The sequence below is a fragment of the Fistularia commersonii genome, chromosome 7, assembly GCF_037954325.1.
Source record: "Fistularia commersonii isolate RoL2024-O1a breed Wild chromosome 7, RoL_Fcom_v1.0, whole genome shotgun sequence".
Classification (NCBI taxonomy): Eukaryota; Metazoa; Chordata; class Actinopteri; order Syngnathiformes; family Fistulariidae; genus Fistularia; species Fistularia commersonii.
In genome coordinates, this window is record NC_141290.1 from 9,527,550 (window position 1) to 9,665,000 (window position 137,451).

Here is a 137,451-nt window from a genome sequence, read left to right on the forward strand (position 1 = left end):
GTAAAAATAAAGTTGCCGCGGATTTAAAAACATCCCTCGTAAGGAGCTGACCATCCACCTACACCCCCCCCCCCGTCCGTCCGACACACCCCACCCCTCCTCTACCACCCCTCCTCGGGCCTTTTATGTTGCGGACTCCACCGCGCTCCCACTTCAGACCGCCATAAACATGTCGTCCCTGATGACAGAGTCGGCCCCGGGACGTTTTATATAAATTGACCTCAACTACAGCTCATTAGGAGCCCTAAATTGGAACCATGCAGCCGGGGAAGTGTAAATGTTACAGCAGGACAGGACGGTAGCCTGGGCCGGGGGGGGGGGCCCTCTGCTCCCGTTACGAAAAAAAAACCCCTCGTATTCGCAATTTAACAATTTTGAAATATCACCGGTTAATCGTTATTAGCGAATCATCAAGATAGGTGTGTGTGTGTGTGTGTGTGTGAGTGTGGGGAGGGGGTGATCACACACACACACACACACACACACACACACACACACATGCCCGAGGCGATGTGCACTCAGTCGCGGAGCTGGAGGTCCACCCTGCTAAAGTATTTTTATTATTCAGAAATGACCTGAGCTACTTTAAAAAATGCTAAAAGCCCCGTGGGGGGGGGTTGAAGATGAATTCCTTTTTCTTCAAGGAGCGTCCAGCTTCACGTCATGGAGGGGTGGGGGTAGTCGGTGGGGGTGGCGGGGCTTTTGTTTGACCCGGCGTGACGCCGCCGAGGCTAACGGGAGCGCTTAGCCCTGCAAGGTAGCAACAAGGGAAGGTCGGGAGGGGGAAAAAACAACAACAACATCACCACGACCAAAAGAAAGTTGCCTTTAAAAACGTCTTTACTTCAACAAGCACCAAGAAGATCATCCCGCGCACGCCCTTTCACAATAAGACACTTCCTGTCCAGCCGGCCGGCGAGAAAACAAACAAACGAACAAAAAAAAAAAAAAACAAACCCTGCCGTCTCTTTTCAACCGAAGCAACGAAAGAAGTTACAAAAAAAGTAAAAGAAAATATTAATTCAAAATAGAAAAATAGCACGCCTGACAGCATCTATATACTGTTGTAAATATATAGTATATACAAACGAGGGGGGACCCCCTCATTATTTACGACTGTGCCAGGCGCGGTAGGCTTCACACTTCAAATGATTATATAGCAATAAGTTTACACACATCTAACTTCAGGTTCTATAAATAAATCTTTAAAAATCATAACCCCTAAAACTCCATGTTATAAATAAGAGAGAGAAAAAAAAAATCTTAATTTAAATTTTTTTTCTTTGGCCAGCTTGAGCTATCTTGCTTTTTTTTTTTTTTTTTTTTCCTCAGGCACTGTGTTTCCTGCGAGGTGCAAGATAATCTCCAATTTTTTTTTTTTTTTTTTTTTATAATTTAAAAGGCATAAATTAGATTATTTATGTAAATAAGGAATTAAATTACACACAACAGGAGGAAGAACAGCAAAACGGCGAGGAGAGACCGAAACTCCCACGGGAGTGAGTATCCGGATACATCGGATTTCTCTGAAGGCATGCAACGCTCCATCAGCTCCATCATCCTGACCCCCCCACCCCTTCCAACCCCCCCACCCTGGAACTCCCCCCCCCCGTTGTGGCTTCGGAGCTCTCCCTCTCTCTCCCTTCTGCTTTCGCAGATTAAATTTCCCCAGTGGTTTTTTTTTTGTCTCATTTTAAAGGCAGAAAATGTGTATGTGTGTGTGTGTGTGTGTGTGTGTTGACGCGTGAGCGCCGGCATACTTTCCTGTGCGCGCCGTCTGCTGCGTTTGTATCGGTGTGTGTGTATTCGCAGGCTTCGCCGCTGTTTATACATATATAAATACGTGTGTATATGTGTGTGTGTGTGTGTGTGTGTGTGTGTGTGTGCGGCCCACTAAGTGGAAAATGAAGTTATTCGTCATTTATTACATCAAGTCCTTGCAAACCGGGTCCGATGCTCCGTCTGGATCCCGGCGTGTTTCAGACGAGCAGCTTTGGAGGAAGGGGGGCGGAGTCAGATCTCCAGCAACCCGCCGCTGCCGCCGCCGCCGCCGCCGCCGCCACCGCTCTCCACTCCATTGGGCGCTCCGCCGGCCTTCTCGTCCCCGTTGGCGATGGGGTCGGCGACCGGGTTGGCGGCCACGCCGCCGCTGTTCATCTCCGCCGCCTCCTCGCCCCGCGGGTCGCCCTCGCCGCCCTCGCCCGCGCCGGCCTTCCCGTGCATGGCGGCGTCCGCGTGCGTCTTCTGGTGCTTGGACAGGTGGTCGCTGCGCGTGAAGCGCTTGTTGCACAGCAGGCAGGTGAACTTCTTCTCGCGCGTGTGTGTCCGCACGTGCCTCTCCAGCTCGTCGGAGCGGGTGAAGCGCTTGCCGCAGAAGAGCCAGTTGCACACGAAGGGCCGCTCGCCGGTGTGCCAGCGCAGGTGGGCCTTCAGGTGCGACGCCTTGCCGTAGACCTTCCCGCAGCCCGGGATGTGGCAGCTGTGCACCGGCTTCTTCCGCAGGGATGCCGCCGAGGCGCCCAGCCTCTCCAGCTCCTGGCAGTTGGGGCAGTCACAGGAGGACCTGGTGGGCGTGCCGCCGCCCCCGCCGCCGCCGCCGCCCCCGCCGCCGTAGCCGCCCGACCCCCGGGCCGGCTTCAACCCCATGGGGCTCTCGATGAGCCCCGCGCTCTGCACCGGCTTGGGCTTGTACATGTCCTGGGGCAGCATGTGCTGCGACGGCTGCAGGAGGTGCGAGGAGGAGCCCAGTCCCACGGAGGAGTACGGCGCCGGGTTGAGCGGCGTGAAGTCGGCGCTGTAGCTGGGCAGCTGCGGGCTGAGCGAGGCCTGCGGCGCCACCGGCTGCAGGGACGCCTGCAGCCCGCCGTCCGGCTGCGGCTGCGCGGCGGACAGCCAGTTGGAGTTGGGGTGGGCGTCCCACCAGGAGGAGGTGGCATTCACCGGCGCGGCGGTGATGCCCGGGTGGATGCCCGCTTTGTACCAGGAGCCGTACGGGTGCGTCATATCCAGAGAGGTGTAGACGCTGGTGAGGCAGTCGGCCGTGGCGTGGGCTTTGGACACTAAAAGCGACGGATCCTGGGAGACGGACGTCTGGAAAGAGTGGGAGAAAGGGTTATACTCTGCCGAGTAGCCTCCGGCTGACGGCGGGGGGCTCCCGGTCGGGGTCAGCAGTCCGCCGCCGCCGCCGCCGCCGCCGCCTCCTCCTCCCGCCGCGGCGAAGGAGCCAGTGTAGGAGTCCGCCAGGCCGCTGCCGTCAGCGGCGCGGCCGTTCTTCACCGCCTGGAGGTCGGAGGTCATGCCGTAGGGCTTCTTCCCCGGGGCGGTGCCGCCGGTCTTGCCGGGTGTCGCTGAATCCCTCGCTGGACTTGTGCTGCCGAACTTGTTGCAGGTAGCGGTTAACATAGCCAGAGGACTGGAGCCATAGCGTGAGTCTTCCTGAGGAAGAGGAGGAGACCGGAGAAGGGGGGGTGAGACCGTTTGTCTGGCCGCCGCCGCCGCCACCGCCGCCGCTTCTGTCAGTGTCAACTCTAATAAAAAACTTATGTCTGACTGCCACCGCTGGCTTTTCCTGCTCAAAGCGTTGGAGAAGAGGAGGAGTAGGAAGAGGAGGAGGAGGAGGAGGAGGAGGAGGAGGAAGAGGGGGAGGAAGAGGGGGAGGTGAATGTTTGTGCTGGTGAAGGTCCCGCAGCGCTCGCCTCTCCTGCTTTGTTTCGCTTGAAATCCGATTGCGGGCTTCCTGGCCCTCCTCAGGTGCCGCGGTCAAAAACCCGACATCTCGTTAAAGGCGGCGTCCCGGAGAAACGACGGAAAATAAAATAAAAAATAAATAAATCGATATTTGGCTTTCTCTAGGTGTGCGGGGAGGAGCGGGGGGGTGTCAACCATTGACCGGGTCAATCCCGCGTTACCCCCTCTCCCGGAAAAACAACCGACGCCGTACAAACTTCCACGAGGAGGTGATGCTCGGGCTCAGCCCTTCGCGGCGGTGACCCCTGCCCTGCTATCAAAGTCTACATTACAACTCCTCTCCTACCCCTCAAAATTGAAATGATCATTTTCTGCAGGACCGGCCGGCTCTCTGAGTTCCCTTGGACTGAAACAAAACTTCAGCACTTCACAGTAATACAACCGCCACCCTCTTCCGCGCTATTACACAGTAATAACGATGTAATAACAGTGTATTAATGGTGTAATAGCACAAAATCAAAAAAAAAAACGGCTTTTACAGACGGAGAGGAAAAAAATTTTTTTTTTTACTTACAATCACATTCCCTACCTCCAGAATGGATGCGGCCATCCCTGAGAAACTGAATCCTAAGGACGCAGAGGAGGAGGAGGAGGAGGAGGAGAAGGAGGAGGAGGAGGAGGAGGGGGAGGCGGGGAGCGGGAGACGCGCGGCTCGGGGGTCCCGGGACACTTTTGGAGAAGTCGCGCACCGACGCGGGGAAGTGTTTTGAGGCTCCGGGATCCCCGCCCTCCTCCTCCTCCCCCCGGATTACAGAGCCGCTGGGAAGAGATCGGGAGGCAGGGATGGACGGAGATTGGTGGATGGAAAGGGGGAGGAAGGAGGGAGGACGGAGGAAGGAGGAGGGAAGGGGAAGCGCCCCCCCCCTCGGGTGCGGAGCCGATCGGCGAGATTAAATCGCATGAATGGGCGACTCATCAATCAACCGATCGATTGATCACCGGATTATTACCCCTCCCACCCGAGTTTACCCCCCCCGGGATTATTTGATGTCTGTTTCATTTCAATTCAATCTCAAATGATCGAGGCTCAGGATAGAAGAGTGTAATATTCCCGCGGGATTACAGGATATCGAGTTGGGTAGAAACAAACAAATAAACAGACAAACAAACAAAAAAAGGGAAAAAAAGGAGTGAAAATGCGGAAACCGTGGCAGTCAGATTATAATCCGACCCCGGTCCTTCAGCAATAATCCGAGATCCCAGCTTCCGGTTCGTTCGAGTTTCACATCACGTGACTCTTTTTGTTTCCGGATTGTAATCCTCATCCAGATGGCGTTCTATCTATCTATCTATCTATCTATCTATCTATCTATCTATCTATCTATCTATCTATCTATCTATCTATCTATCTATCTATCTATCTATCTATCTATCTATCATAATGTCTTAATGTCTATCTACATAATGTCTTAAATATAATAAACACACATTATACATATATGTAATGTAATAATAATATATAAACACACATATATCAAAAACTACCAGAGGAAAAGGTAAAAAAATTGCACTGAATTTTATTGAAATAAAATAAACTAAACTAAAATAAAATGAAATAAAATAGAATAAAATAAAATGAAAATTAGAATGAACACAATAGGCCTCATCCTGTCAGAGCATCGGATTATCATTCTTTATCCATACGCTCACTGTGTGAAACTGACAAAATAAAATAAAATAAAATAAAATAAAATAAAATTAGAATGGACACAATAGCCTTCATCCTGCCATAGGATCGGATTATTGTTCTTTTCATCCATGTGCTCACTGTGTGAAACTGACAAAAACAAAACAAACAAAATAAAATAAGATAAAATAAAATGAAATAAAATAAAATAAAATAAAATATAATGAAATAAAATAAAATTGAATTCAATCAAAATTATAATGAACACAAACCCTGACCTGCCCGTCCGGGCCTCGAACCTGCCGGCTGGACTTCACCTGTCAGACGGAGAAGGTTTTAAAAACGAGGACAAATAAATCAAAGCGGCGGCGCTGAAGATGACCTCCTCCTCCTCCTCCTCCTCCTCCTGGTCCTCCTCCCCTCGCCTCTGTGGGCGTCTGCATTTGTGCAGGAGAGCGCAGGGCATTCAAATTGTTGTCAAAAATAAACATGTAATTTCTGTCCCTCTTTTCTCCTCAATTACAGGGCAGCGCAGCGCCGGGCTGGTCCGGGGCCGACGCTCACATCCCAGAGGATAAATATGGAAGTCTGCTCCCCGGCTAACCTCCCAGGAGGAGGAGCAGCAGGAGGAGGTGGAGGAGGAAGAGGAGGAGGAGGTGGAGGAGAAGCAGGTGGAGGTAGAGGAGCTGGCAGGAAGAAGAGGAGGAAGAGGTGAAGGAGGTGGAGGAGCAGCAGTGTGGATCTATCTATCTATCTATCTATCTATCTATCTATCTATCTATCTATCTATCTGTCTATCTGTCTATCTGTCTATCTGTCCATCTATCTATCTATCTATCTATCTATCTATCTATCTATCTATCTATCATCCATCTGTCCGTCTGTCCGTCTATCTATCTATCTATCTATCTATCTATCTATCTATCTATCTATCTATCTATCTATCTATCTATCTATCTATCTATCTGTCCATCTGTCCGTCTATCCATCTATCTATCTATCTATCTATCTATCTATCTATCTATCTATCTATCTATCTATCTATCTATCTATCTATCTATCTATCTATCTATCTATCTATCTATCTATCTATGTTTCTGTCAAATTATCTTTCTTTTTGTTTATCTGTCCATCTGTCAGTCCAACTTTCTGTCTGCCTGCATGTCCGTCTGTCTATCCTTCAGTCTGTCTGTCAATTTTTCTATGCATGCATCCCTTCCTGCTCCCTTCCCCTCATTAATGCTTTGGTTAAGTGAGTGAAATGAGAGGGCAGGTGGGAATCCTTCCCTCCCTCCCTCCCTCCGCTGACGCCTCCACTTTTACAAGACTGGTCGTAACCCAGAACTCTCGGTTCCCCTTTACTGTTCCCTTCAAACGACGGCGAGCGGCGTCTATAATTAGAGGACGCTTCAAAAAGGCCACTGGCGGTGTCGACCCCACGCTGGTTTTGGGTGGGCTTCCTTCCTTTTTTTTTTAATTTCGCTTCCACGATAACCCCCGCCCCCTTCCTGTGATATTGGGCGGGCCGGTCCGGTTCTGCGGTAGCGGCGCTCGAGTCGTCACGCGATTTAGACGGGTTTTCGACCGGGTCAGAAACCAAGTGATGGCGGAGTGTCGTCGGTCAACGCTGAGACCGTGTCGCGACTTCTCAACGCGAGAAGTCGTGGAAACGTCACGTCGGTCCGGTCGCGGGTGTCGTAAGGTTTCCTTGCGCAAGCGGAGTCGGGACGACCCAACAAGACGCGCAGGAAGCTAGAGGGGACACTAGTTATCCCGTGAGGGAGATCTATTTGCGCAAATTAGTGACATCGGTTTAGGGAACGGCTTTGCGCGGAAGGCAAACATCGACTTCGAGAGGCATCAGAGTCGGTACGATTGTCCTCAGGGATGCTACCAGGTGGAGGTGACAATGGAACTGCTTCCAGCGGAGTTTTTAGCGTGTATGCTAACGACGGAAGAGCGGCAGGAGAAGGTTTCACACGATGGTCAACCTCATCCCCTCCGTCGCCGTGTATCAGAGAAGGGAGAACGACACAAGCCTCCTTCTTGTTTGCTAACGCCACCCTAGTGTTTGACAGGGTGTCAGCGTGCGGGGGCGGTGAGTCATGCGACGGCGGATGCCAAATTACATATTCTCGTCTTTTTTCGGTGCCGATTATCTCACCACAGCATCTTCTGGGAACAGACTGAAATTTGTTCTGGGGGAGCCAGAGTCGAGGAACCGTGAGGAACTGCGCGGTGGAAACTCGGGCTCGCGCGGGCTCGTCGGTCGTGTCCTTCTTTGATCACACATTTCCTGCCCAGGAGTGGACTCGCAAGAAAATGAGGATCCCGGGTTCTGTCTGGAGAAGGTTTCCGTGCGTCTTTGTACGAGGTTAAAAGCGTCCGCGCTGCATCTCCACGCTCTCGGGATTGTGGCTCCTCGTTTTGAAGTTTCAAAAGAAATGTTTTGTGCGCTTGCAGATTCCAAAATGACCAACGCCTTGGACCCCACGCTGCGGTGGTTTGGTCCAGACCTGCGTTTGGCCCGGAACCACGGACCTTGCGTGAATATACAGTTATAGCTTTAAGGGACTCGAGGGCCTCCTGACTCCGACACGTCAATCCGATTGCCGCGCCGTTGAGAATATTGTGTTTTACTGCTGCTAAATGTACCGAGGAGCTCCGGTCAGCGGTCGGCCTTGACTTCCCCTCCTCTTCCTGGGTGTTCCCTGGATGCTGCTCCCCTCGCCGCTCGCTGAATCCGCCTCACGGAGCCGGCGGAGAGTCCCGATGTTAGCATCTTCGGGAGGTAAAACGACCCCTTGGCCGACCAGGTGGCCAGAAAATCACTTCCGGAGCCGCTCCCTGAACCCCTCCTCGGTGAACCCGATTGACACAATCGTTAGCGATCGAGCTACAAGGGTAGCGCCAGATCACCATTGGCTCCGGCAATCACTCCGAATTGGAGAAGGCAGAAGGTGTCGGTTGATGATTTTACAGCCATTTGCAAAGCAAATATGCCAGGCAGAAACATCTAACGCGGTTCCTTGGGGTCAGTTACGTCTTCACCTGGGGGATTGGGACACTTTTAAACTTCATGCTTTGTCACAAACCACCTGAAGGGTCAGTTCACCGTCAAAGACCCGAAGTGACGCATTAAATGGACACGGCACATCCTATGTTGCTGCACAACCGTTTGAGTTCGCTTGTTAATCCACATTTCCCCGTTGAGCCGTGTTTCCCGTGTCCCCCGACTCGCCAAAACCTGAAGAGTCCGCTCAGGTGAACTTGAGGAGATCCTGCGGCGGGAGCGATCGTCACGATGGCGCGGGGGAAGACATTCCAGAACTCTCGTTCCGCCTCTGCAGGCATGCAGCGACTCCCTCCTTGTGTTCTTTTTCATAGGAGGCGAGTTCATCCAGCAGGCAGTCGTCTTGAAATAGTAGCAAAATGTTTGCCACATAATTCGTCTCGGCGGTAACGTGAAGGCGCAGCGGCGGCGACGGCGGCAAAGAAGCACGAAACAAAGCGACGGAGGCTCCTGCTGTGCTTCCGAGCTGGATTGTGAGAAGGAAAAAACATGGCGCTTTCATGGACGAAAAGGGCCGCCACGGGTGTTCTAACGACGCGTTTATTCATTCGTTCATTATCTGAAACCGATGATCCTGCACTCTGGGTTTTTGGGGGGCTGGAGCCCATCGAAGGTGTCATAGGGCAAGAGGTGGGGTTCACCCTGGATCCATCACATGCACGGGTCACTCCGGAGGAAGGCCATGGGGAGGATATGGAGACCCCACACAGAAGAGGCCCTCGGTCAGAGTCGAACCGGCCGATACTACCGGGAGTCGGAGGCGGCTTAGGGGGAAGAGCCCAGGCCCCTCCGATGGGAAATGTCCTCGGACCATGCGCTGCATCTCCAGTTGCTCCCGATGGTCTGCTCTAGGAGAAGGCATCACGCCGCCCTTCAACACGTCGCTCAAAGATGCCGCTGAAACGGGGGGAGGAGCCGGAGAGAGGTTGGGGGTTCGAACCGACGACCTTCTAATTAGCGGACGCTCGTGTCGCGCGCTAGTTTCTTCGGCGCGCCTTCCTTTCGGTGGGTGAATGGACCCTCTGTTTTATGCATAGGTTTTAAATTGGTCTTCTAGTATCATTAGGCCATTAAAGCATCCATGCAAGTGTGTATAATGGAGGATCAATGGAATATCTCGCCATAATTCATTTCCCCTGACATTCCCCTCCAGGCTGCAGCCCTCAGAAAATTAACAATGTTAATAATACTGCGACGGAGGGGGAAAATTGAAATGATTAGATGTGTTTTACGTTGCTGCTGATGGAAATGTGGTGAGAGGGAATCAGGGTCAGGGATAGACTTGCCTTGCAGCATGACTCTGTGCTATTTTTCCAGGCTGTGTGGTCAGAAGATTCGGAGAGCTTGTCAACGGAAAATGAGAGAGCGAGAGAAGTGGCGGGGAAGGGGAAGGAGGGAAGGGAAGGCGAGGGGGGAGATGTATAGACCCAGAGACCGGGAGACAGGAAAAGGGACAGAGAGAGACGGGGCGGTGGGTATCTACGGCCACTCTGTCCACGCCGACAATGCTCTTTTTCGGGACGTGAAACGCGACAACGTGCTTTTAATAAAGTGACCTGCCCCGGGGCCCCGGCGTGGTCTGCCTCTGCTTCGGGGCAAGTCGGTGGTTTTGGGTAATTCAACCACCGACGTGTTGCATTTCAACAGGCGGACAGAATGTAGCCCTGCGCCAGACATGTAGTCTTGAGGAGCAGCTCCCTCCCAGGCCTGACGCCGAGCGGTACGAGTCCCGGCTCTTCGCAATCGAAGCGCGGCGTTCAAGAGAACCCCGGCGACGACTAGAACGTCTCGCGTTCGCACCTCCAGCAAAGTCTGGAGAGCTCCCGTCCGGCTGTGACCACACGAGTCAGAAATAAACACAGCTTGTTTTTTTCCCTCCGTGGAGAAAAACATTCACCGGCTGACATCGCCATTATGCCACTGCCGTATTGCAAGCGTTGCGAAAAGCAGGTGGACACACTCCTCGGGGCATGGATGGGGTGGGGGGTATTACAAGTATGTATCAACAAGAATCGGTGCCGGGAGCACAGAAGTCCATCTACTCCCAAACAAACCCTGGTCTACCGCCTCCTTGCTGTACACAAACTGGCGTCTGGCTTGTAATCTCGGCGTCTGTCGCGCAGACCTGCGGCCACCTAATGACCCTGGCAGGCGTCACACGTGCAATTGCCCGGGATGGCGCAACGACGGCTCCTTTCAATATCTCGTACATATACTTTGGGGAAATGAGAGGGACCGGCCGGGAGCGCTCGTGCTCTCTGCGGGTCTCCTCTGCAGGGACAACTGAAATCCTCAATGGAAGCTTGTTTTTAACATTTTTTCACCTGGAGAATATAGAGACGTGCTATGCTGGTACGCCTCCGCAAAGCAACATTAGCAATGCCAAAAACATGATGCCTGTGTGTGTCTCTTTGTCGTCAGCATAGCATGTTCACACTTTCTGTAAAGCAATGTCACAGCTAGCACGCTCACATCCAGCAACAACGAGTGGTTGGCTTTGTTTGTGAGCAAGAGCAGGTAAGAAATCACACATGCACACATGCCCGTTCATGCTTGTTAGCATGTGTTAGCACGCCTGGAAACGTGTCCACACCAACAGACACGTAGTCATTTTAGCTGGTTAGCAACAAGAACTCCCATTTTATGTGTTCTAGAAGTCCGTGCTGAATCTAGCTGGCATATTACCATCCCTGCAAATGCGCCTCCAATACAACACACACACACACACGCACACACACACACACTTACACACACACACACACACACACACACACACACACACACACACACACACACACACAGTTGTTCAAGCTAGCTGTCGCCAACAAATCTTGGACCAGCTTCCACACAGATGCATGTTCTAATAGACCACATTCAAGCGAGTTAGCATGTCAGCAACCCTGCAATGTCATTTCCGATAGCTATTAATAGTGCATGTTTACATTTGTTTGCAGGTTAGTATGCCTGCAAATTTGTGTCCACACACACACACACACACACACACACACACACACACACACACACACACACACACACACACACACACATACACAAATCATATTAGCTGAGTTATCACTGAAAACTTGTATTTCGACGTTCTGTACATACACGTTCACGCTAGTTAGTGACTTAGAACATCTGCAAATGTGCGGCCCATGATCACAAACTTGCACGCACTCACTTTAGCTTCGTGATAACCAATAATTTGCATTTTGGGTGTTCTAAAAGTGCATGTTTACACATGGACGCTGGTAAGTATGCCTGCAAACATGCACACACACACACACACACACACACACACACACACACACACACACATATTTTGGCTTAGCTATCACCTACAGTTGTTCGATTTTGTGTGTTCTAGATGGACTCATAGATAGCATGTTAGCACACCTGCAAATGTGCGGCCCACAATCCCAAACTTACCCAAATTAATTTTAGCTTAGCTATTGCCAACAATTCCCATTTTGAGTGTTCTTGAAGCGCATGTTATTTAGCAGGTTAATACGCCTGAATCCACACATCCACACATCACAAATGCCAGCACACACACACACACACACACACACACACACACACACACATACAAGCACACAGTCACTTACGCTATTGCCCTCAACTCACATTTGACGAGTTCTAGAGACACACGTTCACGCTAGTTAGCATGTTAGCACACGTGTGTCCCAATCCGGGCCTCCCCCTGCTCCCTGGTCTCAGAAGGTGTGCCGGCTCCCACATAGCACCCCCCACCCCGCTTGGTTTCCATATATTTAGCCCGCACCCCCAGACCCTGACAGCAGCTGGTGCTGAGGTTTGGGTGGGAGCTCATTACTCCTTGGCGGAGCCCGGCCAAAAAGGAGGGGAGGGGTTTTTCTTTTTTTTTAAAGGAAGAAAATTGAGGTTTTCTTTTTTTGGGTTACTTTATTTCGTAGGGCGAATCCAACTCCATGCGTCGTGTGATCTGTTCCATGTGTGGTGCGTGTGTGTGTGTGTGTGTGTGTGTGTGCCACCAGCAGTCATCTTTGGTCCCCTCACCCGAGCTGCAAATAACTTCCGTTCTCCTTGATTTAATGAACCACCCCCAACACACACACACACACACACACACACACACACACACACCACCCGGTAATTCTCATTTGCGCCAGAAATCCCACTTGGGCGAAACCACTTCACTTGCAAAAACTAAGTATCCTCGAGTACTGCTTGCTATCTGCAGTGCTCAATCCGCTTTCAGTTGAAGTAACACTGCGTCTTTATTTCCTTAAACCTCCTGAGATCCACTCGAGCTCTGTGGTCTGCCGCGCTCGAGACAGAAACCTCCATCTCCGCGGCGTCCTCACCATTAGTCCGAGGATCCTTCGGAGCTTTACATTTGATGTCCCGGCGCCATAACGATGTGGTTTGGAGGACTGGCGCTATCGTTTATTTACGGGAGACGCATTGCGCCGGAGGAGAGGGGTATTATCTTCAAATAGGGTCAGGGGAGTACGCGTGTCTCGTCTGGCTGGCCGAGGACGCTGACCGAGGGTATCGGGTTGCCCCCCCCCCCCCCCCCGATTTTGAGTGATTGTGTGGAGCAGACGCGAAGTGTTCCTGATTTGTATTTCCTCTTGTGAAGAGGAGACAGATCCGCGGGGAGCGTCACCCCCCCCCAAAACCAGTGTGTGTCTTCTAGAAGCGCATGTTCACGCTAGTTAGCACGCCCAAAAACTCACGTCCGCATACACACAAGCATTTTAGCTTCGTTATCACCGACAACTTCAATTCTGTGTTTTTAAGAAGTGGACGTATCAGCTAGTTAGCAAGTTATCACACTCGAAAACCTGTGATAGCTTGGCTATCGCCGACAAGTCACATTTTGTGTGTCCTAGAAGTGCATGCTTACGCAATTTGGTACGCCTGCAAACTCGGGTCTACCCGCATACAGTTGCATATCAGCTTAGCTATCGCCGACAACTTGCATTTTGTGTTTTCAAGAAGTGCACGAGCACACTAGTTAGCACGTTAGCACACTTGCAAACCCGTGATAGCTTAGCTATCACCGACAAGTCACATTTTGTTTGTCCTAGAGAGGTATTTTCAAACTAGTTAGCTTGAAAGCATGCCTGTAAATCCCCACACACCCAGAACCATTTTACCTCAGCTATTGCCAACAACTGGAAATTTGTGTGTTCTGAAAGTGCATGTTTAAGCTGGTTAGCATGTTTGCATGCCCGCAAACACATATCCACAAACACATGTATACACACGGTCATTGTAGCCTATTGTGTATGTTATGTAGCTATTTCACACAACTTGCATTTTGTGATTTCTAGAAGTGCATATTCAAAGTAATTAGCGTGTTAGCATACATGAAACCAATGCGTCCACATACCCACATATGCAAACCTCAATCCCACATTTGTTCTAGAAGTGCATGTTCATGCTAGTTAGCACTTTAGCACACATGCAAATATCCACACGATAGCACATATGGTCAATCCAGCTTAGCTTCTGCCAACAGCTCACATTTAATGTTTTCTAGAAGTGCACTATAACACTAGTTAACACTGTAGCTCACCTGTAAACTTCCACACATGCAGACATTTTCGCTCAGCCATCACTAACTACCCATATTTGTGTGATCTTGAAGTGCACGTTCATACTAGTTATCCCTTTAGCACACCTGCAAACATCCACACACAGTCAATTTAGCAGAGCCGTTGCCAACAAAGTACATGTTTTCTATTCTGAAGGTGCACGCTCACGCTAGTTAACATGTTATACTGCTGCCCCCCTCAACTGAGGTGCTCCTGATCTGTATTTCCGCTCGAAAAGACGACTCAAATCTGCGGGTTTGATGGAAAGAAGCTGGCTGGAGGGGCTCACTGGGCCCGGTCTGGGGGAAAACCGTACCCGCGGGGCCTCGTGCACGGGCATCAGGAATAGAAAGGATATTACAGGCAGGTAAAATAAGCACGTTGCAACTCGAGGGGGACTTTTATTACTTAAAGCCCAAAAAAACCCTGAAATCAAAACAGAGAGGCCGATGCTTTGCCACATGTGTGGAAGAGGAAGCCCGTCTTCTCCTCCATGGACCACCCAGCGTTTCACCCACACACACACACACACACACAGACACACACATAGACACTGGATGGTGAACGCTGGGTTGTTGGCGTACAAGCGTCGACCCGTCTCAATGGGAAAACGACAGGTCTGAAGGCGTAGTTTACTGCTCCCCTGCGAGCGCAGGGATTCGGGGTTCTGAGCTTCAAGCAGAAGGTCGCGGAGGAGAGCCGGATAGCCTTTGTGTTTTTTTTTTCCGATTTCAGGGCCGAGAGATAAACAGTTTCCCCCGGCGCACCGGCTGAGTCAACCAGAGTGCAAATGTAGAAATTCTCCCAAAGCCTGACCGAAAATAAAGAAGAGCCCGTCCTTCCCCCCACTTGCCTGAAAGCCGCAGCATGTGGTCTACTCTGCTGCTGCTCTAAAAATGGCAGGCGGGCGGGCGGCCGGGCGGGCGGGCGGCCTCGGGTGAAGCCCAGAACAGCCTCCGCCGTAATGGCCGCGTGGGTGTGGCCCCTCGTAGATGGCTTTTGAGGGGGCCCCTCCCGGACGCCCGCGCCCCTTGCCAGTGCCCAAGGGCTCCAGGCTGCCTGACCAGAGACACCGCGATGCGGCCCACGCTGAATCCAGGCCGAGCCGGGCTAGGGCGGGCCGGGCTGGGCCGGTGGGCCGGCGGCTGCTCGGCGGCGGCGGCTTCCCCACGCTCCTGCCCTCTGCTGGGGTCGGGAGGAAGTGAATGACAGCTCACGCGTCCTGGGCAAAACGCGGGGACGTCTTTGTCCACGCACCTGTTGGGTAAAGCGGATCTTTGAACACTTGGCAGAATTTAAATAAACTAATTATTATCATCAGAAGGACGTAAACTACTCTTAGACGCCTTCTGTCACATTTCAGGTGCATCTGCAGATTGGTCGTACCACCAACTCCCATAAGGTAAGTTGTGGTGACTTGTAGTTCACAAGTGGTGGTACTTGAACAACATTTCAGATGAGGTGCGACACTTTGCACTAAATCATTCATTCATACATTCATCCATTCCTCACACTGCTTATATTTCCCTCAGGGTGGCGGGGGGTGGTGGTGGTGGTGCAGAGTTTATCCCAGAAATCATTGGGGAATAGGCGGGGTTTCCCCTGGATCGATCACGGAGACGTACGTGGAGACGTATAACCATCCACCTTCTCATACGGAAATACCAGAAACACCAATCATCCTGCGACTTGCCGTGGGTGACTTTGCTAGCGAGTCGGCAAGCTCGGTAGATAGCGGTGGGGAATATAATTCTACCATGCCTTTAGCTTGTCTGCAAGAATGTTGATGACACACCGGCACAGCGGGACTAGCCTAGCCCGAGACCAGAGTAAAAGGGGGTTAGCTGAGGAGAAGATGGAGAGTGAGACTTCCCCTCCCTGAAGATGCTAGCTTCTCCTTTGACTCTGGTTGTGTCAAGTAGCAGACAGGCTAGCGGTGGCTCTTTTACTCAAAGCAACACTTAGCTTGTATGCTAACATCTTTCATGGCTGCTCCGAAGGATCAACAGCAGCTAGCTGCCCGCACAGCTAATTAAAATGTCAGCTGTCATAGACACAACCAACCAGCGCAACATGCACACCACCCGTTGGCACCCAGCTACGCTACGCTAGAATCCCACAGGTGCGTCGGTCGAAAACCAACAAAAAAAACAGTGGTTTAGCTATGGGCTAAACATCCCAGAGCGCCGGATGTCCGCCGATCTCGACCATAATGGAGCTCCGTTTCCTGTTTGTTCTTCTCGGACATGTCGTGTCGCTCACTCCTTGACTAGCGCGCCATCCCTCCGCGCTCCGGGCCTCGTAATTCTCCGGCAACCGAAGCGCCGGGCTCTGACGTGGCGCCGCCTTCCGCTCAGAGTCGATTTGCGGAGCCCCTGATCATGTCGGCTGTTGACCCCCGTGCTCCCGCACCCGATATGCGCTAAGCATGTGTAATACATCACCGCGTGGGCGCAGTTTTGCATGTAAAACTGCACATCTGATTGTAATGCAGCCTGAGCGGCGATAGAGAGTGATAGGAGCCGAGGCCGCCAGTCACCTTCTGGTTCGAATCAGCGGCGGGGGGATCGGAGGGGGGGCCGCGCTCGGTAGGTTGGTCTTTTATTGTTTCTCCCCTTTGGTTTTAAACAGATCTGCCTGTTTGTGGAAGTGTGGCTGGCGGTCGGCTCCTCAGCTGGCAAGGCAGCGGCGTTTAATTGCCCTTTGTTGTGGTGGGCTGAGGGGGGTTAAGGGGGTGGAGGGAGGCCCCTGCGGTCACCGCTGCACAATGGTGCTTTGCCCTCCCGGCAAACGTGCGCACACACGCACCCGCACATGGCGGGCTCGCGCACCCTCGTCATATTCGAGCAACGCCGACACCAGGCCCCTCTGACATAAAAGCATCTGTAGCGTCTTTAGCCGACAATTTCATCAGCGGCTATCTCCTCGTGCGAGCGACAAAAAACATTAATGTGAAATTTAAGAAGGCCAGAAAGAGTGAGGAGGAGCCGGGGGATTGTTGTCGTACCTGTCGTCGCGCGCTAAAACGCGAGATAGCTGCTAATATTAGCCAGGTAGAGACGTTTCTAACTTCTCCTTTTGCACCAGCTGCTATTAATGAACATGTGTCGCCCATATTTTTGTGCTTGTCAGCCATGTTTCCGCACAAGCTGGCCATGTTTCTGCGCCCGTCGATGTATTTCTGTGCATGTCAGCCATGTTTGGGTGCTTGTTGGTCCCGTCCTGCGCATGTTAGCCGTGTCTCCGCATGAGTCGACCGCGTTTCCATTCACTCGGCCATTATTTTACACATGTCGGACATGTTTCCGCACGTCGGCCGTGTTTCCCCGCGAGTTGGCCACGGTTCCATGCATGCCAGCCATGTTTGTGCACACGCCAGCCATGTTTTTGAGCATGTCTGCCATGGTTCCATGCGTGTCGGCCTATTTCTGCTGTGTTCCTGTGCTCCTTTGCCATGTTTCTGCACATTCCATGCATGTTTCCATGTATGTCGACCATGTCTCTGTGCACGTTGTCCATGTCGCCGCACTTGTCGGCCATCTTTAGCGGATAAAACGGTAGAACCGGCTTCTGACCGGTCGGCAGGTCGGCGGTTCGGTCTCGAGCTACTCCTGTCTGCATGCCAAGGTGTCCTGGAGGAAGAGACTCCAGCGGCGCGTGTCGGCCATGTTTCTGCCCATTGTGCTGATCATCTGGGGCGGGTCGCCTTTGAGTTTCAGCCCTTTTTTTTTCGCAGAATTTCTCTTTTAGCTGCAAATTTCAGACCGATGAAGGGTAAATACATCCCTGTCCTGCTTCCCCCGCATCTCCAAACGCGTCTGACGCCGTTTGGGTGCGAGCGCAGGTGTGGCTCTGGGTGAAACACGCCGGGGATTACGGATCTTTCCGGGTCGGCTGAGCGGTTTGGGAGATGGGGTTCTGCGGCTGAGCCTGGGTGTTTATCGGCTTTGTGTCGTCGTCGGCGGCAGGCGGAGCCTCATCCTTCTTTTTGTTTTCTTAAAGGAGAAGAAAAACCAAAGAAGCAGTAGGAGGGAAAATCTCAGAGGAGACAGGAAGTACTCCAAGGACAGCATCCGGGTTTGCCGCTGCATCCGCTCTACTTTTAATTGAATTGAACACCAAACCCGCGACGTTCGTGTTCAGGATTGACGGGCGCGGGGATTAAATCCACAAGACGACAAATGAATACACTTTCGGTTAAAAGGTACAATTTTCTCCGGTGCAGCTACTTACCAGGCGGTTCAGGGGTTGGTTTGATGGACGGGGTTCTCCAGCCTGGGTTCCCTCCATGTTCTCAGACCCACCGAATTCCACAAAAACCAGGTTAGTAGAACACTCCAGGCGCGAATGAGTGTCTCTTGATTGACAGGTGACAAGCCCCGCCTCTCACCTTGACTCCGCCCTTATTCAAGCTGTAAACACAACATGTACAAAGAAGTAGTTCTTCATCATTGGTGTTAATATATGAATGACACACACACGCACACACACAAACACACACAGGAATTAGCTAGCCCGCGTGTGTCTTCGTAATTACCCGTTTAGCGACGGCCGCTCTCCTCTTACCGTCCAGCTGTTTGCCTCGCCACAGGATGTGACATCATCGCTCGCCAGCCGCCGTACGACGGCGTGCGCAGGAAGCGGCTTAGCAGTGCAACGAGCGCGGGTTTATAAGGGATTAACTAAGTGTCGGGGGGGAAATAAAGGGAATTATGGCAGAATAAACAGAGGCGGGCCGCTTTGTGTATTTGTGCTGTTCAGTAAACGGCCAAGCGTATAATTATCACATTTACGAGGAGGAGCCGCCGAATAATGGGTCGCAGTGGGTGTAGCGGGGCAGCGGCATCCTGCCTTCACCCCCCCCGGACACACACACACACCCCAGTGTGTGTGTGTGTATGTGTGTGTGTGTGTGTATCTGAATGATGGCGCAGGTCTTCGATTGCGTCAAAGCAGGTTGTGTCTGCAGGAGGTGGGTCGGCGGGGTGCTCATGACTTCACACACACACACACACACATACACAAACACACTCCGTCGTGCACGTGTGTTTTCCCAGAACACTTTGCATCCCCATCCTCCGTCACGGTGGCTTCCGCGCTCCGTCAGCGGCGAGCCCTTTTTGTTTTTTTTTGTTTTTTTGTTTTTTTTTGCCCCCCCCCACACACACACTCTTTTCCATTGATGCACTTACTGTAAAGTGCCCCCCCCCACCCCCATATAGGCTGACCACATCAACTCGGCCAATCACTGATGACTCATTACGCGCTCATAAACAGAACAAAGCACAAACAGTCGTCACGGCGGCGGTGGCGGCGGCGGCGGCGGCGGCGGCGGGATGCGTTTACACATGCAGTGCAGCAGTCTTTCTCTCTCTCTCTCTCTCTCTCTCTTTTCCTCTCTTTCTCTGTCTGACACACACGGCGCGGATGTGTGCGGAGGGAGCAAAATGCTGCGCCACTGTAATTTTTGGATATGAAAATGGAAACTGGCACCAATTAGGGAAACCAATAAAGTAACCTCAGTCCGGCGCCGTTGCCAAGCGGTGGAGGGGATTTGACTGGAAAGTGTCGAGTTTCACCCGGGGCCTTTAGTTATCGCTCAGATAACATCATCCAGTTTGGTCCCCCGGATTCAGACGTCATAGATTTGACTGTTCTCCAGCGGTGGAAGGGGGAGGGGGGGCCCTTGGTAAGTCCTCGCCCCGGGTCCCCAAAAAGCAGCATCTGCGGCCCTGCTTATTTCCCGTTGTTTACGTCCGCCGACGGTGTTATGATATGGTTAAACGCTTACCGATTGTGTCCCCTCCCGGGATTAATAGTCTGTTTACGCAAGGAGGTGAAGGACGGAGGCCGACACGGTGGCGGGATGAATCCCGCTCCTGGATGGAGACGCGGTAATGGGGTAATGGTGGCGCAGCCCTGTGGTGATGATGTGGTGTTGAGAGAGGAGGATGGAGGAGGGGGTGGAGGAGACCTGAGCTCAGGGGGAACCGCTAAATGTTGCCACATTCATCTGCGGATCACGTGATCGGCCGCACACATAAGAAAAAAAAATGGATTTGCAACGCACAGACGGGCCGACCGCTCACTTTTGCGGAGTCACAAATGTACACGACAAGACACCATTAACCTGGACGCTACAGCGGCCATGTTCCGCTTGTTTCTGCCCATTGAACTTATTTCTGCACGTGCCAACCCTGTATCTGCGCTGTTTTTCCGCGCGCATCTACTGCTTCTCTGCGCACGTCGGCCGAGTGAGTGTGCGAGACTGCACATCGTCTTATGTTTCTGCCCGACTTAACCATGTTTCTATGCTTGTTGGCCATCTTTCTAAACACGCCAGCCACGTTTCTGCGCACGTTGTCTGTTTGTCGGCACACCCACCATGTTTATGCGCTTGTTTGCCATGTTTCCGTACCTGTTGACAATCTTTCTACGCGTGTCGGCCATTTTTCTGCACGTCGGCCAGGTTTCTGCGTCACCCGCAGATGCTTCCGCGCACGGCAGCGATGTTTCTGCTCTTGTCTCGTCTTTTTTACGGATGGCAGTTATGTTTCCTCATCCATCGGCCGCGGCGGACATATGCCCGTGCATGTCAGCCATTTTTCTATCCTCAGCCATGTTCCTCTTGAGTTTGATCCACTTATATTATTACCGTTTTCTTTGCTCATGTTTCACACTTTGCAGGACGCCAGGCTGCCGCCGATGCCTTAAGAAATGCACTGTAGTCCAGAGCGTGAGCGTACAGTACATGTCCATGAATTAAACATGGAACGGGGGGAAATTATGAATCCAGGGTATGGACGTGCGTGAAATCAGATGCAGGACCACAACAGAACGCGTCCAGGGTTCCCCAGGAAGGGGAGAGGCGGGGAGGGGGGGACAATTTGCAGCACAGACGTGCAAAACATCCGTCTCGCAGGAGCGCCGTTCTGGGTGATGCAAATATATGCACGCACACACACACACACACACGCACACACATGAGGGGAGAGGGAAAAAAAATGTGTGTTTTCCTTCTTTTTTGCATGAATCTTCCCCGCAATGACTCATGGATCCACCGAAATAGTTTTTGCGCGATGAGAACAGCTCCGCTCTGTGCCGCCGTTTGTTTTCCCAGAAGGCAGAGCGTCTCTTCGAGCCTCTGTGGCTCTTTTGTGAGCTCCAATTTAGCCGTGTCCGGACTTTAGCTTCTTTTATTGCCCCTCATCCAATCCCCCCCCCCCCCCCCCCCCCCTCCACACACACACCTCCACCCCAACTCCCGGGCTCTCACTCCTCCTCCGCTCCACACCATCTACCATTTCCTGTCTCCTCGCTCCATCCCAGACCCTCCGCCCCCACCTCGGCTTCTCCGTCTCCCTCTCAGTCGGACTCATGTGGGACTGATTGAGCTGGAGGATCCAGGCCTCATCAAAGGCCCAGTGTGGTTGAACGCTAGCAAGCCACCGAGGCTCCAATCTCGCACTGGTTAATGAGCCCCCCCGCGCCCCCTTTTCCTTCCCCGCCCCGGCATCCCTCCAGTGGCCAACCTCATGCATCACAGTTTGCCTCTCCACATTCCACCGGTCCCACATCGACTAAACCCCCCCTCAACCCAACCCCCGTTTCAGCTCATTCATCACTACGCTACGATTCATTTTTAGCATCTAAACCGCCGCTACTCTCCTCTTTTGTCCCCGGCGGCTAACCCCCCCACCCCCACCCCCACCCCCCACCCCTGGCCAGACACGCAGTTGCGCGAGTGCACGTGCTGCTACTGTGTGTGGGCGGTTTGAACTGAAGCGCTGGTGTAGCACTGATAACGCCCGCCGCTGGTTTCCCCGAGGAAAAATACAAATGGTGAGATTAGCGATTAGCTGTTAGCGCAGACGGAAATTGAACCGGTCCTTTCGGGATGTTAAAATTCACCGGGGAAACCGAAATGCGAAGGGTTTCTGGGATTATGAACGAGTGAACGGGCAAAGATGAAAAATAATAACGCACGTCCAACTATGTGAGTATTGTGAAAGTACAGGGCGGCGCAGCTGTTTGCACAACATGAATGTCCCTGGTTGGAGTCCCACAGGGGGGACTTTCCATGCGGACATGTGGAGTCTATATGTGGGTTCCCCCGGGTTCTCCAGGTTCCTCCCATCGGTCCAAAAACATGCAGACGGTTCATCGGAGACCCTGCGTTGGCCAGAAATGTGGATAAAGGGGTGAATAGTTGTATGTCCCTATATGCGGCCTTGTGATGGAACCCTGCTTTTCGACCAGTAATAGCTGGGATAGGCTCCAGCATCTCGAGACCCCGAGTGCAGAATAAGTTATACAGACAATGATTGAATTAATGATTGTGAATATAGAGTTTGTAGTTCATTGGATAGAAATAGGGGGGATCCCAGGACTGAACCTGGTTTGTCACAGAGGGACTCGGGGCTCTGCCTTAAGCTTGTCAATCAAATGCCATGACGGTAGTCCGCCCTCAGAGGTCCAGCGATGAGGAAGAGGAGCTCCCGCCTCCAACCAGTCAGGGTTCTCATCGCTTCCTCTTCTTCTTCAAGTCCAGTCATTCAGAACCCTGGTAACTGCTGAGGGAAGTTTTTGTAGGATTTGCCCTCCGTGGTATTCGCGGTCGTCTCAGCTGGGGAGGCCTTTGACCTCCCGCAGCTGGGATGTCCTTGGAGTCGTTTCGCCCGTCGTCTGGTTGTCTTCCCCCGCCTGCCAAGTGTTTTCCTTCCGCCGGCTTCCCCTGTGCTCGCCGCCACCTCGTCCACGCCGGCGGAAGACCGGCAGTCAGAGCTAGCATATGTTTCCAATCACCTCTCCTCTCATCCCCTGTCAGTGTTCCCTCTCTCGCTCTCTCTCCGTCCACCAAATTGCCCATTAGCCCGCCGGTCTGTGGCACGGCAGCTGGCTGAACCCCCTCCACCCTCCGCCCCGGCTTCTGTCCCATTACTTCTGACATCCCAAAGACCACGTGGAGGCTCCTGAACACGGATACTACACGCAGAAGTACCGCGGCGCCGCTCTCGAAGGTACCTTGTACCGTTCCTGCTTCTGGAAATGAAGACGAAGGAAAGGAAAAGCAGCAGGCCGTCCCCCCCCCCCCCCCCCCCTTCCCCTTTCCAAGGAAAACCGAGCGAGCAACCTCACGCGTTTCCTGTCCAGGACCGTGACCCAATGAGGGCGAGCCGCGCGGCGGTCGGAGTCTTAGCTAAACATTGTTGTAGCATTCTGTCATAAAGTGAGGAAATCTACGAGACCGACGGCCCTCTGGGAGAGTTATTAATATCCTGTCAGTTGCGCATTTATCGTACATGAACATGTCCACCCCCTACCCCCCACCTAGTCCCGCTCTGTTTTGTCTAGCGGTGGCGCAGGAACCCCCCCCCCCCCCACATCAGTAGCGCAGAAGCGTGGCAGTAAAACTGCTGACAGAAATGGAGCCCGTCGATTCATGCGCCCGACTTGTTGGAGGGGATGATCTACGGCCCATCCGCCCATCCACCCACCAACCCTTGCCGAGACGCGTCTGCATGTACCATGTGGGAGTAGCGGTGGCGGGGAGGGGGGGGGGGGGGGGTAAGGGGATGGAAAAACAAAAACAAGAACTGAAAAAAACAAAACAGAAGGAAACAATCAGACCGTGTCGTGGTCGGAAACCGAGGCTGGAAGGAACAGCAGAAGGTGACCGTCCTTCGCTGCCAATCATAATATTACTATACTATCTATCTATCTATATATATATATGTATACATATATATGTTCCGACGCAGGATGGCCACACACGGTGCGAGGCCTTGAGGATTTCGATGGGGGGGAGGGGGGGGGTTCGCGCCATCAAAGTGACGGTGCAACCAATGTAATTAGAGGCGTCCTGCAGTAGCTTACAGTTTAGTCTATGGCGGCGCTGGGAGAGACAGTGTGGGAGTGAGCGCGCCCGGAGGGGGGGGGGGTGCGCCGAATCCGCGCCCGAGTATGGAAACTGGAAAGACGGCGTCACAAAGGTGAATTCCAGAAATCCGGCCTCGGAATCGTGATGTTTGGGAGCGTCTCGCGGGAAGGGCGTGATGTACTCGCGCTGCCTGTCGATAGGACAACTCGTCTGAAGGGGCTGATTTATGCTAACGACCGTAAACAGCTGCGTCTGTTTTGAAAGCGGTCAAGCGTCTATACCCCGCAAACTTTGCATCGCCTCGGTTCTTAAGCAACACATCCACCAGAGGGCGGGCCAGAGTGCACTTCCAAGTTCTCTTTCAGACAAAAAACAAAAATGGTGCCGGCAGAGAAGCTGGTGATGATGTACGTTCTAAGAAGGACATGTGGACACCATGTTGTCCCCTTCTTCTCTTTTCCTTTCGCCGGTCCCACATGAGCATACCGGTGGTACTGCTCTGTTTGCTAAGCTCGGCCACGTACATCCGCGATCTCCTTGAAAACGTTAAGAATTAAGCAACGAGTGAATGCAGAGAACAGACAGAAGGCTCTATGTATGAATTTGCCTTAAAGCCCCGTTTCCAGGACAATGTTTTGGGGTGAAAACACAATTTAGATTGTATTTTGGTCATCATGAACGTGACATTGTCAAATTTTCAGACCATAAAAACAATTGGGAACTCTCGAGCTTTGTTAACATGAGGCTACTTTTCATTTATCTTAGTGGTGAAATCAGGCCACCGCCTCCACACACAGCCAGTGTGTATGTGTGTATGTGTGTGTGTGTGTGTGTTATTTGAGTTTACATTTCAGGTCTTGCAGTTCCCCATCATTCAGCACTCTTCTCAGCTGCAGCAAGCAGATTAGCCCGATATGCTACATCTAAACCGAAACCGAGCTTCAGGAATGGGTAGTGGACTTGGACATATCAGCCGGCCGCAGACAGGGATCCAAAAAAAATAAAGATGTTTCCAAATAAAAGCCCGCCAGTGATCTGCGATCCAAAGTCTGGAGGAAAAAGATTTGGCACAGGGTATAAACTTGGATTTAAAAAACAATGTAGTGCAAAGTTGAAGAAGCCACCCGGGATCTATAGTCAAATCAAGCAAATCCGGTTGCCGTGGTGACAATTATCCCTGGATACCGCAATGTGGACCATCCAGGATCGATCACAACGACCGATAAAACGTACAAGCGCTGCTGTGATGCGCGGCTCCATCTGAAAATAGCCGCCGCCATCTCGTCCCTCAAAAATCGCAAGAACGTCTGAGTGCCTGGAGCAGATTGAGCGTGCCTGGTCCGGCCTCCCGGGAAGATACGCCAACAGTGACGTAACGCAAGTGTATCAGCATGGGATCGGGGGTCAAAACACAGTGTTGAGGAAGTTACCTCCCAAAAGCTAAGAAGGATCACTTCATTTTTTAGGACTTTTTCTAGTGCTACATGCTAATTGTTTAGGTTTTGATGCTGTATCTAGCTGGAAGAGGTAGATACGCAACCCGGGGCCACAACCCCCTCAGCCATTGACCCTCGAGTCCATCCTTCCCGCTTCCTTTGCCCTCGCCCTACTTTCTCCGGCATCCCTGAGGACTACCATCACTTTGTAAGTGCTCAGTTTGGGGCGCTCTGCTTGAAGACCCTTCCGAAAGATGAGGTCCGACACCTCCTAACACGGGACATACCGTGACGGAGCAAACAGAAGTACAGTCACCAATCGACACCTTCCCTATAACACGTGAGTTGCGTACTTCTTATCCCTTCCTACCTTTAGATCGGATCCTCAGCAAGCACAAGACAAACGTGAAGTTGATTATGAGTATCTCAGCAACGTCTGCCGGGACTCGTGGGCAGTGAGCAGCCGGAGGTTCACCCCCCCTCAACGGGCTCTGAACGCTGGGATACGTTGGACGGCGCGGAACTGGAGGCGGGGCTTAGCACTGGCATGGGATCCGTCCCTCAGTGCGGGAGCAGGCTCCTGCTGAAGTCTGCATATCCCGCTCGCCGCCTTGTTAACCCAGAATACCCTAATGACTTGCCCCCCCCCCCCCCCTCCATCCCTCCCAGAGCCACACTGTGAAGTCATCCATGTTTCCATGCGGCCCAAAGCGGAGGAGCGAGGAGGGGGTAAAGGCCGGCGGATGAAACGGGACGGAGGAAGGGGGGGGGGGCTAATGGGCCGGGCGCCAATCGATGCCTCAGAGCCCAGTCCCGTCGTGGTGCTGCTTGTCCGATCAACGGACCGGCGCCTTAAACAAAACAAAACCCACGGTAGACCTGAGCCCCCCCTCTTTTTATACAGACGTCTGTGAAATATTAACCTCCCAGCCAAAAGACCTGATGGGACTCGCCTGCTTTTGACAGAAGACGAGACGGGGGTCGGGTATGCGGCGGCGTCGCTCCGCAGGCCACAGAAACGCGAGCTGGATTTGATCACTGTCAGCTCGTAATAGCCGCCGTTGCGATGGCCTCGCGGCGATGATTCATGTTTCTTGGAACGGCGAGCGAATGGTACTCCAATCGTTGTTTCCTGGAGTTCAACGCCGGGGTGATCTGAACGGGAGGCCTACGGTTTTTTTTTTGGGGGGGCGGGGGGTACCGTTAGCTCCGCCCCCGCCCACGGCTTGCACACCCGTTAGCGCGATCCAGGTGCGATCCCCGGGACGTGCCTCGGCGCCGCGCCGTAAAAGGCTGCCGCCATCTTGTGGCTGAATCCTGAGATATCCGCATCTGGACTTTCCGGGACGCGAGACGTTCCTGTTTCTGATTGGTCGGTCCGAGTTGCTCCTTCGAGGATTGGCTGCTGCGCAAAGAGGCCGTCTGCCTCGACCCGCCAGGATGAGCCGTCAGGTTTTCTGCAAAGTTTCCAGCCGGGCGGGTCCTCCTGGGATGGGGTCTCAATGTTCTGTCCTCTCCACGTTCTCCTACCCGGGTTCTCCCCATGCTGTCTCACCCGGGTTCCCTCCAGGTTCTCCGTCCTCCTCAAGACCAGCTGACGGGTTCACCGAAACCTCCAGATTGTCTGGAAGGAGAGACTTGATGTCATAATTTGATTGACAGGTGAAACCCTCAGGTTAAACCCCAGAGGATCCGGGGGAAGAACTACAAAAGTACAGGACTACAAAGACCACAAACCCCGGCGAGGTCTCCGCCTATTGGGTATTGATTGACAGTATTGGATGCCGTCGCCATGGTAACTGCCTACCAGACTCGCCCTCTTTTAACACTGACTCCACGGGTGTTTTTTTTTTCCTCTCCCGCTGCTCTGGCGCCTCCTTCCGGTTTCCGTGAGAATCACGTGTTTTCTATTACATTTAAACGCCGCGCTCTGATTGGCGCAAAATGTCACCGTCGCCTCTTCGACCAATGGCGTGGCTCCGATTCAACTCGGTTACCCCTCCCCCCCCCCGCATGGAAAAGCTCCTCCCTTTCCACACACGCAAACGCACACGCAGCCCCCCACCCACCCCCACCCCCGCACCCACCCACTCCACGGTGATGCGATCCACGCAGCGGCAGGACGTCGGCGGCGAAACCATCTCCCAGCCGAACCGGGCCGGTTCTCGGGGGGCGCTCGATTCCTTGACCGGGACGCGGCGGCTGTGCGGAGCTTACGCACCCGGAGACTAGAACCCGAGACCCGGCGAGCGCGGGACCCGCACCTTCGTGGGGGGGATTGTTTCCCTGATCGTTGCCCCCTCTCCCCTCCCCCATCCGGAATCGCCCCCCGACCCGGAATGATCGACTGAGATCGGAGCCGCCGCCATCTGTCCGGAGGAAGATGAGCAGCGCGATGGTCGTGACGAGGACGGCGCTGTTCGTGTGCCTGCAGACGGGTGAGCGGGTGCACGGTCGGCCGTCTATCGTGCACTTTTATCGCGATGGCACCCCTTCCGCCCCGGGACACCTAGTTCATTGATGTGTGTTTACACCCCCAACTTGCGTTAGTACAATGTAATTACTATCACATGTGTAATAACAGTGTAATAACCGTTGTGTAATAACCATTCCTAACTGATCGTCAGCCTGAATGTGGTTCCTAAACAAGCGGATGCTGTTGCAGGTGGATTCCCGCCGAGGACATACATGGGAATACATATTACTATTTATAATATATATATACAATAGTATAGGAGCCTTTGGCAACAGGTGGAAGGTGTATATGTGTATGTGTGTATATGTGTAGGTGTGTATTTTGGTTAGGGTTAGGGTGTGGGAGGTTATTTAATCAAAACATAAGAAAACTGTGAAAAAAGACAGTTCTGGTTGGTTAAGCACTTCCCCGATGCTGGTTTGATATTTCCTTTAAAAAGAAAGTAAAGCGAGTCGCCGATTCAAAAGGAAACCAAGCTACTTTCTGGTTTCGATTCAGGCGAAGAAGCTTTTCTGCTCACTGACAGTCACGTTGACGTTCCTAGACGGAGCGCAGAGGGCTGGCCGGATATACGCTTTATTACAATGTCATAACATATAAAAACGTATAATAACATGTAAGAACTGAACCAGTCGCAGGGGTTCATCTTTGTGTTGCGTTTCTTGCGCCAGGCTGTCTAATCCCGGAGCGTTGTGGCGTCGTACACCCCTCCCACACCGACTCCGCCCTCAGCCGTATTAATTAGGGCGCCATCCGCTTAATCTCCAGTGTCATCATCTGCAGGGGGCGAGAGGCCACCGGGCCAGTCCGACCAGCTCGGGTCGGAGCGTGACGGCGGCGGTGGTGACGCCGCCGCCGTCACGCCCCGACCCTCCGGCATTTCTGGTTGTTCAGGTCTAAGCCGAAAGCAGATGTATCAGAGGAGGAACTGTTTTTTAAATCCCACGCGATCCGTCGCTCCAGGGCATTTCGTTGGACGTACAAAGAAGGGGCGGGAATTGAACCCGCAACCTCCAGGGGACGACCGAGCCACGGTGACGTCAAGTGTAAAGCGCGAATCGTGAGCTTCTTAATCCGCGCAACAACCACGATATAATCATTACGTCGATAGCGGCTCGCCACCACATGCCGTTTTATCGCCCCCTCCCCTCCCCCACCACATCACTTCAAATGAAAAAGGAAGTGAAAGTAGTGCGCTGTCACGCCATTCAAGCTCATTTCCCGTCTGCGGTTATTAGATATTGATGGTTCATCTCCAACCTTCCTCCCCAGTCCTCCGCCTGGCGTCCTGCCGTAACGTCACCCTCCCCGCCGGGCCGCTGCACCGCGTGGCCGGCTTCCCGCTGTCCCTGCCCTGCGTCGTGTCCGACTATGACGGCCCTCGGACGCAGGACTTCGAGTGGTTCCTGTACCGTGACGACTCCGGCGGCAGGCAGATGGGCGTGATCTCCACCCGGGACAAGGGCTTCCCCTACACGCCCTTCCAGGCCCGGGTGAGGGGCGGCGAGGTGCGGGTGGACCGGGACGCCGGCGACCGAGCCCGCCTGGTGATCCAGAGGCTCCGCGCCGACGACCAGGGGAAGTACGAGTGCCACACGCCCAGCACGGACGCCACCTACCGGGGGCTCTACAGCGCCACGGTAGACGTCAGAGGTGAGTCGAGAGGATGTGGACGTAAAAAACAGAAAGACCCGAGGCAGTAGAACATATAGAAACCACATAAAGAACCCTAGACGGAGAATCTAGATCAGACAGTAAACATAGAGAACCTGGAGAACTCACACAGGCAGACCAGATGGTCTGCTGTGTAAAGACTCTATTACAGTGTTATTACACTGTAATATTACAGTGTTATTACACTGTAATACTGCAACTATAAACTGAAAACAGGAAACAGCGGCTTTAGAACACCTGACCTGGTCCCATCGGCTCCCAGATCCAGACTCTGACCCTCGCTGGAGTTCCTCTCTGCGTTCCCGCGCTATGTAAACAAACCCGAAACTATTTGCCGGCCCGTCCTCAGATGGCCGCGGGGCTGCGGCCGGATTAGCGCCGTTCAACAACGGCCGTCGAGGTTCTACATTCAACAGATCCGATGAGTCGTGGTCCGCCGCTCCAGCCGCCAATCATCTTTCCCCTCCTCCTCTTCCTCCAGTGTGCACTTAATCCCCCCTTGCTATGCTAATGCTAGCGCTAAGCGCTAAATCTCTCTTTTTTTTTTCTTCCCGGCGATCCGACCCTTCGCAGTCATCCCCGACACGCTGCAGATCAGCTTCGCCCGCTCGCTCACCGGCCAGCCCCTCCCGGAGGGCGCCGAGCTGGCGCTGACGTGCTCGGCCAGCATCCAATCGGAGCAGATCACCCACGTGTCCGTCACGTTCGGGAGGCGGGACGGCGCGGCGGAGGCCAGCGGCGTCAGGGAGATCATCACCGTGGACAAGCAGCTGGCCGTCGTCCCGGGGCAGCTCTACAAGAAGCGCTACGACGACGGCGAGGTCACGCTGGAGAAGAGGAACGGCGACGGCGGGCAGGGCATCTACGTGATGAAGATGCGCGGCGTGCAGCCCGACGACAGCGGCCTGTACTTCTGCGAGGCCTCGCAGTGGATCCAGGACCCGGACCGGTCGTGGCAGAAGATCGCCCAGAGGAAGCTGGACCTCGGCAACCTGACGGTGCGCCAACTAGGTCAGTGGAACCCGGAAACCGCCGCCGTCGCCGCCAACTCTGTGTTATTACTGTTTCAGGGGTGTTTATTACATGTAATAACTAGTTTATTACACAATCGTAAGCATGCTCGTGTTAGAATTTTAAGTGATGGAAACATCTGGAAGCTGTAAAACATTTAATTTTTTTTTTTTTTTTTTTTTTTGGGTTCTGCTCTTCGGTTACGTTCCAGCTGTCGGGGGAAAAAAATCCCCTTCTTCTAGGAAGAAGACAGGATCAATAATCAAAAAAAAATCGTCGTGCCGAGAACCTTGGCCAGCAGGGTTTTCTAGGTTTTGTGCATCACTAAGCTAATCCCAAAAAAAAGGCTAAGTCTGATATCTTAGTAGCCGAGGAAGAGGCAGCGCTGATCCGTGAAAGGGGCTGAAGATACGATAAATAAAACAGAACCAATCGGTCGTCGTGGCAATTTTGAAGCTGAGGCAGAATTCGGGTCAGGTTTTTTTTAGGTCGTTTTTTTTTTTCTGCTGAACGTGGAAAAGCAAAGTATAAACAATGCGTGGATTGTTTGCAGACACTCAGACTGTGTGTGTGTGTGTGTGTGTGTGTGTGTGTGTGTGTGTGTGTGTGTGGGTGTGTGTGTGTGGTCTCTCTGCCCTCAACACACACTGGGCCAGCGCTCGCTCTATTGTTTGCGCTGTCGGACGCTTCAACAACAACAACAAAAAGGAGGAAAGCGCCCGAGGGAATGGGGAGGCAGGATTCGCGGAGGGGGGAAACCGTCCAATCAAACGTCCCCGTTTTGAAATCGCGCATTCTTCCTTTCTGGCATTTCTATGAATCAAGTATTTCACTGATCGGTCACATGCAGAAGACTCCAGGCTTGGGAACAGGCATAGCTACTGGCAGAATGCTAACCGCTAGCAAATACATGTCAGTCACGCCGCAGGAGAGCTAAGCTAGAGGTGAAAGATGTTAGCGAGGCTGTGCGGCGAGCTAGTCGGCTCGGAGAACGAGTGAACGAGTGAAAGGGGGCTGACGTTCCGGAATATGAGGCAATCGTCGGCATAGAGAAGGACTTTCCCAGGCTACCCTGAGCAGAGGAGGGCTTTAAGAGGGCAAAGGAAGCTTTTATTTTGGCGGGTCGGTGACGGATCGAACCATTCTCCATTTTCATGTTTACGTCTGCACCTCCCCTTCCTCCCCAGCGGAGTCCCTGGTGGTGGCCTCCTCTCCCAGGGGGGAGGTGACCCAGCAGATCGGCTCCCCCTTGCTCCTGACCTGCGAGGTCCAAGGCCTTCCCTCCGGGGTGACCTCAGGCCTTCTGGTCCAATGGATGAAGAGGGCTGGCGGCGGCGGCGGCGTGGAGGTACACGCTAGTTTCTAAGGAAGTTCTTCTCCCATGTCCCGGCAGGAACATATTGACGTTCCGTCTTGGCCGCTCACGAAAGCGGAACGTCAATATTCTCCCTCGTTGTTTCCCTTTTAATCGGACAAGCGTGACGGTCAATGGGGTTCCCTCGGTACTTCATCGCTCCCGCCTCTCATATTATGGTCTGTCATGCTGATTAATGCGAGACATCATCAATGCGGTAAAAGTACCTCCTGTTTGACTCAGGGTACTTCCTCTTGCCGCGTATGTATTTGTAATTATGAGTACTACGTGCAGTGCGTTGCGTTGGTTTAGGCTCTTGGACTTCCTCATTCCTGAGGCGGCATAAGTGGGAGGAACGGTCGGCTGATACCGACGGGTATTTGACACCCAAAACTACCTGTATCTGTTAGGAGTGCACGCTGCGAGGGTACATCTGCTATCTACTGTACCCTGGAGTTTGGAAATATCGCTGCGTTACATTGATCCGTCATAGGAAATCCTTCAAAATATGTGCAACAATATTGTATGATATCATATTATACTACTAGAAGTTTATCAACGGTATAAGATGCCACAATATAACATAATTAAAATTATATTTCATTGTATTATATACATTGTATTATTTTATGTTGTATTATTTTATGTTATATTGTATTTTATTGTATCATAGTATAACTAATTATAATTACTAGATTACATTGTAATTATATTGATGTATTATATTAAATAATATAAACAAAATGATATACATATACCCATTATATATATATTATTTTTACGTCATATTATAATATGAAGAATAATATATAAAAAAGAGTATATAAAGGAATAATATATAAAAGTATATGATGTTATAAGGTAGCATATAAGGTTGCATTTTATAACATGATTATTATATGATATGATTTATGTTTTCTTATGATTTATGCATATATGTATATATAGAGTCATGTATAACACCTTCGATCTTACCTCCCACACTTGTCGCCCGGTGCTCTGAAGGTGGAGGTCGCTCGGATGACCCCGGGCGGCGTCGTGAGCTGGGGCGACGACCTCAGCCGCTCCAGCGGCGGCTCCATGGAAAAGACGGAGGAGGCCAAGTTCAGCCTGAAGCTCTTTTCTTCCCGTCCGTCCGACTCGGGCGTGTACCGCTGCGTGGTGAGCGTGTACGCCGGGAGGAGGCTCCCCGGGCCCGCCGCCGCCGCCACGCTCACCCAGGCCTCCGAAGGCATCACCGTCAACCTGAAGACCAAAGGTGAGGAGGAGCCCATCTGGGTTCTCGCCGTCTCCGGGGAAACCGAAGCTCGCGTCGGTCGAGGTTTTTTCCGGTCTGGTTGTGCGGGGGAGAGGGAGGCGGGGCTTAACCTGGACAGGTCAGCTGTCAATCACGGGAGTCTTAAATGAACCAATGGGAGGGAGGAGCATGTAGAAATCTTGGGTGGCGAGAGAAGAGAGAACTAGCAGGAGAACCTGAAGGGAACATACAGAGAGCCCAGGAAGAGGAACATGGAGACTCCATAGAGAGAACTTGGGTAGGAGAACATGGACAACCAAGAGCTAAAGGAACCCAGGCAGGAGTAGAAGGTGTAGAGGTGCAGGAGAGCATGAGGAGAACCCGGTGAGAACCCTCTAAACACACCTTCGTGGTTCCGCTGTGGCGTTCTCGATGTTCTGTAGAACATCGGACGCCTCGTCGGCACAGCGGTCGATCATCCGGAGGTTCTCCTGAAGCTCCGTTGTGGTTCCTCCTGCAGATGTCCGTGTGAGCGCGGCAGCTCGCCTGCCCCGCGGCCCGCTGCTGAAGACGGGAAGCACCGTCAGCCTCCTCTGCGACGCCGCCGTGACCACCACAGGCCCCGCCCGCACGCAGGTGCAATGGCTGCGGCGGCCGCTCCCGGAACCCGTCGTCCGCGCACCGCAGGACCGAACCGCCTCCACGGAAGGCCCGCCCACTCTCCTGGCCGCCATCCTGCACGACGGCGTGGTGAGGATCTACGCCAACGGTAGCGAGATCAGCGTGGAGCGCCTGTCCGCCGCCACCTACCGGCTGCGGATCCACGCGGCGGTCGAGGAGGACCAGGGCTTGTACGCCTGCCGTGCAGAGGTGTGGGGCCAGGACCCGCACGGCGGCTGGTACGGCACCGGCACCGCCAACGAGTCCAACCCGGTGACGGTCTACCTGTACGCCCGAGGTAAGCCTCACTGAGCACGCTCAGATCTGGATTAATGCGGATTATCCTGGGGAGGATTGATGCGGCGGAAACCATCCGCGGGAAACGGCGTCCCTCTAGGGAACGGGAGCTGGGTTATCATGGAGGGTGGAAACCGTCCGATGAAATATCTCCGTTTTGAAAATGCGCATTCATCCGCATCGTCGTTTCGACCAATCAGGTCTTGCGCTGATTTGTTGAGAGAATCCCCGTGAGAAACGGTCGCAGAGACGTAAACGTACAACAGGACCTCGGTTTGGTAAGCGACTAGTTCCCTTTCTTGTTTCGCAACAACATCCTAGCAGAATGCTAACCGCTAGCTGATATGTGTAAGTCGCCGAAGAGCTAAGCTAGATGAGAAAGAGATGTTAGCGAGGCTGCGGTGCTGAAACTAGTTGGATCGGATCCTGGAGAATAAATATTGGGGGAGCTTCTCGAATATGAAGAAGTCGTCGGCATAGAGAAGGAGTTTTTCTCAGGCTACCGTGAGCAGGGGAGAACTTTAAGAGGGCGAATACAGCTTTTATTTTGACGGGTCGGGGACGGATCAAACCATTCTACATACACCGACTAACCTGTCACAATCAATTGAATCGTAAATCAAGCTACTGCTTTGTTAGCATATGGAAAGAAAAGTGCAGATGGTCGATATCCAAGGTTGATTATATGGATCCAGATACTGAAGTTCGGTCATTTTTTTTCTGCACTCCCTCACCGAGCTAGTTGGACCGTCCCATCTTGGAGAAGGAATCAAAGGGGAGCTGACATACTTGAATATGAAGCAGTCGTCGGCATAGAGGAGTTTCCCAGGGTACCGTGAGATGGGGAGGGCGAATAAAGCTTTTATTTTGGCGGGTCGGGGACGGATCAAACCACTCTCCATTTCCATATTTATGTGCACCGCCCCCTCCTCTCCCAGGAGGCCATCATGATGGTGTACCTGTACGCCCGAGGTAAGCCTCATCGAGCGTGCTCAGATCCGCTACACCCGGATTAACGCGGATTATCGGGGGGGATTGAAGGGGGAATCGGAGCGACGGAGACGATCCGGGGGAAAACGGCGGCGTCGGGTCGGCGGGGGTTAAGTCTTAAAGAAAGATGGAGAAAGTAGGTCCTTCCCGTGTGGGTCCACGCCGTTTCCACGACGACCTCAGATTTCGGCTCACGTCCAATCAGACCTCGGTATTATCTCCGCGGGTTCCCGCCGACCCTTTCTCCGGTCCGATGGGCTTTCACATCCACTGGAAGTGTGGAGATCACCTACCGTCTCCTTCCTCCTCCTCCCCAGCGGCCGACCTGCTCCTCATCCCCCTGGTGGTCGGCGTGGCGTCCGCCCTGCTGGTGGGCGGCGTCATCATCTCCACGGTAACCTGCTGCTTCATGAGGCGCCTGGCCAGGCAGCGGGCGCGCAAGTGAAGCGGGCGGGGAAACGCTCCCGCGTGGGGAAGCCGACGAGAAAGAGGCCGGGATGGGACTCCCGAGGGGGCGGAGCCATGACCGCCGGATCCAGATGGCGTGGCCGATCCAGCCAATCAGAACACGAGCGTTCGTCTTTCCTTCTTTTTTTCTTGATATGTGTGTTTCGGACAAGTCTGCGCACTGGAACGTCCCCCTCCCTAATGTGATTTTGCTGGCGCCGCCATGTTATTTCTCCTTGAAGCATTTAATGTGCTAAGTTAGCGACAAACTGATGAATTGCTTCACCCTCCCCTTCATGTGCGGGGTCACATGACCGCATACTTCATGGAGGCCTCGCCGCCGCCGCCGCGCATTTCTGCTGACAAGAGGCCGGCGTTCGCCCGCAAAAATCCGTTGGACGGATCCGCCGGTGTGTCTGCGCCACTGAGCCCGGAGTGAAATCCATCCTCCTCCTCCTCCTCCTCCTCCTCCTCCGCCCTGCTGGAAAAGTGACATGTTGGTGGAAAGAGGTTGGAAAAGAAGAAGATGAAGAAAAGAGAGAGAGGGAGAGGAGGAAAAGGAAAAGGTCTCGTCTTCTCAGACTGTTTTTTAATGTTTCCAGCTGTTTTTCTTTTCTCCTGGAAATTAGTCTCTCGTCTCCACCGCCAACCCCGGCTTTTCCTCCCGCTCTCCGAGAGTTGGCGGTAGTCGCCCTTAATCTGCCCCCCCCTTCTCCTCCTCCATCCCTCCGTCCCTCCGTCCCCCTCCTCCACCAGATTACGAGCGACATCCGGCAACATTGGCAGCGTCGGTGGTGGGTTGAAATCACATCTCCTGGAGCCATTTTTTTTTTTATTTTTCCCAGATCAACCGCTCAAAAGCTGATTTATCCCTTCATACTCACACACACACACACACACACACAGATGCATGCACGTGCACAACGATGGTCGGCCTTTCCCGCAGAGGTGAGAGGGTATCTGCTCTCCCACCTCTAATCCCGGTTTATATCCGCATTGTGTGTAACCCCCTACACACACATGTGCACACACACATGCGCACTATAAACCAGCTGCACGTTTGTTAATGTTAAATCTGACAGTGTGATTGAAACCCTTTCAAACTTTTGGTTGTTGTTGTTGTTGTTGTTGTTGTTATGTTGACATGCGTTATAATTAGCACTTTCCCTGAACGCATCTCGCTGCCACTCAAAGTCTCTTATGGTGCTTCGGCGGAAAAAACCTGCCTCTGGATGCAAACTAATAAACCACTCTGGATTTTACAGCGCCGCTGTCGCTTCTTGCTGTTGTTTCCTCATTCCGGAGACCGCTGGCGATGGCGGCGGCTCGGCGGCGGCGTGTTCTGCCGGGAGGAAAAACAAGCCCTCACTTTTTCCACCTATAGCATGAAAACCGAAGTATTCGTCGTGGTCAAGCCGGGGGTTTGTGTTTCAGCCCGGGGCTCCGGCTCCTCCAAGCCAAACACCGTTACTGCTAATGAGGCCCTAATATATTTCGGTTTTCGTACGCCGCCGCCACGTTTTCTCGGGAAAACGACATCCATCACGTCGGAGGGGTGGGTTCGGGGGGCGGGGGGGGGGGGGGGGGGGGGGTTTGGGAGAACCGCAGCGGCGAACGGCGGCGTGGATTCAGATGGAAACTGTTAGGCTCGGGTTCTCGATTTTATTCGCTATGTATTTCTCTAAAACAGGCTGACAGACCTGAAACTTGGATCCAAGTTCATTCATTCATTCGTTTATTCGTTCGGCCGCGGTTTAGTCTCCCTGGGAGAGAAAGGAGGGCTGGAATTTTCAAAGTAAAAAAAAAAAAGTTATGTTATAATAAAACACTTTTTCTACCAAAATCAATTGTTGTTCACATTGTGGCCACTGGGGGCAGCAGAGAGCTCTGTGCAGCTATACTGTGTGCGCGCGTATGTGTGTGTGTTTGACAGTCGGTTGATGGAAAGCCAGGGGTGAAATAAGGACGGATCGAATGAAAAAGATTTAAAGAAAAAATAGGAAAAGTTAGGTATGTACAGTTTGGGTCTGCGATGTGTTCAGGCGCACCCTGGGAAAACTTGGCAGCTCTTGAGTTGCGACTGAGTCGATTACCCGCCTCCCGTCCCCATTAATGGCCACCCATAAATTCTGAAAGGTTTTAAGTGGCTCATCTTCACGCCGCAGGTCTATTTACCGCCTCACCGAACCTGTCGTCGACGCCGTCTTGCGAGCGGCCCCAATTTGGCTCGCGTCTCCAAGCGTCATCGTCAGATTTTGTCGTGGGCAAAACAGGAAAGAGTTGAAAATGTTAGCCTAGCATCCCGGCAAAGCTAAAGGCAGAGACGCCGTTGCAGCTAGAGGAACGCCGCGAACCGTCTGGCACGCCGGAACCAAAGCCAAAAATGCAAAATATTGATCAAGGTCGCAGCACATGATAGCTCCGCTCCTGCGTCAAGTCATCGCTCGCACCTTTGAAATGGCCATTTTGATTCAGTTTGGGCGTTTTATCACGTCTGCCAGCGGTGCATGCGTGTCGCCGCCGCCACCGACTCTGACATAATCCCACCATGTATCAGTTTACGGGGTATTACATCACTAATGCTAACGCTGCACCGGCGCTAATCCCCCCCCTTCCTGTGTGACTTCAGAGCGACATGGCGGCCCGACAAACACGGGCTTTGTGGGCGGCTGATAAGACGGCCCTCCGTGGAAAAAAAAAAAAACTCCGCCCGTTGTCGACGTTGGGCGGGCGGGAATCGGCAGCAGCAGGATTATATGCCTGTCAACGGTCCGATATGCTCTGCCAGGAATGCTTTGAACGCCTTTTGAAACAAACAAGCAAACAAACAAACAAACAAACAAACACCGCCAGGCTGCAGGCGTTGGGGGTTGTCATGTGCACACACACACACAGACACACACACACACACACACACGTCAGAATAGAAACACTGCAAACAAAGCAGTCAGGGTCTTTTTGATGGTTTCTGGGGGGTTTCGGGAGAACTTTGTCCCTCCCAGATGATTCAGTAATATCCAAGAGTGTGTGTGTGTGTGTGTGTGTGCAAGCAAGACAACGATATCACTGTGAAGCACTTTTGCAAACTTTTACAACTCTGAGAGATTCAAGAGACGCTTTGGAAAAACAACACGCCTCTGCAGCCGCTTGTTTGTCTAAGCCTCCCCAGCTGTCACAAAGCTGTGTGTGTATGTGTGGAGCAGGGGGGGGATTGAGGGTGTGTGTGTGTGTGAGTGTGTGTGTGTGTGAATCAATTAAAAATCACTTGGAGGACGGCGAACTCCAGGGAAATCTTCTACAAGGGGCGGGGGGTGAAAGACGACCTGTTAGCCTGCCACTATTTTATTGCTGTATTATTACACTGATGAGATCCATCCAAGATGAGGATGTATAGACACGCTGTGTGTGTGTGTGTGTGTGTGTGTGTGTGTGTGTGTGTGTGTGTGTGTGTGTGTGTGTGTTTGTTTGGCAAGGTTGGAAAATAATATTAGCATGTTTCTTTAGAAATGTGTTTGTGCAGATGCAACCATTCACCCTCATTTACATGCTATATAGAGACATTCAACCAACAACTCACAGGTGATATAGAGACATGCAAACATTATTTGATACATGCAAACATTCACTCTCTCATTTGCACGTCGGAGAGAAATACAACCATTCATCCTCTCATTTGAATGTCACATAAACATACAACTATTCATCCTCTCATTCATACGTCAAAGAAGTGCAACCATTCGCCAAAATTCCAGAGAATATGCTGCTCCGCCGGGAAAAATTCATGTGTTCATTGATCCAGTGGGTGATAGATTTATTCGTGTACAACATCCTGACAAAAAACAAACAGCTTTAAATACCAGAAGGACCGTCTGAGTAGATTTCCGAGAAGACGGGGCACTACTTCTCACGGGAAATGGTTTGCGGATTTCAAAATAAAACAGATGAAACCGTAATATAAACTTAACGTCACACTGTGACAAGGAATCTCCAGAACAATCCAGACCTCGGAGCTCCATCACTGGTAGCTGCAGGACCAGGACCTCGGCGTCACCAACTCCCAGAAACCATCCTGTCCGGAAACAACGCACTTCAACAACACTTTTGTCGCTCTACATTTTATCTGCATGCATTTATAATCATGTAATAACCCCTTTTTTTTTAACACAGATGACACTTCTATATTTAGATTGAGAGAGAGATTCCTCGTAGAGTAAGCATGCCGAGCACATCTGCCCCCATCTGCCGGTGAAAATCCCTCCGGCCACATCTGCACATGCGCCTGCACGTGCACGGTGAGCGTCAATGAGGCAGCGAGAGCAACGGGCTGTGACGTCCTTTTGTAGTCCGGAAGATGCAAACTTCCCCTGCTATAGCTTGGGACTTGTAGCCCTCGAAGGACCCAGGGGGCGGGGCCTGCAGGGCTGGGCGATTCTGATTGGTCGAGCGTAGCCTCTGTGTTTTTCTTATTTCAACTCAGGGGGAAATGTGTTATAAATGTTCTTCGAACCGGGTTCTACCCAGACACCTGTACAGAAGCCAACTTCTTCTGGTCCTTCTACTTACGGAACTACTTGTATTGCTACCCTTTGACTCACCGAGTGAGTATTTTCAGTCTTTGGAGAATTGAACGTTTGTAGTACTGCAAGGTCACTCACCTGCAGGATCCAGGTTAAGCTAGCAGTCAACATGGTGTTTGTATTTGGTCGCGTAGCTGTTACTAGCGCATGCGGCTTTAGCGGCAACAACAACGGGGAGGGCAAATGATTGACAGGCGGGAGGGCACCTACCCCTCGGCGAGGACAGTGGATCTGGGCGTACCACTCCTGGCAGTACAGGCACACCTGCACGCCCTGGCCGATGAAGAGGCACGTCCACATGACTACGTTGCAAAAATGACTCTGCCGCTTGTCGTTCATGGTGAAGTTGAAGGCCACTGTGGGTTGGGGAAGGTAGGCGTGGGTGGGGATTCCTTAGCACGTATTTTTAGGGACATCACCGGTAAACCAAACTCTGCGCCTCACCTCCGAAAATCCCGAAGAGGAAGAACATGACGGGGTAGAAGAAGCCGAAGCCCATGGCCAGGGCGTACTCGTGGACGACGGCGGAGACGATGAAGACGGAAAGCATGGCGGCTGTCTTGAACCTCCGGTTGGACAGCTGGGGGTCCGAGGAAGAGGAAGGAGGTGACACAGGTGTACCCAATGATCAGACATCCAACATGAACACAACCCCGAACCAACGCCGGTGTCCGAGGGTGGTGCAAAACTAACAACAGAGTAACCAGCTCACCCAGAGGAAGTCCCTGTAGCCGTAGTAATAGAGCCAGTCATGGACCACCACGTTCCAGGTGCGGTAGTAGTTGGCGAAGGACGTCGAGTTCCACCAGTCCTTTAAACGGACGACAGGGGGGTCAAGTGTGTTCACGGTTCTCGAAAACAAGTCGGGCGCCCTCGAAGACCCGGATGTTTCCAGAGGGCAAGGTGACGAAGGTCCTGCAGCTCATAATCGGCAGAAAGGCCGCTCACCACACAGAGGAGATCCAAACATTCACCCTCACATTCGCACCAATGGAATGGACCTCCTGACTGCTGGTTTATTAGCAAGCTAACTTCCAAGACTGACAAAATGTCCCAGGGGAAACTCATTAGCTGCATCACCATGCTAGGGCCAATCCTAGGTGTCACTGGATGAAGGGCAGGGTTTAACCTTGATGGGTCAGCTGTCAGTCATACAGAGATGTCCAACCATTGTCTCTTGCTGAAGAGAACCCAGGCAGGAGAACATGAAGGAACCTTCTTGCTGCTTCTAACATCGGTGTCAGCCACTTTGGTCTTCCCAACCAATATTGCTAATTATTGCTAATTTCCCATAAAGTAACAGTGCGTGATGAATGGATGAATTCCCATTTTTCTCAAGTTATGGATTCATTCATGATCGACAGACATAATAAGAGAGTCCATGTTGTTGTTCCCTTCCCTGACGCATCACCAGCTCTGGTTTACGGGACAAGTTCTGGATCTCCACGCCTGTCCTCACGTCATCGATCACTTATAGTGAGCCTGAAACACCCGCCAGTCCCTCCAGACCCACCTTGTAGAACATCCTGTCAGCGAATCGAAGCAGCTCCCCGAAGAGGTTGAGCCAGCAGTGGAGGAAGGCGAAGAAGCAGAGCAGGAGGAGCATGATACCTGCAGGGGGAGGTACTTCTTAGCATGTACTGCGAGGGTGACGGGCGGCTGCGTACCCATCCAAAAAGGAAAGTACCCGGTAGTATGGAGTTGAAGACGGCAAGGACCAGCTTGCGTTTGCTGAACGTCTGGAAGGTCTCGGACCTGAAGACGGGCACGCACAGTCGCACCAGGATGAAGTAGCCGTAGAACAGGCAGCCGAAGATCTGGCAATCGGAGGAGAAGCAAAAGTGAGCGGCGGTTCGGAGGAGGGAGGCGGGGCTTAAATAAAGATGGCAGAAGGCTCCTCCTACCATGGCCAGGGTCACAGCGACGTACTTCCATCTGATGTGGGAGTTCCTGCAGAGATACCGCAAGGCTCTTCACTGACGCAGGCTCTCCTTTTGTACTTTAAGCACCTCAACATATTTATGGTACTCCTTGAGATTTACCGCTGCATGTACTCCATTGCAGTGCTTAGCCTTGGCTCTTTCCCCTCCTCTCATTTTTACTTTTATTAGTTTAACGACTCGTCTTTTTTTATTTTGTTTATTGACGGTGACTCTTTGCTCCACAAACCTGCTTCCGAGGACATCCCCCCGCCATACAATCGGCCCTAAATATCATTAGCTCGCGCCGGGTTGGTCGTTAGGTTAAAACAAAAACCTGACCATAACACTTTTTATAAATACAACGTATTTGTTGGATTTGAGGAAGGCTAGGAAATTTCAGCACCCATCTCCTGCGCCTGGCGGACCGGTCTTACCGGGGGTACGACTCCCGGTAGATGAGAGTTGGACAGAACAGGAAGTAGAGGTAAGTGGAGAGGGTCGGGATCCTGGGAGCCTCACCTGGAAAGCCGAACCATATTTCAGATGCCGAATTGTTTCTGTGGGAATCTTCAACGGGGGAGGGGTTGTTGAGGAGTGACGCGAGCGGCGCGTACCTTTCCTCGGCGTGAAGTTCACGACGGCAGGTGCGGTTTCCCTGATGAAGGAGTAGCTCTTCATCAGGAATCGGATCTGATGACGAAAAGGAGGGTGGGGTAAGTGACGGTCACCGGGTTAGCTCAGATAAAGGTATCAGTCACAGAAGGCCGCCGAGAGTTTGACCTTTGAGTTCTACATTTCTCCTGCTAATCTAATGGGAAGTTTATGACATGAGAGCTCGGAGAACGATACGTTAGCTGATATGAATGCTTTCCGGTCAATTCTATCTTGACAAGCGGTTACTAATGCTAATGCTAATATAGAACCTCATTGCAGATCCCCGCCGTAAAGGCCGTTTTCCCCCACCTGCTCCAGGATGACGATGAATCGCGAGGCCGGCGGCATCTGGTGCTGCATCACCATGTAGATGGGAAACACTCCTAACACACAGGTCTGCAGGGCAGCCAGGCCCAGGCCGGCCCCCAGGGACAGGGCCATCTTGGAGGGGGCACTGTGGTACAGAGACCCCCAAAGTCCAAGAGCGTAGTAGGGAACTAGCAGGGTGTAGGAGAACATCAGCATCCAAACCCAGGTGACTGTGGACAGCTTCCCGAAGGCGTAGAAGAGCAGGTCAAACTCCAGCACCAACCTGGGATTCAGAGGGAAAACGTAAAGTGAAGCTAAATCATACGCTAACGAGAGCTAACCAAACAGCACACTTTAGCTTTCAGCTAGCAGTAGCTACGTATCGCCAAACTGGGATTCAGAGGGAAATGCAAGAATGGCGCAAAAATCATGATCTAACAAATGCTAACCAAATGACACGCTTTAGCCTCTAGCTAGCGGTAGCTGTACGTCAAAATGACTCGTACCATTATGTTTTAATCTCTTTGATATTTCACCTTAAAGATGGCGTTTGTTTGTTAGCTTTCAGCTAGTGTTAGCTGAGCATCACCAATCTGCGATTAGGATGGAAACGTAGAATGACACCAAATAGTAACATAACGCATGCTATGCAAACGACACGCTTTAGCCTTTAGCTAGCAGTAGCTATGTGTCAAAATGACTCGTACCATTCTATTTTAGTCATTGTTTTTCACCTCAAAAATGGCATTTGTTTGTAATTTTCAATCAGGCTGCTATTATTAGCATTCACTAGCAATTTCTTGCCAGTGTAAAGTGAAGGTCCCTGGTTTGGGTGCAATGTGTAGTTCTACGCAGTGCAGTACCCATTAGCTTCCAGTGCATGAAAAAATTATTATGAAATATCAATACTTATTGATCCGGACAAGATGAAATTCAATTCAAAACAAACAAACGAACGAATAAAATTGACATTAGACTTTGCAGCGGGAATTGATTGAGTATTCTGAGTACACAATGTGAGCAAAATCGTTATTCTCCTCAGAGGGAGGGGTTCTTACTGCTTGGGTTCCTCGAGGCGCAGAAGAAGCGTGAGGAGTAAAAATGAGATAAAATCATCAGCCAGAGGAAAATGAATTGATGGGAGGCGTCTGTGAATGTCAATTCGGCCGGGGCCTAAACCTGCGTTCCTACCTGCCCTGGTCGATGTAGTCCACCACCAGCGTGCTCAGGCAGAAGACGAGCAGCACGGCGATGAACATGTGGTAGATGGTTCGGATGTGGCTGATCTCGAACAGCTCGCTGCCGCAGAGGAAGAAACAGAAGGGCCCGTATAAGATCAGCTTATCCAGAGAGGGTGGGAAGAAGCTGCAGCGGGCCTTCAGGAGATCTAGATATTGTACATGAAGGGGTACCGAGACAGGAGCTGTGGTTGTATGAGGGCGTCTGGAATGGCGGGAAGTATGCTAGAGTGGTGCAAGACATGTATGACTGCTGTGTGACAGCGGTGAGGTGTGAGGCAGCTGTGGCAGAGATGTTCAAGATGGTGGTGGGAGGGCATCCGGGATCAGCTCTGCGCCCCTTCTTGTTCACTTTGGTGATGAACAGGCTGAACAGATTAGGTTAGACAGGAATCCTCATGTTTGCGTATGACATTGCGACCTGTATTGAGAGTACGGAGCAGGTGGAGGAACATCTAGAGGTGAGGGTATGTCTTGGAAAGGGGCAAAAAGATAGTTAGCCAATCGAGACAGAAAACTTGTGTGAATGAAAAGGATACTGGTGGAATGATAAGGCTACAGGGAGATGAAGAAGGCAGGGGGCATTTAAGTATCGAGGTTCAATAGTACAGAGTTTAGAGAAGAAGCGGAAAAACAAGCAGCTTGGAATGGGTGGAGAAGAGTCAGGGGTGATAAAGCTGGAGGCAGCCGAGATGAAGATATTGAAGTTCTATTTGGACTGACGATGAAGAGGATCACATGTGAGATGCTCAAATATTTGTCAGCCACTGGTTGGTTGGTTTTAAAGTTGCAATTCTGTTTCGTGGTGTCCCTTACTTGGTATTCTGAGGAACTCCGTGTGTCCAACTTTCCGTAAACGGTATCTTTCATCACATATAAGCTGACGACATGATGTTTTCTGGGTTATGATTTTAACAAACCAACACTCGTTTGGTTGAATCTAGACAACTTCTAGCTCCTCCTGCTCAGTTTCAATAACACCAAAGTTTATATAATCATTTGGCAGACTTTACACACATCAAGTTTACAGGGTCATTAAATTAGCATTTAGCATACTCTCTGCTATTAAACAGTCAACTTAGACAAGTCACCTTCCACAGAACAATGACATCAGTCCACAGTTGCTGCCATGATACCTTATTTTGTTTTATGCGTCCACTATAAGCGCTCTGGGCCTTTATTTTGAAACGCAGCCCGGCTCCACATCCCGCGGCAGGCCCAATCGGTCGCCGAGGTCGTCCGATCAATTTTTATTGGCTGTCCCTCAAGCTCATTTGAAAGCCCTGACGTGACTGCCCTTTTAAATCCGGCAAATCTCTTTTGGCTTCACTCAAAGGCTACTTACATAAATACTACTTAGTTGTAGTACTTCCTGCCTGTGCAGTTATTGCCGTGCTGCTGCCAGAGGTTCAACATTACCATAATTGCACTACGTACTTTAATAATCATGACTTTTCCTGTGATTTCTTTCTTACTATTGAGTTCCAGGTTTCTTGATGAAATCTATTGGCCTGTCGATGAACAATGAAGTACAAATACACTTTTTCCTACTTTGTCGTTTCCATCAGACAAGCTGTCAGGAGCCTCTGAGTGAGCGAGATAGTGAATGAGTGAGCAAGTGAGCTTGAATTCCTGGTACCATTGAAGGTCAGGAGATGAGCAACGTGTTGTCAAACACCGCATTTGCATCTCTATATGTCGTTTGAATGTGAGGGTGAATAGTTGTAAGTCTTTATATGACGTGAATAAGGGAGTGAATGGTATTTGTCTTCATGTCGTATGACTAAAGGGATGAATGAGGGAGTGACTGTATGCTTACAATGTATGACATCATGAGAGGATGAATAGTTGTATGTCTCAGTACAACGTGGGATTGAAGGATGGACAGGGATAGATTCCAGCCTCCCCGCAACTCCGAGTGCAGGATAAGCGGTATAAATAATGGATGAATGTATGAATGATAGCATGAAAATGGTTCAAAGATTGATGTCCAGCCTTACAGATAAGAGGTGCCATGGGGAGGACACTTACTCCAGGAGTGACACCCTCGCCGTGAACACCTTGCTGTTGTCCATCCTGTGACGACTAAAAAATGAAAAAAAAAAATCAAACAGAGACCCAAACATGTTGTTGGTAGCATCTTGCGTGATCCTTGTGTGTTCCTTTGATTAATGACAGTAATAAAAGAGGTCGCATCTTCATGCTGCTCACCTGGGTTGAACTGGTTTGGCCGCCTTGCCATTGATGGCAGTCGGACCCTGGAACGGTTCGGTCAGAGTTTTGTCCAGGATTTGGTGGAGCTGATCCTGGACCTGCTCCATGATCTTCACCTTCAGTCTCTGGTGAGAGAAGGAGAACCAAAACAAAGGTGGCGACAGGTTTGTGGTTTAGCCTTGAGGGGCGTCATGTTCACGGCTTGTCGACAAGGATGGATCTCCGTGGCGGCGTCGCACCTGCGTGTGTTTCTGCCACCGCTGGAGATCTTCCTCCAGAGCAGGATGAAGACCCCTGTCTGCAGGAAAATCAAGAAACACCTGCTATAGTTGGCACAAGGTACTACATGTACTTCTGCAACTTATGTCCATGTACAATTCCAAAATAATTTGTTTTAGCTTGACTAGTACAGCTGTAGTACCACGTAGTTCAAGTACTTTCTGCAACCAACTGACAAAATGGCTACTTGGCTTCATCCTCTGCATAAGGTATCCAAAAAATACCTTGTATAGTTACATATACTGCAACAGAATATGGAGTATATCCTCTTGCTGAGTACTGTTGGTAACTGTACCGTAAGCGGAGAACCCATCGGGTTCGCGCGGCTCCACGTTCCTGCGCTTCAGCCCATTGGGCGGCGATTCTTCTGTCTCCATTTCAGTCTAACTTGGTGACGCCAAACGTAGAAGTTCGGCCTTCCAAGTGATGGCTCACACGAACCGGAAGCTCTTGATTTTACCTCTGTGGTGAAGGAGAAGGACACGGAGCTCCTGAAGGAGGAAACCGTCTGGAGACGACGAATGGATCTACGTGTCGCCGCCTGGAAACAAAATATAAGCGAAACAGAAATTACCAGTCGATCACATTGAGAGACTGCATGATTCCCTGAACTTTGAGGAACCCCGCTCAGATACATGGAGACTCCACACAGAAAGGCCTCCAGTGGGAATCCAACCTGGAAGGCGGGGGTGCTAACTGCCGAAAGCTCAGGTGAAGGTAACCACGGTTCAGCGACCGGCGGTTACCTGCCGGCTCCTCCGCTGGACGGGGAGTCACCTCGGTTTAAGCTGGATAATGTAAACAGGCGATAAGCTCCGCCGGTCTGTGGAAGTCCAGTGAGATAAGATGCACAGCAGAAGGAGAGGCAAACCCCCGCCCCCATGAAGTTCCGGAGAAATGTCAACATCAGACCAAGCGCCGTACAGATGTAGCGATTTGACGTGACGCAGTGCTGACTGTGCCGGAGGCAAACACTGGGCTGATAACACTGGGTCACGGGTGCTTCCAGGTTTGTTGGTTTGTCCCACTTTTCTCCTTTTCCTCACCCTGCTCCCAAAACCCGGCTCCTGCCCCACGACCGCCTTTCCGCCCTAGGAGTGTTGTTCTCTGCGGAGACGACCTCGAGCTCCTGATGGATGTTGCCTGCGTCTCCGGGGAAATCCGATTTCTAGATGGGATCCTGCGAGGAAATCAGGCGGCGGAGACTTATTGGTTCGCCCTCGTCTGTCACTTTAATAGGTTCTGAAGGGTTAAGCGAAACCCCCGTCCTGGAAATTGAACCCGCGGTCTCAGCGGAGGCGTCAGGTCACTCATTGCCATCCCTCCTGGTATGACTCGCTCATTCCGTGCATTTCAGGACATCTGGTCGATGGCCGCCCCGCCGGGGTCCGACAGACTAACCCTTTGGCACTGCAGGGACCTTCTGGACTTCAGAGAACATTTTCCGGAATGACGCTGGTTTTCCATGTATTCAGACAGCAGAGGAACCAGGAACAGTGGACCTTCAGCTCCTAGAAATATTTTAGCTCCTGCTCCAAGGCGGGGTCTTTTTCCAAAGGAACTCACGTGATCGAGGTGATTGGTGGTACTCATAAACCACGCCTATAACCAGATCTTTCTTGTGGACCACAGAGCGCCATTTTTAAAAGTGACGAGGAGTTCCAAGCTCTTCTGGACTGCTACGCCTCAGAGAGATTCGCAGTCGGATATCTACATTTTGGCCAAAATAAGTGAGGAGTTAGCTAACGGGGTTCTTCACAAGGAGAAGGGAGAAGATAAAAAAACACCCCAAACCATCTGATGGTTCATGGTCACTTTGTGGCAGCTTCCACCTCCCATGTTTTCCATGTTGTCTTCTTCGGTATGTCTTTGCAGGCGGTGCTTAAGGTGCGCTCGCAGATGCTAGCATCACACCCGTCCCTACCGAGGTCCTTTATTGCCTTTGAGAAAGCGACGCTAAAAAGTTCCCCTTGGAGAAGGAGGGTAGTTCCTGGAACATTAACAGAACTGGATAGTTCTTGGAACTGTTCTGTCCGAAAGTGGTACCGGATAATTGCTGGAAAGTTTACTAGACTAATAGTTATCGGGTACAAACGTTAAAATTGGGGTGATTCAATCAAGTCCCAGCCCCACGTACAAGTTAGTGGCAGATACTCACAGTTCACTGCCCTCTGGCTCCGTCTGGGTTGGAGGTGGGCGGAGCGGCAACGTTCTCCACTGACGCTTCCCGCCGAGACTCCCCGGGGAGTCTTCGAGTGTATGCTCGTGAAATTTTGCGATCCTCTCTCCTTTTCTAGGCTGCCCGGCTGCACTTTGCACCCCTCCTCCCCCCCCGGGTTGTCCACCTCCACCTCCTCCTCCCAACCACCACTCCAACCTTTGGCGACTGAGGTCAGAAGGCTCAAAGTGAATCAGCGAAATCTTGCGCAACGTAATTCATTGCCTCGGCTAAAGGGAACGATGGGTTGCCATGGAAACTAAGAGGAATTCCAGAATCGGTGGGCGGCTGCGGTGACTCTCGGCCGAACCAGTCGAGGTTGCCAGGTCAAATAAAAAAAAAAAAAAAGAAAACCTCGGAGGTCCGACTTGTACTCCCATCCGTTGTTTGGTCGCGGCTGAAAATGCAACAGCAACAACAACTTGCATAAATGGCTCACAAAGGTCAACGCGTTGATCTCCCCTCCGGCGAGTCTCTGTGGGAACAAAACGTCACGGAGGAGTTTGGCGGCTGCCTCGGCCCGAACGAAGGTCAGAGTGTAACACCTGGTCAGGAGTTTCAAATAAATAAAAGGTTACGTAAGCGAGTCGCATTTATGACTAGTTTATAACCGCGGAAGAGTCGAGAGGTCGGACATTTAGAATCCAAACCTGATTTAGACATCGTGGGGAGAGGGGCGCCATTTATTACGATTTGTTTACAGAAGGTGAAGCTGCAGGAGTCGGCCCCCCGCCGCCCCGACGCGGCCCTCCTTATTGATCTGTTTTGGACGAATGTTCTCTTGGTCAAAGTTGAGAACGATCTCTCCTCACCACAACACTGACCTGGTTTGACTCGGTTCTCCTTGTGGAGGTCGACTGACGACTCGAAATGATCCTCAGGTGTGAAAACATGGAGCTCTATTACTGAGGGCCTTTTGATTGACAGGTCCAGTTTAAGCCCCGCCCCTTCACGACAGTAGACCAGCAACGGGCACAGCACGTGCACGCTGTCCGTTCATTCATTCATTCATTCATCGTCCACATTGTTTATCATGGACGCTGGGAGGGGGAGGAGCCAATCACAGGTGTCCCTGGGGCAAGAGGCGGGGCTTAACACAAGCTGGACAACTGTCAATCAAGAAGAGACATCCAAACATCCACCCTCTTATTCACGCCTGCGGACGATTAAGTCTTCGATAAAACTGCTCACTGATTTTGGAGATTCTGGAGAGAACCCAGGAGGGAGAACATTGGAAACAATCCAAGCACAAGTACATTGGAGAACCTGGCGGGAGAACATGGAGGATCCAGACAGAATTAATCAGCCGACTTTTTTTTTTTAGGTGTCGGAGGAAGATGGAGAACCCTGGTCAGGAGACCGTGGAGAGACGACACAGAGAGAGAACGCAGGCAGGAGAACCCGGCGTCCGTCCACCATCTTTATTGAGGAAGTTGCAGGAGAACCACCACGTTCCTCAGCAAGAGGGGAAGAACCGCATGCACGACAGGAGAAGCACAAGAACCTACACTTTTCCTTCTTCTCATTCTTTCCATTACTCCTGCATGGTCCTCTGTTTCTGCACTAATCATCTCTCTCACACACACACACACACACACACACACACTCACACACACACACACACGTGGGTTTCAGTCCAGTCACATGATCAGTATTAATATTATTTTCTTCGAGCTTTTAATAAAGTGCTTATGCATGTGTAATAAGCTAGATGGATGAGAGTTTGGTTTTACCCGGAATATTTTGCGCACAAACACACACACACATACATACACACAAACACACACACACACACACGTATATACACACAAACACACACACACACACACAGTAGCGCCATTATCACATATGGCACTCCCCTCCTGACTGGCTGATCAGGAGGTCAATAGGGAGTCTTTGTGTGTGTGTGTGTGTGTGTGTGTGGGGGGGGGTGTGTGTGTGTGAGCAAACAGACAGATAGTTGACAAAGTGCTCTGTGTGTGTGTATGTGCGTGTGTGTGTGTGTGTGTGTGTGTGTGATAAGACAGCTCCTGATAACCCATAGTAACCCCCCCTGGGGGGTGGAGTTCAGATCCTTCCCTGCTAAAAATAGCGTAGCAGATGAGCGACAGGTGAAAATAAATAACAATCTGGATCATCAATAATCAATATTTCTCTCGAGCTTCATCCGGACGTAGAAAAATAATCCTCCTGTTGGGGAGAAGAAGGAGGAGGAGGATCCTAGCGGAGGAGGAGCTTCACGTGGAGATGCTACAACATTCAGTTTGAGGACAATCCAGGGGGAATGGGACCACTGTGTGTGTGTGTGTGTGTGTTATCCTGTGTGTGTATCATTGTATGTGCATATTATTTGTGTGTATCATTGTGTGACTGCATATTATTGTGCATCAGCATGTGTATGTGTGTGCGTTAGTGTGTGTATATTATCATGTATGTACTCTGGTGTGTGTACTGCATCAGAACATTGCATGTGTGTATCATTGTACATGTGCACTATTGTGTGTGTGTTTTATTGTATGTACAAATATTTTGTACATATTGTGTGTGCATTGTTGTGCGTGCATATTATTGTGTGTATAAGGATCGTTGCATGTGTATTGTTGTGTGTATGTGTATTATTGTGCACATGTATTATTGTGTTTGCGTGTGATTGTGTGTGTATGTGTGTTAGTATGTGTAAATTCTCATGCATTTATATTATCGTACATGTGCATTGCGTGTGTTTGTGTATTATCATGAGTGTATAATCGTGTGTGCATATCATTGTGTGTATGCATATTATTGCATGTGTGTATTATTCGGTGTGTGTATTATTGTGTGCACAGAATTGTGTGTGTATCATTGTGTGTGCATTGCTGTGCTTGTATGTATTGCAAGTGTGCATAATTGTGCATGAGTATTGAGGTGTTTGTATATCATTGCATGTATGTCACGACGTGTGTATTGTTGTGTTTGTGTGTATTGGTTGTGTGCATTATTCTGTGTGCATGCAGTATTGTGCGCATCATCTTGTGTGCATATTATGGTGCATGTGTGTATTATCATGGTCCCTGTGTGTGTGTGTATCATTGGATGTGTGACTCATTGTGCACATATTAGCATGTATGTGTCACAGTTAGTCGTGTCAGGTCATCAACACACACACACACACACACACACACACACACACACAGTGGGGGGGTGCTCTGTCCTGCCCTCATCCTTGGGGGGCAAACAGCGCTACCTAGCGGTAGCATCCGGAATTGCACATCAACCCGTTTTCTCCCTGGGGGGGGCGAGCTCGAGACCAGACCCCCCCCCCAGCAAAACAGTTCAGGGAGGGGGGGTGGGGCGAAGGGTGGCTCCAGGGGGTGAGGAAGAGGAGGATGGAAACACAGAAGAAGAAGAAGAAGAAGAAGAGGAGAAAGGAGAAGGTGGTCGGCAGCATGCAGGTTCACAGAGGAGGCCTCAAAAAGAAAACTGTCCGCCTGGAGGAGGGGAGGAGGAAGAGAGAAAGGGAGGGAGGAAGAGAGAGAGAGAGAGAGAGTCAGTGTCAGTCCAACAGATCTCAGAGAACAGATGGCAGCTGAAAGCCCGGCGCTGCCAGAGGGAACTCCTCCACCCCTCTTTGCCTCTTCCATCCCTCCACTAACTTCCCCTCTCCTCCATCCCCTCCATCCCCTCCATCCCCTCTTCCACTCCTCTAACTAATCCTTTCCTCCGTTCCTCTACTTCTATCCTTCACTCCTCCCCTCTTTTCCTCCTCCACCCCTCCGTTCATCTCCCTCTCCAGCAGAGCGGCAGTCTGAAGGATCCTGCTGCTCTTTTTCGTGGGCGGCCATTTTTTAGTATTTATTAACGGCGGATTCAAATTCAGGAAGCCCTTCCAGAAAAAAAACGGGCCGCTCCAAAAACAGACGCCATTTCTCTCCCGGCGGCCATTTTTAGCACGGAAGGTAAATAAATAGAGACGTGGCGTTCCCTCTGGCTGCGTTCCCGCCGCTATCGTCCACGACCCTCCGATCTACACTCCGATAGCGTCGTTCGCGGCCCGGAAGCTCCGCCCCCGCCTCACCTGCTCAGGTGCATTAGCTCGCCGTGGCCTCCGGTCGCAGGCGCCGCAGTTTGTTCGGGTCCTGATTGTCACAGACGTCGCTCCTGGGCGCCGAGTTCACGTTCACACACATGCTGCGTGGGCGGAGTCACGGAGGGTGGCGAGCGTAGCGGCGGCAGCGTTGGCGGCCATGCAAAGGAGGAGAGCAAAAAGCTGTTGAGGGGGAGGGCGGAGCGGGAGCATGCACGTGCATGCGCACGTGCAGCGCGTACAGCGTTTCAAAGAGTTTTTTAACATGGTATGTAGGATTAGTGGCTCATGTCTTGGCATTTTAGCATAGCGTAGCATTTCAGGAACTTTAGAAGAAGTGCACGGAAGTCACTGAAGAACACGCACGCACGCACACACAGACACACTCACACACACACACACACACACCGTGGGCCTTACCTGTTGTCATTGATATCTGTGGTGTTTCCTGCAAACAGAGAAAGGTGTGTGTGAGCAAGCAGGCCATGCACAGTGGGGGGGAAGGGGTGGAAAGAGTGAGGGTGTGAAGACACACACACACACACACACACACACACACACACACACACACAAACACTTCAAACAAATCAGATGGTATGGCTAGAACACCATTGGTTGACTCAACATAAAAAAAAAATAAAAAAACCTGGATCAGAAAGGGGGCCTGGGCTCTGGGGAAGGGGTGTGGCTTCAACTGTTTAAAAAATTGAAACAATTAAAAATAATATTAAACTAGAAGTCAAACTTGATTGTGAGCCAAAACTTTTTTTAACCTTTTAAATTTCCTATCACGCTAATTAACACCATCTCAAGCCCCGCCCCCTTCTGGAATCTCATTGTGCGTGTTGACGAATGAGAAGCCGGCAGGACTTTTCAGGGGCGGAGCCTAGGCGTGAGGTGAATCTGGCCTTTGTGCGTGTTGTACCGCGTGATCATGATGACCAGCCTGTCAGGCAGGAAACACACGGTGGGTGAAGTAGTGAGTGTATCCATGCTAAGTGTTAGCGCCGTTAGCTTCCGTGCACCGGGTGAAGTGGTCTGGATCAAACCAGGAGGGGATACCGGCGCTCATTCCTGTTTGGGTATTTCTAGAAGTCTAACAACCCGAGGTGGTAGTGGTGGTGGTCAGGTCTTCTGACCCCCTGCAGGACGACCAAACCCTCAGAGGTCCCTCCATTCTTTCCATTCTGAAGTGACGGTTCTTCCGCCATCTGTTTACAGAAGGCTGTCGGAGGCAGCTGGCGCCCGGCCACCGCCGCCCGACCACGGGAGCGTCTTGCCGAGCTGTACGGGCGCCAAAGATGTCGGACAGGCGTAACGAAGAGGCAGGACTCGGCTTCCGGTGCGGCCGGGCCGTCTGAGCGAGTCACCTCGCTAGTCAACAGATGCCAAGGTGCTCCTTTAACTCCGTGCTACATCTACTTTCAGATCTCGACAAAAATCAGGCACGGAAGAGGCAGTGCTGTCTGATATTACCGGCTTTCAGTTTCTGCAGCTCCTATAACCTTTCCAGGAGGTAGTCCTTTCCTTGGCGCATGCGGACAGAAGAGGAACCAAGGAGTGTGGACCTCAGGTCCTACTCCGAGGCAGGGTCTTTTTACAGTTCCATAGGAACTCGTGTGACAGAGGCGCTTGCAGGGACTCAGGGGCCGCGCCCATTACTAGATACTTCTTGTGGACTGCAGAAAGCCACATTAAAAACTATCCTGGTTAGATGTTTCCTTGGACAAAACGGTCAGAAACTGACAGATGGAGGCCAAAGCTCTTCTGGCCCGCTAAGCCACAGGGGGTTTCTAGGGACTCAACATTCTGGCCCAAATAAGTGTGGAGCTAGCGTACAGCTTACAGGCTCTTCATGTGGTGAAGCAGTGCAGGGAGAAGATAAATACTTCAACCCTCTGATAGTCCCTGGTTGTCAATTCCATGATCATATAGAAGCTTCCACCTCCATGGTGTCGGTGACGTCCTCTTCTTCTTCCTCTGTGGTTTGGTTTTGAGAGTGGAGTGTAAGGTGGTTGTTGAGCTGCTGGCATCGCACCGGTCCCTACCGTAGCCCCTTACCTCATCTGGACATGCAAAGCTAAAAGGGTCTCCAGGAGGAGGCTAGTTCCTGTAACCAAATTTGAGCTGGACAGTTCTTAGAATTGTCCTGTCTGAAAGAGGCTAATGTCTGTGTCTCCTCCTGTTCTTCTTCTTCTTCTGTGGCTTGTTCTCAAGAGTGGCGCTGGAGACGCACCTCACAGCAGTCCCTACCGTGGAAGCTAGTTCCTGGAACGGACCTGCAGCCGGACAGTTCTTAGAAGCGACTATCAAGAAAATCCTGCTGGGGAGCCGCGTTTGGTCACTGGACGGCAACATCTGATCGCAACTCCTTCCATCGTCCTCTCCTGGTTTGGAGCTCAGAGTCTGTTAACCCCTTGTAGCCCAGAGGGGAGACGTAAACTAAACGATCGGGGTGAACTGGTTTAACAGCCGGGACTCTGTAAGGGCCGATAAAATAACGGTCGAGCGTAATGGCGCGCCTGACAGGATAATGGTGACCTCCCCCCCTCCGAAAGATACCAGTGTAAGGACAAGGTAATTTCGCCTCCGCCGCTTTTAATCATCGGGAGCTCACCGTTTTCAGAGTCCAGCATCTCGGCGGTGGCTGCCGCTGCTCGGCTGGCTGGCTCGGGTGGAGGCCTGAGGATGGAGGCGAGCAATCAGACTTGTGTTTCAGCGAAATCTAATAAACTGGAAAGGAGGCCGATCGATAGTACTGCGGTACTCTTGGAGTACTCTGGAAGTATGCGCACAAGCCTACAAGAATGGGCCTGAAGTTAGGACGAGAGTACAAGTCCTTTTGGTTCAGACTGGTTGGTATGTTGCTACGAGTACATGGAGTACCACTCACGTGTTCTGAGTGCCGCTGCCCTGCGAATCGTCGCTCCGGGTGACGGCGGTCGCGTCGGCGCCGTTCCTGTTGCGGTTGTCTCCGGGTAACCTGAGCTGTGCCTCCGTGGCGGGAGGGGTGGCGGGGACGGGCGGCGGCCAGTCGTCGCTGCCGGGCAGAGCGGCGCCGGGGAAACGGGCGGGCGGGTCGTCGCAGCCTCGGTTGAGGAAGGGGTTGGTTGGGGAGCTCAGCGGGGAGTGGCCCGGACGCACCGGCTTGGCTGAAGGGGGACAGTCGAAGGGAATGAATGCATGAATCTGGGGCAGCGGGAGCCAATCACAGGACACACTTGGACGGAGGGGGGGGGGGAGGGGCTTAACCTGGATGGGTCAGATGTCAATCACGGGGTCTAATTCTAGACACATCCAGCCATTCACTCTCATCATTTTTCTGTAGAGAGGCGGGGCTTAACCTGCACGGGTCACCTGTCAATCACAGGGTCAGCTGTCAATCACAGGGTCGTATATAGAGACGTCTCGCCATTCACCCTCTCATTTGCACCTATGGACAATTTAGAGTCTTCAGGTTTTTGGACGGTGGAGAACCAGGAGAGAACCCAAGCAGGAGAACATGGAAAGAACCCAGGCAGGAGAACCCAGTTAGCTGCTAGAACAGGGACGTTCTTGCAGATGGCTGAATAGAGCAGTATGAATGAAATACAGTAAAACATTTATAAATAAATACACAGAAACTGCTCAGAATTTTTTTAAGCACACACACATTCCTAAGCACTTTTAGTGGTGAAAGGGAATCTGATATATATACAGGACTGTCTCAGAAAATTAGAATGTTGTGATAAAGTTCTTTATTTTCTGTAATGCAATTAAAAAAACAACAATTACTTTTGCATGATATTCTAATATTTTGAGGTAGGATTTGTCAGTTTTCTTAAGATGTAAGCCATAATCAGCAACATTAAAATAATAAAAGGCTTGCAATATTTCAGATGATTTGTAATGAATCCAGAATGTGACATTTTTGTTTTTGGAATTGCATTACAGAATATAAAGAACTTTATAACAATATTCTAATTACAGTCCTGTACGTAGATACACACACACATACATATATATATACATATATATATATATATATATATATATATATATATGTATGTACATGCACACACACGCGCACACACACACACACATATATATATACATACACACACATTTATATATATGTATACACACACACACACACACACACACATATACATACATATATACACACATATATATATATATACACACACATGCCATTAAATATGTACATATATATAAGCTTCAGAAACCCCAGGGCTCATCTTTTGCTGTCAGGTCTCAAGTCTTGTAATAGGTTGAGAAATAGAGCTTACTGATTGTGTGTGTGTGTGTGTGTGTGTGTGTGTGTGTGTGTGTGTGTGTGTGTGTGTGTGTGTCGGAGACAGGTAACAGAGACGAGGGCATAGGAGCATAAAATGGACGTTGCCTGACAGCCAATCGCGGCGGGGAAACACAACAGGGGGGGGCATTGCGTTATCCCCGCGGCGTGCTGCTGCAGAGGCGGCGGCCATGACAGCAAGGGGTGGGGGCGTCCATGTTTGAGATTGAGACACGCCATTGGGAGAAATCAATCCCACCCATAAGGGGATGGGTTCTACGTTGTCATCTTGGGCGACATGGAGGTGTCTTCATCTACATAATTTAATCACACTCGTCAATGACAAATGGCTGTGTGTGTGTGTGTGTGTGTGTGTGTGTGTGTGTGTTGTCATGCAGAAACGGCGACACTGCTCGTCTTTGTTACCTATCAGTGCGGCGTGTGGCCGACGGAAGGGATGGCGGACCCTCATAACGTCCTTGATCCGCTCCACCTCCTGCTGGTAGCGGCGGCGGTCCATCATGGCGCCCTCCTTGGCCTCCTTCAGCGCCCCCTCCAGGGCCTTCACGCGCTCGGCTGTGGTGCGGAGACGCTTCTCCAGCTTGGGGAGCTCGCAGCGGAGGTCGGCATTGTCGCGCACCAGCTGCGGCATGAAGGACAGGAAGCAAAACATCGACAAAATGTTTTGCTGTTCCAAAGTGGTACCATGAGAAGAAGGCCTATCTACAATTGGGATACTGAGAACCCAGCCCGGGGAACACGGTGAGAATCCAGGTAGGAGACCATGGAGGGAACCAGGACAGGAGGACATGGGAAGAACCCAGGGTCCCAGAATATGGAAGCCCACATGCTCCTTCTGACCGGGAGTCGGAGGCACGTGGGAAGAGCAGGTCACGTGGAGTGCCGACAACCGCAGCTACACCTAAGACATGCCCGAGACGGCGCTCCGTGAGAACGGACTGACTCGGCAGCCTGAGGCTACGTGATGGCGCAAGTTAATGGAAACCCCACGGGAGATACTGACGGCGAGGTGAGGCGGAGGAGATAGAGTCTCACACAAAAGCGATTCTGAGTTTGAGTCGTGCGTCAGTTCCCATCCATCCATCCATCCATCCATCAAAGCAGCTGCAGACTCAGTCGGTAGAAATGTGCCTCCCCCTCCTGAGGGGATCCTGCTACCGTTCTCGGTCCAGATGAGACATCTATCACTCCTCGGGCGCGTTCTGGTGGACGTGACGGGAATGAAACCCAGAATTTGTCGACCCAGCTGGCCCCTCCCAGGCGAAGGAGCCCAGACGGAGACAGGGAATCTGGTACGAAGCCCACCTTCAGTTTTTGACTGGTTTCTGACTGGTCTTACATTCCAGTAGAAGGAGGGTGATGGGTTTAATCACCCTGGAGACCACCTGCCTATCCATCTTCTGGCCCTTATTTGGGGGCAGCAGCTTGAAAAGAGAAGCCGGGACCACCCGATGGGACTCCAGTCATTCCCTGCCAGTCCAGAGACCGAGTCCCTCCAGCATGTCCTGGATCATCCCTGGGACCTGGTGTCTAGTAGGCATCCTTACCAGATGCCCTGATCCTGAGCTGCAGAAGGAGGCTCTAGGAACACGTATTATCACCTCTGTTCTCCGGAGCCATTTTAAGAATTTTGTTCTTTTCCTTCACGGATAAGCTTCTGCAGTGCAGCTCCTGCCGAGCCTGTGAGCCGACCTACAGAGCACGGAGTCCACCGGTGTCATCCATTCAGGAGCCAGAAGCTAGAGTGATCTGGATGAGCTCTTTGAGGGATTTGTTTATCAAATCTCAGTAACCGCGAAGTGCAGAGGCTTTCCGTTCCCCAGAGGCTCAGCACTTGTACACCCTCAATGGCTTCATTCAAGGAAGAGTCACAGCAGCGGTATGACTGATATGGCTGTCGCCGCGTTCTCCGAGAATTTGGTCCGACCGTCACCTGTTTGTGAACTTTGGTCAGCTGGTCCAGGTTGTTCTCAAGGAAGCAGATCTTCTGCTTCTGGGTGACGTAGCCTCCGCAGTCGTCCGGCTCCGCGCTCTGCGGGCAAACAAACCAGAGCTGAAATGCATGTAAAAACTGCAAATTTGGTGTGCTATGCTAAGCTAAAGACATGCAAGGTCTTACTTTTCTGACTCGGGTGGTGAGGTCCTGCACGAAGAGCTTGCGGAGGTTGTGGAGGGTGTGAAGCTCTCGAGCCTGCGAAGGGAAGGGGGAAAGTGCGACGGGGCGGCGCGGTTACTCATTTATTCAGTGGATCAGTGGTCTCCGGAGGAAGTGAGCGAGTGAATCGTGACGGCAAATAATGACTTACAACAGTCTCCTCAAGTCCTTTGAGATCCTGCTTTGACTGCTCGTGACGCTCATTGAGGAATCTGAGGACGAGAAGAGACGGATGGATGACCGCTCACGACCAAACACCAGCTTTCCCTGCGCTCGCGCCGAGGGAAGGGATGATGCGCGGCGCGAAGCCATCTGACGCAACGGGGACGCAAGAGGTCGGCGCAGACGGAAGGCCCGGCGGTGACCAGATGCTTCGTGACGAGGCCGAGGAGCAGAAGGTTAATTTAGCCGTCGGCAGCGCCGCCGCCGCACTGACTGATGGTCGACGCGACGGATAAAAACAAACGCGAGGATGACAAATGACTGGGAGGAGCCCAGGTGGTGGATCAAACAAGGCGGCCTCCACCCTCCGTACGGTGGAAGACGGCGCCGCGCCAACTCACGTCAGCTCCTCCAGCTGCCGGCTCTTGTGGCGCTCTCGGCTCCGGAGGCGCTCGAACTCCGCGTGCAACTGCTCCAACTCCAGCTCCTGCTTCTGATTACAGCTGAAACACGGAAAATAAAAATGAATATCCACGTTGGACACTAAAACCTGCTCAGGTTTGCTTTCATTCATTCATTGTCAAGAACGTTCATCCTGCACTTGGGTTCGTGGGGGTGAGGGCTGGGGGTGGAGCCTATCCCAGCGGTCGTTAGGTGAGGGGCGGGGCTCACCCTGGACCAATCACAGGGCCACATATAGAGACACCACCATTCACTCTTTCATTCACACAGATCTGCATAAAACCATTCACCCGTTCATTCACACCTCTTGACAAAGCAGGGTCTCTTTCGCCAGCATACAAGTCATCATTCATTCATTCACAAGTTATACAGAGACATGCAACCATTCAGTCTCTCATTCACAAGTCCGGACAATTCATACAACTGTTCCTTCATTCGCAAGTCATCAAGCGACATATAACCATTCACCCTCTCATTCACACCTCTTGACCATGCAGGGTCTCATTCGCGAGCATACAAGTCAGTATTCATTCATTCACAAGTTATACAGAGACGTACCATCATTCACTCATTCACTCCTCAAACAGAGACATGCAACCATTCAGTCTCTCATTCACAAGTCTGGACAATTCATACAACTATTCCTTCATTCGCAAGTCATACAGCGACATACAACTATTAGCCTTCTCATTCAGGTGGCTAGCTTATGAATTAAATTTATTATTTTAAGTTGAGTTCCTTGCAGCAGCTACTAGGGTGTCTGGAGCATGCAGGGAGCGGGTTTTTGGAGGTGCTGCCCCCCTCGGGCTCCACCCCGCGGTGCAACCCGAGGACCGGCATCCGCAATGCCTCAGAGGTTTCGGCTGAGAGCGGCGTTTTTCACCGGCGCGATGGATTATTCAGTGCTCCTTATCCTCCCACGCGAGTCAGGAGTCTCTAACAGAAAGACCCCCGAGGAAGAGGAGCGGCGAGGAATCTCAATGAAGCACTGACTCGACCAGGTCCTCGATGATCCTCCGCTGCTCGCCGATCTCGTCTCGCAGGCGGCCGAGCTGTTTGCTGTGCACCTCACGATGAGACTCCATCTGCTCCTCCAGAGCCCTCTGAGGGACGCATGTATGATGAGGAAGCGACGGAGAGAAAAGAGATGCGTCACTCAGAGTGGAAAAAGGGAGGACTAAATAATGAGAGTGGATCATATTACACACACGAATACACATTTTCATTTGGAAAACGTGTCTGGGGTGCCGATCGATCGATCGAGTCCCGCCGGCGAAGACGATCGGACCCCGCCGTGAAATCCGACCCCGCTAAGAGTCTTAACATTAGCCGCTTTCAGAAAGAAAAGGGTCTGAGAACTGTTCAGATCAGATGTGGTTCCAGGAAATAGCCTCCTCCCCCCGGGAACCTTTTAGGGGGTGACACAGATGCTCTGTTAGCGTGCTATTATGCAACTAAAACGCCAGACTCAAAAGCAAACCATCGAAGAAGACGACACGTTCATGGAATAATAACCATGGACATTCAGTTCGCCGTTATCTAATTCAGGACCTATTTTGTAGCTGTAGATGATCCTCTGCGAGCTCTGGAAACCCCTCTGAGTGTAGCAGGCCAGAAGAGCTTGGACCGCTTTGTCGCTCCATTTCTTGGCACTTCTGTTCATTTTGTCGCAAGAAAATATCCCACTAGTGACTGCGATAGATTTAAAAATGGCGCTCCGCAGTCCAAAAGAAGTATCTGGTGATGGGTGTGGCTTAAGAGTTCCACCAATCACCTATGAGTTCCTTGGAACTGCTCAGAGCAGGAGCTGAGATGGTTCTTGGAACTGAGCTCCAGGGTCCCTGGCTCCTCTCCTGTCTGAAGGCATCAAGGCAAAGACTACTTCCTGGAAAAGGTTCTTGGAACTGCAAAAAGGTCCTCCGGGGTGAAAGGGGCTATATCATGCCGAGTTGGAAATAAAAAGAAAACGGGTAATAAAAAAAAAAAAAAAGCATTGGCACAGGAGTGATCCCTTCACGCTAACTGGGTTCGGAGCATCACTGCTAACTGGTTTGCTAACGCGCTAACAAGCAAACCAGAACTTGGTATATCGCCACCAAAGACCCCAAGGACAGATCATCACCCCAGGGTCATCATGGTGCCCGAGTGTGACACTGGTTAGAGACAGTTAGCTCAGTCGCTAAGTGCTAGCCCGAGGCGGAGAGGGTGGGCTCCACCCTTCTAGACCATCTTCAGGCTAAAACCTGGGAGGAAGACACCGCGGGGGCTAGCCTTCCAATGGCATCGGTAGTTTTAATTGATGTTTGATAGAATACGACACACACACACACAAGAGTAATGGATCAGCTAGGTCAAAGGTCATCACATTGAGTGGCTTCTATGCAAGCCGTCACGGTTACCTTGATATCACAAGATTCCTCAGAGAATGCGCGATTGTCCCCATTGGTCACCTGCGAGACGATCTCTGCAACACACACACACACACACACACACAGAATTTAAATGGGGAGATTCAGAAGATGGCAGTGAGAACATCCATCCATCCGTCCGTCAAAAGCACAAGAACCCAGCTGGAATCAAACCCCTTTGCATCGGGAGATGTTAGCATCAACGCTAACCCCAGTCCCGTGTCTGACCTGAGAGGGGTGACGTCGGCCCACGGCAGAGAGCCAATGCCTGCTCAAGGCTCCGCCCCCTTCAGGTCCGAGAGGGCGGGACCTGGCGGCGCCTTACCTCGCGCCCGGACTCTGGCCAGCTCATCCGTCAGGGAGTCGTAGCTCTCCTCCAGCTGCCTCCTCTTCTGCTCCACGCCGCGAGCCTGCTCCGTCAGCGAGCGGATCTTCAACTCGTGCTGCGGAGCAGGAAGAGCAGGAGGAGAACCCGGGAGAACACTTAGCACGTCGACATGACCCGCCATGAACGGAGGGGGGCGTTTGATTTAAACACCAACAGCAGTAAAAATCAAGGCTGGTGACTTTTACGGGACCGCCTGCACCCGGGAAGCATATTTCAGCGTGCGCGCGCACACACACACACACACACACACACACACACACACACACACACACACACACACACACACACAGATATCCATCACACTAATTAACTTCCAGGGCCGAGTGCGTGTGTGACGTTAATTAAGCCGATGTGCAGGAAACATCCTTCACACATTCATGCCGTTACTTTTGTGTGTGTGTGTGTGTGTGTGTGCATGGAAGGGCTACCGTTAAGCCCGGCCCCCCGTTTCGCCGATTCGCACCTGGGCCACGAGGAGGTGCCTGGAGGACAGCTCCCGGCCCGTCTCCTCCACCTTGCGCTGGCACTCGGCCTGCAGGCTTTCCAGGTGGCGGCAGCGTTTCACCATGGACTTCACCTCCGACTTGATCTTGCTGACATAGAGACGGGCGGCGGTGAACTCCTCCTCCAGGACGTCGGTGATGTCCGAGGGCTGCGGCGGGCGGGAGAGAAACAGAGCGACGGCTTAGCTTAGCTGCATCGGTTAACATTACCGAGCATGTAATAACTGCGTTATTAAGTCATAGAAACAATACCATTATTGGGCTAAAGGGTCTTCCATGTTAACTAACGGGTGCGTTGAAAAATATAAATGTCAAACATCTACAAACAGCCACTTGTTGATTATTACACTCTTAACTGCATTAATCTCAGTGTAATAAACAGTTATTAAGTAGTAATAACCTATGTTACATTTACATAGGTCTTCCATGCGTTTAAAATATAAATGTTATAACACCTGCAAACAGCCAATCACTGCTTATTACGCGCTTTACTGTACTATTTACGCTGTAATAAGTGTTAAGTAGTAATAACCTGCAATACAATGATATATTTAATTAGCGCACGCTATTGATTATGGATGGATCATCTGACCAGCTTGATGTCCCGGCTCCCCAGGACGGAGCTGAACTCGCTGAGGTCGGTCATGAGCCCGTTGAGGATCTCGGCGACGCGGCGCCTCTGGTGGCGGCTCACCTCTCGCAGGCGGGAAAGCTCCGCCTCCAGCGCCATGAGGTGGGCCTGCGGGCGGGCAGGAAAAGATCATTTAACCCCCGACCTCATCTTGGTGCGGAGGATCTATTAACATTGGCCCAAAATTAGGAATCAATGAACTCTGGCGAGATAATCACCTTAATTAAGATTAACGTTATCACCTCCGACACACCCTCGTGCCTCTCAGGGTCATGGTTACCATGGCAACAGAGGGTAACAGAGTTTTCCAAAAGGAAAATGCGAAGGAGGCGAAATAAAATAAACAAACAAACAGACAAAAACGGGCGGTCGGGACGCGGTGAGATTTATGAAGAGGAGCGAGCGGAGATGAAGGCCGGCCGGGGGGGATGATGGGGTTCGTTACCATGACGGCCGGGGGAACGGGCGATCGACGGCGGCGGTGAGTGATGGCGGCGAAGAGGGAGAGGAGTTTCCACTGTCAGCTCAGGTGGCGGCGGACAGAGGACGGTGATGAATGCACCGCGGATGTGTTTTTTTTTTTTTTTTTTCTTCTAGTACAGGGTCGTGCACGTGGGAGTGGGCACGCACGTGTAGCTATGATGCTAACAACGCTAATTCAAAAGGAAATAAAGTTCCTGCTGGATTTTTTTTTTTTTTTTGCATTAAGCCCTCATCTGAGAGATGACACACACACACCACGCCGCTAATCGGTATAATTCCGCCATGTTTCTTCAATATGTTTACTTATGATCAATAAACATATTGATTTATGATTGCTGCCTGGTTCGCAAATGTTTATTGACACTGCCTAATGGGTCGTGTGGAGGGCGCTCCCGCCTCACAGCAAGCACCTCATTAGTTCTACTGGGTTCTCTCTGGGTTCCCCCCAACACACACACACACACACACACACACACGCACACACACACACACACACACACACTCCAAATAGAGCCAATGGTCCCTATTCTGAATGTTGGATGTGATTGACAGCTGACCAGATTAAGCCCCGCCTCCAGCCCTAATGACGGCTGGGATTCGCAGGTCCATTTTCTCCATTTTGAGATTCTGACGCTAAAACGCACAGAGACCCAGGTGGTCTGCCATCTTGGAAAGAATAATAAAAAAAAAAAAAAAGGCCGGACGTTATTATAACGGCTCAATTTCCTGAGCTCGGTGGAAAAGCCAGGCCAAATCTAATTAGCCGAAGGTTTAGCTCTGACGGCGGCGAGGCTGCAGACGAGCAGCCCGGGGAGGCGGCGGCGGCGGCAGAAAGCGGTTTCCTTTGAGTCTTTTGCTTTCTGGCTCGGAGCCGCAGCATCAAACACGTCTCAGCTGAGCCAATTAATTCAAGGATTTTCTTCTTCTTCTTCTTCTTCTCCTCCTCCGACTGCGGCGGAGGCTGAACGCCACGGCCCCTCCCGCAAGGGCTTCTCGTGACCCTGGAGAGGCCAGGAGGGCCTTGAGAGAACCCAAGCAGAAGAACCCGGAGCGATCCCAGGAAGCAAAAGCGTTAGAGAACATGCAAAGATGATCGAGTATAGAGATCTGAAGTCTTCAGTGATAGAAAACCCTGCATGCTATCTTGCACCTGATTGGTACCTTCTGTCCTCTCACACCATTGGCTTCCAGCAATGGGCGCCACTCACCATTTTCTTTGCGAGCTCGTCGGCCAGCAGCTTGTTCTGCGCGCTCTTCTCCTCCGCCTCCAGGCTCTTCTGATCGTAGTTGAGGGCCAGCTCCTCCAGGGCCTGAAGGACCTCCTTCACCTCGGCTTTGGCGCACTCGTTGTCCGACTGCAGCCGCCCAAGCTCCGACTGCACCCGGTCGCTGTCGCCCCGCGACGAGGCGAGGAGCTGGGGGTTGCAGACGAAACCGCTATTTAGCATGCGTCGCTAATGGCGGGGCTAGCATGTTGCTGCAGGGGTTTAATTCAGATGGATGTCATGAAGCCCGTATGTTTGTGGAGGCCTCGACGGCTGCTACGGATTCAAGTCCCCGACAAAAGAACTTGCAACGGAAAGAAAACGGTGGCAGCGCTAGTCGAGCGCGGCCGCGAGGGGATCCAAACGAGATGTGATGGATGCCGGTGGGTCGTTCGCTCCACGGTGGGCCTTCAATCCCCACATGTGACTCACCAGTAATGAGCTCCATCGTCCTCCAGAAGGTAAGAGAAACCACGGAGGAGCCTTCGCCAGCTGCTTTCTCCGCATTAGCACTAGCATTGCGTTTTCAGTGTGTACACTCAAGAATACTGTGTCCTTCTACAGCTGTATGAATTGTACAAGGCACTGCTGCCTCCAGTGCCTTCCCCATCCAAGGGCGCCTTGTCACGGAAACGAGCACAGCCCCGGGAAAAAGCGAGGCCTTGCGGAAATCCGATGAGATTGAGAAGCGGTTTGGCTGCTAGCGTAAATAACAAGAAGCAAACAAGCAAAAGAGTCGGTTTGATATGTGTGTGTGTATGTGTGTGTGTGTGTCCACGAACCTACACTTCCTGTTACATAAAGAGGTTCCCAAAGGGGGGGTTGTTCCCCTCCTGCGTGTGAAACGGTGCATTACATAATTAAATGCAGTGCGTTTGTTGCTAAATTATCCTGTTAGCCTCAGATCGACACCTAGCGTACCAGGATGTGAACGGCCACCGCAGGTGTGGCTCCTCAAACCTTCACTCATTCTTCGCCGCCAGAACCCGGATCTCGTACCTCCTCCTGGTCCAGCATCTGCTCCTTCAGCTTCTCCACCATCTGGCTCTGGTGGTTGATCTCATCGTCCTTTCAGGTAACAAAGAAACAAAGGTCTGTCAGAAACGTTGCGCGCGAAACGGCGCCCGCGGCAACACATCCGTTACGGACATTTGAAGGATACATGTGTGTACAAATGGGTGTACTCGAAGTACAGGAGTACTTGCACACTCCTGATGTATTCCTAGGAGTTTTTTTATTCAATTAACGACTCTGTATGATCCTGAATTCATTAGCATGCATAATTAATGCGATCTTTACATTCTTCTGTGCATTGCATTAAGAGGACTACAAGACAAAGTGATACAAGAACCCTCCCTTCAAGCACACACACACACACACACACACACACACACACCCATCCATCACCTTATCATCCAGCTGCTTGTACAGCTTGCGGATCTCCTCCTCGTACTTCTGGCGCTCCTCCTCGGAGATGTGCACCACAATGGAGGAGGCAACGGAGCACGGGCTGGGGACCTCCACAGCTGGCTCCTCGGTCTCTGGGGCCGCTGGCGGGACCGTCTCTTTCCCCTCGGTCACCATGGCAACAGCCTCACCTGAAACATATGACTTTTTTTTTTGGCATACCATTGCCGCTATCTTTGGGAAAAGCTTTGTAATATCGTCCAAACCCCGGATTAGCGTCTTAATCTTTAGCAGACGTCTTCTCGCTAGATGTTGGGATAAAAGAACCGGCATGACGCTAACGTTGCGACCGGAACCTGTTCTGCGACACTGGACAAAGTCATGTGGAAAGAGCTTGAATGCTATATTTAGCCACTTAATGGCTCAAAGAGCACGGAGAGGGGCTGGAACTGTCAGCCCGGCGAAGTCCACCCCCCATCCCCGGGCAGCAGCAGGAGGATCACACATCTCCTGTCTGTGCAAGCACAGGAAGTGAAGCGGTAAATACACTGAAGGACCAAACCATGAATAAACAATACGTGGGGAGGGGGTTCGAACATGACACATTTTCTGACAGAACTGAGATCGCACCATACAACTGAATATTTTAAATCCTGCTTCTTTTTACGTTTTAACAACCAGCACTCTTGCTTGCCGACTGTCCTCAACTAACCCCACCCACTGTCCTCAACTAACCCCACCCACTACCCCAAAAACTCCGCTCACTGTCCACAACTAGACACTTCTACTTTCCCAAACTAGCCGAGCCCACTGTCCTCAACTCTCCATATGCACTGTTCCCAACCAACCCTGAGCAGAGTCCACAACTTGCCATGCCCACTATCCATAACTAGCCATGCCCACTGTCCCCAACTAGCCACATGCACTGTTCCCAACTAGTGATGCCAACTGTCCACAACTCGCCATGCCCACTATTTCCAACCAACCCCGCCCACTGCCCCAACTAGTCAAGTCCACTGTCCACAATTTGCCATACCCATTTCACCAAAGTAACCCTACCCACTGTCCACAATTACATTTCTACTATCCCCAACTAGGCTTGCCTACTGTCCCAGACTAGCCGTACCCACACTTCCAACAAGCTGCCCACTTTCCCCAACGAGCCACAACCACTATTCCCAAGTAGCCGTGTCCACTGTTCCCAAACTACCCTGGCCACTGTCCCCAACTACCCAAGCCCATTGCCCACAACTGACCACGATTGTTTTTCGCATCTACCCTTGCCGACTGCCTCAGTCTAGCCACGCCCACTGTTCCCAACTAGCTCCACCCATTGATTTGATGGCCAACCGCTGCTACGACTCTGCACGTCGGCACTAATCGGCACATACGCAGCCGTAAGCTGCGCCCACCGTGCACATTGAAGAAGGTTTGCATCGGGTGTGACAATCCATCAACATGCTCGCGGAGTCAACCGTGTCCAAAATCGCGCTCCCCAACTTGGCCAGGCGCCGAGACAGGCGGCTGCTCTGATTGGATCCACTGCTCAGGGCGCCTCCTACTGCCTTTGGGCCACCCTTGACTAAAGACTCTGGTAATGTTGTACACGATGGAAGTTAACAGCCCTAACTGCATGCATGTGTGTGTGTGTGTGTGTGTGTGTGTAAGGGGGGAGGAAATGTGCATGTGGGGGGTACAAATATGTCAAAATGATGCATTATGAAATTAAAAGCACTAAATTCTGAAAGAGACAGACAGTGTCAAGGGAGACAGTGTGGGTGCAACAGAGTGTGTGTGTGTGGGGGGGTTGTGAAGCATTACAAAAGAAAGATTTTCTGTTTTGCTAAAAGCCCTTCAACAGAAATACATTGTTGTGTTTTTGCTGAAAATTAAGATTTAGGGAATTGAGCGCACGCACACACACATACGGCAGGCAGGAGTCATTGTACATCTTCAATGTCGACCGATCATTACCACTGAGAGCTTCGCCATTTATATCGACCTGAGATCCGGTCAGAACGGTTTTAAGTATGTGTGTGTGTGCGCATCCGTGCGCAGTACTTTATCTGGAGTGTGTGTGTGTGTGTGTGTGCGTAGCGACGTGGTGATCAGCGTGAGTGATGACTTTCCGGTACATGTGATTAGCCTAGGTGGGCTCGGACAGTCGCTAACAGCCAGAGTGATGCAGAGAAGCTACTTCCACCAGTCACGAGCGGGGTGAGTTACCATTCCTCCAGCGGTTGAGTTCAGCCTCCAGTCGCTGGATGGTCTCCTTCATCGACCGGTTCCTCGCCTTCTCCTTCTCGTATTTCTTCTTCCACTGCTCCGCCGTGAGCTCCAGGTTCACCGACACGGTGTTTCTGATGGTCTTGGCTCTAATTGAGCGATGGCAGAGGGATGAGGGATGTGAGGGAAGTTGGGGCGAGGGTGCCATTTTGGCTACCCAAGGACTCGGGAGGCGAAAGTGCCGCCGGTCATATTTTGAGCCGCAACGAAAAATGAGCTGGCCTCGGCAGCTTGCGAGTCGTTTAGCAGAGGCCGACGCGGGGTAACGCGACTTACTGCGTGTCAGATGAATCGCAGCCCGGCCACTGGATAAAAGACCAGATTTTCTGCTCGGTAGAATTCAAATATCTGCCTGGGCTGTTTGGCCACGGAGAAGCGCTTTCATCCCACGCCTCCGTTGTCTGCCTCCATTCACGGAGCCCTTTGGCGGGAACCAAGGAGATTCGTGAAGCCCTTTAATGTTTCTCTTTTCTTTTGTGCGTGCCAAGTTTTTCATAAAGTTGACAGTGAGATGTTGCAGTGAGCTGGCCAGCCTTGGCCTTTTCCTTTTCCTCCACCTTTTTGAAAATGAAAAAAAAAAGAATCCCTTGTCCTCTGAAGACTAATTTATGCTCAACGTTAAACACCCTAAAATGAAATCACCAATGTTGGTATTGTACATGCTGAAGCTACGTAGCATACTCGATTGTTTCATTTCACATAAGCTGCTACTTTTGCCGGTCGCGCGCGGTGTCGCTAAATTCCAAACACCCTAAAGGCTCATTTCATCCTCCGCACTCACTTCCTGTGTAATTCTGTACACGTCCAGGGATGCTCGCGGATGCGTCGTCAAACTCTTTGTTTGCTCTTGTCTGCAATCTCGTGCCATCACTTTGCAGATAACATCATCGGCATGAATCGCCTTGAGTTTGACACACGAGGGGTAAGGGTATGCTCAAGTACGACCAGCGAAAGGAACATTGAAGAAGCAGAAAACGTGGAGTCAGTATAACCAGGGCGAAGGATTCTCCGTTCACATGCCGCCATGCTTGTTGTCGTCTGAAACTAAACGCTTGATTTGGAAGCGAACTCTGCACTGCCCTTGTCGTGAAGCATGCGTGGGAAGTATATAGTGGAGGCGGCGACGTATGAAACGGAGGTACCCGTTTACATACATAATGTCGGCATAAATGAGCCCTCGCGCCGCATGTGGGAGGCGAATGGAACAAACTCCAAAGCGAATATGACTCGCGCAGCCGGGTCACCTCTGGCCGAACATCAGGGTGGATTTGGTCTCGGCGTCGTTGAAGCTGGACGGCGAGCAGCAGATGAACATGGTGGTGCGGCAGTTCCCGCCCAGCGAGTCCTGCAGGATGCGGGTCATTTTGCTGTCACGGTACGGCACGTGAGGTTTCTATAGGGAGACACGAGAGAGGGAGGGGTCAGACCGCAGAGCCGAACACTCGTGAGTCGTCATGGTAATCGAGATCCACACCGCGAGCATCCGCGCAAAACAGAAGCACGGGAGGTTGCCGTTTCTGTTGAGCATTCTCTGAATATCTCTGTGATGGAACGGATGAGCAGGTCGCACTAGGAGTTGGCGGATCAGACCGAAAAGCCATACAAGATGCTTTGCAGTCAGCTCGGACGCAAACTCAAGCAACAAAATGTCCACCATACATACAAATATTGTTTTCTTATGTTTGTTGTATGCCAAAAGAAATAGTTTTTAGTAAAACAAAAAGAAAGAAAACGTGCAAATCCCATGAATGAAACTGTGCACGTTCCAGGAACACTTGCTAAGTCTCTGGCGGACAACAGAGAACAACAGACAGCAAGGACGCATTCTCGACAAGATGAAAAAAAATGTCCTTCACATACGACCAGACGATATACCTTTAGGAGGCGGCCAGCACTGTTACCACATGAGAGGGGGAACACAACAAGGGACAAACCCAGACGATAAAACAGGTTGTGAGGTATTAAAAGGACATTTCAGAATGCTTAAACAGGTTGCCGAGGATATTAAAATGTAGCACATTTCGATGATCCATAAAGGGATTGAGCAGAGGCGGCTTGATCAGGGGCCGTCTGCATCATCCCCATCATGCACAACAAATTAGACCGGCCCAATTAAGGCTGGAATAAAATGAACGCTCTGTTTTTTTCTTGACGGCACCCTTTTGCCACCAGAGGGACCCGTCAACGGCAAGGAAACCCACAAAAAAGGTAATCACCTTCGCCCCGTCTGGCCAGTTCCGCAATCGGCACATGAAACAAACGGTGTGAGCGCCCACGCGAAGGCCGCCTTGCAGCTGCAAAAGTACACGTGCGGTTGTCCACGACCGTCACAGTCACCAAAGGCAAAAAGCAGCGAGTTGCCGAGGGGCAGATGACAGCGCTGGAGGTTGGGGGTGTTTGTTTACAATGCACTGTGGGTTCAAACGCAAGGCTCTAGCTAGCTACTCTGGCATTTGTGGACCAAACATCCATTGGTACAAGTGGACCTCAACCGTTTAGCGCGACTTTTAGGACTTGAAGGCGCATGCATTGATGACCTGCTAACATGCAGAGCCTAAACAAGTGGTCCTACAATCTGAAGTCAGTGCCAGGGACCCCATTTTTGGGTATCTTGTACACTCCCTCCATAGACTTTCTCACAATGCGGTTTGCCTTGCTGTTTCACTCCACTCTTTTCCATCCGCACCCTTGAATCCCTTTTCTCGTCACTTGATCTCATTCCGCTCGATGCCCGTTTAGCAGTTACGCCGCCTTATTTCAGCCTCCGAGATCCCCTATCATACATCGCAAGTCTTTTAAGAGGAAATGGGAGTCAGGACGGGTGCCGGCGGTGATAATCAAGACGGCGCGATGCGCGAAAGAGCCGTGTTGTCAGGACATACGCCGTCCCGCCGCGACACAGTTGATTAGAGTGCAAACAAGATGAAAGCTGCCTGACTGTTTCCCCACAGCCGGGAGGAGGGAGGAGCTGCAGAATCCCGACCACTGGGGGGGAAAACAAACCGCCCAACGGGGGGGTCCGTCAAGCTCCTTACAGAATCCATAGCACCTAGACGTGTTTAATCTTATCGTTATCCATAAAGGTTATTTAAACATGGCTCCCTCGATGTGGACCTGACACATGTAGTTCCTTGGTTCCCCCATTCTATAGACCAAAGATGTATGCTTGAGATGGCGGCAGATCACCCTCTCGCTGCTAATTGCTATGCGCTAAATAACAGACAGGCCGCGCCGACTCGCCGACTGCAAAGGTTCTTGGCCGATCAATCCTCGATCTAGGTCATATGTAGAGTTCCTGCTAATCATTGGGAGTTTCAGCTCTCCAGCTCCAAACCTTCCTCTCAGGGAGTCAAAGGTTTCCTGAGGATGACAGAAGGAGCATCTTCAAGTGATTCAGGGGAACCAAGGTGTAACAGCGCCCGGTGTCAGGCGTCTCCTGACACCGGACACCGGGAGGACAATGGCGGTGGAGTTTTGGATCGATACAAACAGCTTCTTCACCGGTTAGCGTGATCTCAATGTCGGCGCCACATGGCTCTGAACTACCCTCCACCCAGGTCCAATGCAACTCAATACACCCTCTCGCAAACTTCATCCATGACCCTGGTCTTTGAGAGTTTCTCAACTTCAGGAAATCGGAGTATTTGCTGACTTACTAGGATCGGCATGGTTATTTAAAACCCCTCGCCGGTGAAAAACTGATAAAACTTAGAAAAAAGTGGAGTAAACGGCAACTTTGCATCCGACAAAGGCCAGGTTTCCACAAAAACATGGGTCTACACGGGACCAGTGTTTGTGGTGCCTGACAAACTGTATGCTCCGGAAATGGACTTGAGAGTGCAAAGATTTAGAAGACCTCTGCTCATGCTCCTCACTCCATTTTACAGGAGGTGCCGGTCCAGAGTACAAGGACTGGCATGACTCCAGCCAACATTCTCTTGCACTCATACTTTAGGGTCACTCAATTTGTCCATGCAAATACTCCCTTGTTGATACCACATTGATGTTTACGCTCGTTGCGTCCGTATTTGTCATTGCATGGAAACAGGAAGCGTCTCTACACACCCATGTGTTGTATTTAGTCACGGGTTAGTACTGCAACATCTCTGGCGTTTCCTATGGCAGTGTTTCCCAACCTTTTTTGAGCCACGGCACATATTTTACATTCGAAAAATCACACGGCACACCACCAAATAAATATGTCAAAAACGTTTTTTAACAAATTAGAATGAAACCGTAGTCTCAATTTACTTAGTGTGAAATCTAATATATCTAATATCTGTAGATTCGTCAAGTTGCGATGCAAATTTCCCACTGATGTGCAACTTTTCCAGAACACTTTTTTCAATGTCTGAAGACATGTCATCAATATGTCTGAAAATGGTATTATTTGAGAGAACTCTGGCTAATTTCTTTATCAACGCCAGAGCCGAGCATTTCTTCTACAATGATTTTACCGGCAGGTAGTATTAATGTTTTGCTACGGTGTGTGGCTGTTTGGATTTAGAGATGACTTCAGCAACTTTATAGCAGCTTTCACCGCTTTCTCACTCGTCTTGGTAGTTTTCGACAACGCTGCCTGTTTTTTTACGCAGATACAAGTACTTTTTATTTGAAAAATGTATCATGCAAAGCGTCACTAATCACTCTGATACACAGACGCACAGGTTCATTCACTGCCCGTTGCCATGGAATGGGCGCGCTGCTCACATAGACATAGAAAGACACATTATTTGCATTGGATAAATAATTTTTGGACCAATCAGGTGAAAGTGGACATTTTTCCACGGCACACCTGATGATCTCCCATGGCACACTAATGTGCCGCGGCAAAGTGGTTGGGAAACGCTGTCCTATGGTTCCGACCACAACACGTCGTTGTGTAAACAAGGTCTTAGGAGTGAAAGTAAATATATATATGTATACATACATAGAGCAGCACATGATATATCAAAAATAATGAAAGGGACAGGTTGGCGGCTGGTTTGCCTCCCAAGAGTCTGTTCGGGTGTTTCAAGCGTACCGTTCCCTCAGCCAGTGCTGAAATGACGTTTCCCAGAGCCGACAGGGACTTGTTGATGTTCTTGGCCTCGTCCAGCACCGCTCCCTCTGCACCCGTCTTACTGACCTGACACACACACAAACACACACACACACAAGATGTTGAATATACTCCCGGAGTGGCCTTGTTTCCTTTGCAAGTCCTCATTCTTGGGTCTGAAAATGAGACGTAAAGGACGAGTGAAATGGATGAAGGAATCGGGTTGCGGTCCATCAGGACCAAAACTACTCGCCACAAAAACAGTTACTTCCCATCGGCAGCCTTCCTCATAAATAATGCCCCGGACCCCACTGACAATGTCCCAAATCCTCTAATGCACTACCTTGCACTGCTTTGCCATTTGCACATCCAACCACGATCCCCGACCTGATCTCACTTTTATTTTTCACTTATTTAACGCCTGTTACATGTTGTCCGTTCAGCACCGTCAACCAAAGCAAATTCCTTGTAGTAGCAAAATTACATTAGCGAATGAAGCAGTTCTGATTCTGCACAAATTCTTGCACCCGAGTGACGATGGAAAGCCAACAGGCGAAAGAGAGGCTCTTCAGGGGAACATCTGAATGGCAAAAGACTGAGTCCACATGACTGCGATAAGCTCCCAGGTTTAATTCCCTTTCTGTATGGAGTCTCCATGTTCTCCACGTGTCTGCGATGGGATCCTCAGGGTTCTCCGGGTTCCTCACACAGCCCAAAAACATGCAGAAAGATCCCTGGCGACCATAAAAGGGTGAAGGGGAATGGAAAGGGGGCTCGGGCGTCGATCTCACCCGCCATCATCCAACCTCTTGGAGAAATTAAACCATCTATTTCGAAACAAACGCCTTTATCCCTCCCCCTGCGCTGAACGGTACCGTTTTCCCACGTCGACGGCGATTTGCATCCATCCGTCCGAGAAGCACGTCCCCACCGCAGTTCGGAGGCTAATGCAATTTCTGCCGGCAATGTTGTGGAGCGTGACCTCAGTCCCGGGGAAATATTGCTCGAGAGGAAGAGCGATGGTGCACGCTGACACAGATAAACTACAGCGGGGGGAAAAAAAAAAAAAAGGTGTATATATGCGTCGACGGTGCTGCTGACTGTTTAACTCGGGGGAAATAGTTGAGCTTTCATTTTTTTTTTTTTTTTCCCCCATTCCGCTCTTTCTCGGTCTGCCTTCCAGAGTGGATCGCCGTAAAAAAAATAAAATAAATGAGGAAAAGAAAAAGCCGGTTAGCGACGTTACATCAGGCGTCATCGGCAGAATACTACCGATGGCGAGTGTGGTGCGCGCCTGTGGGGCGACGGCGGGGAGAAAACAAGCCCATATGTCCGCCTCACCTTCTCGCTGCCAGCCAGGTCCACCAGGTAGAGCTTCCCGCTCAGCTTTTGCTCCGTTTCCACGTTCTCCTGCTTGATGCTTATCAGGAAGACGCTGTGGCTGCGGGAGCTGTGCTCGTTCATGTCTGAGGTGGACGGCCAGAGGAAGGTGAAGGAGAGGAGGATAAGATGGGACGGGAAGGAAAGGAGAAGGGAGAGAAAAGAGGAAGAGAAATGATAGGTGGATGTAGGTGAGGGGGAGAAGGAAATGAGACGAGGAGCTCATTTGTATTGTGTTTATTAAAAGTGCATGTGTGTGTGTGTGTGTGTGTGTGGAGGCTCACTGGTGACGGCGACATGGCGGTTGGCCTTCCCTTCGTCCACCACGTCCATCACCTCCTCGGGGCTGGTGACGAAGCGTTCAGTGCAACCCTGCGTGAAAACACACCCGCAGTTTCATCAACACGCACACACACAAATACATGTTATAAAACAACAAACCTGAATTGCACTTTTTGAAAGTCACTGTAATGTAACAAACAAAGATGGCGGCGCTGCAGCTCCACCCACCTTCACGTAAGGGACCCGGTTCCTGTCCTCGTGCACTGACAGGTTGGTCTTGGTCACTGCGGCGAGCGGAGGGAGGAGGAAGAAGAGAGGTCATTTGCGGCGGCGCGCACATGGGCGTGCACGTGGGCCCTGCCTCCATGTGCGTGGGTGCTTCCTGCCACGGACCCTACCGTGACCGAGAGCCTTGTTTATGAAGTTGTGAGAGGGTGAGTTCATGTCCGCGGACATGCCGCACGGCTATCACCATGGTAACAGATGTATGCTACTATATAATGCATGAATGAGAGGGTGAATAATTGTACGTCTATACATGAAGTGTGAATGAGAGGGTGAATGGTTGTATGTCTCCACAGGTGGCCCTGTGATGGATCCAGGGTCAGCCCCTCCTCCCGTCCAATCACAATTAGGATAGTTGCCACCTCCCGTTACCTTAACTGCAGGATAAGCAATATTGATAATGAATAAATGAATGAAAGAATGAATGAATTAATTTTGCAGCGCGCCCTCGGCTGTAGCTGTTTTCGTCGTCGGTCTCCCACTAATCGTGGCGTTATAAGGGTGTGTGCGTGTTTGTGTGTGTGTGTCTCCGAGCTCTGCCGGGCTCAGCAGAAACACGAGCAGCGGCGAATTAAAAAGCGGCGTCGGAGCTTTGTTTTCAAATGAGCTCGATTAATCTGATTTATTTTCAATATGCGGCTCCCCGAGGCCACACGACGCGAACTCTGCACCGCACCCCCCGGAAAAGCAAACCCTGTGTGTGTTTTCTCTTGTCGTTTCGTGTTGCAGCGCACACAGCGAACACACCGTCCAGAAGGTCCCGAATTTTATCCATGTAGATCTCAAAGTAGGATACCTGCAGCGAGGACAGAGGAGGGAAGAGAAACAGGAGATGTGTGGATGCTCGAGGAGATGGAGAGAAGACAAATAGAAAAACAAACTGCAGTACTCTAATAAAGCAAGTGCAAAGCGTGATATTGAACGTGGGACCCCGCGCCCACCTTTATGTGGAATTCTAGGTTCTCGTCCATTGCGAATATGTGCTCGAAAATGTCCTCGGCGATCCGAGGGATGATGCCCATCCCCTGGGGGTCGTGGAGGTTCCCCTGGTGGGGAAGGAAAACGGGTGAGATGGGAGGAAGGAAGAGCGGGGGAACGAGGGGGAAGAGGTTTGGACTTGCAAACGGGTCACGTTTTGCTCACAGAGACAATTACAGGTAGCCCTCCTGTTACCATGGAGATGGGCTCCGTGGTAAGTCGAGAGACGGCCCAGCTCACCCAGATTATTTGGCGAAACGGACTGATTTGCAGTTCTGTCCAGGACGTCTATAAATGTATTTATAGATTACGAAGGCGGCTACCCTAAAATGAAAATGGCTCAAGATGATACATGCTAAGGCTCCATGTACATTTAGCAGTAAGATACATCCGCATGTAGCAACGCCGGGTATAGTGCTTGTGTTTCGGGACGTCCTCGACCTACAGCGCGCCGTGGCTTGTTCGCCATCTCCCATAGACTTAGAAAGACGGGGCAGAGGGGGCCCATACAGTGCTGGGAGACAGCTTTGTTTACATTAGCCGCTTATGCGCTTCACTGCAGCTCTCGGGTGTAATTCGGACTCTTCCGATGGCCGTCCCCACTTACCTTGTTACGTCACGCCGTAGGAACGGAACTCCCATGTAAGTCAAGGACTTCCTGTATACATTCCACAGTAGGATAAGTCTACTTCTAGCAGCATCGCGTTTCGCACATGCCAAAGCTACATATCACACATGGCATTGGCGACTTGCTAACATCCAAAAATCCACCGCTCGACGTTTAATACGCAATCGAGTACGTTTTCAGGGTGTGCACGAGCGCCTCGCCAAATGAAGCGTGACCATCTGGAGCCGAAGACTCTGCCCTCTAGTGTATGTTCTGCATAAATACCATGGCAACGTAAGGCACTCGGGCAGACAGCGACGTGGACAGCGCCGTTTGGAACAGGTGTACCTGTTTAGGTATGTAGCATTAGCATAAACTAGCCTGAGGCCAGACACTGGTAAGTGGGGGAGAACGCTGACTAAAGTTGAGCGACGGGCTGTGAGTCGACAGATAAAAAGAACGAAAATAAAAAATCTGCGCGCATCCGTGCAAGTGTTCCCTGCAGCGAGAGGTCTGCCTTTTGAATAATTTAGGTGAAACGCCGTACCTCCATGGTGTGTGTCTTTCCGGAGGAGGTCTGCCCGTAGGCGAAGATGGTGCCGTTGTATCCACAGAGCACATCTGAAATAAGACGTGTGAATCTTAAAGACGGTCGAAGGAGGAGGAGGAAACGCGGCAAATAACAGGAACCGCTGGAATGACATTGCAGGAGGTCAGGCTGGAGGCAAGAGGTGAAGTACGAGCTGGAGTCGGCGACAAACACATCTCAAGTAGACAGATACATAAACAACCCGATAGAAGGCGGGCACCAAGACAAATGTCTTTGACCTCTGCAACAAAGTCCGATTAGGATGTCACTCATAAAGATTGTTGGTGGAGAGCCGAGGGGTGTGTGTGTGTTAGGTGAGGGTTCATAGTTGTGTAAGCATGGTTAGGTGCCGAGCGACCTCTGCGACCTCGCACATTAAATAGCATCCACCTGGGGCGCTTGAGTCAATGGGGCGTCGCACAACAAGTCCGCGTATGCATTAAGCGCACATTCCCATGACGGAAACCTTGCGAAAGTCAGCTCCCAGGTGAACGGCCACAGTTTTCCTTCCTCATCCCTCAGACGTCCTCCGCATCTTCGCCGCCGCTCTCGCGGGAGGGCCTGGAGGAGGAGGAGGAGCGGCTCACCTCGCGACCGAGACGGTTTCGATCTCGTCGGATTGATCGGATTAGCCGTGCCATTACTGGGTGTGAAACCACACGGATGCGAGTCGCAGTTTGGTTCCTCCATTTATTCCTCGGCGCCCGCGGGCTCTCACACACACACACACACACACGTCTTCCCCTCTGAGCTAATCTCCACGTTAAAAAAAACAGGAAATTAAATATTTTCTCCTTCCCCTCGATGTGCAGACCAAGTCAGGCAAAACCGTGAAACCGTCGTTTCCCCCCCTTTGTGTTCTTTATCGCAAAACGCTTTTTTCGTTTCCAAGACACACACATTGGCGAATTGGTTGATTGTGTAACTATCTGATGCAGTCCTGAGGGGATTTCAATCCAGCCCAGATATAAAAAAAAAAAAAAAATTGAACAACAGTGTAAACTAGACAAACCACGAGTGAACATCACGACTGCGGGTGAAGACAACATGGGGTGCAAGAAAAACCATCACGATATAGTCGTTTTAAAATTTGCTGGTAGCAAAGCTGAAAACATCTTGGGGAACACAATAACCAGACTGAATCTTGTTCACTGAGGGATGGAGCACAATGAACGTGGTCTCCACGCTAGAGTTCACGGACCCTCATCAGACCCTCCAGAGCCCAGATTCACAACAGGCCGGTATCTTGATGGAGTAGATGCTTTGGGGGAATGATGGGAGTTGATGAGTTCAGTTGATGACTTCTATTTTTGGAAGTGTCCGGTGTAGAACACTATTTGGAGTGTCGCTACTCAGAGGCAGGAAGTGCCGTTGATTCTTTGGACATTTACGACCATTTAGTGTCCACAAGCCACACAAGAGGATGGAACATGGTCAATACTGGAGTCGTCCAAAGAGGTTAGATGACCAGCAGATGTTGGGTTCATTTTTGAGACCAGTGCTTCGGTATGCTTGTTCTACTCCAGCTACGAGATCTGGTGCAGCACCTATAGAGTCCTCCAAGAGATCAATATCGTCTGCCAAGAGAAGGTGGAATGATTTGATGACTTCAGAACTTTCCAGAAGCATACCGGGGAGGACCATCAGGCAACTCCAAGAGACGTAAGCTACTCAAAGCATTCTGGAGCCACACAAGAGGATGGGCTCCACAGTAGCCATACATACCTCAGTCTTCATTTTAATAGGGGTTTTCAAGACCTTTTCCAGTGCATCCAGATCACTCCAAGATGGGGCTGATGTTGTGGTGTTGGTCCGAAGAAGATCTGTGAGGTTCATGTGCATGTATTTACGTTTCGATGCATTGAGGAAGTGACCGATGGTTTGGTATGCTTTTCTACTCAAGCTAGGAGATCTTGCACAGCATCAATACATTCCTCAAAGAGAGCGAGATCATCTACAAGGTCGTGGTTGGGTAGGACCGCGGCTGGGTAGCATTTACTTCTGCGAGATTTAAGCGTTAGACCGTCTGGATGGGAGTTGGTGCTTCAAAGAGCGCGGTGGAGACAAATGTGGCGGAAAGAAGGAAGAGGATCACCTTGGAGCACATCACTGTCAACCTTGGGTGTCAGAACCACCGATGACGTGTCCAGAAATGTTAACCTGACTGCGGCAACGACATCAGGAGAAAAGCCGGAGGCGTCAAGAAATTAAAAGACCCTATCAGAACTCGTCGGTCTGGTGTGATGGACTGGTGTCAACATGAAAACGTACAATGTATCCAAATAACTACCCTGGCGACGGACAGGGGCTAATTTTGATTATCAGGAGCCACATAATCAAGCACCTGTTATTTCGGTGGCTTCGTCTCCCGGGAGACATCCACTGCCTGCGTCAGCGCCACCGTTTAGTCACTTCCTAGCAACTGAAGTGTGCCCGTTCAAAATAAACATTGGCTGGAAAGCTAATTTGACAGCTGCGTCGCCCGCCATGCAGGTCATCTCACGTCCTACTGGGATGAAAACCGAAGGCGAGCCGTGGCGCGTTTAGGGCCGGGGAAGAGGCGCTGCGTTAAAAAAAAAAAAGATCGGCGAGGGCAGTCCAGTCAGTCGATATCGGATCTGTCGGATCGGGAGAACTCGTATCTCATGTGAGGGAATCTCCAAAAGGTGAGGCCATCAGCTGAGATTTGGCGTCCTTAAAAATAGCATGTGGCGGCGAAAGCCTGCAGTTGCTAATCAGGCTAAAGGTTCAGCGGCGGGTAATGGACGAAGCCAAAACCCCTCGATTAGGAGACATCCAAGGCCCCGGGACCTGCAGCTATCGATTACCAAAGAGTATTGAACCGGCCTCAAGAAACGCGTAAAATAAAATTGGAGTTTCTCTTTTTTCCTCCCCAAATAAATGCTTCGTTTAGCTAAATCCCCAAAGGGGTCTTTTCACCGTTTTTGTTTCAGCATAGCTCCGCTGCTCTGGTGGCGGCGGCGGAGGAAAAAATAAATAAATAAAAGGAGAGAAAAGCAAATGTGGGAGGGATGAAGAAGCGAAGGTTCGACTCTCAAGGGTAACGGCGCTGTCTGGGCGCGTCCCGTGAATTCTGATGCTCCACGACGAGCGCTTGATTGATTTTTCTTCTTCTTCTCTTCAACGCTCCACCAGTGACAAAGCGCCGCAGAGAGCCGGATGATGTTTAAAATATAAAAAAAAAGGGGCTCGCGCGTTTGACGGGACGGTAACGTGCGCTCACCTTTCACGATCTGCCTGGCGCAGGCGTTGTAGACCTGCTCCTGTGTGGTGTTGGTGGCGAACACCTGGTCGAATACGTACGACCTCCCCTGCAAAAAAAAAAAAAAAAAAAGACAACAAACGCACCGATTATGATGGCTGTAAAAACCCCTCCAAGGTTTGAGTGTGCGCGCGTGAGGATATTCACATATCATATTGACTTGTGAAACATTATGCAAAGCCACGTTGTCCCATATCCCCGCCGCGCACGCTGCGAAAATGCTTTATGGACGCCGCGTCCGTCGGTGAGCGCTACACCCGAATAGCAATGCATATTTCAAATGAAGAGGCCATCTGTCTCCTGGCGGTGGTTTGCATCCTGTTTTTTTTTTCCCATCCCCACCCCGACGCTAGAGAGGGGCGGCGTTGACCCCGGGAGAGACGGCGAGAAGGGCTGAGGTAGAGCCATTAGCGACGGCGTTCAAGGACTCGGAGGAGTGGAGTGATGGAGCGTGGAGAGGGGGAAATGGAAGCGGAGGTCGGTGGGGGGGGCGGGGCAAGAAAGTGGCTGATCTGAAAGCAGCATCCGCAGGACAACACACAAGGAGAAACCGTTTTTCCGTTTTACGCGATTGTCACGGGACCGGCTGGCCGGCAACGTCTCGAAGAGGACGCGCGGGCCCGCGGCGAAAACCACCACCGAGCCAAATCGAGCGGCGAGTGAGACTCGTCCGCCTTAATGAGCCGCTTATTAGCCGCCCACGTGGCGGCGCAGCTGGTAGGACGGAGGACGATTTGCCCAAAAACCAGGACGGGTTGCTGAGTGCACAGCATTCATGATTTCAGTGTTGTGTAACGGAGCTCCCCCATCCTCCCCCTCCAGCAGGAGAGTACTAGAAAACACCTAAAAAGACAAATTAAGCTCCGGGTGTTCTCAGCATCTGCGAGCAGATCGGCGCAGGCGCCCCGTGTTGTTCCGAGCCGTAATGAGCCTTCGTCGGCGAGGAAATGCAAACAGGAGTTTTGCGAGGGGGGGGGGGGGGGCACACGTGCAGAGCGTGCACGCGGGGCCCGGATCGTAACGATGCCAGAGATCACTTCTCCGCTCCCGAAAGGCATCGATAATTCATATTGATTTGAATAAATAATATGAGCCGCGGCAGTTAGCGCTTCTGCACCTCAGCGAGGAGGTCGCTGGTTGGATTCCCACAGAGAGGCGGCTCTGTGGGGAGTTTTCTTCCAACGGTCACACAAAAACTGGGGAGGAGAACGATTGCAGATAATTAATGAATGAATGAATGAATGCAGAAATTGATATCAATGAAACACAAGGATATCTACGTATGCCAGAATTCAATGCCGCTCATTAGCTCATAAACTGGCATCATAATGGCCGACTCTCACGCCAGGGTGTTAAAACGTCCGGCGGCGCCACCGACCTGCTTTTTTACGGTTACATAATCTGCCATAAAGACATCTGCATTTCGTTTAGTGCCCGTTTCATAAAAGCCATACAGTCCAAGAGGATGCTCTAAAACCGTGATTACACTTGCATCGGCGACCCCGGATGAAATACGGCAGTAATCCGCTGCACTTCGCGAGTATTACCCGACAGCTTCGACGCTTTTCAGCCTTTAAAAAAAAAAAAAAAAAATTACACAATCAACAACAAGCAAACAGGAAATCCCACAGCGCTGGATTGAATAAGTTCTGCTCTGGGGCTCATGAGGAAGGGTGCTTTTGTAGCTTAAACTCATGATTCCCAGTGTTGCTTTTGTGTTATGGATTTGTTTGCCCCCCCCGCGCCCCCCCTGCTCCAAAACACTTTACTAACGATGCCTGAGGATTTACTGGTGCGGCACCGCGCTGAATGCTACATCTTCACGTATTGGCTCTTTTTTCAGCTGGACTCGGCTCGGGTGGTGTTCCGTTGTTTCGTAGCTCCTCCTTAATGTGGGCGGTGTCGTTTTACAGGAGACGCTAACGCACAAACAATGGAGGCTATGGTGGATTCGCCGTTTCTTGTCAATCAAACTCAAAGGTGATGCTAGCATGGAATGCTCTTGCAGGTTTTTTAAAAACATGGAAGGTGTTATTTTTGTTGATCCTCACCTCGCCAGAGCAGGTACCTGATGGACCCCCGAAAAGAACCCAGTCAAATCCTGCTAGATATTTGTTGTTGAAAAGCACCATATGTTTGCTCTCTTTCACATCCCGGAGAAGATGGAAGCCGGGGTCTCGTTAGCGATTTCTTGCAGAGACCACGCCTGACTGCTCACCGGCGGATGATGGATCTTTGCACATGAGGTTCCCTCGAGGTAGAACTCTATCTCTGGACTGGTCTCTTCTAGATACATACCTTCTGTCGGGGGGGGGGGGGGGGGGAGCAGCTGCAGGCTACCATTGGAGCTACTCTTGCAGTAACAAGCTGGTATGTCATGATAGGCACAATGCAAGCAGAGCAGATAAGGAGCAGGAGGTCAGACATGGCTGATACGAAGCCGTGCCCCAGTTTAATCCCAGTCTAGTTCACTCTAAGCGGGGCTGCGATGTCCCACATGATCGCTATCGGTAGCCGGTTCGGTACTACATTCACTGGATGTCCTCTGAACTCCACACAAGATAGTGCTCACCCATTCATACACAGTTGCACAACAATGGTTGCAGAGCTACCATGCTAGGCGCTAACCAGACCATCTGGAGCACCTTGGGGTTCAGTGTTTTGCCTGAGGACACTTCGACATGCAGAAAGGCAACATCCTTTACCAACTGAGCCACGTCCCTCAATTACAAAGTGATTGACAGGCGGCCGGTCCGGGTTAGGCCCCGCCTCTCGCCCAGGGATGGCTAGCATTGGCTCGACCACCCATCACTTCTTCAAAAGTCACAGATAATGTAAGCCTTCGTTTGTTTAGCATCATAAATCGGCAGAAATTAAGGGTTCAGCGTCCTGCCCGAGGACACTTTGGCATGCAGACTGGAGGAGCGGGGAATCGAAGCGCCACCCCTCCAGACTGGAGGGGGCGCCCGAAACAAGGGGTTTTAACAAAGAAAAATTAGCATGGCAAATCAGCCAAATGCAAGGAAAGAGGCAAGATGGCCGCCTGAATCCCATTGAGCAAGAAGTGATCCAAGTTTTGCGGAGGACGAAATCGCACCGATTTCTTCTCCTTCCGAGGGAGCTGAGGCGGAAGCCCGTCCGGTTGAGCGCGTGCCTCGAAAGACGAAAGTCCGCTTGATTAGCACGGCTGGGGTGGAGGGGGGAGCTAGCTTGACGGAAACCAAAGCTATTGTTCCCCTTGCTTCAAACTCATGAAATTATCCCGAGACGGATCCATTGTCTTGATGCGATGAGGTTTGCTTTCCGGGTCTGTCGGCAGAGAGCGAGAGGGAGGGGCTTCTCCTGCTTCGAGTTCCTGTAGCTGTCTTGAGAAGAGACATCAACACTAAGGAAGAAATAATGCAATTTGTTCCACTCCCCGGAGCTAAAATCGGGGCGCAGCCACACAACGAGCTCCCGTTTTTCAAATCTGCCTCTGACATAAAGTGATTTGACGTTCGTGACGGAGGCTGGAGATAATTTGGCAGAAGCCAGGATTCTTTATATTTTGTGCGAGTGTTTCCGCTCCACTTCTAAATGGGATCAAATGTTGTTGTGTTCACTCTCGTGCAGGCGGCCGCGGCAGCAGGTTACAAAACATTTGCGGCACGTCTCGCGCATGTAAATCGCGGCTGTGCCGCAAGCGTGACGGGAGTAAACGGTGGCCGAGGCGCTCGCTTGGTTGTGCCCTGAAACCGTCGTCGAATAATGAAGCGCCTCGCTCGCCGATGCCGACTGCGGTGAAATAAAGAGCGATGAAAGTGAAAGCAAAGGCAATCACATACTGCAGTGATCAAGAAGAAGTTGGAGGATAAATGAGGGAATTGGTGGAGAAGGAGCAGTGGAGGGAGCGGGATGAGACCAAAGTGTCCCTCGGCGAGTGCAGGCCTCCCGCTGGAAGCCATTTAATGTATCCTGAGAAATTAATAGAAACGCTCAGAGCCGCCGCCGCCGCGGAATAAATGGGATTCTTCCTTGCTCGGCGCCTTCATTGGAATCTGCGAAGGAAACGTCAAAACCCTGAGAGGAGGTGAGGATTTCAGAGACGAGCAAGGCCGCCGAAGGCTAAGTGATGATCTTGGTAGTCTTGGGGAACGGTATGCTCGACCGGGGAAAGGTGCGGAGAAGACCACGAGGATGTGGTGTAGGTATAATCTGGGAGGAGAATTCTCCGTCCACATGCCGCCATGTACTTAATGGCCGTCGCCATCTGCTGCCTTGCCGCTTTCTTGGAATGTACATTCTCTGCGTGTTTTTTATTGTCCGCAACGGAACATGGAGGTGAACTCCGCAGCGCTGTTGAGTCGATGTGTTGCTTGGGAAATATGTCGCGTTTGAAATGGAGTTACCAGTTTACGGACGGAACCTGAGCTTGAATAACTCTTCATCGCGCCCGCATTTGTAACAAGGAGCATTGAACGCTGTCCATTGGGGGAGGAAAATACATCCCGTGAGAATTTCCGTCGCCGGCTTGAACTGCAGGAGCCAGGCAGGGACTCGGGCTGACTTTTCTCCGATGATGAATTGGTCAAATCCTGCCGGCTGGCATCAGGAAATAGCAGGTCTGTGAGAAGGGATGCCATGCGGAACGGGACGAGCGTTAGCCGGCGCAGCAGCCGTCCCGAGAGGACCGGTTCGCGCATCCGAGAACACGAGGGGACCAGATGTTCGTTGTTAAAAATGACAGGTTACATGCACTTCACAGTGCCGCTCTCAGGTACAGCTCCAGCTTTCTGTCTCTTAGGTGTGGCGCCGCCGCAACCCCCTCCTCCCCCCTCTTCCCTCCCCTTCCCCATCTCCATTTTGCTCCGGTGGGCAAGGCGGAGCAGATTGGACTGCCGAGCTGCGTGATGCTATCTGCGGAGATAAGTGGGCTTTCAAAGGAACGGAGGGATTTATGAGCAGAGCGGTGGCACGGCGAGGAGGGACTGCTGCCAGGGCGCGACGCTGGGAAGGAAAGCGGATCTCGGACAAAGTTCATTTCCCCTGATTGCTCTGTCGGGAAGGGCCATCTAAGTAGCGGAGTGTGTGCGTGTGTGTGTGGGTTATTTATTTCGGGGACTGCAACGGGGGGTGAGCCATTATCTGTGCAGGCTTTTCTTCTCTAAATAGTATTGATGCAAGTACATCGTTCTCCTAAACAGAAGGTGGAGTGATGCAAATTTACAGGAAATGACCGGGTCGATGGTCTCTCACTTATCGCGCTCAGTATCTTGCGGTTTCAAGCCCTTTACGCTGGATTTCATTCACCCCTCGTGCTCGTACGGCAGAGCTAGCATGCAAGACGCTAACAGTACCATGGAGAGCACTTGGGCGACACTTCGGTATGCTCCAAAACTGGAGGTGCGCCAGCTTTACCAACCAAGTCACGACCCTCGACCCCAAAGCAGCCTTGCGTACCCCGGTCCTCGCCCGGGGACGGCTGTGATTGGCCAAACCGCTTGCGCCTAACACATAATGTATGCATCTTTTTTTTTTTTTTTATCCAAACATCACAATCGGTTTTAAATGGACGAGAGCACAAGGAGGCCCCGCCACGCCGCGCCACATCAATCAAGCTAATCTGGCCGCGAGCCCCAGATAACAGCATTATTAGCGTCTCTCTCCACAACAGGCGGGCGATGCGGTCAAACCGCTCAGAACATCACGGTACTTCCTGTTTCACTCTAGTGAGAAACTGTATAAGATCAGATTTTGGAAATATCTCCTCTCCAATGAGTTTACCTCGCCCGGCCGACGCTCGCCGCCGATTCTGAGGTGTTTTCTGGAAATGCAGATAGAATGTGGAGCAATTAGTCCGTCATCAAAAAGAGAGAATGCTCTGCATAATTCATCGAGAGGGGACTGGAGATGGAGGAGCGCTGGGAGGGAGGGAGGGAGATGCACTGGGATCCAGACCAGGGAAACAAAGGAGCAACTTTAACAAGCCCGTGAACAAAAAGGAGATTGACGGAGAGAGAGAGCGAGCGGTCCGGGCGCATAATGAGGCGCTTCATGGAAATGGAAGTGGACAGATGAACTGAGCGGAGGGCCGGACACGACGGGCACCGCAGAAGACGAGGGAGATTACGTGTCACCGGGTAACCGCCCTCCACTGCCCTGCCCTCTCAGGCCGGGAGTCCTTTGCGATTTTCAAGTCAGGACTGAATGTCACTCATCGGGGCCTCTGCCTACGACTTGTCCTTAGCTAATATGGCCAACCGGATATGGAAACGAGCCTCGACATGGGCTCGCCGACCTTCCCTTGAGGTGGCAAACAGCTTGAAACTAAGGCGACTAATTTGGCAGTCGATGGGTCGTAAGCGACATTGTCGGGGACAGAAGGGAAAGCAGCAACTTGGAGGCGGCCGAAGCAAGGGCTAACGCCAAACAAACGGTCCAAAGTTTGGGAACGTGATCACATACGATATGTTTATATTATTGCTGATTGCGTCTCTTGAGTACTTGACCTTTGGTTGGCACTGTTGGGTCTTCTTGTCACACACCAACTACCTTCATAAGCCTTCTCTTTGGTCTTTCTCTAGACCTCCACTTCCAGCATCCGTCTACTAATTTATTCACTATCCCCCCTCTGTACATGACCCAACCATCTAAGTCTGGCTTCTCTGACCTTCTCACTAAAACATCTGACATGTGGTGACCTTCTGATGGACTCATTCCTGATCCTATCCATCCTGGTCACCCCCAAAAAAAGAACCTCAACATCTCCATCTCTACTTCCTGTCTCCATACAATACCACGGTCTTCAAACCACACAGCATCGCTGGTCTCAAAACTGACTCGTACACCTTTTGTTTAAGAGAAAGAAAAGCATTATATTGTCGCTTTCTGTTTTTGTCAGAGAATTAAAATGAAAAGACTTGTGAAAAGAAAATAAATAAGAGCCATTGCTTTTGTTGTACAGTTTATAATCTGACCGGTCGTGACGGTCGTTGATGGCTGGTCGACTTTTGAAATAGTCGGTTGCAGCCCTACTTGGATATCGGACGTTGAAGCAAATGCCTGGCGGCCCTGACGCTTCACCCGTCCACCTGCCTTCAGGTCCGACTGTATTCCCGGCGTTCCTCCCCAACTCCGCATTGACAGGTCTGCGTCTGGCAGCAGTTTTGTCTCTCTCTGGCACGATGTGAACATTTCAGAAAAAAAAAAAAAAAAAAAAATTGCAACAACACCACCACTCAGGGGAATTCTGATTTTCCTGGCAGCCGTCCCGCCAAAATAAAATGCGTGTCGTGAAGCGATATTACTCTTGAAGTGTTAAGTAATCCAGTCAACACTGAGGGCGCAGACAATGCATCACTCGTAATCTTTTGTTCTTTCTGGAGGAAGTGTAATTTGGTCTGACTGTCAAAGTCTCATGGAAAAAGAATAATATTATGGGGGGGAGGGGGGAATAATGATATTTCACAAATGCAGTCTTCAAAAGAAAGTTAAGAAGAAAGGCTCCTAACTGGGCCATCCATCTTTCTCTGCCCGTAATTCAATTAGTGCGCAGTCCTTCCAGCCAAAAGTATCGACTGAATTGGAGCGGGGTGCAGAGCCGAGGGATGGCGGCGAAGCTACACGCCAGCCTTAAAATTCCTCCTGCAGAACCCGAATCCCTGAGCGCCAAATGGTGCTCATCGGTAATCCGTCAGAAGGCGTCGACGGGCTACTAAACATCTGGGAGGAATTAGCAACACGAGCGCACATTTCTAAAAAAAAAAAAAAAAAAAAAAAAAACACACAACAACTCGCGTGTCCCTTTTCTAATTTAGCTGCAGCTTAACGACTGAGCTGTGAACCGGGGTAATTTGGATTAAAATACAAAGCCTCAAGAAAAACAAACTGTGTGGTTATGAGTTTGCATAGAGTGGATTTAGGGAAGGGGCAAACAGTAAGGAGGGAGAAAGCTGGCAAATAATCCAAAAAAAAAAAAAAAAAGGTTATAATTACAGGCACGTCTACGCGGAGCTGTGAGAAACCATTACCGCCGCGCTGCAGGTGGCGGGGGGGCTTCGAAAAGTCCCGGCCGGGAGTGATACCTCGGCCACGTAAATGCTGAAAAAAAAAAAAAAAAAGCATTCACAACCCGGTTCACCGAAAAGCGAGGCTAATTAGATTAACCTTGGGCGGAATAATTGCTCTCCGGGAGGAAGTCAAGGCAAAAGATGAAGGAGGCGGCGGCCTAAAAGGCAGAACCCGCATCGTGAGAAAATAGGGCCAAAGTCATAAATACTGAGTGGGTTGCTATCCAGTTATTAGCCCATAAGCTCATTTATGCTAACGTTACCGCCCAAATACTTCCCATGCGTTGCATTGCATCCAGGGCAGCACAGGGTCTGGACTTCACCTCTGAGGTTCGTCTCACACATGGCGACGGCAAAGGAGTTTCAACAGCGGTTACAGATAAACAGAGAATTGTCCTCCTTTGGTTATACCGGTGCTCGTGTCGTCTTAGCATACTGCACAACACCACGCCCCAATATTCCAACGGTTGTACTCCATTTGCTCTGTTTGGCTACGTATCGCAGGAAATTAATGCCAATGAGCGTCAGCAGGTTGTCATTAGCAGTGATATGTAGTTTGAGTATGTGAGATACCTGGCTATTTCATTTTAGCGTTAACGCCGTCGTAATTTATGCATATCTAGAACTGCAATTTAGTCTGTTTTGCTGTTTTTCTTCAGGAATTTTAGGTAAGCTAGGCCATCTAACCATGGAACACATCTCCATGGTAACCCAGGCATTCCCTGTAATTGTCTCAGAGCAGACCGTGGCCCGTTTGAGTCCAGAACCCGTCTCGCCTCCCGAGAAAAAAACAGGATTACGCGGGGAACGAACACAGAGGACGGACAGAAGGCGGATTTACCGTCGAGCAAGAACGAGCCTAAAAACAGCGCCGCCCGCTCAGGGGTCGTGTGGATGGGCGCCACGAATGTGCAGCCGGTTGCGACGCAGACCATCAGGATGGGAGGGTGGGCATCCCGGCCAGGGCCGCAGCTAATGAGCCAGTGCCCGTCAAAAAGAGGCAGCCGGTAAATATGTACAAACTGGCGCCGGCTTATCTAAACCCTGCATGTGTGCACGCTCAGGCAGCAAAATAAAAGACAAGCCGGAAGGAACTGGCAGCCGATTGCGGCGTCGGCGTTCGACACATATTAAAGAGCAAGACTCGGCCGGAGAGCCGGAGATCCTTATCGGTATGGAGCCGGCGTGGGAAGTTTGGAACGACGAGGACGGGTTCGCACCGAAGCCGAGATGATCGGAATACCGATTTTCCGCTCTGCGGCGCTAACGTTAAACACGCTAATGGCTGGGACCTGACGCGAGGAAATGAGCAGATGAAAACATGGCGAAGTGTCTGCGGGACGGTCCAAGGGAGGCTCGGCTCTGTCGCTCCGACAGCGGCATCCAAATGAGCGCACATCTTGACCCCGCACAGAAATCCCATTACATCGGCTAATTGGATAGGGTGTGCGTGCTACGGTGATAGAATTAGATCGCTAAAGGGTTGGCGGCGGAGACGGCGGCAGCTCTCCGGACCTCCATTAGTCCAATTCCGTTAGGCGGGCGGAAAGCTAAACAAATTTCGGGCGAACACATCCATGGCGTACGCAGCCATGAGAGCCGGCCAGGTGTCCTGATTCCTGAGGTAGCCTCCTCCTCGCCAGCCCGTCTGTCAGGGGCGCGCTAATCCTTCTCTCTCCAAATGTAAACAAGGCGTATTAAGCTGCTGCGAGCGGAGAGGCCCCGCGATAATGAGGAGTTTTTAGGCGAAGCCAAAAGCCCAGGGGGGAAACAGCAGCCCGGGAAAGCTAATCCATAGAATTATTAATGGCGTGCGGAAAACATGGGGAAATCGATAGCCGTGAGCGCGCGTTTTATTTGATTCGCGGTGGGAACGCGCTCCCGTCCGGCCCACATCGGCATCCATCAAGCCCCCCAGAGGATGTAAGGGCCTCTTTAGAAGACACGACCGTGGAAATTCCTCATGGTGGCGGCGGCGCGTTCATTGACTGTCATTATTAGGGGTCATGTGACCCCCGAGGAGAGCGATTAAGCCGGAATTACCATGAAGCATTGAGCCGCAAAGAAGGGTTTCTAGGGCGGTCGTCGAGGATGAGCGGAGCGCAGCGTGATCTTGCTTCAAAGCAACCATCCCTTTGTTTGGGTTTTAATCAAGCTAGTTTTTAAAGGAGGTCTAGGTGAACTTTTGGCCCGTCGGAGAACCTTTTCAGGGACGAGGCTGTGTCTCGATGTATCGGGTCAGCAGAGGACGTCAGCTCTGAGAAGCATCTTAGCTGCTACGCAGAGGCAGGGTCTTTTTATGGTTCCATTGGAGATCATGTGACGGAGGTGCTCGGTGAAACAAGATGCTTCTTGCGCACTTCCATTTTTTTTTTTTTTAAACCAATGGTCGGCTGTTCAATTGCGAAAAAATTGACAGACGCAACGAGCAATAAAGAGCTCCGGGCTTGTCTGGCCTGCTACGCCGCTAAGGGTCTCCGCAGCTTGCAGAGGAACATCAACATTTTGGTCAAAATAGGTAGAGGTAGCAAACAGCGACGCTAGGAGAAGTTAAAAACACTTCGACCCATTTGATAATCCGAAGCTTTCACCTCCATGACGTCTTCCTCTTCTTATGTTTGAGTATCCAGTCCCTCCAATGGTCCCTTACTGCTTGCAGAAATGCAAAACCAAAAAGGTTCCCATGGAGGAGGCTACTTCCTGGAACCAAATTTGACCCGGACACTTGTCAGAACTTTTCCGCCAAAAAAGCGTCTCATGACAAATGTTCGGACGCTTTCTATTTCGCCGCATCCCTTTCTCCAATCCGTACTCTTCATTTAATCCGCAAAAGTGAAACAGCACTCGGTCTGGGACGCGGTGACCCATGGCTGAAATGAACCCGTGGAGTGAAAATGCCAGTAAGTGCTTCCCGTTCAACCGCTCAGAATAAAATAGCGGGATCCGTGGAACAGGGACGAGCCATATCCCTCCCCTGGAGTTACGCTGGAGCTAAAGATAACCGGGGAACTGTCACAATGGTGGCGGTGAAGTGAACGGTAACAGGAACGGCCCATTTTGAGAAAAAGGGGGATGTAAAGGACATTGTTTACACACCTGAGGCTCTTCCCTCGCAGCCAAATAGAGAGATATGAAGACAGAGAACCGTAAAGTCATCGGCGGCGGCGCTCGGAGATGACCAACAGCCGGTACCTCTTCATCGTAAACCGCAGGCGGCATGATAAATAAATGCGTGCGGTCCCATTTTAAAATGCATACGGGCCGCGGCACGTCGCATCTGCGTGTTATCACCTGAGTGCAGGCGAGAAGCATTCCCACGCCGTCATCATTTATTTATTCATAGCACGGGCCGGATTCAAAGCGTGATTTACCGCCGCCGTTGTTTCCCGCTGTTCGGAAAATTGGGGGGGGGGGGGGTTCTCAGCCCCGGCGACGAGCCATTATTCACAGACGGTGAAATACCGCGGGCGGCTCGCGCTACGATGAGACAAAGGTTGCGCCGCGGGGCCGGCGCGTGGCTTGACAGGCCGCGGCGCGCTAGCGGCGGCGCCGCGGGGGCCTCCGCCGGTGGCCACGCATTAAGAGATGACAACGTTCCCGGAAGTGAAGCTCTTTTCCAAGTCGCACGGAGAAAGCGGCGAGTCGTATGAGATTGGGGGAAATGTCTGACGACGTTGGACAAATCTGGCGTCTTCACAAAAGGCAGCGGTTTTGCTATTAAACGTCCTCACTGCTCTTACAAGAAAGGAGGGGTCGCGGTTTTGGTTGCAGAAGAAGAAAATGGGTTCAAGTGGAAGCGCATGGAAGGTATCAAACTTTGAAGCTCCGCCTCTGTGAGAAGGCGACCGCATTTCTGCACGTTCATGGAGACCAAAGAGATGTCATCATCCCATCAGGGTGATTGAGGGTTCTGACTCAACCGGGAGGCAAGAGGACTGACGTGAAGGATTAGAGATCCCTTCAAGACGCTGCTGAATCACCGTCGCCGGAAGCTGCACAATCCGAAAAAATAAAAAATAAAAAAAAATCCAGAGACAGGAGGAATCCAACGCCAGCACTGAAGGAAAGGGGCGGGGCTTTAACCGCCGCGGGTCAGGATTCAAGCTCCATCTTCAGCAGGGATCGGGCCTCGTCATGTTCCCCCAAATCGCATCTCATCCTGGAGACGTTCACCGGGGGAATTCCGGGGGGGGGGGGGGGGGGCGACGCTGCCTCCACCCGCTGGGGTTGCAGTTGCGAAGCTGCCGCAACGGTCTGGAGGGGGTCCGTCGGGGCCGCAGCCTCGGAAAAACTCCCGGGGAATCTCGCGCTTTTTCTCCAGATCTTCCTCCGTGGAGCTCCGGCAGCAATCCGGGGAGCGAGGAGGAGGAACCTGCATCCTTCTGAAAAGGGGAGGGCGGCGCTGAGGGGCAATTATCCTATTTCGGCTTCTAACTGCGTGTTCCTCTTTGCAGAGGTTTTCATCCTCAAGGTACGGAGAAGAAAACAGTGCAGAAAAGCGGGCCGGTTGCGGTGTTGCAGAGCACGTACACACACACACACACACACACTCAGACATGCACTCACTAATCCAGCTGTCAACGTCTACAAGCAAATATGAAAAGGCGTGCATTTCCTGTCGGCGCGGCGAGGAGCGGGGAGCGTCGCGTTGCCAAGACCCGAGCGTGAACCCTGGCGGTTCCATGTCAAGAGGGCGCACGGCGGGGAACATCTGCGTGCACGCTGGGACGGACAACACCGTTAGCACGAATGAGCTAATAGAACAACCCTACAACACACGCATAGGAATTCGCCGTCTTCGTCATGTCACCCCCTCCGGTGACACCGCTGCGCCTCATATTCCATATCTCTTGCTTTGTGTGCACGCAATGCACGAGTTTCCTGTCCGTTCTGATTTTTCCATGCACGCTCGCTTATAAATACCGCGTCAAATCCCGGCCCCGCATGGGCTCCATTCATCCGGATCCTGGTTTTCAAATCAGAGCCGGAGCGTGTCGCGCCCCAAGGTGAAGATGCAATCAGGCACCTCACCAGAAGGCCACGCCGCCTCCTGGAGACAGCGAGGCAGAACCACATTTGCCGCACGCCGGAATAACGGCAACATTCGCATGTAGAGCCCCCCCTTCCTCTCTACTGTCACGCCGAGATGTTACCGGGTCGCCGCGGGTTAACCTCGACCTCCGCTCCGTGCACACCTGAATGATAAGTGATCCGGCTCCGTCTGGCCTCCCTGCGACGTCCATCAGGTGACAGCGGCGGGGAGGGGGGGGGGGGGGGGGTGAATAAGGCGCTCCTGATGAAGATTCACGTCACCTTTGAGTCCACGCTATGGAGTTCAGGCGTCGTGGAGGCGAGGAAGAGGCTGCCAGATCGTCTAACGTGACATGACAGGCTCTTCATCGGGCTTGTCTATTTTTTGCGACCCCGACACCCTCCCACCCACCCGTCCTCCTCCCACCACGACAGATGTAGCGTTGCCTGGTTCACCCGAAAACCTGTCACATCGACCAAATCGATCAAATCCGCACTTTCCACCTTGTGTTTTAAGACAGCGCTCGGGCTGATGATGATGATGATGATGATGATGATGATCAGGAGGGGCAACTCACCCCAAGGACGACAGTGTCTTCCCCTTGGAACACCGGGATGAACTTGTCCCCGCGGACGATCTCGGAGCGGCTCAGCGGACGGAAACGGCACAGCACCTTGATGTTGCATTCATCGTTGGTGTCAGCCATGGTGGCCTAAAAATACATTTAAAAAATTTAAATGAAAATAAAAAATAAGCTGGACGCGTTTACAGGTGCTGAAAAATTATTTTTGGAATCATAAAAATTAAAGAATGGAGAAAGAAGTATGAGACCCCCCCCCGACCGCGGCCGCCGCGCTCCGGGAGCGGGAGCGGGCGGACGCAGCCGGCTAGAACCGCACGGAGAACGGGACACGGCAGAAACGCACAGTTTTGGGGGTCGGGTGCAAATTCTCTGGAGGGGTATTTAAAAAAAAAAAGGCAAAAAAAAGGAAGAAGAAATAGGGGAACCGTTGGGCAGTCGCAGGAACCCCCGAACTCCGCGCAGGTGGAGCGGCTGCTGACGGCTGCAGGAGTTGCGCGGTCCTCGCCGGTCCGGTCAGCGGCGTCTGGAGAGACGAAGGGTTCCTCCTCTTCTTTTTTTCCCCCTTTACGAGCAAGCCTGTCATCACCCACCTCTCTCTCTTTCTCTCTCTCTCTCTATCTCTGTTTCGCTCTCTATCTATGGGCGGGGCGATGGAGAGACCAACCCTCCCTCATCAGCATCAGCACAAAGTGGACTCCGCCGTGAACAATCCGTGCGTGTGCACGAGTTTTGCATGGGTTGTTTCGTGCGTGCGTGCATGCATGCATGCGTGCGTGTGTGTGTGTGTGTGACGTCACGTCCAGACAAAACGCGGCGGCGGTATGCGCGTCGAGTTGTGTGCGGCGTGAAAGTGACGCGGTGTTCCGTTGCGCTCACCTTCACGGCCGGAAGTCTCCGAGTTCGGATCCGATGTTTTTGCAGGTGTGATTCAACAAAAGTACCGGATGAGGAGTCCTTCGGAGAGAGTCGAAGTTCCCGCGGCCTCTTCTCTTGGAGTCCAGCTTGCTTTGGTGATTGGCGCAGAGCCGCAGCTGTGCGGGGCCGTGCGGGGCCCCCTGGGAGCAGGTGGTCGTGATGTGCAAGTCCTGGACGAACCGTTCAGTAATGTTTTACTGACTCACGAGTCCTCATCTCGAATGACTCATTCACCCACTCATTCCCTGTCGCTCACCGTAAATAAAATAAAAAAAGAGACTGAATGACATGCCATCCTCACTTCATTTGACTAAATATATCATATGAATCACTCTATTAGCCCTATTGGAGGAGTGTGATTTCTTGTTTCCCCCTATTTTCTAGTTTCCCTCCACGATTCTTTGAACGCAGAGTAGAAAATGAACGGCTCCGAAATGAACGGCTCACTCACCAGCTCGGAGTAACCCTTCCCACTCAAAACAAATGATTCACTCACTAGCTCCATGAACGAATCACTTACCAGCTCAAAGTGGCAAACCCCACTCAAAACGAACGATTCATTCACCACCTCAATGAATGAATCACTCACAAGCTCAGAGTAGCTGTTCTGCACTCTAAAATCCAACAACTCACTCAAGGACTCAATTAACAAATCATTCAGTAGCTCAGAATAGCCTCCCTTCTCAGAAAATGGACTCGTTTACTCAGAAATCCGATTCTCTCTCTGAACTGGAGGCGACGTTTCCCATGACTACCCCATAGTGTCAGAACCGTACGGTTACAAGTATAGCATCTGTCACGTGACTCACAGCTGACTGAACGGACTCGTCTCCCCCCGGAGGCCTGCGCGTCATCCATGCATTCTGCATGAGCAGTGCATTTCTGATGCGTCCTGAGTCCGTTTCAGCTCCTTTGCATCTACTGCCAGGCCTCTGTGTCCCCATTAAGCAACCCCCCCCCCCCACACACACACACACACACACTTTGACAATGGCCGTGACTAATAAATCATACTTTCTAAAATTAAAGTCTCCCCACAGTCTTGTAATACAACCCCAAATTCCCAAAAAGCTGGGACATCTTATGCGATGTAAATAAAAGCCGAACGCGGTGATTCGCAAAATCTCTTAAACCGATATCTTATTCTCGACGGAACATAAATCAGATGTGGAAATTGGAGACATTCGACAATTTCTTGGAAAATAATACCTCATTTTGAATTTGCTCACCTCAAAAACGTTGGACGTTAACGATGTCTACCATCGTGCCGCTTCTCGTCTTCTTCCAACAGCAAGTGAGGACAACGGTTGCCGGGGTTTCGTGGGAGGAATGTTGTCGCCATTCTGGTCCATCGGAGGATTCTTGCCGCTCGGCATATTTGGCCCTTCGTTGCCGGATACTTCCTGTTGGAGCATCTAATTTTGACCTTTGACCTTGGCCCCTTGCGTGGAGATACCTTCTGATTTTGTGAATTTTTTGATAATATTATACACTGCAGATTGCGGGATCGTCAAAGTCTTCACAATTTGTACCGCGAGGAACATTTTTCCGGATCAGTTCAACCATTTTGTAGACACACTTTGCCGCAGATAGATTGCACATCCGCCCATCTTTCCATTTTAGAGTCGTCCAAATCGTCTCCAGATGTTTTTGATTACTTCTCCGGCCTTCCATTTCCCCAGATAAATTGCCATCCAATTCGAAAACGAGCCAATATTTGACACAAAATGGTCAAATGTCTCAGTCTCGACACGTGATTTATCTTCTACTGACAATAAAAATATGGGTTTGGGGGAAGTCTTTGCTTTCTGTTTTAATTATAGCTCACGTAGCATCCCAGCTTTTTTTTTTTTTTTTTTTTTAGTCAGGGCTGTAAATGGGACCTCTTTGATTTGTGCATCAGGAAAACCGCAGATGTTTAATGGAAAGCTTGTTTGCACCAAGACGCAAATTGACTTTTTTTAAAACACCTATTAACGTGATGGCGAATTTCTCGATTGCAATGACGCGGCCACAAGTCACCCGATCGCCTTAAGCCGAGATCTGGACAAGATAGCTAAGACTCTCACAACGGCCTGCTTTGCTAGCGGGTCCCGCGGGTGAAATCGTAAATCTCCCTGCAGATCGTGTCGTAGGTGAAAAGAGGGCAGTCGAGGGAGGGCGAGATGAAGGGAAAAAAGATAAATGACAGCAAAGGGCAAATCACTCCTCTGGTTTTAAAACCAGCCACTAAAAGATGAAATTTAATATGTGCCTGGCCGGTGAAGGCCCAGATCGATGGTCTCGGTAATGAGATCAGCGGTTTTGTCTTCATCTTCGCGCAATTAGCTTGGCATCTGGTGCATTACGGTTGTCGCCCAGTAAGAGGCGACACTGACGCACTCAGCAGGACGTCACAATGCAGATTTGACTGTTGAGAACATATCAAGGGAAAGAGGAAATGTTCACCCATTCACCTGAGCTGGTTATCCCGCACTTGGAGTCAACAGGCGGGGTTCATCCTGGTCTGGTCGGGGGTCGCCGAGCCACACGTAGAGACATGCAACCATTCACTCACTCATTCACATCATAAAGAGACACACAAACATTCACCCTCTCATTCACACCTCATATAGAGATGCACAACCAGTCCTTCCAAATATTCATTCTCTCATTCACATAGATACATACAACCATTCACCCTCTTATTCCCCTCTATACAAGCACACAACCGTTGACTCACTCAATCCCATCTCATATATAGACACTCAGCCATTCACCCTCTCAGTCACACAGCTGGACAATGTAGTGTCTCCGATGAACCTCCTGCATGTGTTTGGACTGTTGGAGGAACCCGGAGAACCCTGAGGAACCCCATGTAGACACGGGGAGAACATGGAGACTCCACACAGAAAGGTCACAGCTGGGATTTCAATCAACAACCTCCGTTCTGCGAGGGGGAAGCGTTAACCACCCATCCTGTTCAGTACCGAAGACACTTTTGATCGTAGGCGGTGACCAAGTGGGACGTGAAGCCTCCAAATTAGTTTTACTTTGCACAAGCAAGGAGCTATTTGCATAAGCAACGGGAACCACGGATGGCAGACCTCGGAGGTCAGGAGGACCCAGAGGATCGGGAACCAGTCGGCCCATGTTAGATGATCTGTCGTTGAAAGTCAGAGGAGGGATTGTGAAAAACAGAGAGGTTTATAAGTGGAATGAAAGAGGACAGGAAGTCAGTCGATGAAAGAGGATGCAGAGGAGAAGGCGACCCAGAGAATATTTGAAATGGCACCCCAGCGATATTACTTTTCTTGCAAGAAGCTCTTTTCTAAGAATAAAATGTCAAACCCGGTGCCTTAAAAACCAAGAGATCCCACACTTTCCTCGCAATAGAATGCAAGTATACATTTTGAATTCACAGACAGTTCAATTATTTGGATATTTGTACGAAATACTGTGTAATAAAGGATTTTACTCCTTCGTCAACCAACGCGAGTATCGTTTACTCCGGTCTTTAGCGCCATCGTGTGACGTTTTTTCCCAACACAAAAGTCGCGTAATTTCAGAAAATGAGGGCTAAAAAAAATGGATGGAGAATCGCGCCAGGACACGGCCAATATGGTTATTTGTTAATGTTTTTGTTAATTTGTTTCTTTGTCTCCGGGAGATTCTTTAAGACGTCAGGGGACTGTCGCGGCAGCGAAGCGAAGCGGCGCTTCTTCCGGTGTGCTCGTTTCATTGACGGCCGCAGCCCGGCGGTCTTCGACCGGCCTGTTCCGCCGTGGCCGCCCCGCCCGAGCGCGCTCTCCCGGGTCTATTAACCGAACATACCCCGCTGTCAGCGCCCAAGCTAGCGGTGACCACATCAGTCTGCGAAAGCCTCCGCCGGACGAGAGACTGCAGGCTCATTGCTTTTTTTTTTGTCGCCGTGCGATCCAGCTGAGCGAGAACTGAGACCTTTCAAGGATTATTAATACGCTTCCCCGATTTGTTCCTTTCTTTTGTGGCTCCTGCAAACAATGGCCGATCCCAAATATGCTAATTTACCAGGAATTGTAAGTGGCTAACGCTGTCTAGCAGGCTAGCTTAGAGTGCTGTGTATCCGTTTTAACCTCACCAGTGACAGCTACGTTAGCTAGCCGCCAAGCCGTTTATCAATTTCTGTTTGTGTTTTGCAGCGTTTATAAACGGGCTTATTGTGTAATAAAAACGACTTAGTTTTCGGTTGAGAACGTGGCGAAACACGCCGTCGGAACGCAGGACTTTGAAAATAAAAGAGTTGAGTTAGCCAGGGCGTTGGCCAGGCTAAAGGCTACAAACGATGCATCTTGAAGGCGCAGGGTTGAAACTCGTATTTGTCTCCGGTTTCTCCTACAGGCCTTCAACGAACCGGACGTGTACGAGACCGGCGACCTCCCAGAAGACGACCAGGCTCAGTTCGAGTCGGTAAGTTGTCGTTTTCGAAATCCCCGGAGCTGTCAGATTTGGGAGGCTGGTAAGTTAGCCGGACCCCCCCCTCCTCCTCCTACCGCACACTAAGCTAGCCCGACGTTAGCCGCCACTAAGTGTTTACATGCCACTAAACGGATCTAGTGCTAATCTCGTCTTCTTTTGTCTAATGTCCCATTCACCATTCCGTTATTACAGCGGTTGACATGGTTAATAACTACCTGGTTTCAAAGCACTGGTAGTAGCTGAACTAACTTTCAAAGCAGTCACAGTCCGATCAGTAACTGTAGCTGCTCTGCAGACTTGAGAGAAGAAACCTCCATCTCCAAACCCCCTTCCCAATTTCCTGGACAGCGTCCCTGAAAGTGGACCGCAGGGTCGAACCTAGAGGGCACTCTGTCCACTTACAGGGTTTGTGTTGGTAACTGTTGTCATGAAACTGCTCCCATGACCAGGCAGTGGGTCCGACACTTACAGTATGTCATTCTGGGTTTTGCTGTGAAACGTGTTGCTGACCAGCTGAGTGAAACCTAACCAGCGTTCTCCCTTCCATGTTTCCACACACGTCCCCCCCCCATTCCCCTGTCCTTGTTTTGACTCTTACCCAACAACTCCTTGGATCCTAGTTTGTTCAAGTAAGGTTGGCTCTGTTTTTCCCCACTAAAGCGAGCGCAGAGCTGTGCTGCCTTTTTTTTCTTCCCTTCTTGCATGTTGTATAATCCTCACGTCCGCTCCTCCACGATCTCCAGTGATTTTGGGATGAAATGAGAATGAGAGAAACCGAAGGGACGACGATGGCATTGTAGAATCAGTTTTCTTTTGATTGGTGGCGTTTGGGGTCCTATGACTTCCCTGACAGCATCGCAGCATTGGCATTAAACAGCGATATTGTGTGAAAAGTGAGAACACGTCATTTCAAGGCACCTTCTCTGCCGCTACAAAAGTGTCTGTTTAGGATGCAGGATAATCCTGCGGACTGGCAGAAGGAAGGGCGAGTGACCGATGCCCGACGTTAACCAAGCATTTCGGCGCAAGGGACGACATTTTCATCGACGCACTTTTCACATTGGTTCATTCGTACAAATTCCAAAATGGGATTTCACAGGGCCCGAACTCGACTTGGAGGGAATTAAATGACTGAATTAGGGCTGGGCATTGATGACAAATTTGCGTACGATGCTATGATAACACCCGTATCATTCAAGAGGCAGCAGACAGGTCGGTGATTCACTAACAGAAACACAAGTGGTATATTTATGTTTACATCACCATGTAACCCGTCTTTGCTCCTAACATACGCTTCCCGGCTAAGCACGTCCCTCTTCGTAGGTTTGCCTTAATAGACCAGGTTTGTGTCGAGCCGCTCTCGAGCTTCCCGACCCCATCCCGGACGGGGTTTTTCACACTGACACGTCACCCATACGCATCCCCTCGTGTTCTGAAAATGCAGCTCATATTAAAACTGATCAAGCTTGGGCCTCTTTGCTGAGCCCCACAAATAGATCTGCTAGAGTTCCTCCTGATTATTTGTTTCTCAGGCCCCCCCCCCGTCCAAAAGAAGTCAGGGAGAAAAGATGTGAACGGACCGTCTCGCCGGGGGCGCAGAGGAGCATCATAAGTTGTCCGAACGCAGGACCTTCGGGGTGTCAGCCGCTCTCAGAACACTGCTTTCTTTCTTATCCCCGCCCCGACCCTGCCCGACTGTTCCAGTTGTACGCATGGCATGTGATAACCACATTAATCTGTGTCGTCTCTCTCTCTCTCTCTCTCTCTCCCCCCTTCCTTTTTTTATATATCTCCCTCTGCTCTACCGTTACTTTCTCTAACTCTCTTTGGAAACCCAAGGAGCTGGTAAGAGCCCGACTAACCCTCCTCCTCCTTCCCCCCCTCCCCACGTCATCAGTGCAACTGTCTGATGTGTTGCGTGGTTTGTCTTTTTTTTTTTTTTTTTAATCCAAACCCGTGTGTGATTCGTCCACGTGACTCCGTGGTGTGTTAGTCCTGCCCTTGGCGTCCTCATGGCGGAGAGCGGATCCCTAAACCGTCGCCTATGAGACGATCCGCCCCGCGTCTCCGCTAAGATCACTGATCCAATCACCTTCATCATCATCATCATCATCATCATCATCATCATCATCATTTAGAAAGAAAGTGTGATGGCTGTAGCTTCGGTTTTACGATTTCATTTTTGTCTTTCGCCCATTGTTTAACTCTAGTAAACTCAAACCACGTGATTTATTTTTTTCCAAAACATTTTTTTTACGATGTTGCCATGGTGATACAATTAGGTTGACTCTTTTTGATCGTACTGTGGAACCTTGACTTACATTGACTCAGGAGGTTTCCGAGATCCTAGCTGTTGCTCAGTGGACTTTTTTTTTGTGATCCAAGTCCAGACCTGAGTTAAGAGCGAGCGGGATGAGTGTTTAACGCTGATGTGGCCGCCGCTAAACTGTGACGGAGAGCGTTGTCTGTGTGAAGACAGACGACTTTTACGGGCATTCGATGTGGCGGATGGCAGGAAAGTTGAGGGACGAGGCGACGGAAGAGTCGTACAAAGACAGTCGGGGACAGTTTGATGGTTTTAAAAACAGGAGCGGCTTCACTTCGTCTATAAATGGAGTTTAAACATAAAGTGTAGCAAAGTGTGCTAGTTACATTTAGCAACACATCTTAGCATGAAGTGTGTAGCCAGCAAAATTAAATTAAGCAATTGAGCATAAAATGGAGCGAATGAAACTTTACTTCTCTACATTCCTTTTAATTATGTCTTATTTTCTTTACATTATTTGTTGTTGAAATCTTCTTGTCGTGGCCACCGGACCTGAATTTCTTCACTTGAAGGCGTTTCATCCCTCATTAGAGGCGTCTTCAGTTCAGAACTGAAGAACTGAAGAATCCAGTTGCCACGACAAGAAGATTTCAAGAAATTCACCACGACCTGGATGACTGACAACCTCCACAGGCCTACATTATTCGTTATGTTGAAAGTACATTTTTCTTTTTTTAAAAACATGAGACAAAACCTGGGCTGGAACAGATTAATTGCATTTCAGTTCATTTCAGTGGGGAAATCTAATTTGATATACGAGCAAATTGAGTCATGAGCTCAAAGAAATGAAACTGGTAAGTCAAGGTTCCACTGTATTTAATTTGCCCGCTGCCTAAATCACACGCAAATGATGCAGATCCTCTGTTTTCATTTTATTTTTGGGGGAGAAATTCTACATTTTTGTAATTTGTGACCTCTCCGGGATTATCTAACCAAGGGTAACCAAAGACCTGCTGATTCAGCCCGACGTCCCTCTCACCGCTGAGAACTGTTTGTCTTGAGTGTCCATCGAACTTTACTCTCAAGAGATGATGACCGGTCAGAAAGAAAGAAAGGTCTACCTCGGGCTTTGCGGTCTTTAGGCAAGAAGTGTGCCTCCGATGAGACGGCGATCACGCGGGTCTGACCTTGTTCTCCGCCGTTCCAGGAGGAGCTCTGCAGTGACAGCGTGGAGAGGATCGTGGTCAACCCCAATGCCGCCTACGACAAGTTCAAGGACAAGCACGTCACCACCAAGGGACTCGGTCAGTCGCTCGCCTGGAATCACACTGAGATGGTTTGGATGTGGACAGAGGAGGGGTGGTAAAGATCTGAGTTTTATGAATGAATGGATGGAAAGTGGACGGCAAGTTAGTTAGTTGTGTGAGGAGATGGTTGGCTGAAAAGTGCCATCGGTATGTGACGTTTGCACCATTTTTTGAACGTAGCTCCATCACCGCCCTCCGTTCTGTCCATAGACGATCCCAGCCTCGGGCTGCGCGTCCCTCCTCGCCGTCAGCCCTTCACTCGCTCCGACAGGCCATAATTAGGCCCCCAACATCATTATTCTTCTCATTATCTGCCCCTCACCACCCGTCTCCGTCTCCCCCGCAGACTTCTCCGACCGAATCAGTCGGAGTAGGCGAGTGGGCTACGAGTCCGGGGACTTCGAGATCGTGAGTCGGACCCGTTCGGCACATCTTCGCCAGTTCCCGGCTCATTTACTAACGTCTCGCCTCTGTTCATCTGCTCCCCTGTCGTCTCTGCAACCAAGCTGGGAGAAGGATGCGGCATCAAGGAGACCCCCCAGCAGAAGTATCAGCGCCTGGTGAACGAAATCCAGGAACTCAGTCAGGAAGTGGAGGCTATCCAGGTTGACGGACACACACACACACACACACACAGTGTCTCTGCAGAGGTGTCACCCGTGTGAAGATGTTATTCATGAGGAGTCTTGTCTTCTGTCCGCAGACGGCCACCAAGGAAAGCAACGCCGAGGAACGTCTGACCCCCGTGGTGCTGGCCCAGCAGGCGGCGCAGCTCAAACAGCAGCTGGTGTCGGCCCACCTGGACTCGCTGCTGGGGCCGCAGGCGCACATCAACCTGGCCGACCCGGACGGCGCCCTGGCCAGGTGAGCCGGGAGCCGCCGGTCGCACGATTTGGTCCGACCCCCGAAAGGCGGGAGGGTCCGGCGAGCACATCGGAACGAATCCCGTTTATGTATCTTGGCCTCCAGGCGTCTCCTCACCCAGCTGGAGGTGGCCAAAGGTGGGCGCGGCGGCGGCGGGGACAGCAAACCCACAGCGGCGGCTAAGGGCCCGGACGGAGTGGTGCTGTACGAGCTGCACAGCAGACCGGAGCAGGAGAAGTTCACCGAGGCCGCCAAGGTAAAAGCTCGCGACAGGCGCAGCTCCGCGGGTGTTTGTTTCTATTCCAGTGGTTGGAATATTCCATGGCTCCGTGGATGGGAGAACAGACAGGAAGGTGTGTGTGTGTGTGTGTGTGTGTCAGCGTGTGATGCTCTTATCAGCGCCGACCATGTGTCGCCTTTCTCTAGATGGCAGAATTGGAGAAACGTCTGGCTGAGCTGGAGACGGCGGTTGGCTCGGGATCAGACAAGCAGGTATGTAGCCTCCACACACACACACACACATACACACACACACACCCTCTTAATGGTTCTATCACCCTGGCTTGCCTTATCTCCCCTCCCCCGTGATTTTCACGCCCCTGCATCATCGTGGAACGCCCACTGAAATTCACCTGCTCTCTGAATCCGTCGTGTTTCCCTGACAGGGGCCCCTGAGTGCCGGCGCGCAAGGATCCAGTGTGATGGTGGGTAGTCTGACGCCGCCTCCAGGAGAACTGGGTCACACTTCAAAGATGACAGTGGCTCCTTCCGGATTGTTTGTTTTCCCTTCACACACACACACACACACAACACACACACACACACACGTGGGCTGAACACGCTGCGTTGCCTTTTTTTCTTTTTCTATCTCAGGAAACCTTAGAGCTCCTACAGGCCAGAGTCAACGCCCTGGATTCCTCCACTCTGGATCAAGTGGAGGCCAGGCTTCAGGTACGGCAGAGTAGAGCCACACACACATACACACATACACACACACACACACACACAAAGACACAGACACGTGATATTCGTATGCGCTGCCTTTGAAACTTGTATGAATTTCTGAGGGCTTATTGTTGCTGTTTTTTTTGTTTGTTTGTTTTTCTCGTTTTTTAAGCCGCCCCAGCTCCTTCTGGAATAAACCTTCGTTTTCATCTGGCGGAGGGGATTCATTATTCAGGCGGGCTGGGAGGGTGGCGCGAATACAAAAAAAAAAAAAAATTGGTTTGAGTTTGATTTTCCACCAATTAGCTCCGGAAACCTTTCTCCCTCACCATTGTGAATGTAAACATCCCACCTGGGTTTCGATTAAAGAAATAAAAACCCAATTTAGAGCGAACGCGCAAGAGGATCGTCGAGTCCAGTTATTCTGGTAATGATCTCCAAGCCCTCCTCCCCTGTAACTCCCCCCCTTTCTTCTGTCCTCCTCCAGAGCGTCCTCGGGAAGATGAACGAGATCGCCAAACACAAAGCAGCCATCGAAGACGCCGACACGCAAAACAAGGTCCGTCCAGTTTCTTTTCAGGCTCGTGCCGCTTTGAACGCGGATGTCTACCTCGCTTCAGATCTGCTGGAGATCCGGTTTTAATCAACATACTTATCATCCGCGGGTGTGATTCATTCAAAACGAAGCAGTGGAAGTGTTTGAAGCTAACGGCGAACCCGTCGTCCCGCCAGGTGTCGCAGCTGTACGACGTGGTGCAGAAATGGGACGCCATGTCCACCTCCGTACCCCAGGTGGTGCAGAGGCTCATCGCCGTCAAGGAGCTGCATGAGCAAGGTGACACACACACACACACACACACACACACACACACACACACACACACACACAGGAAACGGGTTCTCGGAGGCATGACGTGGGAAAAAAAAGAGACAGCTCAGCGTTTAGTCAGATCCAAAGTTGTGGATTTTTCAAATAGGAACACCAGATCCTGTCAGATTGTTGATATCTTCCACTCCCCGTTGCTCGAATCCATCATTTCAGGACAAAACCGAATCACAGCTGCCGCCAGGAAATAGACCGGACCTCCCAGGGCGTCGGGGAGGAGCCGATTCACGTTACACGGTGCAGAAACTTTGGATAGATCCCACCTCAATGCAGGGCGGCCTTCTGCCTCAACCGGACAGAGACAGAAAGCAATAGTGCGATAGCGACGGGGACAGACATAACATCTGTATCTGCTAATTGCAGTAGAAGTAATCATTACATGCTAACAGCTGAGATGATACGCCCTTAGCTGTGGTTTTCAAAAAAGAAATAACAACGGCGGACGCCTGGTGAGATCATGCAAGCCACGCCCACCTGGGAATCTGACCAATGAGAGAGCCCAGGGGGCACGGGAGACGATATGAGGTTACCATCACGCACTGAAGAAGGAATATGAGGTGCATCGCTAGGGGCTAGGCTAATGCTAACGACAAGCTTTCTCAAAAGGGAAGGTTTTAAGCCGGTTGTTAGTCAGAGAAGGTGTCTTTCCCCCGGATGGAGATGGGGAAGGGGGCATCCGAAGCTGTCAAATAGAAAAGGAGGCGGAGCACGCGGCAGAATTAGCATCCACCGCGGGGGGACGTCTGTGTGCGACAGACAAAAGATGGGGATTAGATCCAGGCAGGGAACGGATTAGACCCCAAACGGTGGCTTTCTCCTCCGACAAAAGGGCCGCAAACAATAGACAGAATCGGGGGTTGAAACATCCACAGCGCTAATGGAATTAAGGCTCAATCTGCCGCTAAACGTGCCCTCGGGCCGGAGAGAGACACAGTTTTTTTTTTTGTTATATAAATCCCATCATCTCAAAGCAGAGCCTCCGATGTGAGGAGACGCCTGTCCCAGCATCGGCCCGCTCCTCAGACGACACCACAAACGAGAACGTGAAGAAACGTTGTCATCTCTGAACATTCCCCATTTCTCTCTCTCTCTCTCTCACCCCACCTGTCCGGCAGCCATGCAGTTCGGCCAGCTGCTGACCCACCTGGACACCACGCAGCAGATGATCAGCAACTCCCTGAAGGACAACACCACGCTGCTGAGCCAGGCAAGCTGGGCCGCCGCCGTCAAACCGACAAATCAACGCGAAACATGTCGTGGCGTCCGTGATACTCAATCATTTCATCCCTGCGGGAACCCTAGGTGCAGCAGACGATGAAGGAGAACCTGGTGGCCATCGAGGAAAACTTCGCCGCGCTCGACCAGCGGATGAAGAAGGTGTCCAAGTAGACGGGAGGCGGAAAACCCGGAACGGGGGAAAGAGCAGGACACGGACACGGGAGGAGGAGCCGGCGGTGGAGAAGGTGGAACCCCGTCCTCTCCGGCCGTCCTCCCCCCTCGGCTCTCCTCCTCTGCCTGCCGCCTTTCACACAGCGGAAAGTTGGGAAACACCAAATATTCTCGTCTGCTTCTGCCCTCTTTGATTAAATTAAATGAAATCGACTCTAAACACCTGCCGACACCCCCTTCCTCCCCTCCCCCCGCGCCCATTTTAGTCTGTTATAGCGGCGACGAGGAGGAGCGGGTTGGAACCGGGCGCCGTCGACCACGTAGGAAAAGGATTATGTGTTGTCCGGTGGCGGGCTGGGGTTCAGGGGGGTCACGGGAGGAGGGAGGAGAGCTTGTAAATACGCCCGCGCACATTATCATTTCTGTATCTTTACTGTTATTATCGCCGGGGCCGAGACCGGACGCCAACAAACACACACAAAACTGTCACTCTGCTTTGTCGTTGCCTTGAAGAATCGCCGCCTGTATCGTGCGAGCCGGTCCCGGAGAGCCCCTCAATAAAACTACGTCAGATGAAAAGTCTCCTACCTCCTCCTTTGCGTAGAATTTTCCTTCAAACGGGGTTCACCGCCTTTGAATGAGGTTTTCCCCACCGTCCTGTGAGGGCAGTGAACGCAACACGGAACGCTTCCTGGTGCAATACCACGCGTGGACGCTAGGTGGCAGCAAAGCGCTTGAAAAACACCCTCAGTACGAAGCGCCCACATGCTATTCACTATTAATATGTCTTCAGAGGACTTCTATTAGCTGTTTTTTTTTCTTGAAATAACTATAACTGTAATAATTAAATAGAGAAGGCTGCAGCGGAATTCCTGACCCGCTCATCTGAATCGGATCAACTATTTTTAGCAACACTCCACTTCCTGGGACAGAAATACCACATCCATAAGTGCCAAGATGGTCAACGTTAAGGGGGGGGGGGGGGGGGGGTTAGCGCAGAAAATAAATAATGCTGGTTTGCAGCCAACATATCAGACGGTGTTTAAATCAGCAGACACACACACTTTCCCGGCGGGGTCTGAGAGGCTTTGCTGGCGTTCCAAAGCATTCAGACCGCTCACATGTTTGTCAGCAGGTGTAGCTATTAATACCTGGAGGTGGTGTGTGGTGGGGAGGTCAGGTGTGTGTGATGACTCACCCAGGCATCTGACAGCCAGCAGGGTCAAAGGTGACATCAGGAAACGTGGGTTGCCCTCAAGTTTGTAGACGAACCTGCATTTTGACCCGTTTGACCTGGTGATATTTAACTCCCACGGCTGATATGGGAATCTGATGAGAGGAGGTGATATAGGAGTGTGTCTGTCTAGACACACACACACACATACTCTGTCACACCTGTTCACACCCTCCTGCTCCTGTTACAAAGCTACCTTTCACTGCTGCGGTGTTTTTGGATGCGGCTTTCGTGAACACCTTCTGCCATTGTAGTTTGGCTTTTCATTCTTAGACAATTTGTTGTTTTTCTGGAAGGCTAACTCTGGCATATTTAGCTCCGTGTTTGGTGTCAATATGCCGACAAAGATTGTACTCTGACAACCGACACCGCTTCATATTGATGTGGATACACTGCGATCTGATGGCGGAATCCCGTCACTTTGCAGGTAACGTGATTGGCATGAATTGTGGGAAATGTAGTTTATGGTCAATGCACACGTTTGACTTATTTATTTTTAAGACAATCAGACCTTTTAAGGCATTCTTGTTGGCACGCAGCCCTTGAGTTTGACACATCAGAGACACGTAACCATTCACCCTCTCATTCACATGTTATATAGAAAAAAAAACATTCACTCAGTCATTCTCAGTCATTCTTCTTTAATTCTTCCTCCCTCAGCCGCAGGGAATCTTCAATCTTTGTAGTTACTGCTAACAGTTAAGACAATTCATATTTCATTATATTTCTTATTCTTCCTCCTTTCTACTATCATCTATTACTGTTATGTTTTTTACTTGAAACTCTGGCACAACAATTTTCCTTCGGGATTAATAAAGTTGTTCTCATCTCATCTCATCTCATCTCATCTCATTCACACCTCAGAGATACAACTATAAACCCTCTCGTTCACACAACCCTGAGGAACCCCACGCAGAGACAAGGAGAACATGGAGAACCGGGAACCTTCTGGCAGCGAGGACAAACCTCCGCACCGCCGTGCCCGTGATGGGAGGCGTCGTGAGCGAGTAGAAGCCACCAGGCCTTTTGTTCTCCAATGGACAAGGAGGCCTCTGGGAAGAGCAGCAGGTGGAGGTGGGTGGAAGCTGTTGTGGGGCAGAACCAGGGCTGACGGAGGATTTAAAGAAAAAAATAAAAGGAGGGCGGACCGGGCAGGCGGAGGTGGAGGCGGAGGCGGCGGCGGCGGCGGCGAGGCTCAGAGATAAGGCGGCTTTACACGACTTAAGAAAATCGTGGACAAAGTCGTCTCTGAACATGGAAGATCTGGACAGGTAGATGGGACGGGGGGGCGAAGGTGTGTGTGTGTTTGTGTGTGTGTGTGTTTATTTGTGTGTGTGTAGGGGGGGCAAGGCCTGAAACACACCTTCCATTGTGGAGAGCGACACCTAAAATGTCAAACACTCACACACAAACACACAGAGCTGAAACACGATGAGGAGAGGGGCAAGGCAGTGCAGATTGTGTGTGTGTTTGTGTGTGTGTGTGTGTGTGTGTGTGTGTGTTTGTGTGTGTGTGTGTGTGTGTGTAGGGGGGGATTTACTGTATCACTAGTACATGATAACAGCTGTATCAGTTGGTCTCAGCTCAGAAAGGGGATGAATTCCGACAGCTGGTGTGTGTGTGTGTGTGTGTGTGTGTTTGTGTGTGTGTGTGTGTGTGTGTGTCAGGAGTGGGTGTGGAGCCCGGACCAAGGGCACAGGGAACGCCGTGGCTGCACATTACCCACTATAAAACAAAGGGGAAAAAAAAAACTAATAAATACATTTAAATTAAAAAAAAAGAAATCTGAGATTTGTTTAGTGTCAATGTTTAAACCAAAGGAGAGAAAATGTAAAGATTTAATTTTACCACCACACACCCCAGCACACACACACACATGCTTTGTTTACAGCATGAAGCAGAGATACAACCCTATGTCACCTGTGAAATCATTTATCCCGAGTTTTATTTATTATTAAAGTCTTGATATGAAACAACAACAACACCCCCCACAACACACACACACACACACACACACACACACACACACACACACACACGCACCCCCCTTTCCCCTTTAGACTTTATACAAGAATGAGAGTGATGCAACCTGGCTCTGCGGTTGTAAACAGTGTTTTAAAATGAAAACAGACCGAGCAAAAACAAACAGACGGTGTGTGTATATGTGTGTATATGTATACGTGTGTGTGTAAGTGTGTGTGTGTGTGTAAGTGTGTGTGTGGCGGGGGGGGGTGTAGAAAAAGTGCACCGAACTACTCAGCAACAGCCACTCAGGTCGTGACGTGTTCACGGCGCTTCCTGCAGCGCTTTAACCCGGGTCCTAGAGACAGTATTTTGAGCTTTCTATTCGCTACTTGGCGCTGTTGCTATGGGGCTGCGCACGTCGGGGCGTGCACGGCGGCAGGGGGTGGATGGAGGAAGAGGAGGAGGATGATGATGAAGGAGGAGGAGGAGGAGGAGGAGGAGGTGGAGGAGAAGAGACATAACTTTGTTGCGGTCGCTTTGTTTGCTACCCCGCCGCGTTGTTACGTCACCGGGAAACCGTGCGACCTCGATGACCCCCCCACACCCTCCTTTTTTTTTCCTTTTTATTATATATTCATTTTATTTCTAAAACATCCTATACTTGAATTATTTATTCGTTTTTTTGGATCGCACCACTCCACTAAAATTACTTTTTGGGTCGTTCCGTGAACGCATCACTGTTATCCCGTAGCAATTATGACGATGATTGTAATAACACGACGGGTCATTTCTTTTTATGTGGATGAAATTAAAGCGGAATTTATGATGGATTTATGAGAATATTATTATTTATGCTGGGCTGCTGTTGCCATGGTTACAGCGTATTGTCATTGGCGAAACGCTCGGACGCCCGTTTCGGACACCTTGGGAAAAAAAAAGACAACCGAAAGAGAAATCGAACAAATTAAAAATAAATTAATAAACGCATTCGTTTTTCCACGGCGGCAAACTTTTTATAATAAAATGACAGCGTTCGTAAGGGGTGCGTTCGGTTCGGCACCGACCGACCGGGACGTCGCGGTGACAAAAACAAACACACCCCGCAGGACGAGGCTCGCGCGGTGGCGCGTTCTCTCGTCTCGCGGAGCCGCGACAGCGCGCGCGGTATATGAAAGCACCGGCCGCGCACGTGTCCTTTGAAAAAAATAATAAAAATTATAAAAAATAAAAAAAAAATCCCGCCTGAAACGATCGCCTGTCAATGAAATTATCGAGATGTTTTTCTTTTCTTTTAAATGAAAAATATATATTTTTATCATTATCATTATTATTATTTTTCCTCCGCGGTCAAAGGGGGGCGTCAGCGTCACTCAGACAAATAAAGACATAAATAAACTTCTGACATCTCTATTAAAATACGAACTCAAAACAGAAAGCGATTAAAAAAAAAAAACACATCCGAAGCTAATCGATTCCAGTATACGGGTGGATTTAAACCCGCACGAATAAAAATAAGATAAAAAATCTTTGTGTTTTGGAAACGAAACTATTCTTCGACATTGGTTATCCATGCGTGCATATATGTATATTTTTAGACCCCCCCCCTCCCCGTTAGAGCCAACGCTATTTAATAAAACATGTTCTGATTCTGCTGGTGTTATCCCCAGCTAGAAATTGGTTGCCAAGCATTGCATCATTCCTTTCATGTGACTCCCATACGCCCCAAATTCGTCCTGGCCGTCTTATGACTGCATCACAACTGCGGCTCGTACAAACTATACAGACGGCGGGGAGAGGAAGACAAACAGCCAAAGCCCGCCTCTTTTGTCTAATCCGGCCATCTTATTGGATGTCGCCAAGGAAAAGATCTTAACTTGCGTCTCCCGACTGGCCACTCAGCGTGCTCCTCTCCCCCGTCCGCTCGCGAGCGCATAGTTCGGTTGGCCGCTCGCACCTTTATAAGCACCGCCGGGAGTTTCCGTGAAATCACATTCAGCCGTCAAGACTGAACAATGGTTAACATGAGCTGTCACCAATTTTTACTAAACTATCTACATTCGAACTCACGACAGTCGAGAAGGCGAGCGAATAAAAGAAAAAGGGTAAGTGGGGAGTCTTGTCATACGCGTTAGATTCAAGTCGACTTCTTTATTTCTTCATTTTTCGGTGTTTTCCTCGGCTCTCCGCGGAAGCCCACGTAACGGTTAGTGGAGTCTCGCGAAGTTAACGTGGCGCCTATTTTGGGTCGCTAAAACTTCATTTCCCCAAAGTAGCGCCTGTTAGCAGAAAGTGTGACCGTTGGGCAAAGTTTTGACGTTTTCGGCGCGTCGCCTGCCAAGTTGTTGACTGACAGCTCAGCTCAGAAGTCCCCCTCCAACCCCCACCCCTATCTCTCCGACGGCGACGAACCTCAAGCGGGTATTTATGTTAATTTCCGCCGCCGCTGTGGCGGTTCCGCCGCCAGGAGTTAGCCTGCCCCCGAACCTTTGCGGCCACCCGCTCCCGGCATGTCGCTGTTGTGGTTGTTTTCCTCCTAAACAGTCTTCGCGCTGAAGATTCACGACGCTACATTCTGTTAAATCCCACTTAGTTCAAATTAAAATCTTAAAACTGAGACTATCCACCCCCCTTCTTTTCTCCACTTCCTTTTGTTGCGCCCATTCCTCCGGCTGGACTTGCCTTTCCATGACGTAATTGTCTTGGCTTACACTGGACATGTACACTCCTCTCCCCCCCTGAAAAATAAATAACCAAAGTTCTACGATAAAGGTTTCCGGAGTGCTTGAATGTCACGCTGAACGAGTTGAGTAGGGTTGTTTTGTTGTCATACCTTAGTCATAAGCGACTCTGTCTGGCGACATCAGTGACTTTTTATATTATTTTGTATAAAAAAGGGGGGGCGTGGGTGCGTTCAAGAGCCTTGTAAGAAAGACGGAAAGTCGAATGCCGTGTTGTCCAGGCTGCAGATTTGCCTGTCACACCTGGACTTCAGCATCTGGATGGACTTCCGCGCTTGTTTTGTCGACGCCGACCCGCCGTGACCCCCCTTCGACGGTAGGGGGCGCCGGAGAGGCCGCTTCGGTCTTTGTTTACTCGGATAAAGGGAGGAAAAAGCTCGGTTTGCTCGCCGGTTGGGATTTTAACCGGGAACCGACGGTGCCCATGTCTCTACTCGTGTATCAAAGAGTGCTTGCTTGCCAATCCTGTTTCTGACGTGTTCATCTGAAATGCCCTTTGTCTCCAGAGCAAACACACACACACACACACACACGTTCATCCAGACATGTCAGCCATCGGAGAGGAGCTCTCTCTCCCCATGAAACTAACCACACACACACTTCTCTTTCAGATTTGTCGGGACAAGATATCCACCACGAATTTGCAGACTTGATTAACAGTGACTTTCTTAAGGTACTTGTTTTTTTTTCTCCCTCTCTCTCTGACCACTTTTTAAAAATCACACCTTTGGATTTATGTGTCTATCACCCACGGCACGGTTGCTTCGGTGACGCGGGTGATAACGTGCCGCACTTTGGCTCGCTGTCATCGGTCACGCCGCCACTCGCCCACAGATAAACGCCTCGGTTTGCATCATCCTCCCGTGCCGGCGCCCGCCACGTTTGAGATGTTTGGTTATTTAACCTGTCGCTCCTTGTGCCGGCGCCCGCGCCCCCTCAGGTCCAGTGTGAACCGTGTGGCCGAGTATCTGCATTGTGACTTGACTGGCGAGATGACTGCCGAGTGGCTACACCTGCCCCCGCCGTACCCCCCCGGCGTGGGGCCGCTGTGTGGTGCAGAGTTGGAGGCGTGGTATGAGGACCTGCAGGATATTCTGGGCTCCGACGCAGGAGGGGCGAAGCTGGCGCGTGCCCCCGCATGCACCGAGGTCAGCGGCGTCGAGGAATGTGCCGGCTGTCGCGCCCGTCGTCCACCTTGACACTGTCGTCTTGTGTTTGTAGAAGGAGCCGGAGTTTCTGGACGTTCTGGAGAGTTGCTCTCTGACGTGGCTGACGGACGGGAGCCAGACGTGGGGAGAGGGAGTCCAGCGGGCTACGGAGCAGATTCACGACACCCAGCCTCTGCATCACACCTCGTCCTCGTCCTCCTCTTCCTCCTCCTGCATGAGTCCGGCGGTGGCGGAGGAGCGGCGGGCCGAGGCCGAGAGCGGGAGAGGCGGGGACGGCTCCACGGGAGGCGGCGGCGACCTGCTGCCTCCGGAGTTCTTCGAGTTGCTGAGCGAGGGAGGAGTGGGAGCGGTGGATCCCAACAGCGGCTATTATTACCACCACCACCCAGCTAACAACATCCACCCGGCGTCCCCCTCTGCCAGCGAGGAGGAGCTGCCCTGCGTCCCAGATTCGCCATCCTGCTCCTCCTCGGCCTCCCAGTCGCCTTCGCAAAATTCCTCTCCATCCTCGCCCGTCTCCTCCCCGTCCAGCTACCCGTCCTCCCGCCTGGGGAAACGCAAGAGGAGTACCGGCGAGCGGGCCGGCGGTGCCTTGTCCTCTTATGCCTCCGCCGCGCAGCGCACATCTTCCTCGTATCTGTCCGCCAAGAAGAGCCGCAAAGAACGGGAGCAGGAGAACGAGAGGAAGGTCCAGGAGCTGACGGAGCAGAACGAGCGTCTGAAAGCAGAGATCGAGAGGCTGGGAGAGGAGGTGCAGAGGACCCGGCGAGCCCTGATAGAGAGACTTGTCAATACCAGGAAATGAGGGGTGGGGGAAAAGGAGGGAAGAAGGAAAGGAAAGACAGAGCCTACAGAATTGGAGTAATGCAGTGGTGAGGGGGAGAAAAGGTGTAAGGTGATGGTGATGAAATGCCTCTTAGACTGGGGAAGTGTGGAAACCAAAGATAATCGTCTTCACGGGAAATACAGAGAGCTTCAAAACGGTCAGAAGGAGGGAAGTGATGAAAGTCAAAACAAGGAACGGCACGGAGGGAAGGGCTGCAACGGCACTGCGGCAAACAGAGACACAGCACGTAGAGAGGGGGGACGCCGAGCGCGTCCACCGGGGCTTCGTTCTCCTCGCAGAACCAAGTTCCACCAGACGGGATCTTTGGCGACGGTTTTGGGAGCGTTTGTTTTGCATGTAGGGCAGAAAAGGAACCTCAATCCACAGAGAGCGAACCCCTCCACAAACCCCCCACCCACCATTTCGCAATAAAACAAGTCTCCTATTTTTTATTTAAAAAAAAAAAAGGGCTGCGAATCTGGCTAAGCGGAGATTATTTGCCCCGATCGGAGGAGAGTTAAGGAGCTCAGGAAAAGTTCTGAATGTGCCCCCCCAATTGATGAGTGAGCGAATGAGGATTTTGTTGGGAGAGAATTGTACCCCTTTGTTGTTTTTTTGTTTTTTTTTTTTTATAAACCATGCCTTGTGTGTGCGCGCGCGCGCGCGTGTTTAGATACAGCAAGTAGAACCCGGCTATACTTTCTAAGCTGACCTTTTCTACGTACATAGGAACTGGTGGTAGAGTTACGATTCTTCTACCTTGACTTACTATTTTTATACCCCTCTGTACCATATATACATATAAATACAGTCGTACTGTAATGGCTTGTACTGTCACTTTTCTATGGCGTATTTTTTCATGGCGGTGTGTCGGCTCACTGTAGAGCCGGTATGCATGGCTTCTCTCATCGGCGACATCCAACCCTTGTACTTTTACCGCACTGTGTCCTTCGCTGTAACCCCACGTTTTCAATAAACGGAAAAATCATGTACTGTCGGTATGGAGTCTTACTGTTTCCCGCAGGGAGCACAGACGGCAGGAGGACGTTCAGCAGATCTTTATTTTATTTTTTTTTATTTCTTGTGGAGGGCGGGGGGCTCCGAAGGGTATTTGGAGCAAATGGCGATAAAAGCACAACCGGAGGGGGTAAAAAAATAAATCGCACCTTCCACCACTAATGTGCGCTGACTTTATCGCGGGCGGAGTATAAAAATCACTTTCTCCTGGTGAGGGGATTTGCAGAAATCCCCGTGTTGTGTAGCGCCGCTTTTCCGACTCCCTCTTTGTGTTTCCGTTTCCCCGCCGGCCCATCCAGCATTTCATTAGTCCTTGCCGCCGCCGGAAAAAAGAAAAACACGTTGTCTAAGATCCTGTCACGGATGCGCCTTCAGCTAAAGCCCCCCGTTCCCATTGGCGCGCGCCGTTTTCTCTGCCGCCAGCCGCCGTACCTCGAACCATCGGCGGTCAATCCCCCCGCAGATCGGACTCCGTCCTCACTTCTTGCCCTTCTGCGCCGCCGTCTCGGGGCTCTTCCCCTCGGCCAGAGCCAGCTGCTTTTTCAGGTCCAGTAGCGTCGCCACCTCGGCTGTGACCACGGCCTTCTCCGCCTTCTGGGCTTTGAGTGCTCGCACCTTGTCCCCCTGCGGGCAGAGACGACGGCACCGCGTTAAAATCGCACCTCGGATCCTCTGCCACTTAACAGTTAATCTGGATGTTAGCTTCAGCGTCAACATTTAATGTTCGGGCAAGTCAGACCTGAAAGATGTTGATTCTCCAAGTCGAGAAACGAACACCGAAAACCATTTCTCTAAGTGGATTTTAAAGACCTAGGTTTCCCGGCGGCGAGCTCACCTGCGCCGCCACAGCCTGCGCCAGCTGCTGGGCTCTCTCCGGGTCTGCTCCGTTCGCTGGTGCCGACGGAGCGCTAGCAGGGCCCGACGGAGCGCTAGCCGGGGCCTGAGACTGCAAGCAAACAGACACAGGTGTTTGATGGTTATGATGATGTACGTACATTTTTATATGACATTATAGATGGCCGGCGATCACAGGGGTCATAGATGGCGTGCTGCAACATCACTCCATCGAGAAGGTCAGAGCACGCAAGTGCGTGTGTGTGTTTGTTTTGAAGCCTTTGGCTTTCCCATGGCTGTAGCGACAAGCCTCACACACCTGCTGTCCGCCGCCGAAGCGCTTCTTCAAGGACTCGATCTGCTCGGCCTCCAGCTTCTGGAACAAGGGGCTGACCTGCGGCGGGTGGGGGGACACACGCATGAGAGGTTCATCTTCCTCCAAACTCGGGATTATTTCCAGGTGAGTTTGCGGTATCTGATCTCGGGAAACCCCTGGAGAAATCCCTTCATGTTCTGAAGACCCGGCCCTCTGACCGAGTGCGCGTGAGAAATCATTGCACTCACGTTGCCGATGCGGTGACCTGCAGCCAGCGTGCACACAAAGGCGCCGTCGCCCCTCAGCATGGCGGCCACGCAGGCTTCGGGGGCGTCGAGCTGGTCCCTGATGGTGCGGCTCACCGACGGCATGTAGGGCAGCAACATGGCCGACAGCAGGCACGCCATGTTGACGGACACGCCGGTGACGGTGCCGGCGCGCTTCCTGTCGGCGTTTTTTTTTTTAAAAACATTCAGACCCCTCGTCGGTTCATTCTGACGACGCGCTTCCTGACGAATACCCGCACCTGTCCGCGTCTCCACCCTTGATCTTCTTCCACGGCTCGTTGACTTGTATGTACTGGTTGCCGTGGCGAGAGATGTTCAGGACATGTCTGAGGGCGTCGCGGATCCTGCACAGCGGGAGGGAAAGGGGGGGGTTATCCTAAAGGGAGGAGGGGGGCTTTGTATTTGCCTTGAACGCGCAACAAGAGTCGCCGTGGAAAACAAGACTGGATTCAAATTCATGAAAGTTACGCCTGATGCCTCCACAGCCGGCGTTACATCATCACCCCCTCCCACCCTCGGCTTCAGACGGCATTTCAAAGGGTCTTACTTGACTTTGTCCATGAGCTGGATGTAGAGCCGTAGCTCCCAGGCCACGGCGGCCAGCAGCTTCTTGTCCTCCTGCTGGAGCTCCATCGGCGGGACGGCGCCGCCGAAGAACTTGGTGACGAACATGCCGGCCCTGGGGAGAGAGAGGGGGGGGGAGGGTCACGGTGTGTTTCTTGCATTTTGCCGCCGGACGTTTGTGCGGGTGTGAACCGGCGAACGGCGAGAAGGGGGACCTGCGGTTCCCACCCCCCGCTGCAAATCGGTGCAAGCACATCGGGGGGTGGGGTGGGGGTGGGCACACACACACGCCCGCGGTGGGAAAGTTGTCACGTCTGATGCAACAACGCGAAGCCGACCTACATTCTGCTTCACCCTCCTCCTGCCAAAACCCCTCCAACACAAACGTCCCACTTGAACCGGCCTGGAGGGTTCATGTTCTGGTAATTCTGGGTCGGTCGGGGGTGGTGGTGGTGGTGGTGGTGGTGGGGGGGCCTGCAACGCTTTGTCCGGGGCGGGAAATCGCGCAGACCTGGGGGGCAGGACGCCATCCGAGAGGTAATTTGGGAGCCAATTAGGCTGAGGGTACAAATGGAGGTGGTTTAGGAGAGGCAGAAATCTTTTGATGTGTGATTCAAACCGTCATCCTCTAACAATCATCTCGGGCGATGTAATTGAGGCTAAATTGCACCATCCCAACTCATGAGCCTCCTGCAACAGTCGCCGCCGGCGGACGCCAAATCCCGGATTCTGATTGGACAGGAGGCTTTGTCGACGTGAACCGACCTCCCCCCGCCCCCGCCAAAAAGTTTGCCGATGGAGGGCCGTTTCCGCAAAACGAGCGCTTCTCCGCACCTGTTGATGAAGTTGCCGAGGTTGTTGAGCAGCTCCGAGTTGTTTTTCAGCGCCATGTCGGCCCAGGAGAACGCCGAGTCCTGGCCCTCGGGCCGCACGTACAGCAGGTAGAAGCGCCACACGTCCGACGGGATGCCCGTGTCCTTCGCCATGTCGCCGAACACGCCCACGCCGCGGCTCTTGGAGAACTTGGTGTCCTCGTAGTTGAGGTACTCTGGGGAAGGGGAGGGGGGGGGGGGGTTAACGGCGAGGACGAACGAGTGAACCCCCTCCTCTTGCCGCTGCCGCGGGGTTCTCCTACCGGTGGCGACCAGGTGGTTGACCAGCGTGTAGTCGTCGCGGGCCCCCAGCAGGGAGCACGGGAACACCACGCTGTGGAACGGCACGTTGTCCTTGGCCATGAAATTGTAGAGCTCCACCTGGTGGAGGAAGATGGAGGGGAAGGGAAGAAGGGGGGGGGATGCCATGGCGGCGCCGGGATGACATCATATTAGATCATGGTGAGATCATCCAGTTCAAAGAGGACTTATCAGCTCTACCCAGCCCCCATCTGTGTGTGTGTGTGTGTGAGTGTGTGTGTGTGAGCGCTCACACACACACACACACACACACACACACACACACCTCAGAATCCCGGGGTCTCCGAAGCAGAGGGATGAGTCAGTGGGAATGAAAGAAAAGATGCTCCAGGAGCAAATGCTACCACTTTCTTTAATCTAGCGGAGGTTAATTTTTTTCTGTTTGCAACCAACCCCGGGAGTGAAATAAAGTCCACCCGTTGATGGGAAAAAGCGCATGTGTGTGTGTGTGTGTGTACGTGTCTGAACGGTGCAATATTCACTGCCCGCAGACCGTCCATCATGGTGTTGATGGCGAGGAAGAGGAGGAGACACAGTTTAAAAATCTCAGGGCGGGCAGGTGCCGGCGGTGTTGACCTGCGGCGGCGCTCGGCCCGCTCCACGCCGCTCAGGCGGCGCTGTGGCTGCTGCCACCTGGTGGCGGGCGCTGCAGACCTCCCTGTGGAAGGAGACCGAGGGCGAAGCACCGCTTGCTGCCCTCTCTTTGCCTCCATTCAAACAGAGGGACTACTTGTTAATGTGTGTGTGTGTGTGTGTTAGCGTCAGACAAGATCAAAGACTGTCTGGAAACACCCCTGAGATCAAAAATATTATTGAATATTATTAGGATGTAATAATAATATTCATTCTTTCTGTTGACCGTTAAATCTGCACTCAGGGAGGCTGGAGCCTATCCAGGCCGTCATTGGGCGATTCACTCATTCATACCTCATTTAATCATATACAGCCATACCAATCATACACACCCCACCATTCACCCTGTCATTGAAACAATATTTAATCATATATAACATTCACTCACTCAATCATCTCATTTAATCATATAAAACCATTCAATCGTCATATAGACATCCAACCATTCACTCATTCATTCGCACATCCCTTTGAGCCATCCGACCATTCATACATCATTTTATCACATCCAACCATTCACTTGCTCATTCACATGTCAGATAGAGACACGGAACCACCGTTCACCCTGTCATTCACACATCACGAAGACATCCAACCATTGATGCAGTCCTCCCCCGTCCCACAGACCGATGGACCTGCAGGGTCTCACCTGCCGTGGGTTCTTCCACCACCTCTCCCAGTCCTGGGTGTAGTTGGCGGTGATGGACAGGTACCCGATGGGGGCGTCGAACCAGACGTAGAACACCTGCAGGACCAGGAAGGAGGTTCCACATGGGGTGTCATGTGTGAAACCTCACAGTGAGTGTGTGTGTGTGTGTGCGTGTAGATGCGGACCTTCTCCTTGAAGTCAGGGTGTGGGACCGGCGTCCCCCACTGCAGGTCCCTGGTGATGCAGCGCGGCTTGAGGCCGTCACGCAGCCAGGAGCGGGTGATCTGCTTGGCGTTGACCGTCCAGTCGCCGGAGGAGGTCGACTGCTCCAGCCACTGCTCCAGCTGCCCCTCTAACTGGAGGTGGAGGGAAGAGGTTACTCAGATGTCTTCAGGTGGTATTTGAGGGCAGAGACCCTCCGGGGCGACGGAGGTACCTTTGGAAGGTTCAGGAAGAGGTGCTTGGAGGAGCGGATGACCGGGGTCTGCCGACACACTTTGCACTGGGGGTTCTGAAGGGGGCAGAGACGGGGGTTACGAAGGTGTGGTCCTCTCCGCCGTCTCCGGAAGACCCCTCCGGAAGACTCACCTTCAGCTCCACGGCGTTGATGAGCCGGCCGCACTTATCGCACTGGTCGCCGCGGGCCTCCGGGTAGCTGCAGTGGGGACACGTCCCCTCCACGAAGCGGTCGGCGAGGAAACGGCAGCAGGCTTCACAGCGCAGCTGCTCCACCGTGTCCTCCACCAGGAAGCCGTGCCGGTGGAGCCTCCAGAAGATGTCCTGGGCGATCCTGGGAGGACGGCGGCAGAAGGTTTGGGGTCACAACTCGTGGAGAAGAAGCCCGCTACATTGGAGGCAACGCGTGGCCTTGACCCTCCTGACGAGGGTCACGCAGCCAGTGATGATCTACAGAAGCCCCCACCCCACCTAGGAGCAAGCGCTTGTGAGGAAACACCTCACACGGATGCCAGCTTGATGCCTTCTGCCTCGAGCAAGAGATAGGACAGAGAGTTGGAGCAGGGGTTGTGAGGGTCAAGAGGGACAGATGATCTCCTATGAATAATAACAGTAGTGCTAACAGCTACATGCTAATAACGGAGATGATATAACAATAGCATTGATATCCATAAAGGAAATAACAATGGTGGACACCTGGCGAGATCTGAGGTTACCATCATGCACTGACGGATGGACACAAGTGCATTATGGGATGCTCCTCAAGAGCATAAGCCCATGGCAGCATTACAAGGGGCTAGGCTAATGCTAAGTGTGTTCTTGTCCCTGGTTCCCCTCCGCTCTGAGGGGAGGCCCTGACACTTAGCTCTTCACCCCGTCTGAATCAGAGGCAGCGGTTGCCTTAGTTACCCGGCCACCGGCTCACCAGGACTGATCCAAAATGGAGGGCGATGCGAGGCGTGCGTCGACGCAAGGTCGCGTGGCTGAAGGCTAGGAAATCGGCGGATAACTCCCTCCCGCACTCCGACTCACTCGGTCTGCTTCTCAGTAGTGGTCCTGCCAAAGAAGTCGAAGTCCACCTGGAACCAGCGGTAGATGTCGGCGTGGACGGCGTGGTACTTGTCGCAGATCTGCTGCGGGGTCAGGCCCTCCTCGCGGGCCTTGTTCTCCGTGGCCGTGCCGTACTCGTCCGTGCCGCAGATGTACAGCAGGTTCCAGCCTCGCAGACGGCCGTACCTGCAGGCCGCCGACAAGGGGGATGGCGTGATGACGGCGGCCCGGGAGGGGGGAGGAAGGGGGGGGGGGGTCGCGGCCTCACCTGGAGAAGACGTCGGCGCTGAGGACGCAGCCGATGATGTTGCCCAGGTGGGGGACGTTGTTGACATACGGTAGAGCGCTGGTGACCAGAACGTTCCTCACACCATCCTGGGGAAGACTTGGGTAAGGAGAGAGAGCGAGAGAGTCCACATGAGCAGGAGGCCTAGGGAGGTCCAGCCCCTGACGTGATGTTTTCCAGGTCCTTACATTGGATGCTGCCGAGCCTCAGTGGTGAAGCCCCGCCCCTTGGCGAGGCCCCGCCCCCAAGCAGCAGTTGCCGCCTCCATCTCCTCCTCCGAGACGGCACGTTCGCTGTCCTGGGCCTGAAGAAAGAGAACCCACATTAGGGGACAAATCATCAGAACAAGCTAACGGGGCTAGCTGAGCTCAAAAAACTAATACTTGGCATTAGGCTAGCCCCCCCCACCCCCGTTCCTTGAGTCAATTATTGTAGCCTTCGGCTATTAGCATGTAACTGTTAGCACTACTGCTATTAGCAGAAATTGGTTGATATGCCTGCGCCGCTTGAAGCTTGTATCACTCTTGCTTCCGATTGGCCGGTCTGCATCGGTCTGTCTCCTCGTGCCGCCTCCAGCCGCTCGCTAATGGAGATCTTCTCAAACAGTGAGGCTGTGCGAACACAGATCTGCGTGCTCGCCCATGAACGCTATCTCTGCTTTGAACCTGGCGGAGACTGAGGTTGTTTTTTTTTTTTTTTTTTTCTAATTCATGATCTTGCCGCATCTTTGTCTTTTTAAATGATGCAGGCGCTGAGGGTGGCGGTGCGAACGCCTGCTGATTGTACGCTACACACTTAACCGCCGTCATCTCCCATTCCCTTTGAAAGCGGCGCCGCCTTCCATCGGGGCGCATTGTGAAAGCGCTGCCGCGCCGAGGAAACAAAGCGGTAATAAGGGCAGTGTGTGCCGGCGCGCTTCCCCAGGTGCGGGCTAGCTAGTGCCGCTGCTTCGGTTTTGATCAAAAGGGGGTATCGGCGGTGTGGGGCGACCCTGCGGCGGTTCACCTCGGCCGGGTCTTTGGCGCTTTGTGGGCCATTGCTCTGCAGCAGCGCCTTCTGGACCGAGGAGGGGCAACTGAGTGCTTCGGCCACGCGGTCCAACCAGGCCTTCGCCGCCTGATGCTCACCTGGAATACAGAGATGACACCTGAGGAGCAGTTGCAGTTGGAAATGAAAGCGCGGCAAAGTGCAGAAACACGACCGACCCGCGGCAGGAAGGTCGTACCCACCCAAAGCTCCGGACGCCAGGGGGTGGAGCACGGCCCACAGGGCCACGTCGGCTGTTGACACGACTTCCTGAAACACATTAGCATCATGGTTAGCATTAGCTGCCGGAGGCATTAGCTGAGCACGATTTAGGTTCGCGGGTCGCCTGAAGTGTAGCTTTACCCCGGTCAGGTACGATCCCGACCCTCTGCTCAAGCTCTGGTCCAGGTAGCCCAGGAGCTCCCGGAGGGCCTCGGCCGATCCTTTGCCCCGCAGCAGGGCGGGCTGCAGTGCAAGAACAAAGAACGTGGGCCAATCAGAAGCCATGCTACCAACTTGTTAGCACTACAAGAACCTGAACACCATATAGTCTCCTCCCGCTTACCTGGAGCTCGGTGACCTCCCACTCGAGCCACTGGCGGCAGAGGTTGCCACACTCCTGCCCGGCTACTTCGAACAGGTACCTGAGAGATTCAGGGAACAGATGGGGAAGAAGTCAGTCACGCCTTCTGGCGGCGCTCGTGACGTGGAGGGAAAAAATGGTGGCTGTACCAACCGGCAGATAGCATTGGCGCTGAAGAGATGTGCTCCGTTTGGAAGGAGGAGAGCCGGCAGGGTGGGACGGCTGAGGAAGGGCACCGGAGTGTCTGAAGATAGCACGGGGTTGTTAATGTGGAATGACAAGTTATCGTGCCTTATCAAAAAACAACAATGAAACAGAAACAGAAACGGTTATTGGGAGAAACCAGCAGAACCGGCTCGATCGCCAACAGGTGGATACTTGTGCACTACTTGCCAATATGCCGACAGCTGGCGAGGAGCATAAAGGTGGCACACCTTCCTTGGTGCGAACGCTTACAGTTATAATAACAATCATAATAGTTTATCCTTTATTAATTCCTGTGGGGAAATTCAATCTCTGCAATGAACCCATCATGGATGATGGCAGTTCGGGGTTCAGTGTCTTCCTCAACAACACTTCAACACAGTAGGAGAAGCCGGGAATCGAACGAGGAATGTACGGTTCCAGAGACGATTGCTTTACCTCCTCAGTGCATCATGGTGACCTCACATCTTCTCCCAAAGCTCTCTTACTGGTCAAGTTCTCGGGGCTTGATCTACTGCAGGCATCCGCCATTGTTATTAATTTATGAATATTAAAAGTAATTATGCAGCAAGGCGGTGTGCGGACAAGAGAGTGAATGGTTGTATGTATATGATCTGTGAATAAGAGTCAGTGGTTGCATCTTTCTATGAGGGGAGAATGGTCTCTATTTGTGGCTCTGTGATTGACAGGCAACCGGTCCAGGGTTAACTGCCTCGGACAGCTGGCCTAGACTCAAGCCACCACCACCACTGCTGCTGCTGCTGCAACCCTGCCTGCAGGATAGGCAATATAGATAATGAATGAATGAATCTGAATTAAAGCCAATGGGAGATCAATTCTAACAACCCTAATTCTATGGTTTAATGCCTATTTTTAATTCTATTTCTTTTACACATTAATAGTGACAGAAGTATTTCACAGGTCTTTTATTTTTAAATAATTTTGTACGTTTGTTTTAATGATCATACACAAAATGGCGTCATCGGATACATATTGACATATATAGTTTATTATTTTCATTTTTTTTATTTAGGCTGGAGGACCAGGAGAGGGATTCTGGTAAGATGTCCCGGATGACGCACCCGATGAATCCCCCTTCCTCCACCACGACACAGTCGGCCGATAACGGATCGAATATCAATATCGATTTCGCAGTAACGAATTTTCAAATATATCATTTTACATCTATTTGTTTAAAGGTACTCGGCACTTCCGGTCATAGGCGCGCGCGTGGACCTTACCTTCCTGGCTGACATGCTGGACGTCACAGGGAACGCCGGTGACTCTTAGCGCTGTGAGCGCCTTCAGGCTCTGCGGGTCGCCTTCGCTCACGAAAAGCCTCATCTGGGCGTCGGCGGAGAGACAGACCAACGGCCGGCGGTGTGGCAACTCCCCCGGGTTCGGGACGCTCTCTGAGTGAGGTGGCTAACTTTCTCACCGGCGAGAGCGTCAGGAGCACACGCGCTGATGCAAGCGCCTGGCTCGCATACAAATGGCGGGGATTTGTAGTTCTTATGGCGAGCGCTCCGTCCTCCCAATGCATACGGTGCTTTGTTTTAGACTACATCTCCCAGCGGGCGTCGCTCGGTATTGGAACGACGTCAAGAGAGGCTATTGATTATGACATACGAGTAGCCCAAGCGGGCGGGGTGAGTGAAGTTTGAGGGAAGCTTAGCACCGCCCGGCTAGCCTCCTACTCCAGGTACATAAAATACACACCATGATTTTAACCAATCACAAAACACCAAACTCATGCAGAGCAAGCTATTTTTTTCTTTTTTTTATCAGCTTGAAGAACCAGGAGGTAGCATCGTCATCATCAGCTGGGCAACTTAGTGCTCGACGGCAAATCTGCAAAAAGTGCAGGTTCTACCCGAATTATGTGAAGTTTTTTTTTATTTTCTTCTTATTTTCCTTTTACGGGCAAAGCTCTGCAAATTCAAACGCACCTCCCGCCTTCTCCCGCGGTTAAAGGTGAGACATGTTTTTTTTTCCTGTTACGATGCTGACAGTTGTTTTTTGTTTTGTTTCTAATAGAAGAAATAGGAATATTTCATTGTGTTTTGGAGCAGCCGTAAAACTGCGTGATATATTCACTATGTCCTCTTACAGGTGTTTCAGAGCAGCACTTGGAGTTTGAATTTGTTTTCTACTTAAAATCAACTACAAGTTTATTGCTATTTTTAACCGTTTGAGTCTTTCTTGTGAGTTATTATCTCTATCTTGTGGTTCCTTTTGTTTTTATTTGCAATTTTCGCTATCTGGGTGGATTCAGAGGCCGACTTATTCAATCACGAAGCTTTAAAAGGCTGTAAATATTGCCATTGCAACAAATCAGATGTAAGCTTCATTTCCTCAAAATAACTTATTTTAGCCGCCATTTGACTCCGTGGTGTCAGTTTCTCTGTGGGGAAATTCAGCGAGAGCTTCTGCACACTTTGGGACGCGGAAACTTCAAACCATTTCCTGTCGAAGGGCCTCCTGGGTGGCATCTTCTCAAGTCTGCACAGCGACCATGATGAAACGACCACGTTGTCCGTCTTCGAAAAAAGATGGGTCCCGGCGCCGGGCCCAAGGGGAAATGCTCGCGTCGACGCGTTGCATTTTTGCTGTTTCATAATCTCTCCTAAGTCCACGCAAAGCAGGAAATTTCCTCCCCTTTTCTACCCGCCTGTGACGACATGGGGGGCTTGGAGAGATTATGCTGCAGTTGCAAGTCCGCTGATTAAAAGCGCCCCGGACCATGTGCAGTATTAGCAGGAGGGGCCGCTGTAATTGCTGGCATTCTCCACTCCAGTATCCAAGACAGATTTAAAAGACGGCGACGGGGTGTTGCTGGTCAGATTACTGGGATGATTGTGCAAGGCTCTCGGGTTTTATTTGTCTATCCTGATAAAAATCCCACGTCTGACACATGACCGCAACTCCGTCGGGTGTTGCGGTTTAGCCGAGTTCAAGTGACAAGACACCGCAGTGGGTGATGGTTTGATATCCACATCGAGCAAATCTAAGATAAATATTGATTCTAGTAGCAGGTGGATTCACAATGAACTCTATACATTTTTTTATTTGATTTAAAACATGCAACTAATCGCTTTTATGATCTTAAACGCTGCTGGGGGCAGCATTTATGTAGCACGCTACATAGAGATAGCATGCTAATGCAGCAGTTAGCCACACAGCCACCCTATGGATTCCCATAGGGTGACTTTTCTGTGTGGAGTCTCCATGTTCTCCCCGTGTCTGCGTGAAGTTCCTCAGGGTTCTCCAGGTTCCCCCCACAGTCCAAACACGTGCAGGAGATTCACTGGAGACACTACATTGTCCACATGTGTGAATGAGAGGCTGAATGATTGTACTGTGTGTCTATATTCGACACGTGAATGGGTTTATGTCTCTCTATGATGAACGAGAGGATGAATGGTTGTATGTCTCAGTAGACGTGTTAATGAAGGAATGATTGTATGCTTCTGTATGAATGAGAGGGTGAATAGTTGATTGTCTCCATATATAGTGAACCCTCTCTCTTGGCCAATGGCAGCAGGGGTTGCTTGCGACCCCCCAGCGTGACTGACTGCAATTTAATCGAAGGAGAGAATGAATTAATCCATAATCCCATCACCTTAGGTACTTTTTCTTCTGGCAGCACCTTCTGCTGCAAAAACATGCAAGGCTATATCGCTAATTTGAAGCACTGAGGTTGTGGTTAAAGCTAGCACACCTTTAGCGTGATTCTGTGCGGGTAAACAGGAAGGGGTTTTGTCTTCTCAGGTCTGTTACATGTCGATGTGAGGATTTTCAAAGTATGCGGTAGTACCTGAAAGCATCACCAGAAAGACTTTTGTGTGCAGCTAGCGCAAGTTAGCGCAAGAGTAGAAGTGCGGCAGCTAGAAGGTCACGGCCGCGGTCGGACGTTGCAGAGCTTAGCGCGTTGCCAATCAATGCCTGGCGAAACCCAACTGGCGATGTTATAAACAATCCATCTCCCGCTCGATACCCTCTGCTCAGCTTTAACCCCCGCCCAGTCCCGAATCCACGCCAGCGACCATGCCGAGGTTCGCTCCAAGGAGGAGAGGGTGGCCGATATGAAACCTGGGCTGTCGTTCGGGGGATCCTCCTCCCTGGGTTCGCCTGAGAAGGTCCCGCCGCTCCTCCCTACCCTCCCCGCCCCGCAGGCGGCGCGCTCTTTCCACAGCGACCAAACTGGGACTCCGGATCAGTGGCTTGACAATCCGTGACAGGCCAGCCTCGTCCCCATGGACGATCAATGGGCCCCGCCGCTACTCATTTTCGGCCTGGATGCACGCGGCGCTCCCACAGGCCCCCCCGGCGGCATCGAGGCGGCGAAGCGAAGGCTCGGGGTCGTTTCATCACGTCAGTTCCATCTTCAGTTTCAGCAGGTCCAAAGGACCTCACAGAAACACCTCTGTTGTTGCAGTTTGTATCAGAGACGGAGCGAGGGTTCAGCTTCTGCAGAAGCTCCATTGATATTATTTTTGCTTTTAAAGGCGTCAGGAGGCGGGGCTTAATGTCACCTGTCACTCAAAGGCGTTAAACCACTCAGCCTCACATTCACACCAATGGTCAGTTAAGATCACTGCAGGAGAACCTGGAGAGAACCCAGGCTGGAGAACCCACACAATGTGAATCCAGAAGAACACTGGATTAAAACCTGAAGCCTTCTTACAATTCATCAAGAGCTCTATGGATTTTGAACTTGAGGAAGACAGAAAATCCAGGCAAGAGAACTTGGTTAGGAGAGCATGGAGAACCTCCACTGAAAGAACCCGGTCGATTGACAGGATCTGTGTCCGGAGACGAGGTGCACAACTAGGGGAACGTTCCCATGGCAACAAGCGCAGTGATTGACAGCTGCTTCTCCACGTTAGCCTCGGGACGGTGGTCCAACGCGAGCAAAGCGTGACGGCTGGTTCCTCCAACCTGACGCTAATCACATCCTTTTCTCCTCCACATCGCTGGAGATCCGAGGCTCCACAGCGATGTCTGCTTCTGGGGACGCCGACATTTTCGGGTCACGGTCGGGGTCTGAAAGTTAAAACGAAGCGGAAGACGATGGGATTATTCAGTCATTCATCCATTCTAGGGACTCAAAAATAGACATCCAAGCATTCAGGCGCTCATTCACACATCTGGACAATGGAGGGTCTCCTTTTGGACTGCGGGAGGAACCTGGAGAACCCACGCAGACAGCGGGAGGACATGGCGACAACCATGGGAATGCAACCAGGGACCTTCCCCTCGTGAGGCAGAAGCGCTAACCTCTGTGCCGCCATGACGGGATTCATCTTTGAGACGATCACACCGTCTGCAAAGCTGATCTTCAGGTGACCGCCGTCTGTTCGTCCAATAGGCTTGGTGCCCGATTCGCGCCTTTCTACCCATTTCTGCGCCGTCCGTCATCAAACTTCCCAAAATCCGAATTATCCTTGAAGTCTGCGCCAGGATGCAGAGCTCCCGATCCTGTTGCACCTCGCGGGGTTTATCCTCGACCCCCCCGCCACCCCCAAACTATTTCCGAATGTTTCGATGGATGGTTGAAGCCCAGGGTTGCGTCAGCTGCAGCTCAGAGTGATGATGGCGTCACATGTTGTCATGTGCCGCGGCGCCGAGGCTGCGAGGGCAGATAGACCGATGGCAGTTGGTCAGGGAGGTTGTTGTCATGATGATAGTGTCAACCGCCGGCCAATGGCTGGTTGTCTGTCATCATCCGCGCTCTGATTGGCTCACCGGCAATTTACACAGCTAATCACTCGCACCCGCCGCTGGCGCGTGCGTGAGCACGACAGGGGGGGAGGGGATGACGGCGGCGGCGGTCTGATCATCAATAATGCATGGCTCTGGGAGGATGAAAGGCTGCCGTGGCTCCGGGCACCCGGAGACGCCACGGCGTCACGGCTGCGCCTGGAAGAACCCCCAAGTTAAATGTTTGAATTTGTTCATCTGTTCATTCATTCTTTTTTTTTTTTTTTTTTGGTGGCCGTCCGTTGTCCCTGTGCTCGTCTTCCCCCTCGCCGAGGTTCTCGCCTGGTTTCCATTCATTGGTCTTTGCCCATCCCCTTTTCAAAGGTGTCTGGAGACAGAAACATGCGCGCGGTTTCGCGACATGGCCTTCCGATGTATCGGCGTCATCCGAACAAGTGCCAAATGGCGAGATTATATAATCTCGGATTATAAAACGTGAATGCGTAGATTTATGCATTGTCTTGTAGCGCAGAGGCATCAGCTGACTGTGGATGTACATGTGGTTACACTCTGTGTGTGTGTGTGTGTACCACCGTGGGAGTACACTGATGCACTTTGAAGTCTCTCTTTGAAGGCTACGTCGCCATGTTTCTTTAAGCCGCGTTCTGTCATGTTCAAACATAAAGAATGAATATGCATACGAGGCGGCACAGGATTCTCCACCCGCTGCTCTGGTATGCTTCTCCCTCCACCCACAGTTTTAGGATCACCGACTGTAAGCGGCACCAGCTGAGCCCGTCGCCCACTCGCACAATGCCTTCATTCATTCATTAGCTATACCACTTAGCCTGCTCAGGGTTGCAAGGAGGCCGGAGCCTACCCAAGCTCTCATTGGTCGAGAGGCGGGGTTCAACCTGGATCGATCACGGGGCCACACATAGAGACGGACAACCATTCGCTCTTTTGCTCACTTGGCATTTAGAGGCATACAACAATTCACTCTGTCACTCTCCCAAGTGTTTCCTCTGTTGTAGCCTAAATGCTGCCCCCCCCCCCCGCTGTGATTTGGATCACCTTTGGCTCTGCCTTCCGGTGCACATCTCTTTGGAGCGCGCTCAGTGCCTTGTTACTGGCTAGCAAAGGTGCGACGGTAATACCTTCAAAACAAAAAGGGGAAGAAGTAGTTTGGGTGTTTTGCAGTGGCTCAGGTTTGGGGTTGAAGCCATACTGCACTAACTCTGGCTTCGAAATACTTCCTGGTACTGCAGTATGAGCAATAATAATGATAATTTATCTTTTATTAATTCCTCATGGGGAAATTTGTTCGCATCATGGATGAACCATGAGCAGTGGGCTGCCGTCCACCAGCACCAGGGGAGCAGTTAAGGTTTCAGTGTCTTGCTCAACACTGAGACAGGCTAGGGATGTTTGGCTCCAAAAACGATTGGTCTACCTCCTGCACCACGCCGCCCCCCTGCTGCATGGCGGGTGGCTACTTCACTCTACTAGGACGGGTGTTAGGGCAGGGAGCAGGAGGTAGTGGTGTCGTCTTACTTGGTCAGTCTACTTGTCCCTTGGGAACAGGTCCCCAAGGTACCCCTGCAAAGATGAGTATTTCACCCTTGACGTTTCAGATTAACCTCTGCAAGTATCACTGATTAAGTATCCTGCCGACGCAAACCGGCGCCCAACGTGTAAGCATTGGTGATGTCATGAGCTAGCGGCGTTACGTTTGGCCGGCTAGCCGTAGCTCCATCCAGCGCCAATCAACTGGACACGCACGCCGCCGTATCTTCATATCCATGGTTCCCTGCTTGTCGTCTTACAAGCTAAGGGGGAAGTTACAGTCAGCCGGGTCTCCGTCATGTGACTACAAATGTGTGTGTGTGTGAAATGTATGATGCATGAGTGATGCAAGAGGCAACGCCTCGCATCCATATTTTCTCCAGCTCCGCACCTCCCAATATTTTCTCTCGCATTCGTTTGTGTCGTAGCAGCCATGCTGTCGGCCCTTGGCGCCGTCTTGTTGCCCCCACCACCATCTGCCCCTCTCTGCATGTACTGGAACGTCATGCCGCCGCCTCCTGAACCGGCTCCTGGCACGCAAACAGCACCAAAACCTGGCCTCATTTTCTCCTACCGGTCTCCCCACCAACTCTTTGGGGTTTCAACTTGTGCTAAAATAATCCGGCGTTGTCGCCCCCCACAAGACTGAACACAATTGTGATCGAACTCGTCACCGTTCCCGTTGCTTCTTACAGCGGACGTCAGCCCCATGAACGAGACGGTGAATAGTTGTATTTTTTGACAAAAATGTTTTTTTTTTGCCTAAGACAACTCCTTATTCAACATATGACTCAGTTTTCTGAAAAACAACATTTTTGAAAAGATGACGATATAATGTGTGAATGAGGGGGTGAATGGTTATGACTCTACAGCAAGTCATTTTTTTGAATTTTTTTTTTTTTTTTTTTTTGCCTAAAACAACTTCTTATTCAACATATGGCTCAGTGTTATGTGTTTTCTGAAAAACTTGGAAAAAAAAATGACCTGGATGATATGATGAGTGAATGAGAGGGTGAATGGTTTTGCGTCTCCATATGTGGCCAGGTTGAACCCCCCTTTTGGGCCCCAGCCTACTTGCAACCTTTGGGTGCAGGATAAGCAGTATAGAAATGAATTAATGTATGAATTAGATAACATTTAAATGCTTCCTGGTGCAGTTGAGCTGCTGTTGGAGACCATAAATATCATTATCCTCCTTGGCTCCCCTGGGAAGGAGCAACAAATATGTCCTCCTGTGGCTCCTGTAGTAGCAAGGGGGGAAATGGGTTTGTCGGGCTATATTTCCATCGATCATCTGAGCCTCTTCAGTTCTGTGTGCGCGTCTCCCCGTTCGACCCACCTACACTTCTTGTCCATCACGCAAACCGCCCATTGTTGACTGTCAACCGCCGAACCTCGTAGACCTACGTGAAGTGAAAATACGGAGAGGAAATGACCCACACATCGACAGCTGCAGTTTGCAGCTGTGTCGTTTCTAAGTAGTTTCCTGCCCATCTGCGACATATTCGTATGCCTACAGTACCAAGAAGTGCAGGTGTGTTTTGTACCATGTTGAATTGGGTGGAGGACCAGGTAAGGTGAATTGTTTTAACCTTCTTGCAGGAGCAGAGTACCTCCTGGTCACACACATGCAAGTCTTTGCTGATGTTTAAGGAAGTCAGACGTGAAACGTAGAAAAACACCCTCTGTTTGGAGGAGTCTACCAGATGGTACAAGGTAGAGGATGGTAGTCTATCACAAGGCGGCCTAAGCTAGAAGGAGGTACAAGCTAGAAGGAGGTCTGTCGGAAAGAGGCATAAGCAAGAAGGTTGTTTACCAGAGCTAGAAGAGCTGAAGAGTTCCAAGGAGCTACAAGCCATAAGGCCGTCTACCAGAGAAGACACAAGAAGGTTGTGTATCAGGAGGTACACGCTAGAAGGTTTTCTACCACGAAGTCCAAGCCAGAAGGAGCTGCAAGCTGAAGGGTTGTTTGCCAGATGGTGGTACAAGGTAGAACATTGTTTATCAGACGAAAGTACAAGCTAGTAGGTCATCTACAAGAAGGAGGTCAAAGCCAGAGGGTTGTTTAGCAGAAGGAGTTACAAGCAGCATTGCAAGACAATTCAAGAAGTTGGTCTTTGAGTGAGGAAGCAGTTTGAGCTGTTGGTTCTTCAGATGCAGTGACACCAGAGAGGATCCTGCAATGAAGAAATAAACTGGTGTGTTGACCAATGCTGGGTTTCCATCTTAACCTTTTAAAGACTTAAGGCCAAAGATTTTGAAAAGATATGTGGAAAACTACAACTAGATTCTTTCTGCAACTTTTTTGCCACCATGCAATGTTTTCACCTTGTATTTGCAGAGCCTCTGCTATTTAGGCGCAATAATCAGAATCAGAAACTTGGGAGGCTAGAAGGGGTGGGATAGCAACCTAGAGCAGATGAACGTCTAAATATCTAAAATAAAAATTTGATAAAAATCAAGTTCATTAACTCTGACATCAACTTTTTTCTGGAAGCTCCACACTGATCGGGACGTCCTTCACTGTTCCTTTCATCCATACCGAAAAGAAATATTGCCGGCGAAAAGGTTTCCTTTTTCCGGTTTTGTCGGAACTCATCTATTGGTTGTCTGTTCAGGCTTCACGGCGTCGGAAGCTCTAAGATTAGGAAAAGACTGAGCTATGACTGCGCTAAAACTTGAGACTACCCGAGACCGGCGTGACTCCGCTAATACCGCCCTTCGGCTCTTACCATTTTCTAACATCCGTGGCTGGAGAATCGTACAGTGTTAGCATAGCTGTCTGGAAGCTAGTCGTATGGTTTTGGAGTAGAAGTAGCTTGATGAATCTTCTCCGCTCGACTCAGTGAAAGCCGAGCCGTATCGGCTGATTCCACAGAGCGGCCTCGGAATCTGGCGCGTGGTTCTCATATCCGGCCGCCTCGCCGGGTTCCTCTGCCGGGACGCCGGTTCCCGTGGGGGTTTAGCATAATACCCGTTGACCCGGGAGGTCACAGATCATTCCCGCGCTTTTAATAGTGGCGGGATTATCAATGTTCAAGGGCCGAGCGGCGGTTCGAGCAGAAGCGTCCTCCATTCCACTCTTCTTCTCCTGGTATTTCAATCTATTTTCTTTTCCTTCTTTAGGTTACTCCTCCTCTTCCTCCCCCTTTCTCTAGCAGTTTTAGCATCTCCAGTCTCAGGTGGAGAGGCCAAGGGAGGAGACTATTTTTGGGCTACCGCACTTCCATTTGCTCCCAGACCACATGAGTTATTCAGGAGAAGGAAAGGCAAATAGCTAAGTGTTGTACACCTCCGCTTCGTCTTCAAATGAAAAACCGATGGAAGGAGTCAGAGGAGGATGGAAACGTTTACGCTTTCTTTTTGTTTGTTTTGCTAATTCCCTGTGTCCGTCTTACCGACTTCTTTGGCAGCTCTCAAATCTCCGTATACCTGAAAGTAACGAATCAGGTCGGTCGACTGACCCGCAAACATTTCGTGCGGTTGTTTCAGAAGATGGCGCCGGCCCGGATCCAGTCCTGCCCGCTCTGTCGAAACCCGACGGGAGGTCCCGCGCCTCCCTGCGCTCCAAGCAAAGCCTGCTGAAAGAAGGCGTCGGGAAGCCATGCTGTCCGGTTCCTGGCGGCGCTCGGTGGGGCAACAGCAGCCCTCGGCGGCGGCGGTGACCAGCAGGGGGATGACGGTGTGCGGCGTACCGAGTGGCACGGTGGTCCTGGAAGCCCAGTATGACTACAACTACCGCGGCACAGACGGCCGGCAGGTCTGCATCAGAGAGGGGGAGCGCTTCGTTCTCCTGAAGAAGACCAACGCCGACTGGTGGCAGGTGGGGGTTCCTTCTGAGTCTCTGACAAGAGGCTTTCACTGAATCAGGGATGACGGGGAAGTATCTCTGGGGCTTCCAGGTGCGACGGATCGGCGCCGCCAGTAAAACCAAGCCGCTCTACGTACCCGCCACCTACGTGACGGAGGTGCCGGTGGCGCCGCTGCCCCAGCGCCTCGCCATGTCCGCCTCGCTCAACTCCAACGCCAGGATACTGCCGCGGGTGTCGCTCACTCCAAGCCCGACGGACCACACCTGCGAACAGCACCAAGGTGAAGACCCATGTGAGTAACATCTGCTCAAAAAGCAATATTTGGAGACTGAACCTCCTTCTCCTTGGACAGTGAATAGGCCCATCTACCGCTCCATGGAGAACCTCACCTCAGTCAGTGCCTTCCAGGGGATGGATGTCCGTTTTCCCACCGCGTCGCTCTCCGGATTCCCCTTCGCCCGCAACTCATCCTCCTCCAGTCACCTCCTGGTCCCGAGCGCTCCTCAAACGGAGACCTCCGGCCCCAGGGTGGTCCCCACCATCACCCGGAGCCAGAGCTCCAGCAACCTGCCCGAGAACCTGGCGGAGAACCCGTACGACGAGGTGGGCGGCGGCCTCGGCAGCCGTGTCAACCACAGGGTGCCGAAGAAATCCTGCAGCCAGTGGGACGTGGTGGGGTCGTCCGGCAGGAACAACCATCTGCAGGTGAGAGACTGGAGGCAGCAGAGAGGAAGATGTTCCTCTCAGGGAGTGAGGAGGCCGTCTGTGTCAGACGTTCTAGACTTAAAGT

At 51.4% G+C, this 137,451-nt stretch overlaps 8 protein-coding genes and 1 long non-coding RNA gene across 19 annotated transcripts in view; 4 read left to right on the forward strand and 5 right to left on the reverse strand.

Moving 5' to 3' along the window:
• Positions 1-822: 822 nt before the first annotated feature.
• sp7 (Sp7 transcription factor) lies at positions 823-4,297 on the reverse strand. The gene is made up of 2 exons (XM_086149717.1): positions 4,262-4,297; positions 823-3,435 (listed from the first exon to the last, which is right to left on the reverse strand). Exons 1-2 carry the CDS (start codon positions 4,295-4,297, stop codon positions 2,014-2,016), a joined length of 1,458 nt encoding a protein of 485 aa, XP_086005843.1. The 3' UTR covers positions 823-2,013.
• Positions 4,298-14,419: 10,122 nt separating this feature from the next.
• LOC147232699 (uncharacterized) lies at positions 14,420-18,444 on the reverse strand. The gene is made up of 2 exons (XR_015106387.1): positions 18,266-18,444; positions 14,420-15,289 (listed from the first exon to the last, which is right to left on the reverse strand). It is a non-coding gene; the product is annotated as an uncharacterized LOC147232699 (long non-coding RNA).
• Positions 18,445-27,444: 9,000 nt separating this feature from the next.
• Positions 27,445-37,337, forward strand: igsf8 (immunoglobulin superfamily, member 8). Its single transcript, XM_086149710.1, has 7 exons — positions 27,445-27,786; positions 29,097-29,477; positions 30,072-30,509; positions 31,697-31,857; positions 32,869-33,121; positions 33,621-34,058; positions 35,365-37,337. Exons 1-7 carry the CDS (start codon positions 27,732-27,734, stop codon positions 35,490-35,492), a joined length of 1,854 nt encoding a protein of 617 aa, XP_086005836.1. The 5' UTR covers positions 27,445-27,731; the 3' UTR covers positions 35,493-37,337.
• A 1,951-nt stretch (positions 37,338-39,288) lies between these two features.
• soat2 (sterol O-acyltransferase 2) lies at positions 39,289-49,281 on the reverse strand. 2 transcript variants are annotated; one of them, XM_086149711.1, is made up of 16 exons: positions 48,846-49,281; positions 46,983-47,228; positions 46,648-46,706; positions 46,406-46,533; positions 46,226-46,279; positions 44,148-44,255; positions 42,957-43,239; positions 42,608-42,683; positions 42,428-42,512; positions 41,976-42,021; positions 41,759-41,888; positions 41,585-41,682; positions 40,784-40,882; positions 40,516-40,651; positions 40,282-40,427; positions 39,289-39,563 (listed from the first exon to the last, which is right to left on the reverse strand). In XM_086149711.1, exons 2-16 carry the CDS (start codon positions 47,062-47,064, stop codon positions 39,510-39,512), a joined length of 1,584 nt encoding a protein of 527 aa, XP_086005837.1. In that variant the 5' UTR covers positions 47,065-47,228; positions 48,846-49,281; the 3' UTR covers positions 39,289-39,509. The 2 variants fall into 2 exon arrangements, with proteins under 2 accessions (XP_086005837.1, XP_086005838.1); XM_086149712.1 differs by lacking the exon at positions 48,846-49,281 and adding an exon at positions 47,434-48,614.
• A 1,030-nt stretch (positions 49,282-50,311) lies between these two features.
• kif5ab (kinesin family member 5A, b) lies at positions 50,312-96,122 on the reverse strand. 5 transcript variants are annotated; one of them, XM_086149691.1, is made up of 31 exons: positions 95,967-96,122; positions 95,536-95,670; positions 89,853-89,957; positions 81,840-81,927; positions 78,554-78,627; positions 77,363-77,467; positions 77,169-77,217; positions 76,365-76,420; positions 76,139-76,226; positions 75,816-75,940; positions 74,457-74,561; positions 70,678-70,826; positions 69,374-69,522; positions 67,148-67,338; positions 66,740-66,808; positions 65,684-65,890; positions 63,954-64,100; positions 63,322-63,510; positions 62,796-62,913; positions 62,462-62,526; positions 61,056-61,165; positions 60,002-60,103; positions 59,590-59,650; positions 59,403-59,474; positions 59,217-59,315; positions 57,689-57,905; positions 55,862-56,120; positions 55,586-55,650; positions 53,389-53,416; positions 52,960-53,072; positions 50,312-52,372 (listed from the first exon to the last, which is right to left on the reverse strand). In XM_086149691.1, the coding sequence occupies exons 2-30, from the start codon at positions 95,662-95,664 to the stop codon at positions 52,973-52,975; spliced, it is 3,321 nt and encodes a 1,106-aa protein (XP_086005817.1). In that variant the 5' UTR covers positions 95,665-95,670; positions 95,967-96,122; the 3' UTR covers positions 50,312-52,372; positions 52,960-52,972. The 5 variants fall into 5 exon arrangements, with proteins under 5 accessions (XP_086005817.1, XP_086005819.1, XP_086005820.1 ...); XM_086149693.1 differs by having other exon boundaries at positions 95,885-96,122; XM_086149694.1 differs by lacking the exon at positions 89,853-89,957 and having other exon boundaries at positions 95,885-96,122.
• A 4,161-nt stretch (positions 96,123-100,283) lies between these two features.
• On the forward strand, positions 100,284-109,129 carry dctn2 (dynactin 2 (p50)). The gene is made up of 14 exons (XM_086149722.1): positions 100,284-100,493; positions 100,816-100,884; positions 104,367-104,463; positions 104,813-104,874; positions 104,973-105,071; positions 105,170-105,330; positions 105,436-105,586; positions 105,757-105,822; positions 105,996-106,034; positions 106,204-106,281; positions 106,763-106,834; positions 107,008-107,110; positions 108,277-108,368; positions 108,464-109,129. The coding sequence occupies exons 1-14, from the start codon at positions 100,458-100,460 to the stop codon at positions 108,548-108,550; spliced, it is 1,212 nt and encodes a 403-aa protein (XP_086005848.1). The 5' UTR covers positions 100,284-100,457; the 3' UTR covers positions 108,551-109,129.
• A 4,570-nt stretch (positions 109,130-113,699) lies between these two features.
• ddit3 (DNA-damage-inducible transcript 3) lies at positions 113,700-117,472 on the forward strand. The gene is made up of 4 exons (XM_086149724.1): positions 113,700-113,851; positions 115,099-115,160; positions 115,428-115,635; positions 115,709-117,472. Exons 3-4 carry the CDS (start codon positions 115,480-115,482, stop codon positions 116,459-116,461), a joined length of 909 nt encoding a protein of 302 aa, XP_086005850.1. The 5' UTR covers positions 113,700-113,851; positions 115,099-115,160; positions 115,428-115,479; the 3' UTR covers positions 116,462-117,472.
• A 53-nt stretch (positions 117,473-117,525) lies between these two features.
• mars1 (methionyl-tRNA synthetase 1) lies at positions 117,526-127,060 on the reverse strand. 2 transcript variants are annotated; one of them, XM_086149705.1, is made up of 22 exons: positions 126,822-127,060; positions 125,530-125,620; positions 125,359-125,437; positions 125,157-125,258; positions 124,997-125,063; positions 124,773-124,894; positions 123,956-124,071; positions 123,750-123,866; positions 123,464-123,667; positions 122,564-122,765; positions 122,412-122,486; positions 122,161-122,331; positions 121,976-122,071; positions 120,636-120,753; positions 120,335-120,548; positions 119,484-119,615; positions 119,176-119,280; positions 118,898-119,093; positions 118,653-118,727; positions 118,335-118,445; positions 117,932-118,123; positions 117,526-117,811 (listed from the first exon to the last, which is right to left on the reverse strand). In XM_086149705.1, exons 1-21 carry the CDS (start codon positions 126,922-126,924, stop codon positions 117,977-117,979), a joined length of 2,643 nt encoding a protein of 880 aa, XP_086005831.1. In that variant the 5' UTR covers positions 126,925-127,060; the 3' UTR covers positions 117,526-117,811; positions 117,932-117,976. The 2 variants fall into 2 exon arrangements, with proteins under 2 accessions (XP_086005831.1, XP_086005830.1); XM_086149704.1 differs by having other exon boundaries at positions 117,526-118,123.
• A 287-nt stretch (positions 127,061-127,347) lies between these two features.
• arhgap9 (Rho GTPase activating protein 9) overlaps positions 127,348-137,451 on the forward strand; it is a 29,285-nt gene continuing 19,181 nt past the window's right edge. For 4 of the 5 annotated variants that reach the window (XM_086149699.1, XM_086149701.1, XM_086149702.1 and 1 more), the window contains exons 1-4: positions 127,348-127,554; positions 136,342-136,672; positions 136,752-136,941; positions 137,014-137,366. In XM_086149699.1, the coding sequence (XP_086005825.1) occupies positions 136,454-136,672; positions 136,752-136,941; positions 137,014-137,366 (762 nt within the window). In that variant the 5' untranslated portion in view covers positions 127,348-127,554; positions 136,342-136,453. The remainder of the gene's footprint in view (positions 127,555-136,341; positions 136,673-136,751; positions 136,942-137,013; positions 137,367-137,451) is intronic. The other variant, XM_086149700.1, reaches the window with a different exon arrangement.

What these genes read in the sequence shown, in the direction of transcription:
- igsf8 (XM_086149710.1), top strand. Translation starts at nt 27,732, where the DNA reads ATGAGCAGCGCGATGGTCGTGACGAGGACGGCGCTGTTCGTGTGCCTG. An exon ending in CCTGACGGTGCGCCAACTAG is followed by an intron (nt 30,510 to 31,696) that starts GTCAGTGGAACC and finishes CTTCCTCCCCAG; the next exon opens with CGGAGTCCCTGGTGGTGGCC. An exon ending in GGTCTACCTGTACGCCCGAG is followed by an intron (nt 34,059 to 35,364) that starts GTAAGCCTCACT and finishes CCTCCTCCCCAG; the next exon opens with CGGCCGACCTGCTCCTCATC.
- mars1 (XM_086149705.1), bottom strand. Translation starts at nt 126,924, where the DNA reads ATGAGGCTTTTCGTGAGCGAAGGCGACCCGCAGAGCCTGAAGGCGCTC. An exon ending in GGTGGAAGAACCCACGGCAG is followed by an intron (nt 120,754 to 121,975) that starts GTGAGACCCTGC and finishes TTCCTCCACCAG; the next exon opens with GTGGAGCTCTACAATTTCAT. An exon ending in AAGGGTGGAGACGCGGACAG is followed by an intron (nt 119,094 to 119,175) that starts GTGCGGGTATTC and finishes AAACGCCGACAG; the next exon opens with GAAGCGCGCCGGCACCGTCA.
- dctn2 (XM_086149722.1), top strand. Translation starts at nt 100,458, where the DNA reads ATGGCCGATCCCAAATATGCTAATTTACCAGGAATT. An exon ending in ACCAGGCTCAGTTCGAGTCG is followed by an intron (nt 100,885 to 104,366) that starts GTAAGTTGTCGT and finishes CCGCCGTTCCAG; the next exon opens with GAGGAGCTCTGCAGTGACAG. An exon ending in AGTCCGGGGACTTCGAGATC is followed by an intron (nt 104,875 to 104,972) that starts GTGAGTCGGACC and finishes TCTGCAACCAAG; the next exon opens with CTGGGAGAAGGATGCGGCAT.
- ddit3 (XM_086149724.1), top strand. Translation starts at nt 115,480, where the DNA reads ATGACTGCCGAGTGGCTACACCTGCCCCCGCCGTACCCCCCCGGCGTG. An exon ending in GTGCCCCCGCATGCACCGAG is followed by an intron (nt 115,636 to 115,708) that starts GTCAGCGGCGTC and finishes TTGTGTTTGTAG; the next exon opens with AAGGAGCCGGAGTTTCTGGA.
- kif5ab (XM_086149691.1), bottom strand. Translation starts at nt 95,664, where the DNA reads ATGGCTGACACCAACGATGAATGCAACATCAAGGTGCTGTGCCGTTTC. An exon ending in ACCTAGAATTCCACATAAAG is followed by an intron (nt 77,218 to 77,362) that starts GTGGGCGCGGGG and finishes TCCTCGCTGCAG; the next exon opens with GTATCCTACTTTGAGATCTA. An exon ending in ACCGGGTCCCTTACGTGAAG is followed by an intron (nt 76,227 to 76,364) that starts GTGGGTGGAGCT and finishes GTTTTCACGCAG; the next exon opens with GGTTGCACTGAACGCTTCGT.
- sp7 (XM_086149717.1), bottom strand. Translation starts at nt 4,297, where the DNA reads ATGGCCGCATCCATTCTGGAGGTAGGGAATGTGATT. An exon ending in TGGAGGTAGGGAATGTGATT is followed by an intron (nt 3,436 to 4,261) that starts GTAAGTAAAAAA and finishes CCTCTTCCTCAG; the next exon opens with GAAGACTCACGCTATGGCTC.
- soat2 (XM_086149711.1), bottom strand. Translation starts at nt 47,064, where the DNA reads ATGGAGACAGAAGAATCGCCGCCCAATGGGCTGAAGCGCAGGAACGTG. An exon ending in TCATCGTCATCCTGGAGCAG is followed by an intron (nt 42,684 to 42,956) that starts GTGGGGGAAAAC and finishes TTTCGTCATCAG; the next exon opens with ATCCGATTCCTGATGAAGAG. An exon ending in CCTCTTCGGGATTTTCGGAG is followed by an intron (nt 40,428 to 40,515) that starts GTGAGGCGCAGA and finishes CCCAACCCACAG; the next exon opens with TGGCCTTCAACTTCACCATG.